Source organism: Erinaceus europaeus, chromosome 11 (genome assembly GCF_950295315.1).
Source record: "Erinaceus europaeus chromosome 11, mEriEur2.1, whole genome shotgun sequence".
In the NCBI taxonomy this organism is placed as follows: Eukaryota; Metazoa; Chordata; class Mammalia; order Eulipotyphla; family Erinaceidae; genus Erinaceus; species Erinaceus europaeus.
Window position 1 is genome coordinate 114,447,909 of NC_080172.1, and position 110,835 is coordinate 114,558,743.

The window sequence follows — 110,835 nt, forward strand, 5'->3', positions numbered from 1 at the left end:
ACCACATCCTTTGACTTCTGGACACTTCAGGCGATAAAAGCAGCCTCACCTCTACGTCCACGGTTCCATATCCTTTTCTGGCTAACCTTCCTGCTTTCCAGCTCTAAGAGCCCTTGTGGCCACATTGGGTCCACCAGTATCATTTAGGACCCACCTCAAGATCCTTTGTCACATTTGCAAAGTCCCTTTTCTCATGTGAAGTAAGATATTCACAGACTCTGAGGATTTGAATATGAACTTCTTGTGGGTCCATTCTCCTGCTAGACACAAAGGATGCTCAATATAGAGGTGAAAAGTAATATATTCAGCCGCCAGTCCTCATCTGCAGGGGAAAGGTTTGTGAGTGGTGAAACAGTGTTGCAGATATCTCTCTGTCTTTATCCCCCTCTCTCTCTTTTTTAAGTTTTATTATCTTTATTTATTTATTGGATAGAGGCAGCCAGAAATTGGGAGAAGGGGGGGGGGAGAGAGAGAGAGGGAGAGGGAGAGAGAGAGAGACACACCTGTAACACTGCTTCACCACTTGCAAATCTTTCCCCCTGCAGATGGGTTTGAACCCTGGTCCTTTTGCACTGTAATATGTGTGCTCAACCAGGTGTGCCATCACCCATCCCCTGTCTCTCTCCCTCTATATCTCCCCCTCTTCCATCTCAATTTCTGGCTATCTCTATCCAATAAACAAATAAAGATAACAGAAAAATTTTCATTAGAAAAGTAAGGATATATCTCTGGCCCTACCACTTACTAACAGACAGACTTTTCATAGTTTTAGTCTCACCTGAAAAGCTAGACTAGTAAGAAGTTTTCTTGGTGAGCTGTTAGGGTCCACGGCACAATGTGTGGCAAGCATGTGAGACCAGGGGCTCAGTAGACACCAAATGCCATTATCCCCCTGCCTGTGGTGCGAACACGAGTAGAAATTCCACCTCGTAGCACGTGCTTCCTTGGTTCTTTCCTCAAGGACACACCTCAGTGTCTTATGAGCCAACATGAGTGGGATAAGTCGGCAGTGCACTTAAGTCAGGCTGCCCAGTGGGACAGAGAACACAAGGGAAGATTCTGAGCAACTAACCATGTGAACAGGGGACTGCAAGGGAGGGAGGACAACAAAGAGAAACATTTCTCCCACTAGCTTCTCAGTTGTGTCTGTGGCTCAACTTTGGCTGAAAGAATTTCTCCAGTCTCCTCCCTGATTAGCCAGGGCAAGCCTGTCTAAAAACAACCCTTCGAAGATGATCTTCTGAGATCCATGTGATAGTCCCAGTTGGGTTTGTAGCTGGGCGGGGCAGGCCTGGCGTTGGATCCTGGCATGGAAAAATACTGAGACTCTGTCTGCAGGTAGGAGCTGAAGCAGCTGAAGAAAATGTTACCCCCCCACCCCCACCCCTGCCCAGGCCTCTTCAAAGTCAGTCTTGGAAAGTGAAACAAAAACCAGATAAGTGACTGGTTCCCATCATCCCTTGGGAGCCTGGAAGGTCCCCAAGTCCATTGTCTAAGCTTGGCAACGCAGCGCCAGCCACTTTGTAAAGGGAGCTAGTGTGACAAGACTCTGCCCACACAAAGGGTTCTCCTCACTCACTGAAATCACATCATTATTTTGGGGTTTCATTTCCCCAGCATTTATTTATGAGATACTTTAGGGAGGTCAGGAGCACAGGGAAGAATCTTATCTCTAGAAAGAGCAGGAGGAAATTTTATAGAGAATTACCTCACTGTGCAGTGGGGCAAAGGTAACTTCCTGAATAGCAGGGAGAAGTGAGGGAAACTTACCTCAAGTTGAGGAGGGTATGGAAAGTTAGCAGGTGTGGGGCTGGGCAGTCGTGTACCGGGTTAAGCGCACATAGTACGAAACTCAAGGACCTGCGCAAGGATCTGGGTTGGAGCCCCTGACTCCCCACCTACAGGGGGAACTCTTCACAAGTGGTGAAGCAGGTTTGCAGGTGGCTCTCTTTCTCTTTCCCTCTCTATGTCCCCCTCCTCTCTCAATTTCTCTTTGTCCTCTGTAGTAAAATGGGGGGAAAAATGGCCTCCAGGAGCAGTGGGTTCCTAGTGCCAGCACCCAGCCCCAGCGATAACCCTGGAGGCAGAAAAAAAAAAAAAAAGTAAGCCGGTGTTACCTTATCTGTAGCAGGGAGTGAGTGCAGAGGCTTTGAGCTGACCCATGTGGGTCTAGCTCACCATCCTTCCTAGCCTTGTGATCTTGGGGAAAAGATCCCACTTCCTTAAACCTCGGCTTGTGGGGCCAGGTGGTGGTCCCCCTGGTTAAACAACACACACATTACAGTGCACAAGGACCCAGGTTCAAATCTCTGGTCCCCACCTGAAGAGGAAAAGCTTCATGAGTAGTGAAGCAAGGCTGCGGGGCTCTCTGTGTCTCTCCACTTCTATCTCTCCTTCTTCTCTCCGTTTCTCTCTGTCTTTAACCAATAAATAAGTAAACAAACAAACAAACCTTGGCTCGCTCTTCTGTAAAGTGTGTTTAGTCCATCAGCAACTCCAGGGTGTTTATGAAGATAGAATGGAAGATGGATTGTCACTAACATAGTCACTGGTCCACAGTAAGGTTGGGAGGAATGATATTATATATGTATTTATTATTATTATTGTATTCATGGAGAGCCACTACTCTGTTTCTCCCATGTCTTTCCCATATCCAAGATAGCCTCGTGTGTGTGTGTGTGTGTATACATATATATTTATATGAGGAGAGAGAGAGAGAAGTAGAAAGAGAAGTTGAGGAGGGGTATTACAGAGGGAGAGAGAGAGGCACCTGCAGCAGTGCTTCACTGCTCATGAAATTTCCCTCCCACAAGTGGGGAATGGGAAGCTTGAACCCATGTCCTTGGGTCTGATAACATGTGTGGTCTAAGGAAGGCATCACTACCTCGGCTCCTAGCTATGCTTTTTGTAGACACCAAGCTCCTGTCAAAACTGTTACAGTGCAAGTTAAGCAACAGGAGGGGAAAAAAGAGAAAAAAAAAAAAAAAAAAACCCAGCCCTGGATGACAGTTTTGCAAGTGCACAGAGGCGAGGACTCCATGTACCCAGGAACTCAGCAGTCTGGAAGCCAGTCTGATTGTAGTCCCCACTGGGGTCTCTAATTCCTGCCCAGGGCGGCCTATATGCTTTCTGTCCTCACCTTAGGTCTCTGACACTGTGGGCTTTTCTCAGGGTTTACACTTCAAAGGGTCGGACATTCAAGCGAGAAAGGAACTCTGGCCTTGACCTCTATTGGAATTCCAAACAATCTTCTTTTTTTTTGGAGCTCTGGCTGAGACCAGCCTACTCTGGAAGTCTGGCCAAAGCAGCCTGGCTCTAGGGCAAAACTCCAGGTAGTGGGGGTGGAAGAGGCAGGGCCACAGATAAGAAACACACTGGCCCGAGGGGCCTGGCTCACCCCACCCTCCCCTGAGCCAGGCCACTGGGGCTCTGAACTGAGCCAGGTCACCAGCCCAGAGAATTGCCAGCAGGTGCTGAAATGGGAATGTCTTCTCTGCAAAGTTAGGAGAGAACCCCCATCCTGTACCAGGGCGCAGGTAGCCAGAATAGTTTCTGTTCAGGCTGGGCCCCACATGTGCAACCCAGAAGGCGTCCCGGGCACCCCGGAGTGGGTGGGGATCTGGGCTGAGGGCAAGAGCTGACTAGCTTTTTAAAAAATGTGCTTCCTCTTTCCGTCCTTCCCTCCGCCCATCAGTCACCTGGCAGGGCACTAGCCCTGGGAGTTGCGGGCAAGTGGGGATCCCCCTGGGCGGGGATCTTGCTGGGTCAGCAGCAAGTGAAGAGGGAGGGAGGTGGCTGTCTCCCCACAATGGGGACCGGGCGAAGGGTGGGCAGTATAGGGGCCAGGTGAGTGTCTGGCCAGGTGAAAGCTTTGCAGGAGTGCAATTGGAGCAATCAAGGGTGGAGGGGGGGAGTCCTGCAATGCCACCCTAGTCCAACTCAGCTCCTGGATCAGGGGCTAGGCAGCATAATGGTTAAGCAAAGAGACTCTCTTGTCTGAAGCTCTGACAACCCAGTCTAGTCACCTGCACCAACATAAACCAGAGCTGAGCAGTGCTGGGGGGTTGGGGAGGATGGGGTGGGGTCTCATGTGATGGTGCATCTGGCTGAGTTCACATAGGGGGGAAAGCTTTGTGAGTGTTGAAGCATGGTTGTGTGAGTGTTGTCTGTCCCTCTCTTTATCCCGCTTGCCTCCCGATACCTGGCTGCCTCTTTCCAATAAATAAAGATTAAAAAAAAGATTTTAAAAGCATGAGAAAGCTATCACTCAGAGTCAGAAGTTGGAAAACAAGAACAGATGGGAGAACACTAAGCAGAACTAGGGCTGGAGTTGATGTAATGCACCAAGGTAAAGATCCTCAGGGTGAGGGAGGTTGAATTCAGGTCCCGGAACATGATGGCAGAGGAGGACCTAGTGGGGGTTGAACTATTGCAATTTACTGTTGACTGTAAACCATTAATCTCCCAATAAAGAAATTAAAAATTAAAAAAAATCCTGGATGTGCAACTCGGCGCCCAGTTCTTTGGTGGGGGAGTGTCAGGGCTCTGACCCCACCCTGCCTCCAGAACTCAGGGACCCCTCCCCGCACTGCCCAGCCCGTAGTGCGCCCCGACTCTGGGAGGCTGGGAGGCTGGGAGGCCGGCTGGGTGGGGAGTGTGGGCGGTGGGCGGTGCCACCCTGCGCGGGAGGCGGCTCCAGCCTGCGCCCGGCCGGCCGCGCTTCCAGCCCAGAGAGGAGCCGGGGAAGCGGCTTACGGAGCCCCCAGTCTCCCCGCCGAGTTGCTGCTGCCCGGGTGAGTGCGCGCCACTTTCCGCGGGGCCCGGGAAGGGCAGATAGTGGTGGTGGGGGGGGTATCGGGGGGAGGACATCTGGGTCTGTCTGTCCGTCTGTCCGAGAACTTCCTACTGGGGGCTGTGCCTCCTGGAGGACTCTGTCTTCACCGCTGCAGCCGCGACAACCGGGTACGGGACACCCCGGTCACTTAGCCTGGTGGGGGGGTGGGAGAGGAGAGCGGCCTCTGAACCCCCTGTTGGCAGGCACGGCCCCCATCCTCCAGGTGGGTCTCGAACCCTTGGCTCAGGAGGAATGGCCCACAGATACTGTCAGAGGGTAACTTGCCAGCAGGTCTGGGGATTTTAGCCGCCGGAGCCCCCCCCCCCCCCCCGCCCCAACTTCTTTCTGGAAGTTAGGGCTTCTTAGGAATTTTGATTTGGTGTGTGCATGTGCATGTGTGTATGTGCGTGTGTGTGTGCGTATGTATGTGTGTGTGCGTGTGTATGTGTGTGTACGTGTGTATGTGTGCGCGTCTGTGTGTGTGTGCGTGTGTGTGTGTGCGCGTCTGTGTGTGCGTGTGTATGTGCGTCTGTGTGTATGCGTGTGTATGTGCGTGTGTGTGTGCGTCTGTGTGTGTGCGTGTGTGTGTGCGTGTGTATGTGTGCGCGTCTGTGTGTGTGCGTGTGTGTGTATGTGTGTGTGCGTGTGTGTGTGCGTGTGTGCGCGTGTGTATGTATGTGTGTGTGTGTGTGTGTTTCATGGCTTGGGAGAAGCGAGGAGGAGTAAGGAAGAAAGGAGCCAAGTAGCAAAGACGATGCCATCAAGCTGGGCGGTGGGGACACCGCAGCGAGAATTCGGGGTTCAGACCTGCACCTGCGTCTGCGTGAGGACGAGGGGTGGCCTGTGACCTAGGTGCGTCCAGTCTGATGTGGAGGGATGGCCCTTTGTGGAGAATTCTCAACCAAGGGGCTGGAAACCAGGAAACCAGGAAACCTGGACCTCAGCATGGTTTCCTGGGGCACACCCCCACAGCTTGCGCACCCCACCCTCAGTCTCCATCCCCATGGCCGCTCTGGGGACCAGGGTGGGGGTGGGGGTCGCACCCACGCGGGTGGTCCAGACCTGGAGCGCGGTGGCTGTTTCGGGAGCTGGTAGGAGGGGCGGAGATGGGCGGAGATGGGCGGGGTCCTGGCAGCCTGAGAATTACTCTCTAGGGCTGGCCTCTGACTTGCATTTTGAATTTAACTTCTTCTTTTTTAAAATGCTTTCTTTATTATTGGATAGAGACAGAGAGAAACTGAGAGGGGTGGGGGAGATAGAAGAGAGAGACGCCTGCAGCCCTGCTTCACCACTCCTGAAGCCTTCCCCCTGCAGGTGGGGACTAGGGGGCTTGAACATGGGTCCTTGGGCACCGTAAACCAGGTGCACCACCACCTGGCTTCTTGAGTTTAACTTCTTTTTTTTTTTTTAAATGTATTTCTTGTATTATCTTTATGTATATATTGGATAGAGACAGCCAGAAATCCAGAGGGGAGGGGGAAATAGAGGGGGAGAGAGGCAGAAAGACACTAACCTGCAAAACTATTTCACCACTTGGAAAGCTTTCCCACAGCAGGTGGGGACTGGGAGCTCGAACCTAGGGTCTTGAGCATTATAACCTGAGTGCTTAACCAGGTGCGCTACCGCCTGGCTCCTTGAGTTTAGCATCTTTTTTTTTTTTTTTTTTTGAGTTTAGCATCTTTACTGAAAGGTTGACTCCGGGACCTGTGAATGGCTTTCACACTTTTCAGGAGAATCCTGGTCCTAACCGACAGGACCAAGCGCAGCTGGGGAGGCAGAGCCTATCCCTCCTGTTTTCAATAATCAGCTTGTGGGGGCGCGGTGTGTGTGTGTGGGGGGGTGTACAATCAGACACGCAGTTCTGTTGCTCTCCCGTTTCTCCTCCTCCACCTCCCATCCCCGGCTCCCTGAGGTCCTGAGTTGATTGTGGTCAGCTCTGTGGAGGGCTTTTTAAGAATCGTACAGAGCTGCCTCTCTAGGGACCCAGGGCCCTAGGAACTCCAGGGAGACCTCAACCTAGTGAGAAAGCAAGAGGCCATAACTGACAAGTGTCTCAGATAGCTGGTGGCAATGTCAAGGCCCTCCACTGACTGGCTGTGTGGTCCACAGTGGCCAGGCTTTCACATCGCTAAGCTTTGGTTTCTTCATCTGGCAAATGGGTATGTTACAGAGCTTATGGGAGACCAGGAGAAAGAAAATGACTCAAGGGGGCGGGGCATCTAGGGAGAGATCCTGTGAAGAAACATGGTGTGGGTGGGGGTGGGGGCTGCATCAGCGGTGACTGGATAGCAGAGTTCTGGCCTTGCATGTGTAAGGCCCTGGGTTGGACCCCTGGCACTGCAGGAGGGTACCAAGGACAGAAGGAATGGTGCAGCATGGATAGTTGGGGAAGGTGCCATGCTTTCTCTGTCTCCATCTCTCTCTCTCTGTGTGTCTCTCTCTCTCTCTCGTCTCTCATGCATCTAAAAAAATAAACTAAAACAAATTAGATTGAGAAGTCATCTCGGGGGTAGAGTAAATGCATCAGATCTTGAGTTCTATCTCCAGCATCACCTTAAGAAAAAAAATGTTGAAGAGGGTTCCGTCTTTGATAGAACACACTCCTTGGTATGTGGGAGGTCTTACATTCTCTCTTCCCAGCACTGCATTCAAATAAGAAAAGACAAAATCAAATAGGACACCTTTCTCTCTCTTTTTCCTTCCCTCCAACTCTTCCTCTCTCTCACACACACTAAGAAAGAAGAAAGGGGAAGAAAGGAATGTTGGAGTATTAAACAGTGAACTGGTAGTCAGTGCCTCCTGGGGCTAGGAGAAGAACGGGGCAGATATAAGTCAGCAGCGGCCTGGAGGTAGACGTGTCTACAAGGCCAGCAAGAGATCCAAGGTACTCAGGGAGTGGGAGGTGTGTTTGTGGAAAGTGAGGAAAGTGAACCGGGTGGATCGGACAGAGTAGGCCAGGACTAAGTCATTGCAGGTGGGACTTTATCATGTAGGCATCTTGCTAATTGTCTTCCACCAGTCAGGCAGTGTTGGGGTCTATGGTATGGGTCACCCAACAAGAGAGGCAGAAATTGCCCCCAGGGTAGTTCCTGGCCACTGAGCACTCACTCCATGTGGCGGAGGGCCCCTCCTGATACACTCTCCTGGGTCTCCATCCTAGGAGCACTGCCCTCCATAGGCTTGTGACATTCAATGACTGGATGACTATCACAGTCTGCTTTTTGTTTTCTTTTTTTTTTATTTTATTTTTTCAGAGAATGAAGATTTAATTAAACTTGAAAGACAGTATAGGCTATTTCCAGAGGTGAGATAGGGTGAAGAAAAGATGACAGAAAATAGCCTATTATTTTTAATAGTGATTTAACTGGACTTTACAAGAAAAGGAAGGTTCCACTCCAGTTTCTTAGTAAGGGAAGTAACTTGCTCCTGTTGTCCATTGGGAAGATAATTTGGGGGGGGGGGAGGTGAGCGAGCAGTGGCACATTCGATTAAGTGCACATACTACTAAGTGCAAGGACCTGCTCAAGGATCTGGGTTCAAGCCCTTAGCTCCTCACCTGCAGGGGGGACGCTTCCCAAGCAGTGAAGCGGGTCTACAGGTGTCGATTTAACTCTCTCCTGCTCTTTCTCCCCCCTCCTCGCTCAATGTCCCTCTGTCCTAGCCGATAAAATGGAAAAAATGGCCACAGGAGCAGTGGATTTGTAGTGCAAGCACCAAGCCCTAGGGGTAACCCTGGAGGGGAAAACAAAAAAAAAAAAAAGGAAGATAATTCTGGTACTAAAGGTTCGACCGAGTTTGAAAAGTGAAGGCAGGCTTGTGGGGTTGGTGAGGGTGACGGGAATGAGAGAGAGGGCTGACTTCGGGCACCATATGGCAGACAGGGTAGCATATGGCTTCAACATAGGTTTAACCGTAGGTCAAAGGTAAGCCTAGTGGGTCCAGTGTAAGATCCCTACTGCCAGTCCTGTCTCCTCCCAGGGAAGGGAATGAATGCCGGGGGGAGGGGGGTGAGGACTCCCCTCCACCTCCCATTGCCATCTCTAGCTTGCCAGCCCTCTGGCATGAAGGTTCACAGGCCTAGGAATTTCTGTGTCTGTGAGGAGTGCCAGGGCCAGAGTCAGAACCAGTAGCCTGTGGGGGCTACTGTCTTGACAGGTCTCTGTGCAGGCAGACGGGCTTCTCTCCCTCTGTGGGGCCAGCGAGTCACCCTTTACAACTCTAGGGCTCCTCTGGAGAGATGGTATAATGGTTCTGAAAAAAAAAAAATCTTTTTTAAAAATTTTTATTTGTAAAAAGGAGACATTGACAAAAACCATAGGATAAGAGGGGTACAACTCCACACAATTCCCATCACCAGAACTCCGTATCCCATCCCCTCCCCTGATAGCTTTCCTATTCTTTATCCCTCTGGGAATATGGACCCAGGGTCATTATGGGATGCAGAAGGTGGAAGGTCTGGCTTCTGTAATTGCTTCCCTGCTGAACATGAACGTAGACAGGTTGATCCATACTCCCAGCCTGCCTCTCTCTTTCCTTAGTGTGGCGGGGCTCTGGAGAAGTGGGGCTCCAGGACACATTGGTGGGGTTGTCTGCCCAGGGAAGTCCGATTGGCATCATCTTAGCATCTGGAACCTGGTGGCTGAAAGAAGAGTTAGCATGTAAAGACAAACAAACTGTTGACTAATCATGAATTTTAATGCCTGAGGCTCTGAGTTGCCAAGATCAATTCCCAGCACTACTGTAAGTCAGAGCTGAGCTGTGCCCTGGTCCCCTCCCCTCACTATATATGTATATCTTTCATGAAAGTAAGTAAGTAGTAAAAAGAAGAAGAAGAGAACACTAAGGTTGAGAAGGACTGCAGTGTAGGGAGCTCTGCAGCAGAATTGCTCTTCCTTAACATAAAGGTGAAATTCAAGGGACTGAGAAGAGTTTTCTCAAAACTCCAACTGCCAGGACACTTTCAAACATCCCTGTCCCTTCTGACTGGCAACACAGTGGCTGGCTTTTTCTTTTTCTTTTGTGGGGTCTGCTGTGGAGCCTGGAACAGACCTTCTTGGCAATTGCCAGCTGGAAGAGTGTCCTTCTCTACGTGAGAATTTCCCTTTGCTTGGAAGCTGGGGGCCTTCATCTGCCACAGGAGGAACCTAGAAGGTAGAGCAGACTATTCTCACTTGACAAATAGACAAGGGAAGAAAACAGTTTCACTCAGATGTAGAGTATAGAGAATAAATTGAACATATGAGTGTAGGGGAGGAAAAAAGTCACCCTCTATGCATCCAAGACTGGGAAAATGATGGTGGTTATCTCTGGGGGTGGAGGTGGGGACACAGACCTTTGGTGACAGGAGTAGTGAAAAAAAAAAGAAAAAGATGATACTGGGAGTCGGGTGGTAGCGCAGCGGGTTAAGCACAGCTGGTTAAGCGCAGGTGGTGCAAAGCGCAAGGACCGGCACAAGGACCCCGGTTCGAGCCCCCGGCTCCCCACCTGCAGGGGGGTCGCTTCACAAGCCGTGAAGCAGGTCTGCAGGTGTCTGTCTTTCACTCCCCTTCTCTGTCTTCCCCTCCTCTCTCCATTTCTCTCTGTCCTATCCAACAACAATGACAACAGTAATAACTATAACAGTAAAACAACAAGGGCAACAAAAGGGAATAAATTTTTAAAAAGTAATAAATTTACTTTTACTATAAATCATTACTCAATAAAGCCCTAAAGTAAAAAACTCAATTAAAAAGGAGACAAAGAAGGGAAGCTGAAGTCTAACTCTATCAGGACCCAGAGAGAGAAGAGCAAAAAAAAGAGGCCAAATATAGACAGATTGTTGTAGAAATAATAATTAGCCCATATCTGTGACCTTGGAAGAACTCTGGTAGCTTCCAATGGGTGGACTGGGGTCCAGAACTGTGGTAGTGGGAATACTGCAGAGTTAAACCTCTGTTATCTTGTATTGTTATAAATCCATATTAAATCACTAATAAAATTTTAAAAAATAAACCAAGAGAAAGAAAGAAATTCCCCCCGGGGACAGACAAAGTGGGTAAGCTGCAGGGTCGGAGCCTGAACTCAGACTTCCCGACTCCTCTGGGATCTTCCTGAACCCAGGAGTCCTTGCCCACCTTCGGGACACGGAGACTTAGGTCAGGTCCCAGGTCAGCTCACAGATGATGATTCCTCTGCCCCTCATCCTTGCAGATCACATCACAGAGTCCTAGAATCTTGTTCTTCACTTGTTCCAGCTTCATCTGACTTTTTTTTATCCCCCTCCCTTCACCTGGGTTGAGTCCCCAATGAACCAGCTATCCTCTCGGGCACTGTAGCTCCCTGGCAAACAGTTCACTTGTTTGGTTTTCCGACTTCAGACCAGACTGCCTGGCCCTTCTCAAACAAGCCCCCCAAACACTGATTAGTCTCTATGGGTCTCAGGCTGATTCTCAACATTTCCTGCCCCTGAGTCTCAGAAAGTATCTCAAATGTTTGGGCTGGCCAGGCCTTCTAACTAAGTGGGGTTGTTTGTTTGTTAATATCTTATGTACTTTTTATTTTAATGAGAGACACAGAGAAAGACAGGAAGGGAGTCAATGACAAGGGCACTGCTCAGCTCTGATTTATGTTGGTGCTGGGGACTAAATCAGAGATCTCAGAGCCTCAGGCATGAGAATCTTTTGCAAAACCATTATGTTAGTTCCCCAGCCTGTAACTAGGATCGTTTATTCTGGCTGAGCAGCTTAAAGCCTCTGGTTCTCTCATGCCCTAGGTTTAAGGGACATAGCAGCCCTGGGGCCTAAATCCTGGTCCCTGGACCTCTTGGGGTGGCAGAGCCAGGAGAGAATGCAGTCGTTGGGAAATTTCATGTGCTTATTTTTATTTTTTTGCAGGTGGGGGAAACTGAAGCCAGAGGGAGGGGAGAGAAGGGCTTAGTGCTTGATTGTAGTTGGGGCTAGAATCCAAGTCTCCTGATTTTGTCTTGAATGATTTTGAGGAGTGACCTTAGGGAAAATAAATAACTAAATAAATAAGCAAACATACAAAAAAAAAAAAAAAGATAGAGCCTCCGGTCCCCACCTGCAGGGGGAAAGCTTCACAAGTGGTGAAGCAGGGCTGCAGGTGTCTCTCTGTCTCTCTCCCTCTGTATCTCTCCCTTCCCTCTTGATTTCTGACTCTCTATCCAATAAATAAGAAGATCTTACCAAGAAAAGGAATACTTATTCCTTTTTACAAGCTACTTTCATCCTTCTGTAAGGCCGGGTATTAAGGGACCTCCCTCCCTGTAACAGAAAGGTCTGAATCTTGAGCCCACCCCCTCCCCCCACCCCTGGACAAGGTGCACTTGTAAGTGACAAGTGACATACACTTCTGGAGTGACATTTTCAGGTCCTGCCCAAACTGGCAAGCATGCCAGGGATTAAGCATTTACCACTCACTCCAGGACCCACCCTCTGTAATGCATCTGCGGGTGGGCAGGCTTTTAAAGTTCTCCAGATTATAAAGTCCATATTCACTGGAAGAAACTTAGAAGGAAAACAGAGCAGCATGCTGGCCACCACTGTCAATATCATGGTATTTTATTCAACTTTCCTTGTTGATTTGTTTGCCTGTTAGGCTGTTTTATTATTATTAATCATTATTAGTGACTTAAAAAATGATCAACCAGATTGTGGGATAAGAGGGGTACAATTCCATATAGTTCCCACCACCAGAGTTCCATATCCCACCATCCCTTCCATTGGAAGCTTTCCTATTCTTCATCCCTCTGGGAGTCTGGACCAAAGATATTTATGGAGGGCAGAAGGTGAGAGTTCTGGCTTCTATTATTGCTTCTTTGCTGGACATGAGTGTTGGCAGGTCAATCCATACCTCAAGCCTATCTCTATCTTTCCCTAGTGGGGCAGGACTCTGGAGAGGTGGGGTTCTAGGACACACTGGTGAAGTCCTCTGTCCAGGGAAGTCAGGTTGGCGTCATGGTAGCATCTGCAACTTGGTGGCCAAAAATATTAAGTAGAACAAATTGTTTAATAATCAGGAACCAAAAGGTAAGAATAGAGCAGATGAGATTTGAGGTCTTCATGTTGGAAGAAGCTAGGAAGTCTATCTACATTCCAGGAGAGCTAAGGCTTTACTATTTTCTGCTTGAGCTTGACAGCTGATATGCAGTCTGGGAAGATGATATCAGAGCTTGCTGTTTTTGTTTGTCTGTTTGTTTGTTTAATTATTTAAATTTTGTATCATCTTTATTATTGGATAGAGACTGTCAGAAATTGAGAGGGTAGGGGAGATATATATATAGAGAGAGAGAGAGACAGAGACACCTGTAGCACTGCTTCACCCACTCACAAAACTTTCCTCCTGCAGGTGGGGACTGGGGTCTCAAACCTGGGTCCTTGCACTTTGGAATATGTGCACTTAACCAGGTACGCCACCACCTGGCCCCGCGTGGTTTTTCAGCTCATCATTGTGTTTTCTCCCCAGATGAGGATGTTTTTTTCCCCCACTCTGTTCTCTCTGCTGGCCGCATAAGCTTCCACCATCTGACAACTGTAAGTTAGCACGGGAGGCTGGCTCCTGTGTCAGCTCCCTCAGAACTCTCCTTGGCCAAATCCAGTAATGCCGTGCAAATTAGTCCTCCCTGACTTCCCAGGCACCGAGGTGCTTGGTGCTTGGTGCTTGGTGGAAAGGGCTATGTTTATGGACTCTCAAGCAAAAACCCAGTGGAGAAAGTCAGCCTTACGAGTGAGATAGGTGGGACCCAAGATTACACAAAGTGAGCGAGAGGAAGCTGTTTCCCCTCTGACTGCTTGCAGTGTTGGTTTTTATCAGGGTCAATTACTCCTGCCCCAAGTCCCCACCCCTTGCACTAGGGCTCTTAGGGATTAGATGTTAAGGTGGCAGGGCAGGTTCCTCACGAACTCAGACTTGACTTTGAGTCCTGCCTTTTGAGAAGCATTTGTTTCTATGACTGTTGTATGATTTACATTGGGTAGTTCTCCCCCGCCGAGAGAATTAGATCAGTCCAGTTAGTTTCGCGGGCCTGCTTGGCCCCGCCCTGAAGGAACCCCTCCAGAGTTCCAGAGTTGGGGAGTTCCTGAGTTCCAGAGTAAGAGAGAGTGCTTGCGCCACCGCAAAGAGACAGCAGAGCTCTGTTTGGTGATTAGTTTGTCTTAGTTTATGAATCGTTGTTCCTGAATAAAGAAATACAGCTTCCCTGCCCAGCCGTTGTCTCCGCGTCTCTGTTACCCGCCCGTGAAGCTAGCCTGGCCAGTTAGAGCTTCCGAATTTTTAACAACATATGACAAAGATACACGGAGAACATTTGTAAGGGCACCTCATAACAGTTCTGGTCCAGACTCCCAATGGGGGAGAAGTGATAGGAGAAAGAGGACAAGAGGGCTCTGAACTCCAGCTCCATCAGGACCCAGAGAGAGAAGAGGGAAAAGAGAGGGACATTTGGATGGAGTAATAAGGTTAGGTGTAGTTTGGAGAGGAAGAGAAGATGGGACCTTAAAAAAATAAAAGTAATTAAAAAGGGCAATTATATACAAATACAGACAGACAGTTGTAGATGTACTAATTAACCTATATCTGTAACCTTAGGAGAACTTCTGTAGCTTCCAGTGGAGGGAATGGGGACACAGAGCCCTGGTGGTGGGAACAGTGCAGACTTGTACCCCTGTTATCTTGGAACTTTGTAAATCAATAGTAAATCACTCATACAATTTAAAAATGTATTTATTTTTTTTCTGGTGGCTCCGTGCCCTCATACAGATAAATGAGACGAAAGTTTCCCTAAATAACACTTCTTGTAACCAGAGAGACAGTCTGCTTTCTAATCAACTTTTTTTTTCCTGTTTTACTTCTTCATTTTTTTATGTATCCAGAAGAAAACAACTTAACTGTTTTAAAATACACTAATCAGTCAGTGTTCACCGTCTATAAACATTAGCCTGGAGAACCCCCAGATCACTTCCAATGTTGACAATTTGTATGAGCAAACCAAGCAGTGATTTTCGTCAGAGGACCCTGGTCCCAAGGAGGTCAACTAACCCCTGGCTCATCTGAGGCCTTCACAAATTCATTCTCTTTCCCTCTCTCACATTCCCCCCACCCCTTTCTCTCTCTCAACCTCTTTATTCCTTTCTTTTTCTTTCTTTCTTATTAGTGATATACTATTGATTTATAAAATTACATGTCAACAGGGTTATAATTCTATACTGTTCCCACCACCAGAGTTCTGAATCCCCAGTCCCTTCATTTGAAGCTACAGCAGTTCTCTCTTTAAAAAAAATTTTTTAAATTATCTTTATTTATTGGATAGAGACAGCCAGAAATCAAGAGGGTGATAGAGAGGAAGAGAGACAGAGAGACACCTGCAGCCCTACTTTACCACTCGCAAAGCTTTCCCCCTACAGGTGGGGACCAGGGGCTCGAACCTGGGTCCTTGTGCATTGTAACGTGTGATCAACCAGGTGCGCCACCACTGGCCCTGAGCAGTTCTCTTAAGGTCACAGGTATGAGCTATTTCTACAACTATCTGTCTACATTTGTATATATCTTCCCCCCCCCCCCCCGTTGTTTTTTGCGGGCTATGTTGTTTTCGCCAGGCTGGCTTCACGGGCGGGTAACAGACGACCAGGGACTCATGGTTGAGCTGTAGGCTCTTTATTCATGCAGGACGCAGCACAATCTAAGACGAGCTAAGTTAAACTCAAAATACAGTACCGTAAAACTCACAATGCTGTCTTTATATATACTTGCCAAGTAAGGTTGAAACAGGATGTGACATAGAGAGGGTGGAGAGAAAAGTGACTGGTGAAAATCAGAGTGTGACAAAGAGGGGGCAGATTAGGCGAGAATCCTATCACTGAACCACAAATGCCCTGGAGGGAGGGTGGAACTTGTTAACAGTGGTTATGTAAATAGAATGAAGTGGTTATGTAAATAGAATAGTGTTAAGCAGGGGGGATTTAAACCAAATGAAACAGAAGGGGTCTCATGCATACCAACACCCCCCCCCTTTATTTTCCTATGGTTCCCATCATTTCTCTTTCTTTCCAAATCACACCTATACCTATTACCACTTCCAAGTGTCCCTCCCTTTTTTCTCTTCTCTCTCTGGGTCCTGATGGAGTTCAGAGCCCTCTGGTCATCCCCTAACATTTCTTCCTCACTGGAAGTATGGATCAAAATTATTTTTTAAATCTATTTTATCTATGTATCAATATCTATCTATCTGGTCTAGTCTATGTTTTTTTTAAATTTTTTATTTATAAAATGGAAACACCAACAAGACCATAGCATGAGAGTTATACAGTTCCATACAATTCCCACCACCAGAGCTCCATATCCCATCCCCTCCCCTGATAGCTTTCTTATTCTTCATCCCTCTGGGAGTATGGACCCAGGATCATTATGGGGTGCAGAAGGTGGAAGGTCTGGCTTCTGTAATTGCTTCCCCACTAAACATGGGCATTGACAGGTCAATCCATACTCCCATCCTGTCTCTCTCTTTCCCTAGTGGGGCAGGGCTCTGGGGAAGCAGGGTTCCAGGACATATTGGTGGGGTTGTCTGTCCAGGGAAGTCTGGTTGGCATCTGGAATCTGGTGGCTGAAAAAGAGTTAAGATAAAAAGAAGAACAAATTGTTGACTAATCAGGAACCTAAAGGCAAGAATACTGCAGATGAAGATTTGGGGTCTCCTTTTTGGAAGAAGCTAGTAGGTCTATTTTACGTATATCCCAAGGGGCCCATGACTTTACTAGTTTTTGCCTGAGCCTGACCTCTGACATGCAGGTGGACCCAAGTTATTATCTGGGGAGATGATGTCATGGCTGAGAAAAGGGCTAGAAAGCGGAATCAGGGAAGAGAGTAGTTCCCAAATATGGGAAAAGTGTATAAATATTGTTGACTGTAAACCCCATCGATTTGATCTGGGGCTCCTATTCAGCTTAGGAGCCTATGTGACCTCTGCAGCCCTTAGGTCTGAGCTCACATTCTGGGGTCACGGGTAGGAATGTTCCAGTTGCACCAATTTCAGGACCCATCTTCCTCAGGTAGAGTATGTTATCCAACCTCCTTCCCTCTAGAGAATGGAACATTCTCTACCATTGTTGACCCACATGGAAGGCAAGGTCTTATGGAGGCCCACAAGGGAGGTCCATTATGTGTTCCTGATGGAGATGCCCAGTGACAGTGGCAAGAGGGATCTGTTAGAGGTCTTGGCCCATCATGTCTGTGTGGGAATCCCAGGACTCCCTGACTAGGGCCCCAGGGGATGGGGTGGCCTGGTAATGACTAACGAATCATCATTAATGTATGCTAGTCTCTTGTCCTTATTCAGTTTTTGTAGTCCTTACTTTGTCTGACAAGGCTAGCTTTGGAGTGATTGAGTGAAGTGTAATAGGAAGTAGGTGAGGAGGGTATCTAGGTCTAAGTAGAAACTTTCATTAGGTACTTTAAGGTGTCTTTTTAGGTCTTTCTACTTCTTTGCTTCATTTATTGACTCACTGCAGACTGTTGTGTACTTTTGCTTTCAGGTATATATTTTGCCCTAATTTATGGATACATGTGAACGTATGCCCCATCTTATGGACCCTGGTCTATATCTAGGTTTTGGAGCTTTGTTAGGAGGTGAACCACCCGAAATGAAATTAAGGAGAGGTCTCACCTAAGTAAGGAGGCTGAAGGGTTGACATTCCACATCTGACGTTTCTGGATACAGTCTGAAGTGCAGCACGCCGAGTGGTACTTGTGTTGATTGGGCTGGGATCAGCAGAAGCAGTATCAGTCCGTATGAATTGAGAGGAAAGTGAGCCCCACCCTAGAGGTTCTGGACTGGGAGAAATATAGGCTCTATTGAGGAAGGTTCCTGTTATCTTAGCGTTTAAGAAAGCAATAAATAGTTATTGCTATAATAACTATTTATTAATAACTATTTATTTATTATTTGGCAATTGGGTTGAAAATCCCATTGTTAGGATTTGCTGTATCATACATGACCTCACCATAATTTATGTCCTTTGATGCTATTTATATATAGCTGTGTCTTATAAAGTAACACCACCGGTTGCTTCTGTTCTCCCTAAGCTTTTAGGGGAGTCAATATTTCAAAGAACACGTCATTACTAGAAATGTATTAACAATTCGAGCCCACTGTTAGAATTCAATCTAATTACCCATTTGAAGTCTTAAGTGCTTAGATTGAAGGAACATATACTCAGAGCTATGGTCTATGCACCAAAAAGTTTGAGATAGTCAATCAATTTTTCCCTCTTATATTAATTAAATAGTGATTTATGAGACTACTGGTTAATGGGAGTGTACATCAACACCATTCCTACCACCCAAATCAGTGTCATCTCCCCTCCCCACCCCCCGGAGAAGCTGAACATCTACCCTCCCCCTCCACCCAGAAGTTTTTACTTTGATGCCCTACTTCAATGGATAAAAAAAAAAAAAAAAAAAAAAAACTTGGGGGTGGTGGTGGAGCAGAAGGTGGAAGGTCTGGCTTCTATAATGGCTTCTCGGCTGCACATGGGCATTGGCAGGTGGATCCACACCCCCAGCCTGTCTCTGCCAGATACATTTCTAATTGCAATGGTAAGAAACTCAGACAGCCCTGCTCTGGTCCACTGCTTTTTGTACTGTGACCCTGGGAAATTTGGGCTCCTTGGATGGGCCCCAGAAACAACTCAGGGGTTTGCTGGAACACAGCTGAGTCGTGGAAAGCAGGGCCAGCTGGAAGGGAACTGCTTACAGATGTTCCAAATGTCAGGGGCTCGACTGATCCCTTTTTAAAGATATCTGCAACTTTTAAAAATAAAAACAGCAAGCCGGGAATTTCTGTTGCCTACCCATCTCCATCACAGAAAATACCAATCGGGGCCCTTGCTGCACAGGGGAGGTGGGGCAGGTGGGCTCTCAGGCTTCATGAGGGTCTCCTGACACACTAAGGCCTCCTCAAATGCAGAGTTAGCCACGGCTGATAGAGAAACACCTTGCAGCCCGGAGCCTTCCCCCTGGCCCAAAGGCCTACGCTATTTCATGCTCTAGGAGTGAATGTTAATCATCAAGTCTGCCTCTATCTCGTTTATATTTGTCTCAGTGCGCAGAACATTACCTTGATTATTGCCAGATCTCAAGCCCATCAGAGGGCTGGGGAGACAGCAGAGTGCTTATGCAAAAAGACTTTATGCCTGAGGCACTGAAGGTCCCAGGTTTAATTCATAGCACCACCCAAAGGCAGAGCTGAGCAGTGATCTGGTTTCTCTCTTTAACCATTTTCAAAAAAATTTTTTTTTCCAAAAACAGCATTTTTGAAGTGAGAATGCTTGAACTCTCTCTACAGCTGAAGTGTCCTGATGGGAGCGGGGGAGGGGGGGGTTTGTCCACAAAGGAGACACAGGCCTGCCTGCTCTGGTGGAATTTACTGCCTTACCAGGTGAGGCAAAGAGGGGTCAGAAAATTCAGAAGCCAGGAATAGCAAGGCCGTCAGGATTCCTCGCTGTTTGCTCGCTGCCTGCACGTCTAGGCTGGGCCAAGCTCTGCTTTCCAGTGACTGGTCTCTTGAGTTCAGACCAGTTTACCTCTCCAGACCCATTCCTGGTGCTCCAACCCCTTCCTGGCTTCCCTTCTCCCCTTCTCCCCCTCCTCCTCTCCCTCCTTATCCTCCTTTTCCTTCTCTTCCTCCTCCTCTTTCCAGATCCTTCCTCCTCTCTCCTCTCCTCTCTCTCCTCCTTCTCCTTCCTCCTTTATCTCGTCTCCCTCCACCCATTCAAGTGAAGCCTTTCTTTTTATACCTCTCTCTCTCTCTCTGAGAAGATACTTGGGATGATTTCAATGCTCTTGAATTTATTGATGCTGTCTTTGTGGCCTAACATGTGGTCTATCCTTGAGTATGTGTTATGTGGATTTGAAAAGAAGGTGTATTCCAGTTTTTTTGGGTGAAGGACTCTGAAAATGTCCAAGAGGTCTAGTCTGTCAATCTCTTCATTCAATTCTCTTGTATCTTTATTGGTTCTCTGCTTTGTTGATCTGTCTAAGTGTGAGAGTGGGGTATTGAAGTCTCCCACTATTATTGTATTACTATTGATGTATTTTTGAAATTCTTTCAGTAAGTGCTTGACGTATTTAGATGGTCCCTCATTGGGTGCATAGATGTTAATAATTGTTAAGTCTTCTTGGCTGATTGATCCTCTAATCATTATGTAATGTCCTTGCCTATCTTTTATTACTTTATTTAATTTAAAATCTATCGTGTCTGAGATGAGAATGGCTGTTCGTGCCCTTTTTTGTGGACCGTTAGCCTGTATGATAGTTTTCCATCCTTTCACTTTAAGTCTGTGTTTATCTTGTTGTGACAGATGGGATTCTTGCAAGCAGCATATGGTTGGGTTATGTTTTCTGATCCATCCCCCCACCCTGTGCCTTTTGATGGGTGAGTTTAAGCCATTGACATTTATTAATATTATGGATTTAATGTATTGTAGTGCCATTGTTCAAAAAAAAATTTTTTTTTGTTTGCTCTGATATATTGCAAGTATTATAGTGATGTTCTTGTTTATAAGAGGTCTTTTAGAACCTCTTTCAGGGCTGGCTTGGTGATGGTTGCCTCCTTTAACTGTTGTTTATCTAAGAAGGTTTTGATCCCTCCATCTAGTTTGAATGAAAGCCTAGCAGGATATATTATCCTTGGTTGAAACCCTTTTTCATTCAGGGCTCGATAGATATCTTGCCACTCCCTTCTGGCTTTTAGAGTTTGAGTGGAGAAGTCTGCAGATAATCTTATGGGTTTTCCCCTTGTATGTGACTTTTTGTTTCTCTCTTGCAGCCTTTAGGATCCTTTCTTTATCCTTACTTCTTCTCACTGTGACTATGATGTGTCTTGATGTCTTCAGGTCTGGGTTGATTCTGTTTGGTACTCTCTGGGCCTCTTGAACCTTGATATCCTTTCTGTTATTCAGGTCTGGGAAGTTTTCTTGTATTATTTCCTCTAGAATGTTTTCTTCCCCTTCCTCTCTTTCTTCCTCTGGCAGGCCAATTATACGAATGTTACTTCTTTTGAGATCATCCCATATGTCTCTGTTGTTGTTTTCAGTGTCTCTCAATCTCTTTTTAAGCTCTTTCACCTCTTTCTTAGTTTTCTCTAACTCATCCTCTGTCTGACTAATTCTGTTTTCTGCTTCTGTTAGTCTGCTTTCCCTTGCCTCAGCTTCTTTCTTCATTACAGCTATTTCAGCTTTCAGTTCTCTAATTGTCTCAAGATAATCAGTATTTTCCTTGGGGGTCTCAACTGTTGTTTCCCTAATACTGCCATTCCTTTCCTCCAATGTTGTTTTCATTTCTGTGATTAATAAGTTTATTATTGCTTGCATACTTTTCTTATCTATGGTTACTTCTGACTGATTTGTGGTTTCTTCTGGGCTCTTGTCTTCATTCATTGGGGTAGCAGTTTTATTTGTTTTTAATCTACCCATTTTTTTTTTATTTATGTGTTTCTCTCTTTTTTTATGCTCTGTTGTTCCTCAGTTGTTGTGTCTTGAGTACAAGCAACACTGTACTAAATACCTTTATGACAATTGCACTCACCAACCTCAGGAATTACAGTAGCAACTGAAGCAAGTATTGAAGCAGTTTAATCGTTACCAGTTAGCCAAACAATTTCTCCAGTCCGTGAAAAAATAGTAACCAAATCCCAGTGTAGAAGAAAGAGAAAAGAAAGAAGGGATAGCAAGAATAGACAGTTATGCAAATCTACTACCCACTGTATATTCTAGGGGTAACAAGAGGGGAAAGGGAACTAGAGCAGTGATACACACATAGAGAGTCCACTCTGAGTCAGATTTCTTCCCCAAAATAATTCACAAATTCAGAAAGGCAAAGAAGGAAGAAGTGTATGACAAGATAAAAAATTAAAAAAAAGAAAGAAGAGACAAGAGAGAGATAAGGGAAAAGATAAGAAAAAGCTCTGTAATTAAAGAGCAGTGCAAGGAAAGGTTTTTTTTATTACTTTATTTTTAATTTAATTTAATTTAATTTTTTTGATTAGCTAGGAGGGGAAGGAAGGGGAGAGTCTGTAGAGGAGATAGGATTAAGGAGACAAGTTCCTCCCACAATAGACAAGATGCCCACTACCCTAGCACTGAAATATATGCTAAGAGTTAATTCTGATCAACCTAAAGGGGGGAAGATATATGCCTTTATATAATATTAATAGTAAAATAGAGCAGGGTAAAAAAAAATAAAATAAAACCCTGTCCCAGATTACCTCAAACCTTGTGATCAGAGGCAGCTGATTGTTAAGAATGAGAAAAAAAAAAAAAAACCTCAGGACTAGACAAGGATAGCTGAAATAGACAGTTATGCAAATCTACTATCCACTGTATATTCTAGGGTGGCTAAAGGAGGAAGGGAAGTTGACCAGAGACACTCGCAGTGAGAGTCCACACGGAGTCAGAATTCTTCCCCAAAATAATTCCCAAACGTGTATCAGTGAATTCAAAAAAGCACACTGTTTGGTGGTGTGGGGGCTGGGGGCTGTGGCTTTGGAAGCTGTAGGATTAAGGAAGAAAGGATGACAAGAATGAGAAAAAGGAAAAAAAAAGAAAGAGAGAGAGAGAAAAAAAAGAAAAAGATAAGAAAAAGAACAGTCATAAAAGAGCAGTGAAAGGAGAGGGTTTTTTTTAATGTATTTATTTCTAATTATTTAATTAGCTATGCGGGGTGAGGTGGGAGGGGGTTGGCTACTTAGAAAGAAAAAAAGCCAGAGGTTTCAGAAGGGTATAGACTTAGAATGAATGATACTCCCTGATGGGACAGGAATTTGGTAAAGAAAGAAGCTCCTAGCAGGGGAGCCTGCTAGGAGCTGGTCCCCAGGGACTGGTTATGGGGGGGGGGTATGCTTAAAAATTAAAAGGAAAAAAAAATTTTCCCCTTTTTTCCTACTCTAATTCTTAACCCAAATTAAGTTATAGTCACCTCCTTGGTGTCACCACTAGGACCCCTTATTGACTGGCCTACTAAAGGCAGAAAATCCTGCCGTTTCCAGGAGATGTGGTCAGAGCTCAAGCCACTAGCAGCTTCTCAGTCCGCCATCTTCCGGGAACCCTTCACCTCTCTCTCTCTCAAAAGGTTCATTTATGAGAAAGATAGAAAGAGAGAAAGAATTTGACATCACTCTGGTACATGTACTGCCAGGAATCGAACTCAGGACCTCATGCTTAAGAATCCAGTGCTTTATTCACTCTGCCACCTCCCAAATCATTTCTTTCTCTTTCTTTCACTCTTTGCAGAAACATTTTTCCTGCATAGTCCAAAATCTTAAAAACAACAACTGAAAAAACAAGCAAACAAAAAACAATGGGTGGTGGGGGGGGTTGAGTGGTACTGAGAAGATAGCATAATGGTTATGGAGAAAATACTCATGCCTGAAACACTAAAAGTCCCAAGTTCAGTACCCGGTACTACCACAAGCAGACAGTGGTCTGGTAAAAGGGAAATAAAACTACACACACACACACACACACACACACACACACACACACACACACACACACAAAGCAACAACAACGAAACCCTAACTTTCCATTTTGGAACAATTTTTTTAATTGATGAGATTTCAAAAATAGCACAGAGTTCAGTCTTTGCTTACCCTTGACTCATTTACCTGATGTCAGCCTTCACATACTGCTTCCTTCCTTTCTCTCTCCCTCTCTCTCTCTCCCTATCTCTCTCTCTATTTCTAGTCTTCCTCTCTCTTTCCAAGAGCACACCAAAGAAGCTGTGAGTGTGTCCGCTAGCTGAGAGCTGAGCACAGATGGATCTGGGTTTCACCGGTGTCGCCCCAGCCAGGCTCCCACCCAGCATCCAGCTCCAGATGCCGCGGTGCCCGGGGCGCATGTCGTCAGCACACACCTTCATCTCCCCTGCCCAGTGATGATGGCTCCTCACCTTCATGTTTGTTTTTAAATTCTGTGATCTCAAGAGCTTTGAAGAATGCAGACAGTCTTTCTTGCAGGCTGTCTCTGAATATGGGTTTGTCTGCTTTCTGTCTTCTGATGATGAGACTGGGGTTTTTGCATTTGGAGAAGAAAGAGGAACTGAAAATTTGAATATCTTGAAAAGTTTCTAAAACTTATTGAAAAAAAGGTCTTAAGGGCCAGGCAGTGGTGCACCTGGTTGAGTGCACATATTACAGTGCGCAAAAACCCAGGTTCAAGCCCCTAGTCCCCATCTGCAGGGGGAAAGCCTTGCAAGTGGTGAAGCAGGGCAGCGGGTATCTCTCTGTCTCTCCCTATCTCCCCCTTCCTCTCAATTTCTAGCTGTCTCTATCCAATAAAGATAATTAAAAAAGAAAAGAAGGGGGAGTTGGGCGGTAGCGCAGCAGGTTAAGCACATGTGGTGCAAAGCGCAAGGACTGGCGTAAGGATCCCGGTTCGAGCCCCTGGCTCCCCACCTGCAGGGTAGTCACTTCACAGGCGGTGAAGCAGGTCTGCAGGTGTCTTTCTTTCCCCATCTCTGTCTTCCCCTCCTCTTTCCGCTTCTCTCTGTCCTATCCAACAACGACAACATCGACTCAGCTGTTTCCTCATCAGAAAGGTCTCATCAGAGAAACATGGTTGTGTGAGGAGTTCTTTTCATTTTTTAAATATATATAATAGTCATGGAGTTAAAAAGCAACTGTGTGTCTGGAAGTAGAGACTGAGCCTATAAACCACAGGTCCTCCAGGCACTGGGATATTTGTCAGTCACTCAAAATTATGGTTTAGATCAGAACTATAATGTGCACTACTTCACTGTGTATCATTGAAAAATTAGATCACAAGAACATATTACAGGAGGATCCCTCCCCCATCTGTCTTAAAGATTTTATTTATTCATTCATGAAGAAGATAGGAGGAGAGGGGCCAGGTAGTGGTGCACCTGGTTGAGCACACATGTTATAATGTGTAAGGACTCCGATTCGAACCCCTGGTCCCCTCCTGCAGAAGGAAAGCTTTGCAAGTGGTGAAGCAGGGCTGCAGGTGTCTCTCTGTCTCCCCCCCTTTCCTCTCGATTTCTGACTGTCTCAATAGAATGAATAAATAAATAAAGATAATAAAAATATGAAAAACAAGCAAACAAAGAAGATAGGAGGAGAGGGAGAGAACCAGACATAACTCTGGTACATGTGCTCCTGGGGATTGAACTCAGATCATCATGCTTGAGAGTTCAGTGCTTTATCCACTGCTCCACCTCCCAGACCACTCCCCCCCCTCCTTGTCCTGTCTCTGTCTCTGCCTCTCTCTTTCTATCTATAAGAGTCAGCTTGGAGCAGTGGGAATAAAGAGAGAGAGATGTTTATTTAGATAACGTGCCATTGCAGATGTTACAGGGTTGTGGATGGTGGAATAGTGGGTGGTCTTGCTTTTCTTTCTCCTAGTCTGTGTTCACTGATTCTGGTTGAATAAACATGCAGTGGTGCTGATAACAAAAAAGCAGGGTTTATTTTTTAATTTTTAAAAAAATATTTACTTATTTTTCCCTTTTGTTGCCCTTGTTTTAGTGTTGTAGTTACTATTGTTGTTCTTGATGTCGTTGTTGTTGGCTAGGACAGAGAGAAATGGAGAGAGGAAGGGAAGACAGAGAGGGGGAGAGAAAGACAGACACCTGCAGACCTGCTTCAGCGCCTGTGAAGCGACTCCCCTGCAGGTGGGGAACCCGGGGGCTCAAACCAGGATCCTTATGCTTGTCCTTGGTGCCACCTGCGCTTAACCCACTGCGCTACCGCCTGACTCCCCAGAACTTATTTTTTAAAACTCTCATGGGGTTGTTGTGGACCCAAGGTGACTGCTGCGGCAAGTTTCTCTGTGAGTTGTAGAGGGCTTTCCAAATGCCACTGCAGCTGCAGTTGGTTCTCTCACCATCTGGATCTGAGCATCTGGACCAGGGCAGCTGAGGCGTGACAGCCTCTCATCCATGGCGCCTCCCACACTCCTTAAGTCCCAGCCCTCCATGTGCTTTGGCCTGCAGATCTGGCTTTGGGAGGGAAATGGGTTTAGATGAGGCCATGTGAGTGAGGCTTTCATGGTGAAACTAGTGCCCAGCTAGGGGGAGAGAGAGAGAGGGAGGGAGGGAGGAAGGGAAGGAGGGAGGGAATGAAAGAGAGGGAGGAAGGGGGAGAATGAAAGAGAGGGAGGGAGGGAGAGAGAAGGAGGGAGGCAGAGGGAGGGAAGGAGGGAGAGAGAGGGAGGGAGGAAGGGAGAGAAGGTGAATGACAGGGAGGCAGGGAGAGAGAATGAGAGAGAGAGGGAGGGGAGGAGAGGGAGAGAGAGGGAGGGAGGGGAAAAGAGGGGGAGAGAGATAGGGAGGGAAGGGGAGTAGGGAGAGGAAGAGGGAGAGAGAGATATCACCAAGAGGCCATGAGGGCATAGTTCACAGGAAGCAGTTAGCTACAAGCCAGGAAGTGGGGTCTCACCACACCAGATCTGCTGTCACCTTGATCTTGGACTTCCAGCCTCCAGAACTTTGAGAAAGAAATGCTTGTCACTCAAGTCCCCAGTCTAAGGTGCTGTTCTTTGTTAGCCTGAGCTAAGATACCACCTCCCAGCATTATGTCTTGACTAGAAACTTTATTTTTCTCTAAATTTACAAGCAATACAATTCAGTCTTTTGCACGTCCAGTTCCATGAATTTGGGCAAACCCACGCAATATGTTACTCCCACAATTATCAAGATGTGGGAAGGTTTCCCTCCCCCCCCCCAATTCCTTCCTGCTACCCCCTGGTCCTGAACAACTACTGATATTCACTTTCCTTATAATTTTGCCTTTTCTCCCAGGACTTCCAATAAATAGAATCAAACAATAGGAGTGTTATTTTAAAAAACATATTGAAATTTCTCTTTTATAATTTTTTATTATCTTTACTTATTTATTGGGTAGAGACAGTCATAAATTGAGAGGGGAGGGGAAGACAGAAAGGGAAAGAGACAGAGAGAGACACCTACAGCCCTGCGTCACCACTGGTGAAGCTTTGCCCCTGCAGGTGGGGACAGGGGGCTCAAATTTGGGTCCTTGTGCACTGTGACAGGTGTGCCACCAGCCGGCCCCCCAGATTTGAGATTTCTATAAATTGTCTTTATTCCATGATATGAAGGTTCCACAATTTGCTTATCCCTTTGCCTACTGAGAGATATTTTGAGGTCGCTTCTGATTTTTGGTAATCGTGACTAAAACAGCACTCATTTAGATTTTCGTATGAACCTAAGCTGCTTCTGGGTAAATCCTTAGGAATGGGATTGCTGTATTTGTGTGGTGAATCTATAATGTGACCAAACATAGTCTCGTGCTGATGATCCCAGAAGGGAGTGGAAAGAGAGGAATGTTACTGGGGGGGTGGAGGGGGGGGTGGGCAGTGGCTTGCCTGGTTTACAGTAGAGTGTAAAGACCCAGGCAGGAGAGTGGTAGGGCAGAGCTGCAAGTCTCTCTCTTTCTCTCTCCCCCCCACTTTCTTTTTCTATTTTCTTTCTTTCTTTTTTTTTTTTTTTGCCTCCAAGGTTATTGTTGGAACTTAGTACCTGCACTAGGAATCCGCTGCTCCTGGTGGACTTTCCACCCCGTTATTATTGTTATTTTATTTTTTTAGTTGGATAAACTAGTGATAAATTGAGAGGGAGAGATAGAAAGGGAGAGGGAAAGATAGACACCTGCAGACCTGCTTCACTGCTTGTGCAGGTGGGGAGAGGGGGCTTAAACCCAGATTCTTGTGCAGGTCCTTACACTTCGTACTATTTGCACTTCATTGGGCAATGCCGCCGTCCAGCACTCCAAAACATTTTCCTTTTTAAAAAATATTTTTAAATATTTATTTATTCCCTTTTGTGGCCCTTATTGTTTTATTGTTGTTGTAGTTATTGTTGTTGTTAGATAGGACAGAGAGAAATGGAGAGAGGAGGGGAAGACAGAGAGGGGGAGAGAAAGATAGATACCTGCAGACCTGCTTCACTGCTTGTGCAGGTGGGGAGAGGGGGCTTAAACCCAGATTCTTGTGCAGGTCCTTACACTTTGTACTATTTGCACTTCATTGGGCAATGCCGCCGTCCAGCACTCCAAAACATTTTCCTTTTTAAAAAATATTTTTTAATATTTATTTATTTATTCCCTTTTGTGGCCCTTATTGTTTTATTGTTGTTGTAGTTATTGTTGTTGTTAGATAGGACAGAGAGAAATGGAGAGAGGAGGGGAAGACAGAGAGGGGGAGAGAAAGATAGACACCTGCAGACCTGCTTCACCACCTGTGAAGCGACTCCCCTGCAGGTGGGGAGCCGGAGGCTCGAACCGGGATCCTTACGCCAGTCCTTGTGCTTTGCGCCACAGGCACTTAACCTGCTATGCTACCACCTGACTCCCCTAAAAAAAATTTATTTTATTTTATTTTATTTTTTTGAGAGAGAGAGAGAGAGAGAGAGAGAGAGAGAGAGACACCTGAGCAGCTCTGGCTTCTTCAGATAGTGCTGAAGATTAGAACCCAGGACCTTTGATACTTCAAGAATGAAAGCCTTGTGGTCCGGGAGGTGGCGCAGTGGTAAAGCTTTGGACTGTCAAGCATGAGGTCCCAAGTTCAATCCCCAGCAGCACATGTACCAGAGTGATGTCTGGTACTTTCTCTCTCCTCCTATCTTTCTCATAAATAAATAAAATTAAAAAAAAAAAAAAGAATGAAAGCCTTTTTGCACAACCATTATGCTGCCTTCTCTGCCCAGAGAAAACATTTTTTACCCATTGTGGAGACGTCAGCCAGCACAAATGATAGTTGGTGTGACTCTGCCTTTCCTCTCAGACCCCCAGGCTTTATGCCACAGATGAATGTGGATCAGTTCCTTCAAACTCAAAATTTTCAAAAAGGAAATTAAAAATCTTGTTTAGGAATTTTCTGTGCATAGAATGATGTTTATATGCACTTCTTTCAGATACTCTCCTGATAGGCAAAGTCAGAGAGTTTTGTAGTTGTCAGAACTGTTATGAGAAAGAGGGGTAATTTTCTAAGTCTTGAATAGCTCCTATGCGATTCTCAGTTTGCTGGTAAGAATCCCACTAATTACCTGGAATTTTTTCAAACCTTTTCTCTCCCTGTCTCTCTTCTCTCTCTGTCTCTTTGTCTCTCAATCTCTCTTTGTCTCCATGACCTCTCTTCTTAAAAATACTTTATTTCAGATAGAGACAGAGAGAAATTGAGAGGGGAGGGAGAGATAGAAGTGGAGAGAGAGACACTTGCAGCCCTGTTTCACTACTCACAAAGTCCCCCACCTAACAGTTGGGGCAACTGGGGTTTGAACCCAGGTCTTTGCACACTATTATGTATGTGTTCTACCAGGTGTACTGGCTTCAAACCTTCCATCTCTTAATTCTTCTGTGGACAGTCAGTAGTTCCTAGAAGATTCTCAAAAAGATCTGTGAAAAAGAAAACAAAAAGTAAGGGGGAGGGCTGGAGAGACAGCATAATGGTTATGCAAAAGACTTTCATGCCTAAGGCCCTTTGGTCTCAGGTTCAAACCCCAGCACCATCATAAACCAATGCTGAGCAGTGCTCTGGTATTTCTGTGTTTCTCTGTGTCTTTTTCTCATTAAAATAAATAAATATTTGAAAAGAAAGGAAAGGAAGAGAGAAAGTGGAAGAGGAAAAAGCTATGCTCCTAGGTTTGAGAGAGGAAGCACCCTTTTGCAGATAAGTGTGAAACTAACAGGAAGCCATTTGACTGGATGGTGCTTGTGGATGGTGCTGACCCAGGCAAAGGGCACTGTGCCCGGCTGGGCCGACAGCGAGGAGGTTCGCAGAGTTCAGCCGCTGTGCGTGCTGGTCCTGACTCACCGTGTGGAGAAGTTATGTCTGCGGCTTTAGTGTACATGTATGCTCTCGTCCAGGATGAAAATGGTCACTTCCTGGAAACAGCTCACAAGAAGGAGCTAACCAGCCTGATTTCTAGAAGAAGACGTAGGTCTGAAAATGACTGTGAGGGGCCAGGTTGTGGTGCATCTGGTTGAGCGTACTCGTTGCAAGGAGCAAGGACCCGGGTTCAAGCCCCTGGTCCCCACCTTCAGGGGGAAAGCTTCACTAGTGGTGAAGCAGGGCTGCAGTCGTCTGTCTGTCTCTCTCTGTCTCCCTCTCTATCTCCCTCTCCACTCTGGGCTGTCTCTGTCCAATAAAAGCAAGCAAAGGAAAGAATTCTGAAAGTTATAGGGATGGGACTGGGTGGTGGAGCCCCCAGCTAAGTACATTATCATGTGCCAGGGCCTGGGTTTGAGCCCCTGCTCCCCACCTGGTGAAGGACGCTTCACAAGAGGTGAATCCGGTCTGCAGGTGTCTCTCTTTTACCCTCTTTTTTTTTTTCCTTTTAACAGCACTGCTCAGCTCTGGCTTATGGTGGTGCGGGGCATTGAACCTGAGACTTTGGAGCCTCAAGCATGAGAGTCTGTTTGCATAACCATTATGCTATCTAAACCCACCCCCCCTGCCCTTTAGAAAGTCCTTTTCTAAAGCAATTTTTAGGACCCTTGGAGATGGCTTAGCAGTCAAGCACACACAGTACCACACGTGGTCTGAGTTTGGTCCCTGGCACCACATGGGAGCACCACGGACAGCATCAGGAACACTCAGTGGATGGAAGCGCTGTAGTCTGCTCTCTTCCTCTCTCTGTTTATTATTAACTTTTAACAAAATTAGATAGAGGGGAGTCGGGCGGTAGCGCAGCGGGTTAAGCATACGTAGCGCAAAGCGCAAGGACTGACAGAAGGATCCCAGTTTGAGCCCCCAGCTCCCCACCTGCAGGGGAGTCGCTTCACAGGTGGTGAAGCAGGTCTGCAGGTGTCTGTCTTTCTCTAGCCCTCTCTGTCTTCCCCTCCTCTCTCCATTTCTCTCTATTCTATCCAACAACAATAATAACTACAACAATAAAAAAACAATAAGAGCAACACAAGGGAATAAATATTTTTTAAAAAAGTAGATAGAGACAGAGAAGAATTGAGAGGGAAGGAGAAGATAGTAAGGGATAGAGAGAGACCCCTTCTGAAGCCTTGCCCCTGCAGTAAGGACCGGGGTTTGAGCCCAGTTCTTTGAACATTGTCACATGTGTGCTCAACCAGGTGTGCTGCTAACACCCATCTCTTCCCGCCATACTTTTTCTCTTAAAAAAGTATAGAGAATTAAAAAATTGGACCAGAGAGTCTATTTAACAGCGCCACTCAGGTCGAGTCCATTCCTCAGCACCATGTTAAAATTCTTGTTTGTTTATTTTAGTTCTGTCCAGCCCATTCCAATTTCCAGCTCTGTTTTATCTCCAAACTCTTCTTCCTAGACCTGAACTCTTTGAGGGTTTGGCTACACGCTGAACATGTTTTCAGAACCGTCTTTCCTTTTGTGCCTGCCATTATGATCTGTGTCGTACAATCAGCTACTTTCCTAAGAGAGCGAGTTGGAGGGTATTGTAAAGCCTCTGTGGATCAAAGCAGAGCCTTCTGGGCCAGGCTCTTTGCTAAATGGAGTGTGGACTTTGAAGTGTGCTTCTAAAGAAGCTGTTACTCCCAGAGCAAGCGAAGGAGCGAGGAGGAATGAAGGAGCGAGGAGGAACACGGTGATGTGTTTCAGCTGTGGGAGGAGAGAGAGAGAGTGGATTTTATGGTTACAAGTCGGGGGGGGGGGAATCCTGTTTTTTGTTCTTTTTTTTTTTTTCCTTTTGGTTTGTGTTTTGTTTTTGTCATCTCTGGGGAGGCTGCTGCACTGCTCTGGACCTGACTTCTTCAGGCAGAGACAGACAGACCAGGAGAGGGAAGACACCACCACAGTACCAATAACTTCCCCCAGTTCAGTACGGGCCAGTCTTGAACCTAGGTCGCATGCTTGGCCAAACAGATGCCTCCCAGATGAGCTATCTTGCTGAGGGAGAATCTTTTTGAGAAAAACTATTTATTAGATATCTGCAGCACTGTTTCACCACTTGCAAAGCTTTCTCTTTCCCTATCTCCCTCCCCCACCCCTCTCAATTTCTCTCTGTCCTATCCAATAAAATGGGGGGAAAATGGCCAACAGGAGCAGTGGATCCATAATGCTGATACCGAGTCCCAGCAATAACCCTGGAGGCCCAATAAATATATAAGTAAATGAGCGAAATCAACGAGGATGGAGTCTTGGCGTGTAGTCACATGCCTAATTTTGGAGGGGTCTCAGAGAGAGACTGAAATGCCTAGAGACAGTGAGAAGAACAACACAAATAATAGATTCAGATTCAGTGGGGAAGATGATGTAGCCGTGGAAATGACACCCTCACGAACTCTGTCAACAGCCAGGAGCAAGTGTGACATACTGTCCTGAGTGGCTAGAGCAGGGCTGCTGCTGGCTGGACTGACCATGGCCTGAGGGCTTTCCAGACACAAACAGTCTTGGCAGGTGCAGGAGCGGGTTAGGCTTCCTGATTGGCAGTGGGGTGGGAGGGAGAAGCTGAGGCAGAGGCTAAAGCTGTGGCGGGACTGGCAATGTGGCACCAGGCCCTCGGTGTTGCGCTGGTCTTTCCCGAGAGGATGCGGGTTTGATCTGCCCTGTGATTGTTGGCTCCAGGCCTTGCACAAAGGAAGGGCTCCGGAAACACTGCCATGAGCTATAAGGTGGAATGGGGCAGTCTTTTTTTTAGTTTCTTTATTGGGGGATTAGTGTTTTACTAGTAAATGCAACAGTGTGTGCATGCATAACATTTCCCATAACAATACAACCCCCACTAGGCCCTCTGCTGTTGTAGAGCCAGATGTTGTAGTGCGTGGGCCGCAGAGAAGAGAGAGAGAGGGTCCGGAGCGAAGAGGAAACACAAATCTTTATTTGCGCTGGCACCTCAGAGTTGGGTGTTAGAGAAGCAGGTTGGGCCACATGGAGGTAGAGAAAATGGCCGCCTCACGCAGTAACCTTTCCTGCGTCTGAACACCAGAGTGGGGCGCCGGCAAGAGAACGAGGTGCGGAAAACCGAAGGGTTTTCATAGGAGTAGCTTTCCCGAGAATGGGAGCTGGGAGGAGTAACCATAGCACTCCAGGATAGGATGATAACTCTCGTGAGAATGGGAGGGGGGAGGAGTAACCAGAGCACTCCGGATATCGCGGGGATATAGACAATGTCCTGAGGGCACAACATGGCTGAACAGGCACTCTGAGAATGTCCCAACTCTCCAGGGAACTAGCAGTAGCCTGAGGGGACAACATGGCAGATGTGAATGCATTGGCACAATTTCCCAGCACTCTGCCATCATGTTCCAGGACCTGAATCCCCCACCTGCACCCCAGAATCTTTTACTTTGGTGCAATACACCAATTGAAGTCCAGGTTCTGCTGAGTGTTTTCTCTTCTGATCTGGTTTTTCAACTTCTGCCTATGAGTGAGGTCATCCCCTAACCATCCTTCTGTTTCTGACTTATCTCACTTAACAGGATTTCTTCAAGCTCCATCCAAGATGGGCTGAAAATGGTGAAATCACCATTTTTAATAGCTGAGTAGTATTCCATTGTGTATCTAGACCACAACTTGCTCAGTCACTCATCTGTTGTTGGACACCTGGGTTGCTTCCAGGTTTTGGCTATTACAAATTGTGCTGCTATGAACACAGGTCTACACACATCTTTTTGGATGGGTATATTGGGTTCCTCAGGATATATCTCCAAGAGAAAAATTGCAGGATCATAGGGTAGGTCCATTTCTAGCCTTCTGAGAGTTCTCCAGACTGTTTTCCACAGAGGTTGGACCCATTGGCATTCCCACCAGCAGTTCAAGAGAGTTCCTTTGTCCCCACACCCTCTCCAGCATTTGTTGCTGCTGCCTTTTCTGATGTATGACATTCTCACAGGAGTGAAGTGGTATCTCACTGTTGTCTTTATTTCCATTTCTCTGACAATCAGTGATGTGGAACACTTTTCATATGTTCGTTTGCCTTTTGCATCTCTTCTGTGGTGAATAGTCTGTCCATGTCCTCTCCCCATTTTTGGATGGGATCATTTGTTTTCATGTTGCTGAGTTTGGGAAGCTCTTGATATACTTTCGTTATTAGTCTCTTGTCTGATGTATGGCATGTAAAGATCTTCTCCCATTCTGTGAGGGGTCTCTTTGTTTGGGTAGTGGTTTCTTTTGCTGTGCAGAAACTTTTTAATTTGATGTAGTCCCATTGGTTTATTTTTGTTTTAGTCTTCTTTGTAAATGGATTTGTTTCATTGAAAATGTCTTTAAAATGTATACAGAAAAGAGTTCTGCCAATATTTTCCTGTGTCTGATAGTTTCTGGTCTAACATCCAAGTCCTTGATCCACTTGGAATTTACTTTTGTATTTGGTGAAATATAGTGGTTCAGTTTCTTTCTTCTGCATCTTTCAACCCATTTTTTCCAACGCCACTTGTTGAAGAGACTCCGGAATGGGGTAGTCTTGATCCTCCCAGGAAAGATGGGTTTTATCTTACAGGCTCCCAGAGACTCCTGATTTTTACTGGCACAGTGGCTTGGGGCTTGGTGTGAGTGGATCTAGGGAATGAGAAATTCAGAAAAGAGGGTTATAATCATTGTCATGATTACCCAGGCCTGAAAAGAAAGACAAGGATGGATCAGAGTGGAAAAGTCAGGGGTCAAGGTGGTGGTGAACCTAGTTAAGCACACACACTACAGTGACCAAGGACATGGGTTCAAGTCCCTGGTCCCCCACCTGCAGGAGGAAAGCTACCTGAGTGGTGAAGCAGGGCTGCAAGTGTCTCTCTGTCCCTCTCCCTCTCTAGCTCCCCATCCTCTCTCAATTTCTCTCTGTCTCTATCCAATACTAAATAAATAATCTTTTTTAAAAAGTTACTGAGGGGAGGTGGCACATGCAGTTAAGTGCACAAGGTACGAAGTGCAAGGACGTGGGCAGAGGTACAGATCAGCATGTTTAAAAGGAGCTACCATGGAACCCTCAGGTCTTCTGAGATGGCAGGGAGACAGCAGGGGAAGTTGGGGCAGTGGCAGAGTGGAAGGCAGGTCCCCTCCATGGGGCTCAGCTGTGACTGGACACCAACTGCTGGTTCCACGTGAGAGTTTAGGCCAGGGCTACCAGACTTACAAGTTTTACATACCCACCTTCTTTAAATTGGCAGCCACTCCACATTCCATGAATAACCCTTCACACACCAAATAAGATACGTGCAGGGGCTAGATACAGCCCCTGAGGCTTCCTGTGTGGGACCTGGGGAATACTGGTGTATTCAGGGTGGAGAGAGGAGGAGGAGAGAATGCCCAAGGTCATGGTGGTGTCAGCAGGGTCGAGGTGAGTCCTTGTAGTCAGAGAAGAGGAGGAGGAGAGGCAGGCAGGGGAGAAAGGGTGCAGTGAGGAGCTGAAGATGCTGAGACCCTGTAGATAGTCGCATGACAAAGGAGGTCACAGACTCAGAAAATAACCAAATAACCGCTTGTAAGATAAACAGCAGGACTGCAAAGGTGGTTGGCTGTGTGAAAAAGGGTGTCTTTTGTTTATTTTGTTTCGTTTTGTTTTTGTGGTGAATGGGTCCTAGGCATGGAAGTGGTCTGGAGCCCTCTCTCAGACATCTTTAAGGGACTGACTCTGTTTGGGACTGGGGGGTGGGGGACTTGGGGGGGATAAGGGGTGGGGGGTGAGGAGGGGTGAGGAGGGGGTGGGGGGTGGCTGAGGAGTTGATTTTTTATTTTATTATTATTATTTTTTTTGCCTCCAGGGTTATTGCTGGGGCTCGGTGCATAGCAGCTATGAATCCACTGCTCCTGGAGGCCACTCCCCCCCTTTTTGTTGCCCTTGTTGTTTATCATTGTTATTATTATTGTTGTCATTGCTGTCATTGTTGTTGGATAGGGCAGAGAGAAATGGAGAGAGGAGGGGAAGACAGAGAGGGGGAGAGAATGAGAGACACCTGCAGACCTGCTTCACTGCTTGTGAAGCGACTCCCCTGGCAGGTGGGGAGCCGGCATCTGGAGCTGGGATCCTTAAGCCAGTCCTTGTGCTTTGCGCCATGTGCACTTAACCAGCTGTGCTACCACCTGACCCCCATGTGCTCCTTTTTCTGTCTCCCTTTCCTGCTTGCTTACCTAAGACTGTCTGGTTTGCACGCTAGTAGGAGGCTGACATGAGAACACCGGTGTCAGAGGGTTAGAGGCACAGACACAAAGGCTGGATCTCACCCTTGATGTTGGGGAACTTGGACAGAACCCCTTGAACCCCACTTTCCTGGGGTTGGAACACAGGTAGAAGTGTCCCCAGTACTTAAGCCTACGTTTGATTATTAAAATTGTTTTGTTGTGAGACAATGTCCTCTATCCAGTGGACCTAGGTCTCTCTCTCTTTAATATATTTTATTTATTTTGGATAAAGAAAGAGAGCAGTTGGGAATCGGGCGGTAGTGCAGCAGGTTAAGCGCAGGTGGCGCAAAGCACAAGGATCGGTGTAAGGATCCCAGTTCGAGCCCCCAGCTCCCCACCTTCAGATGGGTCACTTCACAGGCGGTGAAGCAGGTCTGCAGGTGTCTGTCTTTCTCTCCCCCTCTCTATCTTCCCCTCCTCTCTCCATTTCTCTCTGTCCTATCCAACAACAACATCAATAATAAGTACAACAACAATAAAACAACAAGGACAGCAAAAGGGAATAAATAAATAAATAAAAGAAAGAGAGCAGTTAAGAGGAAATGGGGGAAGTGGAAATAGAGAGAGAGTCACCTGCAGCTCTGCTTCACCACTTAAGAAGTTACCCCTGATGGGAGTCGGGCAGTAGCACAGCGGGTTAAGCGCACGTGGAGCAAACGCAAGGACCACCGTAAGGATCCCAGTTCGAGCCCCTGGTTCCCCACCTGCAGGGGAGTCGCTTCACAAGAAGTGAAGCAGGTCTGCAGATGTCTAACTTTCTCTCCCCTCCTCTGCCTTCCCCTCCTCTCTCCATTTCTCTCTGTCCTATCCAACAACAATAATAACAACAATAATAAAAAAACAAGGGCAACAAAAAGGAATAAATAAATAAATATTTAAAAAAGGAGAAGTTACCCCTGCAGGTGGGGACTGGGCTCGAGCCTGGACTCATGTGCACTGTAGTGTGTGCGCCCAACCATGTGTGCCGTCATCCAACTCCCAGTCTTCATAGCAGACCTGGCTCTTCTCCTCAAACTTGTGGGCTGCAGAAGGGATAAACTGGGCATCCTGCTTGAGTTCCTTCTTCAGACCTGGGCCTGTGACGCCCTCCCCCTCACAGTGAGTGTGGAAGTAGCACCAGGCTACTTGGAGATCATGGTCACCTGAGAGCCCCTGGGAGCCCATCATTTCTCCACACTCATTCCTCTGGGTGATGGAGGTTTTTTTTTTTGTTTGTTTGTTTTTTAGAGTAATCAAGCATTAGAACCCATGCATTTTCACGTAGGCGGTACACTTTGCATTTTCCAAGCAGAAGGACTCCGCCTCGCAGTCTGCACTCTGGCAGACTTGCTTTCAATGTTAAACAGCAAACAAAAGTCCAAATAGACACACAGAGTGAAATAGCCCATGTTGTGTTCATGAAAACTAGAAATTGAGAGGAAGCAGGAGACTGAGGGGGAGAAAAATGGAGACGCCTGTAGACCAGCTTCACCACTTGTGAAGCTCCCACCAGGCCCCCCTCTGCCATCTCTGTCTGGGAACAAATAAGCATCAGCTAACCTGGCCACTGATGTGCCCACACCACTCTGAGTGGAACTAGTCTAGTTCGAGGCCTCTTACTCACAGTGTGCCCTGTGGCATCTGACCTCTCTGAGCTGCAGGGTCTTCATTTGCAAAGTTGAAGCCCCTCATTACTTTTTGTGTGTGTGTGTGTGTGTGTGTGTGTGTGTGTGTGTGTGTGTGTGTGTCTAGAATGACTTTTTCTTTTTTTTCTTCTTTTTTTTCACTTTAAAAAAATTTATTTCTTTATTGGGGAATTAATGTTTTACATTCAACAGTAAGTACAATGGTTTGTACATGCATAACATTCCCCAGTTTCCCATATAACAATACAACCCCCACTAGGTCATCTGACTCCTTCCTGGACCTGTATTCTTCCCACCCACCCACCCCAGAGTCTTTTATTTGGGTGCATATGCCAATTCCATTTCAGGTTCTACTTGTGTTTTCTTTTCTGATCTTGTTTTTCAAATTCTGCCTGAGAGTGAGATCATCCCATATTCATCCTTCTGTTTCTGACTTATTTCGCTCAACATGAGTTTTTTCAAGGTCCATCCAAGATCAGCTAAAAACAGTGAAGTCACCATTTTTTACATCTGAGTAGTATTCCATTGTTTATATAGACCACAACTTGCTCAGCCACTCATCTGTTGTTGGACACCTGGGTTGCTTCCAGGTTTTGGCTATTACAAATTGTGCTGCCAAGAGCATATGTGTACACAGATCTTTTTGGATGGATATGTTGGGTTCCTTAGGATATATCCCCAGGAGAGGAATTGCAGGATCCTAGGGTAGGTCCATTTCTAGCCTTCTGAGAGTTCTCCACACTGTTCTCCACAGATGTTGGACCAATTTGCATTCCCACCAGCAGTGCAGGAGGGTTCCTTTGACCCCACACCCTCTCCAGCATTTGCTGCTGTTACCTTTTCTGATGTATGACATTCTCACAGGAGTGAAATGGTATCTCATTGTTGTCTTGATTTGCATTTCTCTGACAATCAGAGACTTGGAGCATTTTTTCATGTGTTTCTCAGCCTTTTGGATCTCTTCTGTGGTGAATATTCTGTCCATGTCCTCCCCCCATTTTTGGATGGGGTTATTTGTTGTCTTGTTGTTGAGTCTGGCAAGCTCTTTATATATGTTGGTTATTAAACTCTTGTCTGATGTATGGCATGTAAAGATCTTTTCCCATTCTGTGAGAGGTCTCTTGGTTTGGGTAGTGGTTTCTTTTGCTGTGAAGAAGCTTTTTAATTTGATGTAGTCTCATAGGTTTATACTTGCCTTAGTCTTCTTTGTAATTGGATTCGTTTCATTGAAGATGTCTTTAAAATTTATGTGGAAAAGAGTTCTGCCAATACTTTCTTCTAAGTATCTGATAGTTTGTGGTCTAACATCCAAGTCCTTGATCCACTTGGAATTTACTTTTTTATTTGGTGAAATACAGTGATTCAGTTCCATTCTTCTGCATGTTTCAACCCATTGTTTCCAACACCATTTGTTGAAGAGACTCTGGTTTAATAGACTCCCATTTAATAGTCTGAGCCCCTTTGTCAAAGATTACATGTCCATAGGTGTGGGGGCTCACTTCTGGGCTCTCACTTCTATTCCACTGGTCAGTGTGTCTATTCATGTTCCAGTACCAAGCAGTTTTGATGACAATGGCCCTATAATACAATTTGAGATCTGGGAGTGTGATGCCTCCGGTTCTGTTCTTTTTTCTCAAGATTGTTTTGGCAATTCTCGGTCTTTTCTGGTTCCAGATAAACATCTGTAGCATTTGTTCTATTCTCCTAAAAAATGTGCTTGGGATCTTGATGGGGATGGCATTTAATTTGTAGATGGCTCTGGGTAGTATATTCATTTTGATGATGTTAATTCTACCAACTCATGAACATGGAATATCTTTCCACTTCTTTGTGTCTTTTTCAATTTCCTTGAGTAGTGACTCATAATTTTCAGTATACAAGTTTTTCACTTCTTTGGTTAGGTTTACTCCTAGATATTTTATTGTTTTTGTTGCTATAGCAAAAGGAATTGGTTTCTGGATTTCAATTTCTTCTAGCTTAGTGTTTGCATAGAGGAATGCCACTGACTTTTGAATGTTAATTTTGTAGCCTGACACCTTACTGTATTTCCTGATGATTTCAAAAAGCTTCTTGCTGGATTCCTTAGGTTTTTCTATGTATACTATCATGTCATCTGCAAATAGGGAGAGTTTGACTTCTTCTCTTCCAATCTGTATCCCTTTAATTCCTTGCTCCTGCCTGATTGCTGTGGCAAGAACTTCCAACTCTATGTTGAATAGTAATGGTGATAGTGGGCAGCCCTGTCTATTACCTGATCTGAGTGGAAATGCATCCAGTTTTACACCATTGAGTATGATGTTGGCTATAGGTTTGCTATATATAGACTCCACTATCTTCAGGAATTTTTCATCTATTCCCATTTTTTGTAGTGTTTTGATCATAAAGGGATGTTGTATTTTGTTAAAGGCTTTCTCTGCGTCTATTGATATGACCATGTGGTTTTTGGTCTTGCTTTTGTTGATGTGGTGGATCACACTGATTGATTTACGTATATTAAACCAACCTTGCATTCCTGGAATAAACCCCACTTGGTCATGATGAACAATCTTTTTAATATACTGCTGTATCCGGTTGGCTAGAATTTTATTCAATATTTTAGCATCTATGTTCATCATAGATATTGGTCTGTAGTTTTCTTTTTTGGTTGTGTCCCTGTCTGCTTTTGGTATCAGAGTGATGTTGGCTTCATAGAAGCTGGCAGGGAGTATTCCAGTGTCTTCAATCTTCTGGAAGACTTTTAAAAGTAGAGGTATTAGTTTTTCTTTGAAGGTTTTGTAGAATTCATTTGTAAAACCATCTGGTCCAGGACTTTTATTTTGGGGGAGATTTTTGATAATTGTTTCAATTTCATTGGCTGTGATGGGCCTGTTCATGTTATCCTCTTCCTCTTTACTTAGTTTTGGAAGTTGGTAGGTATCTAGGAAATCGTCCATTTCTTCCAGACTCTCTAGCTTGGTGGCATATAGTTGTTCATAGAAGCCTCGCATGGTATGTTGAATTTCTGCAGTGTCTGTTGTGATATCTCCTCTTTCATTTACTATCCAATTTATTTGGGTCTTCTCCCTTTTTTGTTTTGTGAGTCTGGCTAAAGGTTTGTCGATTTTGTTCACTCTTTTGAAGAACCAACATTTACTTTCATTGATCTTTTGTATGGTTTTCTTATTCTCAATGTTATTTATTTCTGCCCTGACTTTAGTGATTTCTGTCCTTCTGGTTGCTTTAGAGTTCCTTTGTTCTTCTTTTTCTAGGTCTTTAAGATGTGCAATCAGGCTGTTTATTTGTGCTTTTTCTTGTTTCCTAATGTGTGCTTGTATAGCTATGAACTTCCCTCTCAGTACTGCCTTATCTGTGACCCAAATATTTTGATAGCTTGTGTCTTCATTTTCATTGAAATCTCAAAACATTTTGATTTCTTCCTTTATTTCTTCTTTGATCCAGAGGTTATTAAGTAGTGTACTGTTGAGCTTCCACATTTTGGGACTATTACCAATCTTTTGTTGATTGTTAAGTGTTAGTTTAATTCCACTGTGGTCTGAGAAGATGCTTGGGATGATTTCAATGCTCTTGAATTTGCTGATGCTGTCTTTGTGGCCTAACATATGGTCTATCCTTGAGAATGACCCATGTGGTTTGAGTAAAATGTGTATTCTGGTTTCTTGGGATGAATGACTCTGAAAATGTCCAATAGTTCTAGTTTATCTCTCTCTTCATTTAGCTCCCTTATGTCTTTACTGATTTTCTGCCTGGATGATCTGTAAAGTTGAGAGAGTGGGGTGTTGAAGTCCCCTACTATAACTGTGTTGCTGTTAATATATTGCTGTAGCTCTTTCAGTAGACGTTTGATGTATTTAGATGGCTTCACATTGGGTGCATAGATGTTAATAATTGTTAAGTCCTCTTGATTGACTGATCCTCTGAGCATTAAGTAGTGTCCATTTCTGTCTTTTTTAATCTTATCTATTTTAAAGTCTATCATGTCAGATATGAGAATAACTGTTCCTGCCCTTTTTTTGTAGGCCATTGGCTTGTATGATAGTTTTCCATCCTTTCACTTTAAGTCTGTGTTTGTCTTGTTGAGTTAGGTGGGTTTCCTGTAGACAGCATATTGTTGGGTTGTATTTTCTGATCCATCTTCCTACTCTGTCTTTTAATAGGTGAATTCAGGCCATTGACATTTATTGTTATCAAAGATTGAAGATATTTTAACACCATTCTTGTAGAGTTTTAGAATGTTCTGATATATGTCCTATTTATGATGGTCTGACTGTTTATAGAAGACCTTTCAGAACTTCTTTCAGGGCAGGCTTGGTGATAGTTGATTCCTTCAACTGTTGCTTGTCTGAGAAGGTTTTGATGCCTCCATCTAGTCTGAATGACAGTCTAGCAGGATATAGTATTCTTGGTTGAAAGCCTTTCTCATTGAGAACTCGATAGATATCTTGCCATTCTCTTCTGGCATGTAGTGTTTGTGTGGAGAAGTCTGCTGCTAATCTTATGAGTTTTCCTCTGTAGGTGACTCTTTATTTTTCTCTTGCAGCCTTCAGGATCCTTCCTTTATTCTTATTCCTTTCCATGCTAAATATGATGTGTCTTGGTGTCTTTAAGTCTGGGTTAATTCTGTTTGGGACCCTCTGGGCTTCTTGAATCTTTTTTTTTTTTATAATTTATTTCTTTATTGGGGAATTAATGTTTTACATTCAACAGTAAGTACAATAGTTTTTACATGCATAACATTCCCCAGTTTCCCATTTAACAATACAACCCCCACTATGTCATTTATCATCCTTCATGGACCTGTATTCTCTAGATGTTGTCTAGACTAGAGAAGTTTTCAGCTATTATGGCCTAAAGAATGCTTTTTTCGTCTCCCTCTCTTTCTTCCTCTGGTAAGCCAATAATGCATATATTGTTTCTTTTGAAGTCATCCCATAGGTCTCTGTTGTTGTTTTCAACATCTCTTAATCTCTTTTTGAGATCTCTTACTTCTTTTTTAGTTGTCTCTAATTCATCCTCGATCTTGCTAATTCTGTCTTTAGCCTCATTGATTCTATTCTCTCTTCCCTCTACTGTTTTCTGGAGTTCATCTATTTTGTTTCCCTGTTCTGATACTGTTTTACCTTGTTCAGCTAGTTGTGTTCTTAGCTCAGCTATTTCAGCTTTCAGCTCTCTAATAACCTTGAGATAGTTAGTGTTTTATTCCAGAGTCTCATTTGTTGTTCCTGTATTTCTGATTACAATTCTTTCAAACTTTTTACTCACTCCTGTGATTATTTCCTTAGCTATTGTTTGGATGTTGAACTCATTATCGTGTGCTTCACCCTTTGGGGGCTTTTAGCTGGACTGTTGTCCTGGTTCATTTCTCCAATATTTTTTCTTGTTGGTTTAACCATTTTATATATTATGTTATGAGTTCCCTCTCTTAGTTCTTTTCAAATTACTGATCACTATTTCCTGGATTGACTTGTGTCTAAGTAAGGTAATTAAATGGTTCACAGTGGTGGAAGTTAATAGTTGTCAATAGTCTTTTAATCCCTGAGTTGGAGATCAGTGGCTTAAAAGCCTCTTTTTTATTTTTTCTTCTCTGTAGACTATGGGAGCCTGAGGGCTTCTAACTATAAGTAGGCTTCTTAGCTGAATCACTGATGCCTAGCCAAGAAATAAGGCAGGGTGTGGCTTAGATAGTTCGGTGGCTACGCAAAGAGACTTTCACAGCCCCACAGCTATGCCACGGAGGTATAGGTCTTCTCCTGAATTTCTTGGTTAGACCTCTGTCCCCCGATGTCCCTCTCTGCTGCTGCTCCATATTTTGAGGGCAGTAGCAATGGAGACTCAGAGTTGTACTTGGTGAGTCTCTGGGGAGTCCTCTCCTCCCTTCAGTTGTCCCCTTGTTGGTGGAACAGACTGGAGGTGGTGTCTCAACTGATAAACTGCGGGACAGTTACCAGCCACTTAGTCTCTCCCTAGGCTCCTCTCTGTCACCAGCCACATGTGTCTGCACTCACCGTTGATTTGGTGTGTTCCTGTAGTCTTTCTAGTCCTGTCTTGTTTCATTCCCAGGTGGTCTCCTTTGGTATTCCTAGTTGATTCCGGAGAGGAGAGGAGAGGAGAGGAGAGGAGAGGAGAGGAGAGGAGAGGAGAGGAGAGGAAAGGAGAGAAACAGATCTGCTGCTGCTCATAGCCCCTGGTATAATTCTAATACAGTTACTACCACCAGTGTTCCAGGTCTCATCACCTCCACTGGAAGCTTCCCTATTCTTTATTCCTCTGGGAGTCTGAACCAAAATTCTTCATGGGGAGCAGAAGGTGGGAGTTCTGGCTTCTGTCATTGTCTCTCCACTGGACATGGGTGTTGGCAGGTGGATCCATCCCCCCAGTCTGTTTCTGTCTTTCCCTAGTGGGGCAGGGCTCTGTGGAGGGGAGGTTCTAGGACACATCTGCAAGGTCATCTGGCCAGGGAAGTCAGGTTAGTGCCACAGCAACATCTGCAACTTGGCAGTAAGATAGACAACAGGGCAAACTGTTTAATCAATGGGAACCCAAAGTTAAGACTAGAGCAGATGAAACTGGGATGTCTTGTGTGGGAAGAAGCTAGGAAGGATATTTTAGGTATGTTCCATGTGGCCCCTGACTTTAGTAATTTTTGCCTGAGCCCAATAGCTAACATGCAGGCGGACAGAAAGTATTATCTGGGTAGATGGTCTCAGAGTTGGAACAGGACTAGAAAGCTGGACTAAGGCAGAGAGTCGTTCCCCAAGATGAGTCAAGTATATAAATGCCTTTAACTGTAAACCCCATCAGTCTGACCCAAGGCCCATATATGTTTAGCATAGGAGCCTGTGTGGCCTCTGAGTCTCTGTCAGTCTGAGCTTGCAGTCCATGGTCACAGCTTGAGACAGAAATAGAAAGAGAGGAGGAGGAAGAGAAAGAAAGAAGGAAAGACACGGTAGTCAGGTGGTAGTGCAGCAGGTTAAGCACATGTGGCGCAAAGTGCAAGGACTGGCATAAGGATCCCGGTTTGAACCCCAGCTCCGCACCTGCAAGATAGTCACTTCACATTGGTGAAGCAGGTCTGCAGGTGTCTATCTTTCTCTCCCCCTCTCTGTCTTCCTCTCCTGTCTCCATTTCTCCCTGTCCCATCCAACAACAACAACATCAATAACACCAACAATAATAACTACAATAATAAAACAACAAGGGCAACAAAAGGGCATAAATAAATATTAAAAGAAAAAAAAGAAGGAAAGACACCTGCAGACCTGCTCCACTGCTCATGAAACTCCTCCCCCCCCACAGGTGGGGACAGGATTTGAACCTGATTCCTTGCACTTGGTGATGTATTCACTCTTCGAGGTGAACCACCGCTCAGCCCCCACAATCTGCCTTTCTAACCAACTCCAGCGTTGCCAAGTCTGTTGGTGCCCGTACTGCCCTGAGCATCCAGGACTAGCCCGGGTCCAGATGGCAGATGGGGAGTTTGGATTTATTCTCAGGGCACAGGAAGGCAGGTAAGTTTGGAGCATGAGCAAGACACTGTGAGATGCTTGTTTTGGCTGTTCTGTGGAAAAAGCCTGCTGGTGTGAAGAGACCAGGCAGGAGGTTGATGCGATCCCTGAGTGGCAGTGGCCACACAGATGGAGCAGGAAGTAGGCTTCCTTGAGCGCTTTGGGAAAACAGAACTGGTAACACTTTCTGAGATGTTGAACGCAGATATCTTGAATAGTAGTTTTCAAACATTAACTTGTCTCTTTACAATTTTTATTTTATTATTTATTATTGGATAGAGACAGAGAGAAATTGAGTGGGAAGGAGAGATAGAGAGGGAAAGAGACAGAGATACACCTGCAGCCCTGCTTCACCACTCCTGAAGCTTTCCCCTTGCAGGTGGGGACCAGAGGCTTGATCCCCATCCTTGTGCACTGTAATGTAAGAGTTTAACCAAGTGTGCCACTGCCTGCCCCCACCCCCAACTAATTTGTCTTTATGAGAGAGGGATCACAAGAGAGGGAGAAAGGAAAAAAGAGATATTAGAATGCCAGCAGATAGAGGAGCTTGGAGCTGAACCTGAGGCCTCTGGGGCCTCAGGCCTGAAAGTCCCTGAACTACCTTACTAGAAGTTTCTGTAAGGCTAGGGAGGTAGCATAGTAGTTATACTAAAAGAATTCAGTGCCTCACACCTCTATTATGATTATACCCTTACAGCCTTGTAAATTAATATTAAATCACTAATAGAAAAATAAAACAGGTGGGCACACCAGGTTAAGCACATATAATACCAAGCGTAAGGACCCGTTCAAAGATCTCAGCTCAAGCCACATGTAGGAGGGTCGCTTCACAAGCAATGAAGCAGGTCAGCAGGTGTCTGTCTTTCTCTCCCCCTCTCTGTCTTTCCCTCCTCTCTCCGTTTCTCTCTGTCCTATCCAATAAAAATTGGAGAAAATGGCTTCCAGGAACAGTACATTTGTAATGCAGACACCAAGCCCCAGCAATAACTGGAGGCAAGAACAAAAAAAGGAAGAGAAAGAAAGAAAGAGAGAGAGAAAGAGAAAGAAAACAAAAACATAAAAAGGAAGGACTCTCAGAAGTAGTAGTTGTGACTTAGAAAAAGGAAGTGAAAACAAGAACATAGGAAAAAATGGGGCAATATATAGTTATAGTTATAGTTATATAGTTATAAAAATAAGAGTCAACCCATATCTGTGATCTTGGGAGAACTAATGCAGTTTCTCATGGAGGGAATGGGGATAAAGAACTCTGGTGGTGGGAAAGATGTGGAATTATACACCTGTCATCTCATAATTTTGTAAGTAAATATTAAGCCACTGATAAAAATAAATTAGTGAAAGTAATTTAGTGCCTAATACTTTAACATCCCAAGTTCAATCCCCAGCACCACCATAAACCAGAGCTGATCAGTGCTCTGGAAAAAAGAATAAATAAAAAGTTACAGGGGCTGAGTGGTGACACATCTGGTTGAGTGCATATAGTACAATGTACAAGGACCCAGGTTCAAGCTCCCGCCCAGTCCCCACTTGTAGCGGGAAAGCTTCATAAGTGGTGAAACGGGGCTAAAGGTGTCTCTCTCCCTCTCTGTCTCTCCCTTCCTCTCAATTTCTGGCTGTCTCTATCCAGTAGATAAAGAAAGATAATAAAATTTTTTAAGCTACTATACATGCTACTTCAAAACATAAATAACATAGGATAGAGCTGGGCTTTTCATCTGGGAATATCTCCCTTCTCCCATCCCCTAGGGGACGTTTGTCATGTCTAGAATCATGTTTAAGTCCTTCCCATTGAGGTTGTAATGCTACTGGTTTCTAGTAAGCAGAGGCAAGAGATGCTACGTACGACACACAACACGTACCATGGTGCTGGGGATCGATCCCGGGACTCAAGGAGCCTCAGACATCCAAGTCTTTTGGCATACCATTATGCTACCTCCCCTGCCCCTATATGGTCTTTGATGACACGAGACGGGGAGACATGAAACACCTGAACTTCCTCTGGTGTTGCAGCACTTCCTCGCACCTGGCATATGGGGCCCCCACCCCTGGGTTCCTTGCATGGCGATACAGGCACCTGACCTGCCAAGTGAGCTATTTTGGCTACCAGCCCTCAAATACACCACTTTCTATTGCCCGTGTCCCTCAGCATCTGGACTAGTGCCTGGTGTGTGGTGGGTGTGAAGTCAATGCTTGTGGAGTGAATGTGAAGGAGAAAGGAAGGCAGAGTCTGCACAGCCTGCTTCTGCAACCCCTGCCTAGACCTCCCCCACCCTGGGCAGCTCTGTCTCCAAGCCCAGCTCTTGGGGGCTCTCAGCAAACATGCTACTTTTGTGACTGCGTTGCCTGGGGACTGCTCAGCCTAGAAGTTACCCAGTTCCTGCTGCACTCCCTAGTTGCCGGGCTAGCGTTGAGGGTGGGAGAGAGGATCCAGGAACTCGTGGCCACATGGTAATACAATTCTTTATTCACACAGGAATGCCCCAGAGTCGGGTGTGAGTACAGCGGGTTAAGCCACGTGGTGCCAAACTGCAATGGTCGCCTCCCACGCTGCACGCCAGCCCTTCTCCAGATTGGGATGTGGGAGAGAAAAGAGAGGAAGAGAGGAGAGAGAAACCAGGAACAGAAGTGGGTTTTATGGGATAAAACCAGAAGTAGCAAGTCGGGAATGGAGATGGCTGGGAAAAGGGATAGAGAGAGGCAAAAGGCATACTGGGAAGATGGAAGCATCCTTAGCAACTGTTGTGATGGTTTTAACTGGTAGGATTAATGTACCCTGCAGGCAGGGTGGGTCTAGAGGTAGAAAGAAGATAGAACAGGGAAAACAATAATTATGTAAATAAACCATACTATTAGCAATGCAGCATGGAGCAGGGGAAGTTGGTTTAATGCCTGACATCTCCCCCTTTCTTTTTATCTAATGGCCATAGTATCAAGAATGCGGGGTGCTTTGTGAGGCAGGGAGTCTGATAGGACGAGGCACACCTTTGGGGTTACTACTGTCCCTCCTTGCTCAACCTCTCAGTAGAGAGAGAGAGAGACTAACAGGATAGACGCACCCCTCAGGTTCAAGCCCTGCCAGGCTCAACCACATCCTCACAATTTCCCCGACATCTCCCTCTTTTTTAATGGCCATATATAAATGGGTCAATGTCTGTAAAAGACTCCATCTCTGACAGAGGAATAGTAGTGTAGGGGTGGACAGAAACCTTTTGTGCATAAACCTGAATGATATCATGTAGGCATTTTCAAAAGAACTGACAAAAGACATGGAGGGACAAGTAGGAGAGCAGCAAGAGCCAGTGTGATGCCAAGGGGAGGCCTGGTAGGTGAAGGGGCATTTCCTGCCTCTGGGGGCAAGGCCTATCAGGCAAGGGGGCATGGCCTGCCAAGTGAAGGGGCTTGTGGCTTGCCAGGCAAAGGGGCTATTCGGACCTGTAGAGTCCCAAGACCATTGGCTGCAAAGTCTATAGACTGCTGCAGTCAGTCTTTGAGAAACCCAGCAGTATAAAGGGAAGCTGCTGTAAAGTTGTGTAAAGTGTCCAAGAGGTGTATCAGCAAGTCCAATAGAAGCGTGAGTCCAATACCAACGACCAGGGGAAGAAATGCCAGGGGATGAAATGCTGCACATCTATTTCGATGGGGGACAGCCACTGGAACTTTGCTTTTCTGTAGAGAGTGAGCTGGAACCACCAAAAGGTGACAGGCAAAGCTGAAGCAGGAAGAGCAGACAGTGATGGACAAAGGAAAGGCAGAAAGAAAGTTCTGTCCTTAGAGTCTGTGAATCAGGTTCTTTAGATCATGTCAGGTCACATCATTGGTTTCGGGGTGGGGGGGCGCTGTAGTGGTGCCGTCTAGTGAGCGATGTCAGATATTAGGGGTCCAGTTGGTTTACCAGGGATTCCTGTGAAGGAAACACAAACAAATGTGCTTCCCATGGTTAGCAGGGTGTCTGGTTCAAATTTTTATAGATATTAAAAGAAGTTTAATGTAGTTGGTGCATTTGCCAACTGGATATTGGGGGGATGTATCCCCCTTTTTTTCTTTACTTAATTGGGCCTAGGTGTTTGGCGGGCCTTCTCAACAACCATTTGTCTTTGGGGGTTGTAAGGGATGTCTGTAGCATGGGTGATGTTATAAAGGAAAAAAGTCTTTAAATTGTTGGCTGACAAAGGCAGGCCTATAGTGGCAAAACGAGATACACCAGTTAAGTGTAGAAAAATATGTGAATGTTGTTGTTAATTTACATAAGTTGTATATGGGGGAACTTCTTATATAGGTTAATATCGTACCATATGAGCAGATGCTTTTTCTATTGAAGACTTGACAGATGTAATTCATTTACTTATGAAAAAAAAACTTGTAACAAGTTATAAGTTTACTATAATTGATAACTCGATGATTATAATTGGTTTAAGCATCTTCATAATTTTGGAAGGCCTTTCTAGTATGATTTTAAGGCTGTTTAAACAATTTAAGCACAATAAAATGTGGTCAGTTAAAGAGAAGAACCATTGTTACAAGCCTCAAGCAAGAGAATTATTAGCATAACCATTGTGTGATCTATCATTCACCCAGGCTGGTTCTGCCTCTTTAATTGAGAAGGTATATGAGAGCTTTACATATCAATAGCATCTTTTCTACCTTCTGTTACACCCATTTAAGATGGAGACACACCCTAGTAGTGCACAGGATCTTCAGACCAGATTTAGTTAAAATATATTGAGTTTTAACTAATTTTTACCTTAGACTTTAAACAAACTCAGGTTACTTCGTTAATACATGTTAGTGACAGTTTTTTTTTTTTTTTTTTTTTAGAACATTTACAATGTCAGCTTGATGCCAGATTTGTTGTGGATTAATTTCCACAAGATAGTTCACAGGGCACTTTTGGGGGCCCTCAAAAAAGTGTCCTGTATAAAGAGTTTGTATTTTAATTTTGGAGATGAATTGTCATGTTAAATATTTAGACTTACCTTAAATACTCAGTTACTTTAACAAATTAATTTTTAAAAAATATTTATTTATTTATTCCCTTTTTTTTGCCCTTGTTGAAGCAAATTAATTTTACCTTTATAAGAATCTTGTTGAAAACTCCTTCATTTAACTTTGCCTGGTAAGAATGTACCTTCAAAGTTATACTTTTAACCATAAAGTTAATGTTTACCAAACTTGAAATACACACATAAACATGTAGTCTAACACACAGGAGGAGAAAAACTTTTGTTATGAAGACATATTATTTCAAACACGAATTTAGATCTGTACTGTCTTAGTTGAACCATCTTTACTCACACAGTTTAAGACAAAACATTTCACATTTATATCAGGACTACAAAAAAAATCAAAAGAGGAAAAAACAATTTTTTGGACTGTTTCTGGACATCTCCAGAAACCATGGCTGCATCCATATTTTTATATAAAGTCAATTAAGTTTCAGAGTACTCTGAGCAAAATGGGTCATACAAAAATTCAATCATTCAACTCACTCACTCACTCACAAAACACAACTGGCCAGTCATAGCATAAGATATTCAGAGAAGGGGGGGAAGAGAGGGCTCTGTGAACCAGATTTTTCAGATCCTGCTATGTTGCATTATGAGTCCCGGAGGGCATCCTACTTCTGGCAAAAGTGGCAAGGTGGGCGGGACAGGCTCTGGAGGTTTTACTTTCTCTAGAAAGCATGTAAGGTGCTGGGCAAGCAGAATGACCATCTCCTTGATCTCTTGGATCGCAGCCTCAAGGTCCCTTAGTCTTTTGGGAGGGTGCCCTACATATCCCCTGAAAGTTGTGACCATGGTCAAGAGGATCCAAGATGTGGCCCCGAGTAAAATGTCCCAGATATAGAAAACCTGTCCCATGAAAAAAGAGTAGGGGGTTTGAGAAACCTCTTCATAAGGAAGAAGGTTGCCCATGGCAGACGGGTCTCAGAAAAATAAGAAGAGGGAGAAAAAGAACCACAGTGCCTTCGTAAAACACGAAGCTGCAGAGAGACAAGCAGCTGTCTACTTATCTGGGGGCTGAGCGGGTTAGGTCCCACGTTGGTGCGCCAGAATGCTGGGCTAGCGTTGAGGGCGGGAGAGAGGATCGAGGAACTCGTGGCCACGTGATAATACAATTATTTATTCACACGGGAGTGCCCCAGAGTCAGGTGTGAGCACAGTGGGTTAGGCCACGTGGCGCCAAACCGCAATGGCCGCCTCCCGCTCTGCACGCCAGCCCCTCTCCAGGTTGGGACGCGGGAGAGAAAAGAGAGCGAAACCAGGAACAGAAGTGGGTTTTATGGGATAAAACCAGAAGTGGTAAGTTGGGAACGGAAATGGCTAGGAAAGGGGGTGGAGAGAGGCAAAAGGCATGCTGGGAAGGCGGAAGCGTTCTTAGCAATTGTTGCGATGGTTTTAACCGGTGGGATTAATGTACCCTGCAGGCAGGGTGGGTCTTGAGGTGGAAAGAAGATAGATCAGGCAAAACAATGATTATGTAAATAGGCCATAGTGTCAGCAATGCAGCATGGAGCAGGGGGAGCTGGTTTAATGCCCGACACCTAGTCACCTTACAGAGAGCCATTGGAGGTGTGTGTGTGTGTGTGTGTGTGTGTGTGTGTGTGTGTGTGTGTGTGAGAATGTGTGTGTGTGTGTGTCTCCATGCTCACTGGGGAGGGGGTGTCAGGCTTCCCAGGGCTGGCAGCCAGAGAGCCTAGGTGCTGAGTGAGTTCTCAGTCCCTCAGTCCTAGCTTGTTCCCGCCCAAGGAGCAGGCTTGACCCTTGTGGACTTGCACCTGCTTCCTGCTACCTCTGTTTCTTTTCTCTGCCCAGATAAGCAAAAGCCTGAGTCCTTAGCTGTTCTTCAGATGCAGACACCCTAAGGACTGGATAAAGGGTCAGACCTCACAGATATGTTTAGTCAATTAATTAATTAGTTAAGACAGAGAGAAATTGAGAGGGGAGGGAGGATAGGGAGAGAGACAGAGACATCTGCAGCTCTGCTTCACCACTCGTAAAACATCCCCCTACAGGTAGGGACCAGGGGCTTGAACCTTGGTCCTTGCACACTGGAGTGTGTGCACTTGGCCAGGTGTGCCACCATCTATCCCGCCCACAGATTTTTTAAAAAGGTCTGTGCCATCTAGGCCTCTGGTGGAGTAGAGACTGTTCCATAGTGCCTGGTCTGAGGGGGACAGGGACTTGACTGGAACCCCATAACTGTCTGGAGACTGTGGCGTCCACAGTGAGGCATCTGGGCCAGTGGGTCTGGGTTTGGATCTGAGCATCGTCTGCTCAGAACCCGTGGTCTCTGCTTGCTTACTGCTCTGGGCCCCCTTTCCTCCTCTGATGCCAGGACTAACTTGTAACCAGTGAGAAGTGTGATGAATTGGATTATGAAGGTGGCTTGCCATGGGCCCAGGGCCCAGGAAGATGTCTGAGGTGGGCACTGTTGCTGCTCAGAGGCCACAGGCTCCTGGGACATAAGACAGAGCTCCAGGCAGCTCTGAGAACCCCAGGTCACAAGGACTTAGCTGGAACATCAAAGAGACCCAGGGTTCATGCTCAGTCCTGAGCCTCAACTTCAAAGCCGGTGGCTTAAGACACCAGTGTTTCTTGATGTGTCTGGATGGTCTGCGATCAATCCAAAGTCACAGCTATCAGCGAACCACTGCTGTTGATATTTGGCTAAGGTACTGAGTGCTTTGCTCCTGGCAACAGTGCAAACGGTTAGAAACAGTTACGACTCACGCTCAGGGCAGGCGAAAGGCAGGATTTTAGAAGGACTCTGAACTCTGACCCTCAGACTCTGGTCCATTGGCCATACTCTGCTACTTATTATCACAGGCTTTGGGTAACTTATAGAACCTCCCTGACCCTAGGTGTCTTGTCTTGTTTTGTTTTTGAGCACTGCTCAGCTCTAGCTTGTGGTGGTGTGGGGGGACTGAACCAGGGACTTTGGAGCCTCAGGCATGAGAGTCTGTTTGCAGAACCCTTATGCTATCAGCCCCCAGCATGGCTTCATCTATTAATAACCTCAGATGGTGAAGAGGGCAGCAACTTCATAAATGATAAAAAAGAAGCAACCCAGGCTCAGAGTAAACATTGAATGCATTCTAGCTATTCTTTTTAAAATTTATTTATTTTTTACTTATTTGCTATTGGATAAAGATAAATTGAGAGGGAAGGAGGAGAGATAGAGAAGGAGAGAGACAGAGAGGCATGTGCAGCCCTGCTTCACCACTTGTGAAGCTTTTCCCCTGCAAGTGGGGACCAGGGGCTTGAACCTATGTCCTTGAGCATTGTAGCCTGTCCACTTAACCAGGTGTGCCACCACCTGGCCCCAGATATTTTTTATCATTATTGGATGATGCATACTTTTGCAGACAAATGTCAGTTGAAAACGTGCGTATTCTCCTTCTGGGTAGCCTGACACACACTGTCTGGGTCCTGAGGATCTGAGAGCTCTGCTAGGAGATAGCAGGGCGGAGGTCTTGATCCTGGGTGAGACTGTGGGAGGCCCGCGTACACTAACACTGCACGGGATTGGATTCAGGACCCTTAGAGCAGGCTGAATAATGAAATAGCATGTGGACAGTGCCACTCTCCCAGAGATACCCATGTCCTGTCCCACAGCTTGTGACTGTGACCTTATATGGTTAAGGACTCTGGCAGATATGATTTAAAATATAGAGATGGGTGATCCTGGATTCTCTAGGTAGGCACACTGTAGTCACTGCAGTCTTCATACGAAGAGGGCACACGCCTTTGTTCAGCAGAGAAGCAGTTACAGAAGCCAGACCTCTGCCCTTCTGCACACCTTAGAGATCTTTGGTCCAGACTCCCAGAGGAATAAAGAATCGGGAAGCTTCCAGTGGAGGGAATGGGATACGGCATGCTGGTGCTGGGAACTGTATGAATCGTACCCCTCTCATCCCACAATCTTTTCCATCATTATTAAATCACTAATAATTTTTTTTTTTTTAAAAAAGAAGTTGAAAAATAAGAAAACACACAAAACAGAACTTGGACTGGGTTTGCACCAAAGTAAAAGATTCTGGGTTTGGGGTGGGGGGGAGTATGATGTCAGAAGACCTAGAGGGGGTTGAATTGTTATGTGTAAAACTGAGAAATATAGGGGGTCGAGCAGTGGTGCAGCGGGTTAAGCGCATTTGGTGCAAAGCACAGGGGCCGGCGTAAGGATCCTGGTTCAAGCCCCCGGCTCCCCACCTGCAAGGTAGTTGCTTCCCAGGCGGTGAAGCAGGTCTGCAGGTGCCTGTCTTTCTCTCCCCCTCTCTGTCTTCCCCTCCTCTCTCCATTTCTCTCTGTCCTATCCAACAACGAACAACATCAACAATGGCAATAATAATAACTACAACGAGGCTACAACAAGGGCAACAAAAAAGGGGAAAAATGGCCTCTAGGAGCGGTGGATTCATGGTGCAGGCACCAAGCCCAGCAATAACCCTGGAGGGAGAAAAAAAAACTGAGAAATATGGGGAGTGAGGCATAAGGATTCTGGTTCGAGCCCCCGGCTCCCCACCTGCAGGGGAGTCGCTTCACAGATGGTGAAGCAGGCCTGCAGGTGTCTGTCTTTCTCCCCCTCTCTGTCTTCCCCTCCTCTCTCCATTTCTCTGTGTTCTATCCAATAAAAATGGGGGGAAAAATGGCCACCAGGATCTGTGGATTCATAGTGCTGGCACCGAGCCCCAACGATAACCCTGGAGTTAAAAAACAAAAAGAAGGTGAATTCACCATTTTAATAGCTGAATAGTATTCCATTGTGTATCTAGACCACAACTTGCTCAGCCACTCATCTGTTGTTGGACACCTGGGTTGCTTCCAGGCTTTGGCTATTACAAATCGTGCTGCTAAGAACATATGTGTACACAGATCTTTTTGCATGGGTGTGTTGGGTTCCTTAGGATATATCCCCAGGAGAGGAATTGCAGGATCCTAGGGTAGATCCATTTCTAGCCTTCTGAGAGTTCTCCAGACTGTTCTCCACAAAGGTTGGACCAATTTCCATTCCCACCAGCAGTACAGGAGGGCTCCTTTGTCCCCACAACCTCTCCAGCATTTGTTGCTGCTACCTTTTCTGATGTCATTCTTACAGGGGTGAAGTGGTATTTCATTTTTAAATTATTTTTTAAAAATATTTATTTATTCCCTTTTGTAGCCTTGTTTTATTGTTGTGATTATTATTGTTGTTGTTATTGATATCCTTGTCGGATAAGACAGAGAGAAATGGAGAGAGGAGGGGAAGACAGAGAGGGAGAGAGAAAGATAGACACCTGCAGACTCTTAAGTGACTCTTCTGCAGGTGGGGAGCCGGGGGCTTGAACTGGGATCCTTACTCCGGTCCTTGCGCTTTGCACCACGTGCACTTAACCCACTGTGCTACCACCCGACTCCCAGTATTTCATTTTTGTCTTTAGGATGGAAATAACATGTCTGATATAGAGTGGTCTCCTACTAGGAGAGGGACTTTTGAGTTATGCATATCCTTGAGATATTTATATTTATGTACACCCTTAAGATATTTACACTTGGGCAGGATAGACAGCATAATGGCTATGCAAAAAGACTCCCATGTCTGAGGCTCCCGGGTCCCAGGTTCAGTCCCTGCCCCCCGCTATCAGTCAGAGCTGATAGTGATAGTCTCTGTCTCTGTTTCTTTCCTCTCTTTCTCATTGAAATAAGATACAAATTTTAAAAGATATTTATACTTTTTAAAATATATTTTTAAATTTTTTTTATTGTATAGAGACCAAGAGAAATTGAGAGAAGGGGGAAGATAGAGAGACAGAGAGACGCCTGCAGCCCTGCTTCACCACTCATGAAATTTTCCCCTTGCAGGTGGGGACCAAGGGCTTACACTTGGGTCCTTGCGTACTATAATGCATGTGCTTAACCAGGTACACATCCTCTCGTTAATAAATAAATTTTTAAAAGAGAGAGAGGGGAGGTGCCAAGCCCCTCAAAGCCAGTCCCTGCATGGACTATTAATCTCCTCTCCTTTGCCTGTGGACTCCTGTTCCAACCTCAGTTCTGGTTTTATGATTAAACAGCCAGCATCAACCATTGACACTGTGTCTAGATGAGTATCAGGGCTGTGGGGGCCTGACTGACTCACCCAGGGAAATGTTTTTTTCATTTCTTTATTGGGGAATTAATGTTTTACATTCGACAGTAAATACAACAGTTTGTACATGCATAACATTTGCCAGTTTTCCATATAATAATACAACCCCCACTTGGTCCTCTGTCATCCTTTTTGGACCTGTATTCCCCTCACCCACCCACCCCAGAGTCTTTTACTTTGGTGCAATACGCCAGGAACTGGGTTTTTATGGAGGGAGAAATGACACAGGGAAACAAATGCTTCGACCTCCTGACCGCTGATGCCGAGGCTGACCCAGGGAGGGGTTCCAGTGGCCTGGGCACAGAGAAGGGTGTGTGTAGGGGTTCTCCTGTCTCCTAGGGAGAACTGGGGCTAGAAAGCATCCAGTGATGGCCAGGCCAGCCCTGGAGTCAGGCATAGCTAGTTCGAGTCTCTGCTGTGTCACCTAGGCGGCTTTGGGCACGTGTCTTACCTTCTAGACTTGCGTGACCCTTTCTATAAACATGGGCACTTTCCTATAACAACTTTCTTATTTATGTTCCTTTTTTTTTTCTTTTTCTTGGTATGTGATATTTATTTCTTGAGACACACATAAAGGGCTCAAACAGTTATGTTCACTTACTAAAAAATAATAACTCCAACCAAGGACCGGGCACTGGTACACCCAGTTAAGTGCACAAGTACCAGTTCCCCATCTGCAGGGGGGACACTTCACAAGTCTACAGGGTCTCTCTTTCTCTCTCCCTCTCTAACCCCCCCCCGCAATTTCTTTCTGTTCTATCCAATAAAAAGAGGGGGGGAATGGCCTCCTGGAGCAGTGGATTTGTAGTGCCAGCACTGAGCCCCAGTGATAACCCTGAAGGTAAAAAAGGTTTGGTGTCTAAACCAAACATGGAATAACAGTTTGAATGAGCTTTGATGTCCCTCTGAAGTAGAAGTAATGTACTCTCCACCCATATGCCCATGTTTTTTTTTAATTAGTTATTTAATAATGATTAACAAGAATGTAAGATAACAGGATTACAGAGAGCCGGGCAGTAGCGCAGCAGGTTAAGTGCAGGTGGTGCAAAGCTCAAGGACTGGCATAAGGATCCCAGTTCGAGCCCCCGGCTCCCCACCTGCAGGGGAGTCGCTTCACAGGCGGTGAAGCAGGTCTGCAGGTATCTGTCTTTCTCTCCCCCTCTCTGTCTTCCCCTCCTCTCCATTTCTCTCTGTCCTATCTAACAACGACGACATCAACGACAACAACTACTACAACCATAAAAAACAAGGGCAACAAAAGGGGAAACAAATAAAAATTTAAAAAATAATTTTTAAAATTTTTTAAAAAGAATATAAGATAACAGGATTACAATTCTATATAGTTCCTACCACCAGAGTTGCCTGTCCCATCCCCTCTATTGGAAGCTTCCCTATTCTCTATCCCTCTGGTAGTCTGGACTAATTCTTGATGGGCACAGAAGGTGGGAAATCTGGCTTTTGTCATTGCTTCTCCATTGGCTGGGCATTGGCAGGTGGGTCAACGTTCCCAGCCCATCTCTCTCTTTCCCTAGTGGGGTGAGGCTTCGCAGAGGTGAGACTTGGGGACACACATGAGTGGTGAGGTTGTCTGCCCAGAGAAGTCAAAATGGAGTCATAGTAGCATCTGCAACTTGGTACATATGCCCAAGCTTTTAACCTAAGCTAAAGGGCTAGGAAAAAAGAAACTTGGAATAGCCCCAAGTGAACTTCGGAGGCCAAAGCAGCGATGAAAACTCATGATTTCTTAGAAATGGTTTTAAGTGGGGGACCCTCTAGTCCTACCTGGAAAGTGTTTTTCTCTTTTTTTTTATTTTTCATTTTTAAGCATCGAATTTTTAAATTTTTTTTATTTATAAAAATAAAAGGGAAACATTGGCATAACCATAGGATAAGAGGGGTACAACTTCTCACAGTTCCCACCACCAGAACTCTGTTTCCCATCCCCTCCCCTGATAGCTTTCCTATTCTTTGTCCCTCTGGGAGTCTGGACCCAAGGTCATTGTGGGATGCAGAAGGTGGAAGGGCTGGCTTCTGTGATTGCTTCCCCGCTGAGCATGGGCTGGAAGGTGTTTCTCTGTGTGTTTCTCTGCATGAGTCCAAACCTCACAGAGCACCTTCAAAGACTGAGTTTCCCAGCGTCACGAGTATCATGGCAGATCCAACAGGCAGAACAGGATGCAGGGTCCATGTAACATAGTGGTAACACTATATCACAGACCACATACCGAGACCTCCTCTTTGTGTCCCAGGCTAAAAGAATCTATGCTTGAATTTTTTTTTAACTTTTAATTTAATTTGATAGGACAGAGAGAAATTGAGAGGGAAGGAGGAGATAGAAACACCTGCAGCCCTGCTTCACCACTTAAGAAACTTTCCCCCTGCAGGTGGGGACCAGGGGCTTGAACCCAGGTCCTGGTACATGATAACAACTCAACCAGGTGCACCACCACCCTGCCCCTACATGCTTGACTTCCTAAGTAATTTTCCGCTTCTTGGCAGATGGCCATTCAAATGCATCTTGAGAAATTTTAATCTGACCATGCAACGCTGATCAAAAGATCTGTACAATAAATCAAAAGCATCTTCTGAGCTTTTGAAGGAAGGAGTGGTGATAAGTGCATGTTCCTGTCACCTGGCATTGGGTAAATGCTTGCTGCTGTGAAGACAGTTCCAGGGGTAGATAGCATAATGGTTATGCAAACAGACTCCCACGCCTGAGGCTCTGAAGTCCCAGTTTCAATCCCCTGCACCACCATAAACCAGAGCTGAGCAGTGCTCTGGTAAAAAAAAAAAAAAAAAAAAACGAATGGGGGGTGGGGTGGTCCGGGAGGTGGCACAGTGGATAAAGCACTGGACTCTCAAGCATGAGGCCCTGAGTTCAATCCCTGGCAGCACATGTACCAGCGTGATGTCTGCTTCTTTCTCTCCTCCTATCTTTCTCATTAACAAATAAATAAAGTCTTTTTTAAAAAATTAAAAAGAATGGAGCATGGGTAGAGATCATAATGGTTATGCAAAGAGACTCTCTTGCCTAAGGCTCTGAAGTCCCAGGGTCAAACTGCCCCCCCCCATTCCCTCTCTACACACACACCCACCATGAACCAGAGCTGATCAGTGCTCTGATAAAAAGGAAAGAGAGAGGGAGGGTTCTTCTTCTTCTAGCGTTTGCCCTTCTTCCGTAGCCAGTCAACAGCATCAGGTTGAGCCTGATGTCAAGTTTCGAGACCTCCTTTGAATCTGGAGAGGTGGCAGTCGTTGACTATGTGGGTCATAGTCTGTCTGGAGCCGCAGGGGCAGTTCGGGTCGTCTCTGGCTCCCCAGCGATGGAACATAGCCGCGCACCGGCCACGGCCTGTTCGATAGCGATTGAGGAGGGCCCGATCATAATGTGCTAGGTCAAAGCCGGGTTGACGCTCGCAGGGGTCTGTGATGAGGTGTTTGTTCTTGACCTCAGCTGACTGCCAACTCTGTTTCCAAGAGTCTGGAACAGAGAAGTTCAGTGTAGGCGTAGGAGACCAGATTGGGTGACGAGACGTCAAGCGTTGGGCAGGGTGGGCGAAGATATCCGCGTATATTGGCAGGTCCGGTCGAGCGTAGACGCGGGAAATGAACTTAGATGATGCCGCATCCCGACGAATATCTGGCGGGGCGATGTTGCTGAGAACTGGCAGCCATGGAACCGGGGTGGAACGGATGGTTCCAGAAATTATCCTCATGGAGGAATATAATTTGGAATCGACCAAGTGGACATGGGGGCTACGGAACCATACTGGGGCACAGTATTCTGCAGTGGAATAGCAGAATGCCAGAGATGATGATCGGAGTGTGGAAGCGCTCGCGCCCCATGAGGAGCTGGCCAGTCTTGCAATGATGTGATTCCTCGAGGGAGGGTAAGAGAGGGAAAAGAGAAGAAAGAAAAAGAACGGGGAGTGTGGCAAGTGGCTTCTTAGAATCTGGAGAAGAGACCAGAGGGGCCACTGGTGGAAGTAGCTTAGACAAAAATAAGTTCAGGTAGCAGCGTCAGGTGCAGTGTCAAGGAAACAGACAGGGAGAGGTGGAAAGGATCGTTGGGAGCTCGACAGAAGGGTTGGGAATCACTTCTATGCAGGCAGCTTCACTGTGGCTCCAAAGGAAAAATGCCCAGCTATGAGCAGAATAAATTTTCTTGTGCTATGTCCTCGTCTACAGATCAACATGGGTCTGAGAAAGGCTTGAGGAGGAGGAAAGCTTTGCCTCTGCAAGATCCACTGACCTGCAAGTTCTGTCTTAGGGCCAGGGTGGTGGTGCACCTGGTTAAGCACACATAGCACTGTGTCTGAGGACCTCCGCAAGGACCTGAGTTCGAAACCCCACCCCCACCCGCAGCAGGGACACTTCAGAAACAGTGAAGCAAGTCTGCAAATGTCTATCTTTCTTTCTCACTTACTGCCCCTCCCCCCCAATTTCTCTGTCCTATAGAATGAAATGGAGAGAAAAAAAGGAGAAAATAGCAGCCAGGAGGGGTGGATTCATAGTGCCAACACTGAGCCCTAGAAACAGGGGGCAAAAAATAAAATAAAATAAAATAAAACAAAGAAAAAAAAGAAAAGAAAACTATTGTTCTAAAGACTATCTCTATAGCGGCCAGGTGATGGCATACCTGTTTGAGTGCACATAGTACCGTGCGTAAGGACCCGGGTTCGAGCCCCCGGTCCCCACCTGCAGGGGGGAGCTTTGCAAGTGGTGAAGCAGGGCTGCAGGTGTCTCTCTGTCTCTCTCCCTCTCACCCTCTTCCTCTCGACTTCTAGCTGTCTCAATCCAATAAGCAAATAAATAATAATAATAAATAAATAATATATTTTTTAAAAAGCATATCTCTATACAACATTCCTGGGAAGTTATCAAAAAAAAAAAAAAGTTCTGTCTCTTAGTTTGGGTTCAAAACCTGTCAGAGCAGGACCATGTAACAGAAAGGTCTGCCTGGTTTGTTCCGAGGGTTTAGTATCTGGGAGAGCAGAGTGGCCCTGCTGACAGGAACACACGCATGCCTTCTGTCACAGATCTCCAGCCAGGTCGGAGCAAGCGAAAGCTTGACTCATCAGCAGGACTCTAGGTTAAAACATAAAGCCAGTGGGGGAAGGCTGGGTTTCAGGGCCTCCCTGGAGCCTGGCCCCCTAAGGGGTGGGTGCAAAAGCCCACCAGGCTGCAGGGCTGGTGCCGGGGTAAGCTTGCTGCTGGAGTCGCTCAGCAGTACAGGAATTGGTGACTGCCATGGAAAAGGGGGAGCCTGTCTGTTCCTTGGACCTTGCTCTCCGGGTTGCTGCTGTTAACAGGCGGCCCCACCCCCCTCCAAGCTAGGTGTCTGAAAACATTCTGGTTTGTTCTCTGGTCCTGGAGGTCAGAAGTCCACAGTCAGCTGCCTGAGCTAAAAAGTCAGCAGGCCAGTGGGACTGGTTTCTTCAGGAAGCACCAGGGGAGGGCGTATTTCCTTGTCTTTTCCATCTGTCCAGCCCATAAACTCCTTTCTTCACGCAGTGCTCCCCCAGCCCCCATATTCTCCTCTTGACTGTTTATTTTTTTTTGGGGGGGGGGATAGGATGGTAAAGGAGTGGATGCCTGAGCCTTGCTGCTCCAGGCTTTTTCAGATACAGACAGACAGACAGACAGAAGGAGCACTGAAACTTCTAATACTCTAGCCATAGAGTATTAGGGCCAGGGACAGGGGTTCAAGCCTAGGCTGCGCAGATGGCAAAGAAGGTGCCCTAACCTAGTGACCTACCCCTTCAGCTCTCTCCTTTGATTCTTGGACCTTCTTAGAACCGTAGTGCCATTAAATCGAACCTGGGTATTCCCAGCTATTCTCCCCACCTCCAAATCCTTAGTTTTAACACATTTATAGGGGCCGGGCAGTGGTGCACCTGGTTGAGAGCACATGTTACAGTGCACAAGGACCCAGGTTCAAGCACCCAGTCCCCACCTACAGCAAGAAAGCTTTGCAAATGGTGAAATAGGTCTGCAGGTGTCTCTCTGTCTCTCTCCTCTCTACCTCCCCTGAGCCTCTCAGTTTCTGGCTGTCTCTATCCAATAAATAAAGATAATCCAAAAATGCTCAGACATCATTTTCCAAGCGCTAACTCCCCAGGTAGAGTGTCTACATTGCCGTGTGCGTGACCCAGGCTTGAGCCCCAGGCCCCCATGGGAAACAGCGGCTGTGTCATTGCAGGGAGCTTCAGCATGTGAGTTTCCTTCCTCTCTCTAGACCTCTGTTTATCTGAATGAAAAAGTGCTCTGAAGGGGTGCAGTCACACATGCATGAAGCCCCAGTTCCACACATACAAAAAAAAATTAAAACAAATGTCACTTCCCTGCTGACGACGTTCCCTAAGCAGTCTGTCTAAAACCTCTGCTCTCAGAACCTTCTACTCCCCATCCAGGGTCGCCGTTTCCTTCTAACTTGCCTTCCTCCCCTAACAATCTGCAGCATTTTCTCTGTGTGGCGGGCTACCTGCGAGTTCCATGGGAGGTAATGACCTTCTCTTCTGGCCCTCCATCTCCAGAACGTAGAGCAGACCCTGACACATAGTAGCTGTTCAGTTAACATTTTGTTGAGTGAATGCTTAGGTTCCCTGTGACTCAAAATTGTGAGCAAGATAGATGCCTGTACTTTTCTTTCTTTTTTTTTTTTTTTTTTTTGCCTACAAGGTTATCACTGGGGTTCAGTGCCTGCACTATGAATCCACTGCTCCTGGAGACCACTTTTGCCCCATTTTTGTTGCTCTTGTTGTTGTTGTTATTGTTATTATTGTTGTTGTTGACAGAGAGAAATGGAGAGAGGAGGGGATGACAGAGAGGGGGAAAGACAGACACCTGCAGACCTGCTTCACTGCCTGTGAAGCGACTCCCCTGCAGGTGGGGACTAGGGGGCTCCAACTGGGATCCTTAAGCCGGCCCTTGCACTTCACACCATGTGCGCTTAACCCGCTGCGCTACAGCCTGGGCCCCGCACTTTTCCTTTTTACAGAGAGCTAGTGAGTACTGACTTTCCCATGTTCTTCTTCTAGCGTTTGCCCTTCTTCCGTAGCCAGTCAACAGCGTCAGGTTGAGCCTGATGTCAAGTTTCGAGACCTCCTTTGAATCTGGAGAGGTGGCAGTCGTTGACTATGTGGGTCATAGTCTGTCTGGAGCCGCAGGGGCAGTTCGGGTCGTCTCTGGCTCCCCAGCGATGGAACATAGCGGCGCACCGGCCATGGCCTGTTCGGTAGCGATTGAGGAGGGCCCAATCATAACGTGCTAGGTCAAAGCCGGGTTGACGCTTTCCCATGTAATTATAAGTAGCAGGCCCACCGCTGGCCAGAGCTCCCATGGGAATCTTATGTCTCATGGAGTTGACACTTATAAACAACTTCTCTCTGGAGTCAAGTAGTAGCATAGCATGTTAAGAGCACATGGCTCGAAGCGCAAGGGCTGGTGTAAGGACCCCAGTTCAAGCCCTTGGATCCCCATCTGCAGGAGAGTCACTTCACAGGCAGTGAAGCAGGTCTGAAGATGTCTGTGTTTCTCTCCCTCTCTCTGTCTTCCCCTCCTCTCTCCATTTCTCTCTGTCCTATCCAACAACAATAACATCAACAACAACAACAATAACTACTACAACAATAAGAAACAACAAGGGCAACAAAAGGGAAAATAAATAAATAAATAAAATTTTTAAAAAAAACCTCTCTCCTTTGCTCCTCTCCTCTATTTTTTCCTTAAAAAAAAAAAAAAAAGAAAGAAAGAAATGCCCCTTTGGGAAGAGGCACCAAGCAACCCAAGTCAGTGTCCCAGATGGCACCTGGGTGCCCATGAGCCCAACTAGCAGCCGGCACTCTGCTCAGAAGGCCCAAATCAGGCTGTGCTCTGGCCTCTCCTGCCTGCCTCCTGGTCATCCCTCCTGCCCAGACTATGTCTCCGAAACCCTGCACTTCTGATTTGAGAAAGTCACCTGTGACTCTGACTTGAATTTCTTCCTGGTTGCCAGAGGGCAACCTCACCTGCAGAAGAGTGAGGCTAAGCCTTCCAGAGCCTGCCCTGGCCTGGTTCAAGTCCATCAAGTGGGGACAGGGAAAAAAAAAGTCTGGACAGGGAAGGACCCATGTGGTGTACTTCACAGCGCATACAAGTTGCTAAGCTGGGAGACCTCAGGTAGGTTTCTCCACCTCTCTATGTGTCACGGTGCCAGAGAAATGTTCTCACCCCACCACGTCTTTTATCACTGAAGATGCAGAGCAGAGAGAGGTAGCTGGGCAAAACAGATGAGCTGACAACCCAGTGGCACACTTCCAGTGAGCCTGGCACAGAGACAATATCTGGGAACCAGGGCAGATATCTCTGCTGTAGGTCATGTCCTGGGGCCCAGGGCCTGCAGGCCAGATGGTGGCCAGTGCAACTTTAATTTGATAGGACAGTTAATTTGATAGGACAGAGAGAAACTGAGAGGGAAAGGGCGAATGGAGAAGGAAAGAGAGACAGACAGACACCTGCAGCTCTGCTTCACCATTTGTGAAGCTTTCTCCCTGTGGATGGGGACCAGGGGGCTAAAACCTGGGTCCTTGTGCATGGCAACATACACTCAGCCAGGTCTGCCACCACCCATCTCCTTTTAAAAATATTTTTATTTATTTTATTTATTATTGGCTAGAGACAGAAATTGAGGAGGGGAGAGAGCAAAGAGACAGAGACACCTGCAGCCCTACTTCACCACTAATGAAGTTTACCCTATGCTGGTGGGGACCAGGGGCTTGAACCTGCGTCTTTGTGAACAGTAGTGTGTGTGTTTAATCTGGTATGCCACCATCAGACCCCAGGCCTTTTTTTTTTTTTTTTGCCTCCAGGGTTATCACTGGAGCTCAGTGCCAGCACTATGAATCCACTGCTCCTTGGACAGATAAATTGACAGAGGAAGGATAATAGAGAGGGAGAGAGACCCACAGACCTGCTTCATGGCTCATGAGGTGTTCCCCCTACAGGTGGGGAGCGGGGCCTCGAACCCAGATCCTTGTGCTTTATATTATGTGTGCTTACCCGGGTCTGCCACCACCCAACCTCCCAGCCCCAGACACTGTCTTGGCAGGAGGACACAGGACGATGTCACACAGGTGAAGACAGTGCGAGCATGGTGTCCAGACGTCCAGACCGAGCCCCAGTGCCCAGCTTTCTAAGCAGGTTCCCATAAAGCCACCTGCTCAAATATGAAGAGTGTCAAGCTCTCAGAGAAAAAGATAACTGGTTCATTAATCTGTCATCCTTAATTTTGTTGATCCCTAAATGGATTAGCAAGGAGCCTGGGGATGTCAAGTCTTGTTAAATTCACCAGTGTTGGGGCGCTGGGTGGTGGTGCACCCTATTAAGTGTATACAGTACTAAGTGCAAGGTTCTGCTCAAGGGCTCAGGTTCAAGTCTCTGGCTCCCCACCTGCAGGGGTGGACACTTCATAAGTAGTGAAACAGGTCTGCAGGTATGTGTCTTTCTCCTTCACTGTTTCTCCCTCCCCTCTCAATTTCTCTCTTACCGTGTATTTATTTTAAAAATTTACCAGTGTGTTGTGTTGAGAGGAGAAAGCTCTCTTTTTCTGACAGCGGTGATATGTGCTGAGGACAGCCTTTCTCTGCAGTTTCTCAAGCTGAGCCCTCCCCATGGGACCCTGTCATCTCCTGTTTACCCATCTCTGCCAAGAAAGATCAACTCAAAGCCCCACAAAGCTGCTCCGTTATCTTCTGGTCCCCACCCCACACATTAAACTGAATGTGTCACTCTGTTTGGAGGTGCATTATGCATGGTCCATCTGAATGGTTACAAAAAAAAAAAGGCTTTCAAATCAGGCCTACCTTGTACCAGATGTGTGACCTTGGATAAGTCATTAGCCTCTCTAAAACTCAGTGTTCTTATCTGCACCACAGCAGGAAGCACTGCTGAATGGTTATGCAGGCAAAGAGCTCAGCTAAAGGCTCACAGAAGTGGGTACTCAGCACCCCCGGGTTCTCACCCTGAGAATGATTTTCTAGTCCCAGAAAGGAGCACCTTGTCTTCTTGCCAGATGGTGAAAGTACATCTTGAATGTCTGTCTGTGCTACTCCCTCCCCCCACCTAAAAAGAAATAAAAGTCCCTGACACACAGTAGGAGACAAGGAATTGTTTTAAGCAAAATCATTTGTTGTATTTTACTTTATTTTATTATTATTATTATTATTTTTGTCTCCAGAGTTATTGCTGCACCATGAACCCACTGCTCCTGGAGGCCATTTTCCCCTCTTTGTTGCCCTTGTTGTTGTAGCCTTGTTGTGGTTATTATTATAGTTGTTGATGTCATTCGTTGTTGGATAGGACAGAGAGAAATGGAGAGAGGAGGGGAAGACAGAGAGGGAGAGAAAGACAGACACCTGCAGACCTGCTTCACTGCCTGTGAAGTGACTCCCCTGCAGGTGGGGAGCCGGGGGCTCAAACCGGGATCCAAAGCAGGTCCCTGCGCTTTGCGCCATGTGTGCTTAACCCGATGAGCTACAGCCCAACCTCCCCCCTCTATTTATTTATTTATTTAAAGATAGAGGCAAAGAGAGACCACAGCATCAAAACTTCCTTTTTTTTTTTTTTTTTGCCACTAGGGTTACAACTGGGCCAGCACTAGGAATCCACTGCCCCTGGAGGCTTTTTTATTTTTCCCCTTTTGTTGCCCTTTTGTTTATCATAGTTGTCATTATTATTATTGTTGCTATTGCTGTCGTCATTGTTAAATAGGACAGAGAGAAATGAAGAGAGAAGGGGAAGACAGAGGGGGAGAGAAAAACAGACACCTGCAGACCTGCTTCACTGCTTCACCTGCAGGTGGGGAGCCAAGGGCTCAAACCGGGATCCTTACGCCAGTCCTTGGGCTTCGTGCATGTGTGATTAACCCACTGCACTACCGCCCAGCCCCAAAGCTTCCTTTTCTTAAAAAAAAATTGTTATTACCTTTATTTATTGGACAGAGACAGCCAGAAATCAAGAGGGTGGGGTGAAAGAGAGAGAGAGAGAGAGAGAGAAAGGCACCTACAGCCCCATACAGCTTTCCCCATGCAACTGGGGACCTGGAGCTCAAACCCAGGTCCTTGCACATTGTAACACCTGTGCTCAACCAGGTGCACCCCCACCACCACCACCCCAGCTTCCTCCAATGCAGTGGGGGCTCGACTCCAATCTGTATTGCACTGTGACACAGCAGTGCGCTATCCAAGTGGGCTATGCCACCTGCCCTGAATCAGGGTACTTTAGAAAGTCATTTTAGCCTGGGAGGTGACTGCCGTGGATAAAGCGTGAGATCCTGAGTCCAATCCGAGGCATTGGATCGACCTTCCCGTGGTGCATCCCGTGAGTACCCATTCATTGGGGAAACTGACGATCCTTCCTAGCCGACTGAATCCACATGGATCCCAGTCACTTTCAGAGCCAGCAACAAGCAGCTCCTGCCAGCTTTCAAGCTGTTGGTCCTGCTCTTTGAGTCCTCCAACTTAATGTTGAAGGGCTGTCCTCCGCCAAACGCGTTATCTTCGCCCACCCTGTTCAGCGCTTGACGTCTTGTCATCCAATCTGGTCTCCTGTGCCTGCACTGAACTTCTCTGTTCCAGACTCTTGGAAACAGAGTTGGAAGTCAGCTGAAGTGGGGAACAGTCACCTCGTCACAGAGCCCTGCAAGTGTCAACCCGGCTTTGACCTAGCACGTTATGATTGGGCCCTCCTCAATCGCTATCGAACAGGCCATGGCCAGTGCGCCGCTATGTTCCATCGCTGGGGAGCCAGAGACGACCTGAACTGCCCCTGCGGCTCCAGACAGACTATGACCCACATAGTCAACGACTGCCACCTCTCCAGATTCAAAGGAGGTCTCAAAACTTTACATCAGGCTCAACCTGACACTGTTGACTGGCTACAGAAGAAGGGCAAATGCTAGAAGAAGATCCGAGGCATCAGGTGTACTACAGGGATGCTCTGGGTCCATCCATCCATCTCTCTCTCTGTCTGTCTCTGTCTCTCTCCTTACTAAACAAAAGGGAACATTTTTCCACTTTGTGGAGAGGTTGATGGTTTACAGTGCAGGTGCTGACACATGGGTATACTTCTCCTCTCCTCAGGACAGGCATCTGCAGAACCCCCTCCCCCCACCTAGGCCCTTTCCACCATCATGCACTGAGACTCCATCACCTCTCCATCCATCCCTCTCCTTTCCCTCCAGAGCCCTTTGCTTTGGTGCAATACACCGCAATCCTTTTTTTTTTCCCCATCACCCCTTGTGCTTTGGTGATGAACTGTCTCCGTGGGTGAGCTGTGCCGTGCAGGTGTTCATTTCTGGTGGGGGGAGGACCCACAGAGGGACTGGGACTCACAGGAACTGCTTGGTAGAAGAAAGAATAAGAGGCAGTGCCGGACTAGCGTGGGGTGCCTCTTCTCAGGCGCGTGCTCTCTGGGTTGGAGAGATCGCAACCAGAGCCAGCCTGGGCTGCTACTCACTCAGCGACAGGAAAGAGATGACCCAGGAACAGAGCTGGTGGTGGCAAGGCGATTCAATTCTTTATTGATCAGAGAGTTAAGGCTTTTAAAAGTCGGACCCAAAAATGGCAAGTCAGAAACAGAAATGGCTTGACATGATTTGGAAAGGGGTGGAGAAAGGCAAAAAGGGCTGGAAAGGTAGGAACTTCCTTAGCAACTGTTGCAAGGGTTTTAACTGGTAAGATTAATAATACCCTGCAGGCAGGGAGGGTCTTGAGGGTAGAAAGATGATAGATCAAAGGAATGGAATGGGTGGGGATCTTTCAGGCAAAACAATGATTATGTAGATAATAAGGGAGCAGGCCATAGTATCAGGAGTGCAGGGTGCTTTGTGAGGCAGGGAGTCTTATAAGATGAGGCAAACCTTGGGGGGTTGTGTCCGTCCTTGCTCAACCTCTCAGTAGAGGGAGAGAGACTGACAGGATGGACATCCCTTCAAGTCAACCCCTGCCAAGCTCAACCACATCCTCACAATTTCCTGACAAGGCAGAACTTACGCGTCAGCTGGACTAGCCCCTGCTGCTTATGGCTGGGTGACCTAGGGCCAACGACTTAACCTCTCTGAGACTCAAAAGCAGTGAAGCTGATGGTTCACCTCACCTGACGGGTGACTGCAGACTGTGTGAGTCTAGAGATGTACCTGGTCCGTGGTCTCTGATGCTGCAATTTCCCTTTTGTTACTGCTAGTCCTCCTATTCCCATTCTCACTACCCTCAAGATTCTGCCTGGCTGTTTTCTCTCTCTCTCTCTTTCTCTCCTCTCCTCTCTCTTTCTCTCTCTCTCCCCTCCCTATCCCTCTCCCTCAAGATTTTGCCTGGCTGTTCTCTCTCTCTCTTTCTCTCCCTCTCTCTTTTTCTATCTCTCCCTCCCTCCCTCCCTCTCCCTCTCCCTTCCCTCTCTTTAATATTTTATTTACTTATTATTGGATAGACAGAAATTGAGAGGGGTCAGAGAGATAGAGAGAGGATGGGGGTAGAAAGTATCATGGTGGGAGTAAAACAAGGACAACAAAAGGGAATAAATAAATATTAAAAAATAAAATAATAATAATAATAATAAAAAGAAAGTGTCATGGTGCTTCAAAGAGACTCTCATGCCTGAGGCTCCAAAGTCCCAGTTTCAATTCCCCACACCACCATAAACCAGAGCTGAGCAGTGCTCTGGTGTAAAGAGGCAGGGGTGGGGGGTGGGGGAGAGAGAGAGAGGAAGAGAGACAAAGAGATCTGTAGGACTGCTTCACCACTGGACCACTCGTCAAGCTTTCCCCCTGCAGGAGGGGAACAGGGGCTTGAACCTGAGTCCTTGTGTACTGTAATGTGTGCGCTCAACCACCTGGCTCTCTCTCTCTTCCTTTCTTTTTCTTTATCCTCCCCCTTCCTTTCCCCATAACTCTGGCTCCAGCAGCTGTCCTCTCTTCCCCTCTATGTTTTGACTACTAGCATAGAGCTTTCTAGTTTTCCCTGAGTGTTCCTTCTTAGAACCTTTTCTAAAAGAACAGGAACCTGACACCCTTTGACCCTGACTTCTGGGGAGGTGACCTGAAACTCTCTCCTGGACAGGACATAAGCAGCTATGGTTCAAAGCCTCTCCTGCTCCCACCAACCTCCCTCCTCCACCCTCAGTCAGGACTAGAACTCTCTGGCAAAAGTGACTGGGCTGAAATGTGGCCAAGAGGGCCCACTGATTTCTTCCTTTGTGGTGGGAATGGAGCACAGTCTGGTTCTCTGCAAACGGAGCTAGGGATCCCTTTCCCAATCATGCAGCTTGGCAGAAAGAGCTTGGGGTGCAGGGAGAATGATGAAGGAGCCTGTGTCACGTGGACCTTGCTGCCAGACATCTCTGGTAAAGCCGGCTGGGCCAGGCGCTTCTGGAACGGTGTCATCCAGGGCTGCGGGACGGTTCAGTGTCCCGGTCAGTTCCTGGACTTGTGAACTGTGTTCCGTAGAATTTCTGGGCTGCAGTGGGAACGGGACAAAGATAGCTTGCCCATCAAAGCTTGGGACCGGCTGCTCTATTTCATTCAGAGCAGCACTGCTTTCAGCTGTCTTTCTTTAAAAATCTTTTTTAAAAAAATTATCTATTTATTTATTTGCTAGAGACAGTCAGAAACTGAGAGGCGTGGGAGAAATAGAAAGGATAAGAGAGGGGCGGGGGAGACAGCATAATGGTTATGCAAACAGACTCTCATGCCTGAGGCTCCTAAGTCCCAGGTTCAATCCCCCGCACCACCATAAGCCTGAGCTGAGCAGTGCTCTGGTGTTTCTCTCTCTCTCCTCTCTCTTCTCTCTCTTCTCTCTCTCTCCATCTCTCTAAAAAAAAATAATAAAATTTGGAGTCGGGCTATAGTGCAGCGGGTTAAGCGCAGGTGGCGCAAAGCGCAAGGACCGGCATAAGGATCCCGGTTCGAACCCCGGCTCCCCACCTGCAGGGGAGTCGCTTCACAGGCGGTGAAGCAGGTCTGCAGGTGTCAAAAAAAAAAAAAGAAAGGATAAGAGAGAGATACCTGCAGCCCTAATTCACCACACACAAAGCTTTCCCCCCTGCAGGTGGAGACTGGGGGCTCGAACCTGAGGCCTCTAGCACTGTAACATGAGCGCTCAACCAGGTGCACCACCACCCAGCCCCTTTCTTTTTATTTATATTTGATTAAAAAATACTCCAGTCCCAAGTGATGACTCCACTTGGGTTTCAGCCAGGTGGAGCCCTCTGATGCCCAGAGCTATGGCTCTTCTTCCCCAGACACTGCCCCTTGTGGTTTGGAGGAAAGACGGAAGAATTACTGCTTGGGAGGACAAGGGGAAAACTGGAATGTCAACCCCCAGCAGGCAGTGTCAACAGAGTCACTATAATCCGGGCCCCTTGCCTGCATAGTGGACAAAGTTTTGCTTGCAAACTCTACTGGGCACCAGGTACACATGAATGTTAACTCTACCCAATCGTCTTCCCCTTTGACCGGGACTTTTCCTTAATTCTTCTTCTTCTAGCGTTTGCCCTTCTTCTGTAGCCAGTCAACAGCGTCAGGTTGAGCCTGATGTCAAGTTTCGAGACCTCCTTTGAATCTGGAGAGGTAGCAGTCGTTGACTATGTGGGTCATAGTCTGTCTGGAGCCGCAGGGGCAGTTCGGGTCGTCTCTGGCTCCCCAGCGATGGAACATAGCGGCGCACCGGCCATGGCCTGTTCGATAGCGATTGAGGAGGGCCCAATCATAACGTGCTAGGTCAAAGCCGGGTTGAGGCTCGCAGGGGTCTGTGATGAGGTGTTTGTTCTTGACCTCAGCTGACTGCCAACTCTGTTTCCAAGAGTCTGGAACAGAGAAGTTCAGTGTAGGCGTAGGGGACCAGATTGGGTGACGAGACGTCAAGCGTTGGGCAGGGTGTGCGAAGATATCTGCGTATATTGGCAGGTCCAGTCGAGCGTAGACGTGGGAAATGAACTTAGATGATGCCGCATCCCGACGAATATCTGGCGGGGCGATGTTGCTAAGAACTGGCAGCCATGGAACCGGGGTGGAATGGATGGTTCCAGAAATTATCCTCATGGAGGAATATAATTTGGAATCGACCAAGTGGACATGGGGGCTACGGAACCATACTGGGGCACAGTATTCTGCAGTGGAATAGCAGAATGCCAGAGATGATGATCGTAGTGTGGAAGCGCTCGCGCCCCATGAGGAGCTGGCCAGTCTTGCAGTGATGTGGTTCCTCGCGCCCACCTTTGCTGCAGTTTTTATGAGATGTTCGTGAAATGACAGAGTGCGATCGAGAGTAACGCCAAGATAGACTGGCTGGGCTTCATGCCGGATTCTCGTATGGCCAAGCTGCACATGAAGCTCACGCGAGGCCGAGGCATGGCGTAGATGGAAAACAGATGATACCGTTTTTGCAGTGCTAGGGATTAGTCGCCATTTTTTACAGTAATCAGATATTTCCTTAATTGATATGGGGCATAGGCTAAAAAATTTTTTTTAGTCTTTATTTATTAGATAGATAGAAAGTCAGAAATGGAGAGGGTAGGGGCGAAGGAGAGAGACACATACCTGTGCACTGCTTTACTACCTGCCAAGATTTTCTCCCTACAGGTGAGAACTGAGGGCTTGAACCATGCTCAACAAGGTATGTCACACACACACACACACACACACACACACACACACACACCACCATGCCCCCCCAAGCTAAATTTTTTTTTCAAATACCTATTAATTTATTTATTCCCTTTTGTTGCCCTTGTTGTTTTTTATTGTTGTTGTAGTTATTGTTGTTGTTGTCGTTGTTGGATAGGACAGAGAGAAATGGAGAGAGGACGGGAAGACAGAGAGAAAGACAGACACCTGCAGACCTGCTTCACCGCCTGTGGAGGAGCCGGGGGCTCGAACCGGGATCCTTATGCTGGTCCTTGCACTTTCTGCCATGTGCGCTTAACCCCCCTGCGCTACCGCCTGACTCCCCAGGCTAAACTTTTCAACTGGTATTGTGTTCACTCACTACTTTAGGTCCTATTAGGTGCTGGGCATATGGAGCTAACGAGAGGAGAACATTCTTTATTTTTTAATTTTACTAGTGATTTAATAGCGACTGATAAGACTGTGGGATAACAGGGATACAATTCCATACAATTCCCACCACCAGAATTCCAAATACCCTCTCTTCCATTGGAAGCTTCCCTGTCCTTTCTCCTTCTGGGAGTATGGGCCAAAGATCTTTATGGGGTGCAGAAGCTGGAAGGTCTGGCTTCTGTAACTGCTTCTCCACTGGGCACAGGTGTTGACAGGTGGATTCATACCCCCCAACCTGTTTCTGTCTTTCTCTAGTGGAGCAGGGCTCTGGGGAGGGGAGGTTCCAGGACACATTGGTGAGGTCGTCTGCCCAGGGAAGTTAGGTTGACATCATGGTAGCTTGGATGAACCCACTGCTCCTGGAGGCTATTTTTTTCCCTTTGTTTCCCTTGTTGTTTTATCATTGTTGTGGTTAGTATTACTGTTGTTGGTATTGGTGTTAGATAGGACAGAGAGAAAGAGAGAGGAGGGGAAGACAGAGAGGGGGAGAGAAAGATAGACACCTGCAGACCTGCTTCACCGCCTATGAAGCGACTCCCCTGCAGGTGGGGAGCCGGGGGCTCGAACTGGGATCCTTATGCCGGTCATTGTGCTTTGCATCACGTGCCCTTAACCTGCTGTGCTACCACCCAACTTCTGGAATTTAGCTTTTATGCTAAAGGTAATGGAAAGTCTTTTTTTTTTTTTTAATGCCTATTATAAAACATTGGGTTGTCAGAAAAGTCATGATTCTTGTTTGCACAGAAAACCAGAAAAATACAGGGCCGGGTGGTGGTACATCCAGTTAAGAACACACATTACAGTGCACAAAGACCTAGGTTCAACCCCTGGTCCCCACCTGCAGGGGAAGAGCTTCATGACTGGTGATGCAGGGCTGCAGGTGTCTTTCTGTCTCTTTGCTTCTCTGTCTCTCCCCCAACCTCTCAATTTCTCTCTATCTCTGTCCCATAATAAATAAATCAAAATATTTTTTAAAAACCAGAAAATATGTATGACTTTTCCAACAACCTGATATTTCAGCCAATCAAAAGAATATTTGTATATGACATTAAGAAGCAGTTTAGTGGGAGTCAGGCGGTAGCGCAGTGGGATAAGTGCTCGTGGCGCAAGGACGAGCAGAAAGATCCCGGTTTGAGACCCTGGCTCTCCACCTGCAGGGGAGTTGCTTCACAGGCGGTGAAGCAGGTCTGCAGGTGTCTATCTTTCTCTCCCCGTCTCTGTCTTCGCCTCCTCTCTCCATTTCTCTCTGTCCTGTCTAACAACAACAACAACATCAAAACAACAGCAACAAACAGTTTAGTAAATAAACACATATGCACACTCCCTTCCCCCTCCGTGGCACCACTTCTCAGTCCTCAAGGAGGGAGCGTGGTCTTCTCGAAGTTCTGCTTAGCATCTTGGCTTTTCTCCCCCAGGGTCATGGTTTTAGGCTGCTTGATGCTGGGGTAGATTCTAATAAATCTGTCACTAGGTGATTTCCTCATTGTGAGACTGCTGGAGAGCATAGGTGTTTATTTTCACTTTTCGTTACCATTTTTTACTAATTTATTATTGGATAGAGACAGAGAAATTAGAAGGAGGGAGACAGTTGGGAAGAGAGATAGAGAGACACCTTCAGCCCTGCTTCACCACTTGTGAAGCTTTCTCCCCCGCAGGTCAAGACCAGGGGCTTGAACCTGGTTCCTTGTGCACTGTAATGTGTGCACTCAGCCAGGTGCGCCACCACCTGGCCCCTGAGTGTGATTTTTTTTTCTTTTTTAATCTTTAAAAATTAAAAGTAGTTAGATTCCATTCGCTCACTTATTTATCGTTTTGATTGGAGCACTGCTCAGCTCTGGTCTATAGTGGTGCCAGGGAATGAACATGGGACCTCAGTGCCTCGGGCATGAAAGTCTTTTTGCATAACCACTTTGCTACCTCCACAGTCCAAATGATTATTGTCTGCCTGTGTTGATGGATCAAAATGACCCTGCTAGTCTTGTTGATTTGGGTTTTGTTACTAATATTAGGTTGTCAGGAAAGTTGTGACATATTTTTCTAAAAAATTTTATTGTGTTTATTTATTAGATAAACAGAAATAGAGAGAGAAGGGGAAGATAGAAAGGGACAGAGACAGAAAACACTAGCAGACCTGCTTCACCATTTGTAAAGCTTTCCCCCCCTGCAGGTGGGGATCAGGGGCTTGAACCTGGCTCCTTGCACTCAACCAGGTGCACTGCCACTTGGTGCCTGACATATTTTGCTATGTTTGTTTGCTTCCAGGATTATCTCTGGGGCTCAGTGCCAGCACTAGGAATCCACTGCTCCTGGCGGCCATTTTTTTTTTCCATTTTGTTGGTTAGGACAGAGAGAAATTGAGAGAGGAGAGGAAGATAGTAAGGGAGAGAGAAAGACAGACACCTGCAGACGTCCTTCGCCGCTTGTGAAGCATCCCCCCCCCCCCCGCAGAAATAGGTCATGGCTTTCCCGACAACCCAATATCACCCATTTCCCATAGAATGATGGGGGGAGGGGAGATGTTTCCTCTCCTTTTATCCCCTTGGACACTTGTGTCTGATGGCTAAAGCCAGGGAGGGTTTGGTAAATGTAGGCAGCATATCCTTGTGAGACCCAGTTTTGAGGGGACAGGATCATGATCCCCTTCTGTACAGCTTTCCTCCCGAGCCCCCCTACTCCAGCTCCGACTCTTCCCCCAGAAAGGTAAAGAAAGCACTCGTCTTCCCATGAGCACTCACGTCAGCATGCTCACAGCTTCCTTAGGAAGCTCCGTTGCTGGTTTTCCACAGGTGGGTCCTTCACTCGAGACTGATTAATCGATTTTGCCAGAGCTCTGCTCGTCTCTGGTTCATAGTAGTGCCGGGGATTGAATCTGGAAGCTTAGAGTCTCCGGCATGAAAGTTGTTTGGTATAACCCTTATGCTATCTCTTATTTATTTATCTATTACTGGATTGAGAGAGAGAAATCAAGAAGGGAGGGGAAAATAGAGAGAGTAATAGAGAGACACCTGCAGCCCTGCTTCACCTCTCGTGAAGCCTTCCCCCCTGCAGGTGGGGACCAGGGGCTTGAACCCGGGTCCTTGTGCACAGTGATGTGAACAATTAACCAGGTGCGCCACTGCTCACCTCCCTTCTTGCTATCTCTCCTGCCCTTCACTCACAATTTTAACACGAGAGCTATTGCCAGGTCTGCGCTGAGTCTCCCCAGGAGCCTATGCTACCCGTTAATATTTTGACCTGAAACTCCAGACACCACTACGGTGTACGAGGATGCAGCAGGTTCAAGCCTCTGGGCCCCACCTGCAGGGAGAAAGCTTCGTGAATGGTGAAGCAGAGCTGCAGGTGTTTCTCTGTCTCTCTCCCTCCCTCATCCCTCTCAATAATAAATAATACATAGATATTTAAAAAGAAAAGAAACTCTAAACACAAGTATGCATGCAAGGCCACCCTTAGGCCTGAGCGGAGGTGGTGCCAACTCCCGGGCCCAGAGGCATGTCCAGCCCAGCTGGGATCCCAACCCACTCACTACCGCCTCTTTGTTTTTGGAACATCTTAGAAGCAATGGGATCCAAACCCTCCAAGCCCCAGATGAGCTTTTTTCCATATTTTTAAAAGGAGAAGAATGCCATACTAAATATAGCAAGAAATATAAACAGCCGAAGCTGCCGCTCAGGGAGCTGGGTTCCCATTTCTGCTAGTGAGCACCAAGGTTTAGTCTCTAGAGGGGGCGGGAGGCAGGAGTGATTTTAAACTACTGTTGGAGACGTAAGCCCGCCACCAACCCCAAACCTAAACCTCTCATTTAAAAAAAAAATTTATTTATAAAATTGAAATATTTGTGAGGCCATAGGATAAGAGAGGTACAATTCCACATAGTTCCTGCCACCAGAACTCAGTATCCCAACCCCTTCCTTGAAAGCTTTCCTATTCTCTATCTCTCTGGGAGTACGGACCCAGGGTCATTATGGGGTACAGAAGGTGGAAGGTCTGGCTTCTATAATTGCTTCTCCGCTGAATATGGGCATTGGCAGGCCGATCCATACTCCCAGCCTGTCTCTGTCTTTCTCTGGAACCTATATTCACAAAACCGTGGTGATAACTAACAATTATTTTTATATCGTGCCTGAGAAGCAGCTTTGAGTGCATGAGTGACCTCCCTCCATGAATGCAGGCTTTTTAAAATTTAATTTAAAAAAATTATCTTCATTTATTTATTGGACAGAGACAGCCAGAAATGGAGATGGAAGGGGGAGCTAGAGAGGGAGAAAGAGTTGTCCGGGAGGTGGTACAGTGGACTCTCAAGCATGAGATCCTGAGTTCAGTCCCCAGCAGCACATGTACCAGAGTGATGTGTGGTTTTTTCTCTCTCCTCCTGTCTTTCTCATGAGTAAATAAATAAATTCTTTAAAGAGAGAGAGAGAGACCCGCAGCCCTGCTTCACCACTCGCAAAGCTTCCCCCCCCCGAAAGTGGGGACCAGGGGCTGGAACCCAAGTCTTGAGGACTATAACATGTGTGCTCAACCAGCTGAGCCACCAGCGGCCCCTGGATGCAGATTTTTAAATCCTTTTTTAAAAAAATATTTACCTCTTTATTGCCTTTTGTTGCCCTTGTTGTTTTATTGTTGTAGTTATTATTGCTGTTGTTATTGATGCCGTCATTGTTGGATAGGACAGAGAGAAATGGAGAGAGGAGGAAAGAGAGACACCTGCAGACCTGCTTCACCACTTCTAAGGTTTTTATCTTGCAAGTGGGAACAAGGGGCTTAAACCTGGGCCCTTGTACACTGTAATGTGTGCACTTAACCAGGTGTGCCACCACCTGACTCCTATTGTCTCTCTTTTATTATAATAGACTGATGTAGTCTGTTTTTTATCTGTATACTCATAAAGATAATTCTATGTGTAGAATTATATTAAATTTAGAATCACACTGAAATTAATTGGTTTTTAATCTTTTGGTTTGCCTTATCATAGCTACTCTGAGACCACAATCGTATGTGAGCCCTATTTTATTGAACCAGATCCAAATTATTGAATGTGTAAGTAGTAGTGACATTTTTTTTTCCAGAGCACTGCTCAACTCTGGTTTATGGTAGTGTCCGCGGGGCTGAACATGGAACTTGGGAGCCTCAGGCAAGAGAGTTGGTTTGCATAACCATTATGCTACGTCGCCCACCCCTGTGTAAGCAGTTTTCATGTTTGCACTAGTTTGATGAACCGCCTAGCCTTGTACCTAAAGCTCAGAACTTGGGATTACAGAATCAAAGAATATAAACACTTTTTTCTCTCATCATTGAGACTTCACAGCTGTGAGCAGACCATTTCAGAGAGAGAGAGAAAGAAAAAGCCCAAACAAAGCACTGAAGCTCTCTTCCTTTAAGGCTGTGGTGGCTGGCTTGAACCTAGGTATTATACATGGTAGATCAGGCATTCTATCCAAGTAAGCTATTTCGCCAGTCCTAAGAGCACACATATTTTTGAAACTTTGAATTCTTAAATATCAAAGCTTGTAGGCAGGATTAGATAGCATAATGGTTATACAAACAGACTCTCATGCTTGAGGCTCCAAAGTCCCAGGTTCAATCCCTCACACCACCATAAACCAGAGCCAAGGAGGGCTCCAGTAAAAAAAAACAACAAAACAACAACAACAACAAAAAAAAAACAGGGTGGAGGCTAGACAGCATAATGGTTATGCAAACAGACTCTCATGCCTGAGGTTCCAAAGTCCCAGGTTCAATCCTCCATAAACCACCATAAGTCACAGCTGAGCAGTGCTCTGGTTAAAAAAAAAAAAAAAAGTAAAAAAAAAAAAAGTCAAAGCTTTCTATCTCCAAAAATGTTATAAAATTGCTTCTTCCCGTATCTGCACCCAATAAGCATACAGAGACTGTCAGCCACACAGGGCATTGTTACCTGTTTTTAATCAAAACTAATTTACCAGACCGAAAATATAATCACCCTGAGAAGTTTGTCTTGTTCCCCCACTGTGACTCATCTCAGGTCTCTTTTATTCACGTGACAGCAAAATGAAAAACTTGAAGAGGAGAGAGAGAGAAAGGGGGAGAGAGAGAGAGAGAGATGTCACAGTGGCCCCAATCATTAGCTTAATGAGCAGTGTCAGCCTCCTTGTGGCCAAGCCCTTAGCGGGTGACCCCTTCATCACCAGTCAGCTGCTGCTCGGTGCCCACTCCCTCTCTCAGCCCGTCTCGGAGGCACGGGGCAGGACCAGCACACTTCTAGGGCTGTCCAACCCTTCTGCCTCCTTCCCTTCACCAGCCATGAGTGATACTGTGAGAAACAAATGCCCTTGAGTGGAGAGTGGTACAGCAGGGTGGGAGGCAGACAGCATCATGGTTATGCAAAGAGACTCTCGTGCCTGAGTCTCAGGTTCAATTCCCCGCACCACTGTAAGCCAGAGCTGAATGGTGCTCTGGTAAAAGGAGAATGATAGAGAGAGAGAGAGACAGAGAGAGAGAGAGAGAAATGCGGTACACTGGACTACAGCTGCAGCAGCGCCCCCGTCAGGTGCCCTGTGTACCATACAGTGCAGGCCGACTCAGAGACACGCAAGTGTGAGTGTGACACAAGACACATGGAGTGGCATGTTCAACATGCGGGCCACGTCGTCATGTTGTGCCAGCAGCACGTCTCTCTGCTCTCCAGCCAAATGAGGGCATCTGACCAGCTGCTTTCTTTCACAGCTCTGATACCTTTTTTTTTTATTTCTTTTTTTTAAAAAAATTTTTAATCTTTATCGGCTAGAGACAGCCAGAAATTGAGAGGGAAGGGGGTGGTAGAAAGGGAGAGAGACAGAGAGAAACACCTGTAGCCCTGCTTCACCACTTGCAAAGCTTTCCCCTTGCAGGTGGGGACCGGGGGCTTGAACCCGGGCCCTTGTGCACTGTAACATGTATGCTCAACCAGGTATGCCACCACCCGGTCCCTGATACTTTCTTTCTTCCTACTTTATTCTTATTCCTTCTAGACTACCTTCTTGCTGGTTTGGAAGCCCCACTGATCCTTCACTTGGCCATCAGCCTTTCTTCGGTACCTGGCAAAATGCTTACTTAGCTGTAAACACACGCGTGCGTGTGCGCACACACACACACACACACACACACACATTTGGCAAGCGATAAAGAGGTATCAAACTGATCGAGGGTGTGATCCCCAAACATTTTGATGTATTCCTAACAGAGTGGCCAGTTTCAGACTCAGCTCACTGTTTAATGAGAAAATATCTGTGTGGCTTCAGATTTCAGGTGGCCTGTGTAGCCGTCCTTTTTGCAAAGATCAGAAAGAATGCAGAATCGAAAACAGGGCTTTGCCCATCTAAACATCTGTCAGCGTGCTGTTCTGGAGAGGTGGCCATCACAGCAGAAACGTACTGAGGCACAAGGAGAGTCCCTGGCTCTCCCTGCAGGCCCTGAAAACTGTTCTAAGCGAAGCCATTCAGGAGCTAGGCTCTCTTCCCCTGCGACATGTGGTTATGGGATCCCAGGCGACTGACTGCTTTCAGTACATGGTCTCAGAGCCGCTTTATAGGAAGAGGGTTTCTCATCTCAGCTAGGAGGACAGATGTTGGGCAGGGGAGCCAGCGTAATGGTTATGCACATGACTTTTCATGTCTGAGGCTCTGAAGTCTACAGGTTCAATCCCCAGCACCATCATAAACCAGAGCTCAGCAGGACTCTAGTCTCCTATCCTCTCTCTCTCTTTTTTTTTCTTTTTTTTACCAGAAAACTGCTTAGCTCTGGTTTACAGTGTGGGGGGGATTGAACCTGAGACTTTGGAGCCACAAGCATGAGAGTCTCTGCATAACCATTATGCTATTTGCCCCCACCCTCTAGGCTCTTCTCCTTCACCTCTCTCCCTCTCCCTCTCCCTCTCCCTCTCCCTCTCCCTCTCCCTCTCCCTCTCCCTCTCTTTCCTTCCCTCCCTCACTCCCTCTCCTCTTCCTCCCTCTCCCCTTCCTCCCCCCTCCCACTCCCTCTCCCTCTCTCTGTCTCTCTTCCTCTGTACCTCTCTCATTAAAATAAATAGGGAGTCGGGTGGTAGCACAGTGGGTTAAGTGCAAGTGGTGCAAAGCACAAGGACCGGCATAAGAATCCCGGTTCGAGCCCCGGGCTCCCTTCCTGCAGGGGAGTCGCTTCACAGGCGGTGAAGCAGGTCTGCAGGTATCTATCTTTCTCTCCCCCTCTCTGTCTTCCCCTCCTCTCTCCATTTCTCTCTGTCTTATCCAACAATGACAATATCAATGATAACAACAATAATAACTACAACAATAAAAAAGCAACAAGGGCAACAAAAGGGAATAAATAAATATAAATAAATAAATAAAACATTTTAAGAAGAGAGAGGAGGTTGTCTTGTAGAACAAGGGGAATGGGCTTCTGTCCATTTCACTCAGCTGTCTGAGCAGATATTTTTGAGTTCTTGCGATGGTTCAGGCTCAGAGATAAATGAGAAATGGTCCTGGGGAGGCCGGGTGGTGGCGCACCTGGTTGAGCGCACATGTTACAATGCACAAGAACCCAGGTTCAAGCCCTGCAGGGGGGGAGCTTTGCAAGTGGTGAAGCAGTGCTGCAGGTGTCTCTCTGTCTCTCTGTTCTCTCTGGAGTTCTGGCTGTCTCTATCCAATAAATAAATATCTAAAAAGAAAAGAGGGCTGGGGAAGAAATACAGGGTTGTGAGGAAGAGAGAGACCTGTCGCACTGACTGATGAGGAGTCTGTGGGAGCACAGGGGAGGGGCAGCAGAGCAGAGGACTGCGGACAAGGTCGTATCTGGCTACACTAGGGACAAGTCCCATATTCCATCTAAGGAGCCAGGACTTTCTGCCGCAGGAAACGAGGGGCCACAGAAGGCAGGCAGGCGCGGACCCCTCAGGCTGTCTGCAGGGGGGGGGGGTAGCTGATGGCTGTCACCTGGTGACTCTGTGACATCCACTGTTCACACCTGCCCTCCTCCACTGTCCTCAGAGCTCCGCCCCACCCACCCACACACCCAGGGCAGAGCTGTATGTGCTCCTTTCAATTCCAAAAAAACGCTTTAAGGACCCTGAGAGCTGCCCTTTCTGGCCTCCTGCGGAGAAAGGTCTGGCTTTTCCCTCTGGGGTGGGAGGAGCAGGCAGCTGGGCTTCTGCAGGCCCCCGGAACCCCAGCCAGCATGAGACATCTGGAATGCATCAAAGGGGAGGCCCAGCTGGCAGGGCCAAGGCTCAGCACCACCGCTCAGCTCCTTCAAGGGCACAGCCACGGCACTCAGCAAAGTATCTTTGCTTCAGGGCTGATTCTTCTCTCTCCCTCTCTGTTACCTTCCAGACGTCTGTGCCGTGCTCTCCGTCCAGGGTGCCTCCCATCTGCCTGATGACCTCCATAATCCCGCTGATGGTTTTCACAGGAGGGTTTTTTGTTGAATGCATGTAAGAGCTTTCTGGAACTGCCGCGGACTGTTTATGTTTCCTGCTCTAAACCGGACCTCGCCCTGCCCTTCCCGCTGCCAGGATGGCCCAGTCCAAGGCCAACGGCTCCCACTATGCCCTGACAGCCATCGGCCTGGGGATGCTGGTCCTCGGGGTCATCATGGCCATGTGGAACCTGGTGCCCGGCTTCAGCTCCGGCGAGAAGCCAACAGCCCAGGGGAATAAGACCGAGATTGGCAGCGGCATCCTTAAGAGCAAGACCTTCTCCGTGGCCTATGTGCTGGTCGGGGCCGGGGTGATGCTGCTGCTGCTCTCCATCTGCCTGAGCATCCGGGACAAGAGGAAGCAGCGGCAAGATGATGAGATGGCCCACATCCAGCGCCAGGCAGGCGTGGAGGCCCACGCCCAGGAGGAAGACAGGTGAGGCGCCAAGGGCCTGACCACTCAAGGCTGCACACTCAAGGGTTCGGTAGAAGGAACATTTTTTTAAATCTTTGTTTATTTATTTATTATTAGATAGAGTCATAAATTGAGAGGGGAGGAAGACAAAGACAGGGAGAGAGACAGAGAGGCACCTGCAGCCCTGCTTCACCGTGAAGCTTCCCCCCCGCTCCCCGCAGGTGGGGATAAGGGGGGGGCTTGAACCCGGATCCTTGCGCACTGTGATGCGTGCGCTTAAGCCAGGTGTGCCACCGCCTGACCCCTCACTTTCTTCTAGTAAGTCCTTATAAACCCTCTTCCCAAATAGCATGGTCTGACTAGATTTTAGGTGTTTTTAATTTTTATCATTTCATTAGGTGGTTAAGAGACTGGGTGGTGGTGTACCTGGTTAAGTGCACACGTTACAGTGCACAAGGACCCGGATTGGAGCCCCCAAACCCCACCTGTAGGGGGAAAGCTTTGCGAGTGGTGAAGCAGGGCTGCAGGTGTCTCTCTCTTTCCTTCTTGATTTCTGGCTGTCTCTATCCAATAAATAAAGAGATAAAAGTTAGGTGGTTAATGATTTACAGTGAGGTTTGACATATGGGCACAATTTCTCATGTACCAGTGGTAGGTGTCTGAAAGACACTCTTATCCCCAACAGGTCTTTTATTAAAATATGTTATTTATTTAATAGATAGAGACAGAGAGAAATTGTGAAGGGAAAGGGTGGCAGAGAGGAAGAGAGACAGAGACACCGGCAGCCATGCTTCACCATTCGTGAAACTTGTCCGGTGCAGGTGGGGAGCAGGGGCTTGAACCTGCATCCTTGCACATTGTAATGTGTGCGCTCAACCAAGTGCACCACTGCCTGGCCCTTCCCAAATTAAGTCCTTTCCATCACGCACCAGGACCCTAAACCTCCTCCCCTCCCTTGCCCAAGCCCCTCCCTTCTGATTTCCCTACAGTCCTTTGCATTGAACCAATACAGCAAAACCAGACCAAATTTTACTTTGTGTTTTCTCTTTCTGTCCTGATTTCTCGAGTTGTGTCTATGAGCGACAGCCTCTTCTCCCAGGGAAGGTGCACAGAGCCTGGGGTGCCCTGAGCTTGCAGACAGGCTGCTTCTCTGTTCACCCCAGGGTGCTGTGTGTCTGTGCTTTGAGTTGAAAAATCTGGAATGTTGTGTTCTGTTTAACGTAAAAAAAAAATTCTATGAACAAATTTACAAAACGCACAGTATATTATGGGACATATGGTCCATTCTGACATCCCTACAAGCAGACCACTGACAAATCCACCTTTTTATTATTATATTTTTAATTTATTTATAAAATGGAAGTATTGACAAGACCATAGGATAAGATGGGTACAACTTCACATAATTCCCACCACCAGAACTCTGTATCCCATCCCCTCCCCTGATAGCTTCCCTATTCTTTATCCCTCTGGGAGTATGGACCCAGGGTCATTATGGGGTGCAGAAGGTGGAAGGTCTGGCTTCTGTAAGACAAGTGAATCTTGAACCTGGGTCGCATGCGTGGTAAAGCAGCCCTAAGGGTTAGCTTCTATTCCTTCTAGACTCAGGGGTTGTTTTCCAGGCTGATATGTGTGGACCCAGTGCCAGTGTGAGGTTTGAAGTACATCCGTTTGTGATTTGAAGTGACTTCCGCAGGTGCTAACACCCCTCTGTGTCTGTTCTTGTCTTGCAGCCAAGAAGAGGAAGAGGAGGTAGAAGATTCCTCCAGGTACTATGTCCCCAGTTATGAGGAAGTAATGAACACCAACTACTCAGAGAGGAGGGAACTGGATCAGAACCCGAGGATGAGTATCTCCCTCCCCTCCTATGAGTCTCTGACAGGGCTCGATGAGACCAGCCCCACCACGACAGCCAGGGCAGACGGGGAAGCCAGCCGTGGCAACCCCCCTGACAGGCAGAACTCCAAGTTGGCCAAACGCCTGAAGCCACTCAAAGTGCGAAGAATTAAGTCCGAAAAGCTCCATCTCAAAGATTTTCGGATCAATCTCCCAGACAAAAACATCCCTCCTCCCTCCATCGAGCCTCTGACGCCTCCACCACAGTACGATGAGGTCCAGGAACAGGTCCCCAACGCTCGGCCACCTGACTGACAGCCCCTCTTCTGTGGATTCCCTCCTGCTGTTCACCCTCTGCACCAACAGGAACCCCCACCCCCCAGTGAAGCCACTTCAGCCATAGTTGAGAAGCAGAGGGGCCAAATGTGTGTGTGTGGGGGGGGGTAGGCAGAGTGGGAGGGGGGGTTCCTGTGATTCAGGGGTGACTCGAACACCCAGAGAACCTCAGGTAGCAGGTGCATGGGGGAGAGATGTCACCGGGGTTGTCAGCATATGTTCCCCATTGGCTTTCCTCAACTCTGAACCATTGGCAACAGAACTCCTCTTTCTCAAGCTTGGGGAAACTTTTGTTTTTGGTTTTTTTTTACCAGAACAGTGCACAGCTCTAGCTTATTATGGTGGCCACGCTGGGGATTGAAACCTCAGAGCCTCAGGCATGAAAGTCTTTTTGCATAACCATTATGCTGATCTCCCCAGCCCTCTGCTTTCCAGCCTGGAAAAGAGAGCTAGCAACTGGTTTAGACTGTGGTTTTCTTGCGTTTCCACTAGGACTGTCATATTTCAAAAACAGGGCAGGCCTTCACTTTCTTTACTGGGATTCTGCACTCTGAGTAAGAACCACGACTCAGCTGTGTTGAAAAGACACGGGTCATTTCGTGAATTAAGTGAAATAAATGCGGGCTAAGGAGAAGCTCAGAATGGGCTCTGGTGGCCCCGGGTGCCACTGGTTGGTTCTTAGAGGGCCCAAGGCCTGATGAAACACAGATCACAGTCTTAATTGGAGCACGTCACAATCTCTCCCACAGAATGGCGACAAAAGAAAACCGTGTGAGATGTTCTGTTCTGCAGAGAATGTTGTGCAGCCGAGCTTTTTATAATAAAATGTTTTCTATGTAGTACCTTTGGGTCTTGAATTATTTTGCTAGGTCTGCTGGTATGTTCTCATAGAGTGAGAAATCTCACTAGTAATAATGGTCATAGCTAATCTGTACCGAACACACAATACAAGCTAGGCATTATGCTAAGCATTTCACATGGGGTTTCCATTCCCTCTGTACTCAAGCCTGGTGTCCCTGCCATTCATTTTGTAAGTTAGTTCATGGAAACTTAGATCACTTCAACTACCCCATGTTGACTGACTAGTAAATGGCAGGGCTGGGATTTGAACCCAGACCTTCAGACTCTAGGACCTGAGTTCTTAAATGTTGTACTGTGTGACACAGCGCAAAGAACTTTTTCACAGGGGCCAGGCAGTGGTGCACCTGATTAATTGCACACACTACAATGCACAAGGACCTGGGTTCAAGTCCTGGTCCCCACCTGCAGGGGGGAAGCTTCACAAGTGGTGAAACAGGGCTGCAGGTGTCTCTCTGTCTCTCTGCCTCTCTGCCTTCCCCTCCCTCTCAATTTCTCTCTGTCTGCATCCAATAATAAATAGATAAAATAAAAATAGAGAGCTTTTTCACACTTTGAATCAGCTGCCCCATCACCTCACCATCTAGCAAGTCTGCATCACCTGTTATCAACCCCAGGACCAAAAGGCTACGTAATCATAGAAAGTGTCGGGCAGTAGCACAGCGGGTTAAGCACAGAGTGATGTCTGCTTCTTTCTCTCTCCTCCTTTCTCATTAATTAATAAATCAAATCTTTTTTTAAAAAGATTTTATTTTATTTATTAATGATAAAGATGGGAGGAGAGAGAAAGGACCAGACACCACTCTACATGTGCTGCCAGGGATTGAACTCAGGACCTCATGCTTGAGGGTCCAAAGCTTTATCACTGAGCCACCTCCCAGACCACTTAATAAATCAAATCTTTAAAGTAAAAACAACAACAACAACAAACCCAGATGAGTGGGAATATCTTAGCTACCCTCTACTTTCCTTCTCCCTCATGGTTCTATTCTTACAGTGGACAGATGTCGGGTGTGGGTGGGGTGAGGGTAAACCAAGAAGTCCTCCAGCTGTTTCTTGGTTTCTAAACAGCCTCAGGGTTAGGAAAGAACAGAGAAATTTCCCACCCAGACCTCCCATTCCAACCAAAAGGGGAATGAGTCAGAAGTAATCACGGTGGGGTCATGTGAGTCCCACCCCTGCAAGTCACAGCTGATTGGACCTGTGACATGCTGTCCACCTGACCCAAGAGAACCAGTGAGAGAGAAGCTGAGCTGGGCTAGGCCCTGCTGTCTCAGGAACTGGTCCTGGAGCTGGCTGGGTGATGAAAGAGAGAATGAATCTGAAAGAGACAGAGACAAAGACAGTGTCACGAGTGACACCTGAGATTTTGCTGCCTCCTGGGGTCTTTCTGGCCCGTGATCATTTTCTCTTCAGAAACCAAATTACATCTGCCTTTGAGTTTCATAGCAGGGGCTGTGGCCTGCTAATGAATTCTTCCTTTTAGGGGCCAGGCAGTGGCACACCTGAATAAGTACACACATTACAGTACATAAGGACCCAGGTTCAAACTTTTAGTCCCCACCTGCAGAGGGAAAACTTCAAGAGTGGTGAAGCAGGACTGCAGGTGTCTCTCTTCCTATCTCCTCCTCCCCTTTCAATTTCTCTCTGTCTCTATGCAATAACAAATAGAAGTATTTTTAAATTCTTCCTTTTAACTCCAAACTTACATACTTTATTGTGGAAGGCATGGTGAGGTAATGGTTTCTGATATAGTTGTCGCCTCAGGTACAATTTCCCATTTCACCATGACAGGTGTCTGCAACATACTCATTCCCAGTTTAGGTCTCATGCTCTTGTCCTCAGGGGATGGCAAAGCTCCCCTCTCCCCAGCCCTTTCCCTGCCCTCCTACCTCAGAGTCCTCTGTCCTTTGCTTGGGTGCAAGACATCATGCCAGTCCAAGTTTTACTCTGTGTTGTCCCCACTCTATCCGTGTGTGTGTGTGTGTGTGTGTGTGTCCCAGCCAGATGTAACCACAAATAGATACTGAGTTTCTGTTAAATGCCAGCTCCTGTTCTAGGCTCTGGGGATACAGCATGGAAATAACCTTCTGCTCTTCATGGGAAAGGTTCTTGCTTGGACAGCCCTCCCCTAAGTGGGTCCTGTAGTCCAATAATCATGGTTACTTTGGACTGTCTACGCAAGCTAGGTCCAGTAAACTAGAAAGCTGCAGGGAAGTTATATCCACCAAGACTGTGGCAGAGGAAATGCGAATGCAGCAGAGGGTCGCGGAGAGAACTGCAACACACACAACTTCCTCGGAGTTGGGACACATCTGAGATGCCGAGTTTCTGGCCCTGTGCTATTTCCTGAGACCTGACTAGGAAAGGATTCTTTTTATTTTTTTATGTAATGTTTATTTGTAAAAAGGAAACTGACAAAAACCACAGGATAAGAGGGGTACAACTCCACACAATTCCCACCACCACAACTCCATATCCCCTCCCCTCCCCTGATAGCTTTTTTATCCTTGAGAGCTTGTTTGGAGGTTCTAGCAGGGGAGCACAGCTACCTAAGACTGGTTCTGTCTCCATTCGGGGAAGGCCGTTCTCTTCCACTGAGCACACAGCTTCCGGAAGGACGCACATGGAGCGGTGAGGGAGGAAGGAGACATCCGCCTAGTCAGCCAGATCAGCCGAATCAGCCCTAGTGATCAATGGGGTGACAGATGTCGCAGCCAGATCGCCCTCACATCCGGCTTTTCTATTCTCTGGGAGCACGGACCAAGGGACATTATGGGCTGCAGAAGGTGGAAAGTCTGGCTTCTGTAATTGTTTCCTTACTTCTTCTTCTTCTAGCATTTGCCCTTCTTCCATAGCCAGTCAACAGCATCAGGTTGAAAGCTGTCAGGAGCTGCTTGTTGCTGGCTTTGAAAGTGACTGGGATCCATGTGGATTCAGTCGGCTAGGAAGGATCGTCAGTTTCCCCAATGAATGGGTACTCACGGGATGCACCACGAGAAGGTCGATCCAATGCATCCCAATGTTTCCCTACTGAACATGGGCATTGACAGGTGGATCCATACTCCCAGCCTGCCTCTCTCTTTCCCTAGTGGGGCGGGGCTCTGGGGAAGCTGGGCTCCAGGACACATTGGTGAGATCCTCTGGCCAGGGAAGTCCTTTTGTCATCTGGAACCTGGTGGCTGAAAGAAGAGTTAACATATAAAGCCAAACAAATTGTTGACTAATCATGAACCTAAAGGCTGGAACAGTGCAGATGAAGATTTGGGGGTCTCTGTTTTGTAGATAGATAGTAGGCCTACTTTAGGTATATTCCAAAGGGCCCATGACTATATCACTGTTTTTTTGTTGTTGTTTCTTTGTTTGTTTTGAAAGGATTATTGTGGCACAACAGGTACTAAGATGATAAGAAAACACTAAAGGTTATGAATTTCAAGTTTTCCCTGTTTCTAATGCAGAGGACTTTGTTTTCATCCTAGCATCCACTTCCTGGTGGCATGATCATCAGCATTATTTGAAGCCTCTAACCCCTGTTTTATTATTATTTTTTTCTCTCCAGGGTTATTGCTGGGGCTTGATACCGGTATTATGAATCCATTGAGCCTGGCGGTCATTTTCTCCATTTTATTGGATAGGACAGAGAGAAATTGAGAGAGATGGGGAAGACAGAGAGAGAGAAAGAAAGAGAGACACCTGCTGCAGCCCTGCTTCACTACTTGTGAAACATCTTTGCTGCAGGTGGGGAGCCAGGGGCTTAAACCCAGATCCTTGAGTGACTGTTTGTGCTTAGTACTATGTGAGCTTAACTGGGCGCACCACTGCCTAGTCCCCTGATTTTACTCTTGAGGGAGCATCTGTCATAGTGATTGGAGGAAGAGGACAAGTGTTATTGGCATCTAGTGGTCTGGTAGGGTACAGACGCTGATGAATGTCCTACAGTGATCAGAACAGTTCCTATAAAATAATAATAAAGAACAGTCTTGCCCTAGATGTCAATAGCACCAGGGCTGTGAAACCCTGCCCTGCCATCAGTGAAGAGGAGTGTGGACTTCTGTCAGCTCAAGCAAAACAAGCAAACGTGGGAAGCTAGTGGGTGGGAGGTGGTGCAGGGATCTCTCAAGCCTGAGTTCCCAAGTTTGATCTCTGGCATCACATTCTCTCTCTTGTTAATATGAATTTTTAGAAATAACTGTATGAGGGCTGGTGGGTATTCAGAAACTCAGGTTCAAGCCCCTGGTCACCACCTGCGAGGGGTCGGGGGGGGGGGACATCATGAGTAGTGAAACAGAGCTACAAATGTCTCTGTTTTTCTCTTCCTATCTTTCCCTTCCTTCTCAACTTCTCTCTCTATCCTAAAATCAAAATTATACATATAGGGGCCAGGTGATAGCGCACCCAGTTAAGCACACACACTACACTGTACAAGGAAGGATCCAGGTTCAAGCCCCTGCTCTCCACCTGCAGGGGGAAAGCTTCATAAGTGGTGAAACAGAGCTGCAGGTGTCTGTCTGTCTCTTTCCCTATCTCTCTCTCGTCCTTTCTCAATTTCTCTCTGTCTGTATCTGGTAATAAATAAATGGATAAATAAATAAATAAATGAAAAAATTACATATATATATATTGCACAAGTAGTGAAGCCAGTCTGTAGGTGTCTATTTTTCTCCATCCTATCATCCGCTCCCCCCTCAATTTCTCTCCGTCTTAGCAAAGAAAAAAAATTAATAAAATTATATCGTTGGAGAGTGGGAGTAGATACCATAATGGTTCTTCAAAGACACTTTCATGCTTGGGGCTCCAAAGTCCAGGTTCAATCCCCTGCACCACCATAAGCCAGAGTTGAGCAGGACTCTGGCTGTGTAAATATACACGGAAGACTGAGCAAGAGCAGGAAATAGTCGTGCTAGTACAGGTGTTGCTGTGGTCGTTGCTGGGGCTCTGCCACTCTTGAGATCACTTTTTCAAACAGAGAGAGAGAGAAAGAGAGGAAAAGATAACACAGCACCCAAGAGACAGTTTTGGTTTTGGCATCTGGAAGGTCTGACTGGCATGTGGAAAGCCAGGATGCTTCAGATCAGCCTCCACTGACTGGCACAGTCCTGCCCAGAGGCCAACGGCACCAAGCAGAGAAAACCGGCTCTGAAGCAGTGTGCAGAGGTGAACTGGCCTTCCTTGGGATTCGTTGTTTATTCAGGCAAAGAGCATCTGTAAGTGGCCACCTGACCAGTCACCTCTGCATGCAGCAGCTTGGCGGGAGAGTCTACTTTAAACACACATAGACTGGGGGCCCGGTGGTGGTTCACCTGGTGAAGTGCATATGTTACAATGTGCAAGGACCCAGGTTCGAGCCCCTGTTCTCCACCCTGCAAGGTGAAAACTTTGCCAGTGGTGCAACAGTGTTACAGGTATCTCTCTCTCTCACTCTCTATTTCTCTCTTCCCTCTTGATTTCTGACCATCTCTACCATATAGATATATATGGAGAAAGAGAAAGGGAGTTAAACATAGACCGTAGTCATCTGAGGCCCTCCTACCTCGCCCTAACCTCTCTTATTTCTGGCTCCTATTTTGCCCCCAGAGGCCTTGCTATTATTGGCTTAAGGGAAGATTAGTGGATAATTCTTACTGCCTTCATGCCAATGGAAAAATTCTAGGCCTTAATTTTTTTTTTAACTTGGGAAACAAACATCAAAATCAAGTTTTATCTTCCTCTTTGCCATTTTGCTATATTAATTTGTACATTTTAACTGAATTTACCATTATCTTTTTAAAGTCCTCAAAACAGAACTCTGCTGACACTTTCTCCTGTGAGATATATACTACTGTATCCTTTTTCTCTGTCCATTTTGTATTGATATAAAAAAATTCAATTTTTGCTAAAATGCATTAACCATTAGCAATTTATACCCTTTTCTATTATAAAAAGTCAGATTGTGAAAAATAAACAAATAAATAAAATAAAGTCAGTTTGTGGACTAGTGCTTTGCACCTGATTTTTCTTTCTTTTTTTTTTTAAACATTCCATCCATTTATTAATGAGAAAGATAGGAAGAGAGAGAGAAAGAACCAGACATCACTCTGGTACATGTGCTGCCAAAGACTGAACTTAGGACCTCATGCCTGAGAGTCCAGTGCTTTATCACTGTGCCACCTCCCGGACCACTGCACCTGATTTTTCAAAGAGCTAATTTGTCCAGGGAAATGCAGCTGTTCCGCTTTTGTTTTTGTTTCAACTCTGGTGGAGGCAGGGATCAAATAAAGCAGACACATCAACTCACCTGGTACATCAAGTGTCCACACAATTTCTCATACAAGCTCATATTCAGAGCTTGTCATAATCTATCAGAATGTCCAAGAAAATGTTCATTATTGGGCTAGGATAGATAGCATCTGGTTATGCAGATAGACTCTCATGCCTGGGCCTCCAAAGTCCCAGGTTCAACTCCCCTGCACCATCATAAGCCAGAATTGTGCTCTGGTTTAGAAGGAGGAGGAGGAGAAGGAGGAAGAGGAAGAAAGAAAGAAAGAAAGAAAGAAAGAAAGAAAGAAAGAAAGAAAGAAAGAAAGGAAGGAAGGAAGAAAGAAGAGGAAGGAGGAGAAAATATCACTATTGCATTATCATATAATCATATTTATGTGTTATCTTCAAGTTTGAGAGCTACTCTCTGCCCTAATTCAGACTTCCAGTTCTATTCTCAACTCTGACACCATCTTCCATCTTCCCAGACAATATTTTTAGTTTGCCTGTTGTGGGGAAATATATATATATATATATATATATATATATATATATATATATATATATATACATATTTCACCTTTCCAAATGTAACCAAAGAGTGAGACTGAGGCCCCATGGAGGGCAGGGAGGTTTATGTTTATTTCTCATTAACGGGTTCCAGGTCTACTCCTGCCAGGCCTGAACACGGTCAGCCTCAGCACTCACACTTTTATCTGTTTTCAAGCTGGACATGGCACAAGCTGACTGGTTACAGAGTCCACCAAGACGCTGGCTGGCAGTATCAAAGGTGAGAGCAGGTTGCCTACAATCTGAGTCACCAAGGCTTCCACTCGGGGTCCTGGAATGTGGAAGTGAGAGTCCACCACTCACAGTGGTCTTCCCTCCTTCGTTTTTTAAAATTTATTACTTTATTGGGGGATGAATGGTTTACAGTTGACAGTAAAATACAATAGTTTTGTACATGCATAACATTTTCCCGTTTTTGACATAACACTTCAACCCCCACTAGGTCCTCCTCTGCCATCATGTTTCATGTGCAATACACCAACTCCAGTCCAAGTTCTGCTTAGTGTTTTCCCTTCTCTTCCTGTTTTTCAACTTCTGTCTATGAGTAAGATCATCCCATATTCATCTTTCTGTTTCTGTCTTATCTCACTTCACATGATTCCTTCAAGCTCCATCCAAGATGGGGTGAAGAAGGTGAATTCATCATTCTTCGTAGCTGAGTAGTATTCCATTGTGCATATAGACCAGAACTTACTCAGCTACTCGTTGTTGCTGGACACCTGGGTTGCTTCCAGGTTTTGGCTGTTACAAATTGTGCTGCTATGAACATAGGTGGACACACATCTTTTTTCTCTCCTTCATTCTTTTGCCTGTGGATTTCTTCATTTTTTTTAATTGACTTAGTAATGATTGACAATACTATAGGGTAATAGGAGTACACATCCACACAATTCCCACCGCCAGAGTTCCATATCCCATCCCCTCCTTTGGAAGTTATCCCTCTGGGAGCATGGACCCAGGGCCATAATAAAGTACAGAAGGTGGAAGGTCTGGCTTCTGTCATTGCTTCTCCTCTGGACATGGGCATTGGTAGGTCAATCAATCCATACTCCCAGCCTATTTCCATCTTTCCCTAATGGGGCAGGGCTCTGGGGATGTGGGGTTCCAGGTTACATTGGTGAGATGGATTTTTCATTTTACATATGCATGTTCGCTATCAAGCTAAAGCAAAAGTTACTCAAGTCATGGGCCCCCTAAAAACATACCTAAAATAGACTTCCTAGCGTCATTTCACCCTAAGTTCCCTATTCTCACCTGCCCCATTCCTACTTTTTGGTTTCTATTTATTAAGCATTTTATCCTGCTTTATATCATATATATCTTTTTATTTATATTTATTTTCATTTTTACCAGAGCACTGCTCAGCTCTGGCTTATTATAGTGGTGCAGGAGGATGAACCTGGAAACCTCAGAGCCTCAGGCAGGAGAGTCTTTTTGCAATCATGCTATCTCCGCTACCCCCTGCTTTATGTCTTACCACCTTTCAGCCACCAAGTTGCAGATGCTGCTATGATTGCATCCTGATTTCCCAGGGCCAACGACCTCACCATTGTGTCCTAGAAGCTCACCTCTCCAGAGCCCTGCCCCACTACGGAAAGATAGAAACAGCCTGGGAGGTAGGATTCACCTGCCAACACTCATATTCAGTGGAGAAACAATTACAGAAGCCAGACCCCCTCCTTTCTGCACCCCAAAAAGAAGTTTGGTCCATACTCCCAGAGGGGTAAAGCCAGGAGAAGATGACAAGAGGACTCTGAATCCTGATTCCACCAGGACCTGAAGCATTTTTGTCACCAGGAATTTTGTTTTTTATACCGTCACTGAAAGGGAAATAAATCTGGAAACACCAGAGGAAGTCAGACAGGGTTTCTCTTTTCTGAGAAAGAAGAGGAAAAAAGGGAATAGGTGTAGGTGTGACTTAGAAAGGAAGGGATGGCAAGGCTTTAGGGGGAAAAATTGGGCAGAATCTATATAGATATAGCCATGGGTACAAAATTATAGATATAAATTTAACCCATACATGTGACCTTGGAAGAACCAATGCACCTTCCAACAGAGGGAATGGGAACAAAAAACTCTGGAGGTGGAAACGGTATAGAATTATACCCCTATAATCTTTTAATTTTGTAAATCAGTATTATATCACTAATAAAAATAAATAAATGAATAAAAACACCGGGTTATGAGTTCAGTCCCTAACATCGCAATACCAGAGTTCTGGCTCTCTCTCTCTCTCTCTCTCTCTCCCCTCTCTCTTGTAAATAAATAAATAAAAAGAAGTAGATGTAAATTATTTTTCTTGAGTAGATACGATCTGTTGTATGCTTTACATTGGGTTGTTCTAGTTCTCCCCCGCCAAGAGAATTGGATCAGTCCTGCTAATTTCGCGGCCTGCTTAGCCCCGCCCCGAGGAGCCCCGAGAGGGTTCCTGAGTTGCAGAGTTGGAGAGAGAGAGAGTGCTGGCCCCGCTGCCGCAGGAAAGAGGCAGCAGAGTTCTGTTTGGTGATTAGTTTGTCTTAGTTTATGAATCGTTGTTCCTGAATAAAGAAATACAGCTTCCCTGCCCAGCCGTGTGTCTCTGGTCGTCTCTGTTACCCGCCCGTGAAGCCAGCCCGCCCAGCAAGAGCCTACGAATTTTAACAACAAATGGCGCCCACGTGGACCTGACCTGCGGCATCTCTCAGATAAGTAAAGACAATTTGGCTACCTACGCACTATGGCCTTCTCTTCTGCTTGTGAAGAGATCTCCAAAGGCCTCTGCTCTTTCTTCAAGAGACTGTTTTGCTGCTTCTGGAACATTTATCTCTGGACCACTCTGTGGTTTCCACTCGCTCGGGCGAACTCAGAACAGCCAGCGGGAATAGCCAGCGGGCGGGAGGCGAGGGGCGGAGCTGCTGTTTCCACCTGGTTAAACAGCCAGCCAGCCGGCTGCGCCCAGACAACCCCGCGCACCGCGCCCGCAGCCACGCAGCCCGCAGGAGGCTGACGCCAGCACGCAGGAGCCCGATGCCACCATGCAGGAGCCTGATGCCAGCGCACAGGAGCCCGATGCCAACACGCAAGAGCCCGATGCCACCATGCAGGAGCCCAATGCCAGCACGCAGGCCAGCCCACAGGAGCTGGCTCTCCACCGCGTGGTGCAGGGCACTGGATGCGTGATCCCTCCACACTGCTCGGCCACTGCGAGCAGGGCAGCAGACATGGCAGGGCCATGGGGCAGGGCCGTGGCGGCCTATCATGGCCGCCACCCCTGGGCACCTAGGCCCACGCCTTCTACAAAGCTGGCCTGCCCGCCCTCTTGCTATGAATTCTGGAACCATCCCGGGCCTCCTGGACCCCCAGGCTCCCTGCAGAAACTGGGCACACGAGATCTCCAGCTGCCGGTCCGGTCTGAAGGCAGACAAGCTGGAGTACACAGAGATTTGTGCAAAGATCGCAACCTGCAATTCCTAGAAGTGAAGCTGCCCAAGAGACCACCGCTGGACAACGCACCCCCCCAACAACTAAGACAGTACAGATTTAAATTCGTGTTTAAAATGACGTGTCTTCGTAACAAAGGTTTCTCTCCTTGTGTATTAATGATCATGTTTATGTGTATGTTTAAAGTTTGGTAAACAGTAACTTTAAGGCTAAATTCTTACTAGTCAAAGTTAAATGAAAAAGGTTTTCAACGTAATTCTCATAAAGATAAAATTAACTTACATTTAAAGTCTAAGGTAAAAATTAGTTAACAATCAATATATTTTAACTAAGTTGGTCTAAACAAAAGGTTAAATAGACTTGTTGATATGTAAAACTCTTCATTACCTTCTCTATTAGAAATGGTAGATCGCACAATGGCTATGCTAATTATTCTCATGCCTGAGGTTTCCTTTCCTGCGCACAACTCCATCTTGAATGGGTGTAACAAAAGGTTAAAAAGACGTTGTTGATATGTAAAAGTCTCAAATTCCTTCTCTATTAGAACATTAGATTGTGCTTTGGTTATGCTAATAACAAGTTTTGTTTCATAGTAAGTAAGTTGCAGCCAGCTGCCTTTGGGACTCTGTTCCCCACCCCCATACAAATGCCCGTTGAGGCAAGTACGCCCCCCAGAGGCAAGAAATGTTTTTTTTAAGCTGATAAAGTTTTGCCCACAGAGCAAAAATGGCCCCCTCAGGCCTTCCCTTGGCAGCACACTGGTTCTTGTTACTTGCTTGCATGTTTCTCCATGTTTGTGCCAGTTTCTTTTTTAAAAATGCCTGTATGATAGAGGTTTCTGTTCACCCCACACCCTTGATACTATAGTCATTTAGTTAAAAAGAAAAGGGGGAATTGTTGTATGCTTTACATTGGGTTGTTCTAGTTCTCCCCCGCCAAGAGAATTGGATCAGTCCAGTTAGTTTTGTGGGCCCGCTTGGCCCCGCCCCAAGGAACCCCTCGAGAGGGCCAGAGTTCCAGAGTTCAAGAGTTCCTGAGTTCGAGAGTTGGAGAGTGGCAGAATTGGAGAGAGTGCTTGCGCCGCCGCAAAGAGACAGCAGAGTTCTGTTTGGTGATTAGTTTGGTTTAGTTTATGAATCGTTGTTCCTGAATAAAGAAATACAGCTCCCCTGTCCAACCGTATGTCTCTGGTTGTCTCTGTTACCCGCCCGTGAAGCTAGCCCGGCCAGCAAGAGCCTCCGAATTTTTAACAACAATGATCTCTAATTCTGAAATACGAAATTTCAAAGGTAAATTCAAAGAACATTTTCTTGGATTTAAAGTTCCTGTCCTCAACCCAGGTTACACTGAATATTAAGCCCAGCCCAAGAAGCCTGTTGTTATCTGACTTTGCATTTTCTGAGAAAGAAGACATAGTCCAGAGGAGTCCATGGCATCATTTTTGTTTTCCAAAATGTATCTTGGTTGTTTTATTTTGTTATAAACATCTTCCACTAGTTCCCAGGATGCTTTTAAATAATCAAGAATTTGTCCAAACCTTTTCAAGATTGCAAGTACTTTGACCCATTATCTTTCCCACTTCCTTTATATTACAGACAATAAATCCCAGGTTTAATGCACAGACTTGAGACCTGGGATGGATAAATGTAGAAAGGGAAGAGATATCTGCTTACTACAAGAGGAATAAGTGTACAATTCTAGGTTGGAGGGGGGGGGTCATCATGTTATTGGGGCCAGAGATGCAGAATACCCAAAAATTTACTCAGAGAGACTAGAGTTCTATATCTGTTTTTTTAAATTATTAGTGATTTAATAATACTGAGATAATGGTTGTAATGTCACATTGTTCCCGAGCTCTGGGTCCTCATGCCCTCCATTAGAAACTGCAGTAGTTTTCCTAAGGCCACTGATATGGCTTGACTCTTATTTTCATAACTATCTATATCTACATATATTTTCCCACTTTTTTTTCTTTTTGCCTCCAGGGTTATTGCTGCGGCGCAGTGCCTGCACCACCTGTTCCTGCTCCTGGAGGCCATCCCTTCCCCATTTTTGTTGCCCTTGTTGTTATTGTTATAGCTGTTGGCTGGGACAGACAGAAATCAAGAGAGGAAGGGAATACAGAGGGAAGGAGAGAAAGACAGACACCTGCAGACCTGCTTCACCACCTGTAAAAGGAGCTTCATGTGAGGAGCTGGGGGCTCGAACCAGGATCCTTACGCCTGTCCCTGCGCTTCGTGTCATGTGTGCTTAACCCACGACACCACTGCCCAGCCCCTGCCCACATTTTTCCCCCTAAGGTCTTTCCTTCTCTTCCTACAGCTATTGCTACTTCCAAAGGTCCTTTCTTTTCTTTTCTTTTCTTTTTCTCTTCCCTGCTCTCTTTCTGGGTCCTGATGGAGTTGGAATTCAGAGCTCTCTGGTCGTCTTCCCCCTAACATTTCTCCCCTGTTGGGAGTATGAACCAAAGATCTTTATGGGATGCAGAAAGTAGAAGGTCTGGCTTCTGTAACTGCTTCTCCACTAAGCATGGAGGTCGACACATACCCTCAGCCTGTTTCTTTCTATCTTTCCCTCTGGAGAGGTGAGGTCCCAGCGGGTGCATTAATGAGGTTTGTCCCAGGGAAGTCAGAATGGAATCATAATAGAGTCTGCAACTTGGTGACTGAAAGGTAGTAAGATAGAAAGCAAGACAAAGTGATTAATGGACAGGAACCAAAAAGTAGGAATAGAGCAGGTGAGAATAGGGATCTCAGGGTGGAAAGAAACAAGGAAGTCTATTTATTAATGTTCCCATGACTTTAGTAACTTTTGCTGAAGCTTGATAGTTCTCACAGAGGTGAACTGTGAGACTGTAAAAATACTGTCTCGGAAGATGGTGTCAGAGTTGAAAATAGGGCTAGAAAGCTGGATTAAGACAGAGAATAGTTCCCAAACTTGAAGAAAATATATAAATACAATTAATTAGCTGTTACCTCATCAATCTGACCCAAGGCCCGCATATATTCACATTGAGCACAGGAGCCTGTGTGACCTCTGAGTCCCTGTCAGTCTGAGCTCACAGTCCATGGTCACAGCTGGGAACATTCTAGGCTGCACTCATGTCAGGACCCGTCTTTCTCGAGGGGCAGAGTAGGCTGACTAGCCTCCCTTCAGAGAGTGGGGCAGTCCCTGCCTGCCGTGGCTGATCTACAAGTGAGGGCAAGGTCGTGGAGAGGCCCACAAGAGGGTTCTAAGTTGTTACTGAGAGCCTGGAGGTATCTTTATACTGACCCATACAATCACAGAATGAGAGTGGGCCAATGAAAAAGTTCTCTCTTCAGGCCCAGGGTCCTTTATATATATATATAAACAAGATTAACAAAACATCAGGAATCTCAGATCCCAAGTGGTAGGTTTGGGCTGGAAGCAGAACAGTGGGGTAAATGATTCAAGATAGTTCAAAAAGGGTGTGGGAACCTAACCAAAAGATATCAGGTCTACCAGCAGCTGCATATAACCAACCCTCTTCCATATCAAAGGTTAAGACTGCACATGAAGAACAAGTAAAGTCATGGGCCCCTTGGAATAGACCTAAAATAGACCTACTAGCTATTTCCAAAACAGAGACCCCAAATCTTCATCTGCAATATTCTTGATTCATGATCAATATTCATGATTAGTCAACAATTTATTCTGCTTTATATGTTAACTCTTTTTTCAGCCACCAGGTTCCAGATGCTACCATGATGCCAACCTGACTTCCCTGGGCAGATGACCCCATCAATGTATCCTGGAGCTCCGCTTCCCCAGAGCCCTGCCCCACTAGGGAAGGAGAGAGACAGGCTGGAAGTATGGATCAACTTGCCAAAGCCCATGTTCAGTGGGGAAGCAATTACAGAAGTCAGACCTTCCACCTTCTGCATCCCATAATGACCCTGAGTCCATACTCCCAGAGGGATAAAGAACAGGAAAGCTACCAGGGGAGGGGATGGGATACGGAGTTCTGGGGGTGGGGATTGTGTGGAATTTTACTCCTCTTATCCTATGGTCTTGTCAGTGTTTCCATTTTATAAATAAAAATTAAACAAACAAAAAAAAAGACTTTAAATATCAGAGCTTTGACTGCCTTCGGGCTGTGGCCTGTGAACCCAGCTATGTTAGAGGAATCTTCCAATAACTTACTGGGATATTCAGGTACTCAGTTTACTGGAAACAGAATCTTTCAGATACTGGCTAGTTAACCTAAATTCAAGGACATCTGATGGGAAAGCATTTCAATAGGGTGTCAGAAAAGAGTCTTTGTAGAAGCAAGGGGTTTTTGATATGTTTATTTTTTAATAACTTCAATATTTTTATTATCTTTATTTAGTTATTGGGTAGAGACAGCCAGAAATTGAGGGAAGGTGGTGAAAGAAAGGGGGGGTGGGGATAGATAGCGTAATGGTTATGCCAAGAGACTCTCATGCCAAAGGCTCCAAAGTTCCAGGTTTGATCCCCTGCACCAGAATCCAGAGCAGATCAGTGCTCTGGCAAAAAGAAAAAAAAGAGAGAGAAAGGGAAGGGGAAGAGAGATAGAGATAGAGAGAACATTAATTAATTCCCCAATTCTTCTTCTTCTAGCGTTTGCCCTTCTTCCGTAGCCAGTCAACAGCGTCAGGTTGAGCCTGATGTCAAGTTTCGAGACCTCCTTTGAATCTGGAGAGGTGGCAGTCGTTGACTATGTGGGTCATAGTCTGTCTGGAGCCGCAGGGGCAGTTCGGGTCGTCTCTGGCTCCCCAGCGATGGGACATAGCGGCGCACCGGCCATGGCCTGTTCGATAGCGATGGAGGAGGGCCCGATCATAACGTGCCAGGTCAAAGCCGGGTTGAACTGAGTAGCCAGTCTTCCCAGCATCATCCCTGCCTGTGTCTCTTCCTTCTCGACTGTGACCCCAGCTTAGACCCAAATGAAAATGAAGGAAGGAGCTTTAAGACTTGCGTTTCAAAGACACGATTCATGCTCTGGAGAAGTCAGAAGCCACGGTGAAAGATGAGCGTTTTGGGTGAGGGCTCAGGGACTGGAAAAGAAAAGAACTGTTGTTCTCCAGAGAAGAGAGGAGCAATGTTGACTGACGAGAAAGAGGAGGGGGAGAAATGGACTCACTTTGATCAGATGACTCAGAGGAAACCTAAGAAACATCTAGAGAGGTATGAGGTATGAGGTTATCTGCTGGGAAAAGAAGATTAAAAAAAAAAACACATGTGACCAGAATGACGCTGCCTACCCCACCCCACCCCCCAAAAATGTCTGAATACAGGAATACTGTTTTAATGAGAAAAGGTTTCAGGTACCAGGAAGATGCTGCAACACCTCCAGAAAAAAGAGAGAAGGTGACAAAGGATGAAGTCATTTCAGACTGGATCCACTGGCAAGCTTCCTGTTATTCAAAAGGGCTTTCTCAGAAGGTGGGGCTCCTGTCAGCTCACGGCTGACAGAAGCCCAGGGTCACCCAGGCCTTTTGGGATGTCAACAAGTGGAGACAGAATAGGCCCCAGGAGGCAAGGCGGTTGGTTTCTCTGGATGTGTTACAAGAGCCAACAAGAGTCAAAGGTCTAAACAAGCAAATCAGGGCTAGTGGTTAGGACTAAAGACTAAACAACTGTCAGCTTATAACACACACACACACACACGCACACACACACACGCACACACACACACGCCTGGGGCCTTGTACACAGTCCCCATGCTTCCGTCGGCTTTGAATGATAAAATAACAAACAACTGTCAGTTTATAACACACACACACACACACACACACACACACAGGCCTGGGCCTTGTACACAGTCCCCATGCTTCTGTCCGCTTTGAATGATAAAATAACAAACAACTGTCAGTTTATAACACACACATACACACACACACAGGCCTGGGCCTTGTACACAATCCCCATGCTTCTGTCCGCTTAGAATGATAAAATAACCAAAACAGACTACAGACTGGATGCAACTCCAGTGGTTGTGAACTGTTCCTGAGGTCTGGGCCCTTTTCCCAGAAAAAATGCATAGGAATTTAGACATATTCAAGTGAACTCCCTGCTTCAGCTGCTCACACCCTTCCTGAGACAACAGTTTCAGGACACAGCCATTTCACACACACACACACACACACACACACACATCACTGAGTGGCTGGGGAAGTAGCTCAACCAGTAAAGCACTGGACTTGCATACCTGGAAGATTCCAGTTTGAACCCTGGCACTACATGTACGGGAGTGGTGCCCTGACACACACATTCTCTCTCTCTCTCTCTCTCTCTCTCTGTTTCACAGGAAATAAATAAAACTTAAAAAAAATTATTTAGGCAGGGTCTGGGTGGTGGTGCACCTGGTTGAGCACACATGTCACAATGCACAAGGATCCAAGTTCCAGTCCCAGTCCCCACCTGCAGGGGGGAAGCTGTGTAAGTGGTGAAGCAGGGCTGCAGGTGTCGCTCTGTCTCCCTCTCCATCTTCCCTTCCCCTCTTGCTTTCTAGCTGCCTCTGCCCAGTAAATAAAGATGATTTTTTTTAATTATTTATTTATTTTCCCTTTTGTTGCCCTTGTTGTTTTATTGTTGTAGTTATTATTGATGTTGCTGTTGTTGGACAGGACAGAGAGAAATGGGGAGAGGAGGGGAAGACAGAGAGGGGGAGAGAAAGACAGACACCTGCAGACCTGCTTCACCGCCTGTGAAACGACTCCCCTGCAGGTGGGGAGCCGGGGGCTCGAACCAGGTTCCTTATGCTGATTCTTGCGCTTTGCGCCACGTGCGCTTAACCCGCTGTGCTACCACCCGACTCCTGATGATTTTTTTTTTTTTTAAGAAGAAGAGCATCTTTAAAAAAATTATTTAGGGGCTGGCAAATGGTTCATTTGGATAGTGTGTTACTTTGCCATGTGCACAAACCAGGTTCTCAGCACTGAAGGAAGTTTCAGTGCCAGCATCTTTCTCTCCCTCTTTCTCTCTCTCTCTCTCTCTCTCTCTTTCTCTCTCTCTCTCTCCCTCCCCCCCTCTCTCTCTCTCTTCCTCTCTCTTCCACTCTCTCTCTCACTCTCTCTCTGCCTCTCTGCCTCTGCATAAAAGAAAAAAAAATCACGTACTGAGTACAAACACCATGGCACCACAGATACATCAGTGAATAAACAAGACTTGATTCATAGGAAGCACTTTCCAGGCTCTATTTTATACCGTGGAGTCATGACCTGGGAATTTGGTTATTGTGACAGGAGGGTTTAGGACTTCCCACTCCAAGGAATCCCCAGGTCAGAAGCCCTCTTTGGAAAGAAGTAGAGAATATAATATATATAGCTGGGAGTATGGATCTATCTGCCTATGCCCATGTTCAGTGGGGAAGCAATTACAGAAGCCAGACCTCCCACCTTCTGCATCCCACAATGACCCTGGGTCCATACTCCCAGAGGGATAAAGAATAGGAAAGCTATCAGGGGAGGGGATGGGATACAGAGTTCTGGTAGTAGGAATTGTACCCCTCTCATCCTATGGTCTTGTTGGTGCTTCCATTTTATAAATTAAAAATATAAAATATATTTATATATTTTATTAATATATATTTGTCATATATATATTATTAAAATAGATCTATTACCAGAGTACTGCTCAGCTCTGGCTTATGGTGATGTGGGGGGTTGAACCTGGAACTTTGGAGCCTCAGGCATGAGAGTCTCTTCAGAACCTTTGTGCTACCTAGCCCTGCCCAGTACTTTTCTATTTTTTAAATATTTATTTATTTCTTCCCTTTTGTTGCCCTTGTTTTATTGTGGTTATTATTGTTGTTGCTATTGATGTCGTTGTTGTTGGATAGGACAGAGAGAAATGGAGAGAGGAGGGGAAGGGGGGAGGAGAGAAAGAGAGACACCTGAAGATCTGCTTCACCGCTTGCAGGTGGGGAGCCGGGGGCTCAAACCGGGATCCTTACACCATCCTTGGGCTTTGTGCCACGTGTGCTTAACCCGCTGTGCTACCGCCCGACTCCTGACTGCCCAGTACTTGTTTAAAGCATGCTCCGTGGGGCCAGGTAGTGGTGCTCTTGGTAGACAGAGTACACAGGAACCATGCATGAGGACCTGGGGCCAAGGCCCTGGGTCCACCTGGAAGGGAAGCTACACATGGAAATGGAACAGTGCTACAAGTGTCTCTCCTCTCTACCTCTCATCTCTCTCTCTCTCTCTCTCCCCCCCTCTCTTCTCCCTCTCTCTCCCTCCTTCTATTGAAAGAAGATATAAAATGGTCACCAGGAGCAGTAGAGTTATTATGCAGGTATCAAGTTCCGGTGATAACTTTGGTGTAAAAGGAAAAAAAATCCAAAATCTGGTCAGCTTTTTCTGTTCCTCTATTCTGTAAAACGGGTTGGACTAGGAATGGAATTGTGCCACATGACGTGGCAGCTGGTATCTTATAAGTCTCCATAAATATTAGCTGGTTCTGTTGACCAGATTCAGACAAATCCATTGTTTGTCACTCATGGAAAAGAATAGCAGAGGTGTATTCGCCCAGGTGCCTGGAATTTGAATTTATAAAGTTGTCTAGCAAGTTCTGCCCCATAGAGACCAGCTGGGTACCAAGGAATGCCCGCTAGGGGCTGCCAGGGAAGGGCTCTGTCTATGTCCACTATTCAGAGATCGGGTGTATCCTGGGTTGGGACCAAGAGTTGATGCAAGTTTTCCTGAAAGTGTTTTGTGACCTGGTTTTGTGACTGTCTTAGACTGTCCTTTTTATTTTTATTTATTTGTTTGTTTGTTTGTTTGTTTAAATTTTGAATAGAGACCTAGAAATTGAAGCGAAAAGGGGAAAGAGGGTGAGAGAAACAGCCCTGCAGCACTGCTTCACCACTCGTAAAACTTCCCACCTGCAGGTGAGGACTAGGGACTTGAGCCTGGTTCCTTGCACATTGTAACAGGTGCACTCCACCGGGTGTGCCCCCACCCAGCTCAGAGACTGCCTTTCTGTATCATCGGGGAGAAAGAGCAAACTAACAAACAAAAATCACTGCAAATACTCACAAAGTGATTCCTCTTTTACCCACAGTGAGACACTAACTCCTGACAGTCAATGTTGATATCGTCATCATTTTACAGATGAGGGACTTGCGACTTAAAAAGAAATACAGCAAAAGGAGCCACCAAAGGTAAGATCAGGACAGGGGAGATAGAACAGAGGCAGCAGACAGGACGTGCATATGGGGGTTACCGGGTTTAATCCCCAGTACCAGCAGCAGCCAGAATTGAGTGGTGCTTTGATTTAAAAAAAAAAAGAAAAGAAAAAAGAAAAAGAAAAAAGAGAGAGAGAGAGAGCTGGGGGATGGGGTGGGAGGGAGATCAACTGGTTCTCATGGCAAACTCCCAGGAAACCAAGACGATTTGGCTTGGAAGACTTCTTTCCCAAAGAAACAAATGCCCCCAAACAGCAATAGAAGCAACTCTTTGAGAAATAACTAGCTGTGAACTCATTTTCCCCTAGGAGAAAGGGCTAAGTGTAGCTGGTGTAGATCTTGTTCTTGTTGCGATTTTAATTTATTTTTGTGAGGTGTGTGTGTGTCCGTCTGTCTATCTGTTCATGTATTAAAAAATGTGATGGGAGTGGTGAAAACAAAGACTATATTGTAAGCCAGTACTCAATAAAGCTCAGAGAGAGAGAGAGAGAATTAGAACAATCAGTGATGCTATTTCCTTTGACTAGAACTTATGTCCATTCTACTTTTAATCTATTTTTTATTTTTATTTGTGTGTTTACTTTCGTCTCCAGGGTTATCACCAGGGCTCGATGCCCGTACCACGAATCCATTGCTCCTGGATGCTCCCCCCCCCCATTTTGTTGCCCTTATTGTTTATCCTTGTTGTTGTTGTTATTATTATTGTCGTTGTTGTTGGATAGGACAGAGAGAAATGGAGAGAGGAGGGGAAGACAGAGAGGGGGAGAGGAAGACAGACACCTGCAGACCTGCTTCACCGCCTGTGAAGTGACTCCCCTGCAGGTGGGGAGCCCGGGGCTGGAACCGGGGTCCTTATGCCGGTCCTTGCGCTTTGTGCCACGTGCGCTTAACCCGCTGCGCTACCACCCGGCCCCTCCTTTTAATCTTTGAGGCCTCCACCCCGTACAGTCCTTCCACTGGAGCGGTGCCAGTTTACAATCCCTGCAGCAGTGCACAGTCCCCCCTCCGCATCCCCTACAATGCCTGTGTCTTACCTTTCTGACAAAGCCTTCCTTTCCTAGCAGCGGTGAGGCAGCAGCGCTCACCTGAAGGCAGCTATGACTTGCTGGCCTGGAAGCTCAGTGGCGCCCAGCCACTTCCCATGTGCCTGCTGGCCATTCGCTGATCTTCACTTCCTTTGGCCACTTTAATCTCCGGCTTATTTGGGGTTTTCTATGAGCTATACGAGTTCTTGATATAGTCTGATATTAAATCCTTATCGGATATATGGTTTGCAAATGACTTTTGGGGGTCAGGTTCTTATAACCATGGAACCTTGAGGGAGGGGGTACTCTGTTATCTTATGTTACCCTACCCTATAGCCCTTTCTGTCTCTCTCTCTCCTCTCTCATTCTCTCTCTCTCTCCTTCTCTCTCCTCTTTTCCTTCTCTCTTATCATCTCTCTCTATCCTTCTCTCTCTCTCTCCTCTCTCATTCTCTCTCCTCTCTCTCTCCTCTCATCCTCTCTCTCTCTCCTCTCTCCTTTCCTTCTCTCTTATTCTCTCTATCCTCTCTCTCTCTCATCCTCTCTCTCCTTCTCTCTCCTCTCATCCTCTCTCTCTATCCTTCTCTCTCTCTCTCTCCCCCCTGCTTTCCTACTTCCCTCGCTCTCCTTACCCTCTACACACGAAGCAAGTCTCCTTCTCTCTCCCAGCAGGTGGACTGGGCATTCATCTCTTTCTGCAATCAAAAAGCCAAAGGAGGGGCCAGGAGGTGGTGCATCTGGTTAAGCACTCAAATTAAGTATACAAGGACCCAGGTTCAAGCCCCCATTCCCCACCTGCAGGGGGAAACCTTCACGAAGTAGCGAAGCAGAGCTATGGCTTTCTCTCTGTCTCTCTCTCTCTCCCTATCTCCTTCCATCTGTATTTATCCAGTAATAAAGAAATACAAATTTAAAAAAAAGTTAAAGAAAAACAAGTCAAGTTGAGGAAGAGAGAAGACACAGCAGGTGAACTGTCCAGCAGGACAGAGTGGTGGCTCATCTAAGAAGTCTCCTGGTGCCCTCCCCCCAACACCAACCCCCTTATGGCACTGCCAGGCCTTCAGGGCAGACGGAAGCTCCGCCTTCTCAGGACTGAGAACAAGTAGGTGTCCTGTGGTGGTGACAGCTGTCACCTGCTGTCTTGGAGGGAAAGACCTTTCCTGTTACTGTCATCCAACTTCAGATCCTGCCAGATGTGCTTACTGTGCCACCATGAGCACATTCCTTCACGTGACCTCACCTTACCCCCCAAAAAAAGGAGTGATTTAATAGAAAGGACAATCATAGTGTTTATTATTATTATTATTATTTGGATGGGGGTGTCTCTGTAGGGGTTATCGTTCTGGATCTATCACACACCTAGCACACAAGGCTATTTTATGAGGATTAATTAGGATGACTTACTTTTTCCCTTTATTGCAGGGATTAATGGCTTACAGTCAATAGTAAAATACAGTAGTTGGTATAAGTGTAACAGTTCTCAGTTTTCCACATAACAATTCAACCCCGACCTAGGTCCTCCTCCACCATCATGTTCCAGGATCTGAACTCTCCCCTCACCCGCAGAGTCTTTTACTTTGCTGCAACACACCAACTCCAGTCCAAGTTCTGCTGTGTGTTTTCCCTTCTGTTTTTATTTCTCAACTTCTGTCTATGAGTGAGACCATCCCATATTCATCCTTCTCTTTCTGGCTTAGTGAGATAACTCTTGTGAAGAACTGAGTAACTGGCAAGTAGAAAGTAGTCAGGGGGCTGGGTGGTAGTGCACCTGGTTGAGTGCACACATGACAGTGTGCAAGGGCCAGGGTTCAAGCCTCCAGTCCCCACTTGTAGGGGGAAAGCTTTGCGAGTGGTGGAGCAAAGCTGCAGGTGTCTCTCTGTCTCTCTCCTCTGTCTCCCTCTCCACTCTCAATTTCTCTCTATCTCTATCCAATTAAAAAAAAAAAAGAAAGTTCTCAGTTACCACTTTATCATGTTCGAGTCCCGATCTCACACAAAGAAGACCAGAATCACATGCGATAGCAAGAGCCTTTATTAGCAAGCTTAAGTTTGGGCTGCCGACACCCTTCCACGCAAGGGGAGAGTCTGCGACCCCGATCATTTCTCAACCCGCCTTTTTATAGTTAGCACAGGGTGGGAACAGGTGGAAATATTTACGCGGAACAAGGAACAGTTGGTTTCAGGTTAACGGCTGTTCTCAATATTTGGGGCTTTTCTTTAATCTCACAATCCCACCATAATGAGGAGAGCTAAGAACATAGGAATTAAAACTCTCCTGGAAGCAACCCAGGTGTCCAACAACAGATAAGTGGCTGAGCAAGTTGTGGTATATATATACAATGGAATACTACTCAGCTGTGAAAAATGGTGACTTCACCGTTTTCAGCCGATCTTGGATGGACCTTGAAAAATTCATGTTAAGTGAAATAAGTCAGAAACAGAAGGATGAATATGGGATGATCTCACTCTCAGGCAGAAGTTAAAAAACAAGATCAGAAAATAAAACACAAGTAGAACCTGAACTGGAGTTGGTGTATTGCACCAAAGTAAAAGACTCTGGGGTGGGTGGGTAGAGAGAATACAGGTCCAAGAAGGATTACAGAGGACCTAGTGGGGGTTGTATTATTATATGAAAACTGGGAAATGTTATGCATGTACAAACTATTGTATTTACTGTTGAATGTAAAACATTAATTCCCAATTAAGAAATTTTTAAAAAAAGGAATTAAAACTCAGACATCAGTACTTGTAATATTAACATGCTGTAATGTGACTTTGTATGGCTAGATATAGGGCTCAGCTAGCACTGGGTCTTCATGTCTGGATTCTCAAGTTCGATCCCTGGCACTGCATGTACCTGAGTGATATATGGTTTATGCTTCCCCCTTCCATCCCCCCTTCTCTGTCTCATCTGAAACTGACTCATAACTTTTTCTTAATTTTATATTTATTTTTTGATAGGAACAGAAAGAAATTGAGAAGGGAGGGAGAGAGAGAGAGACAAAGAGTCACCTGCAGACCTGCTTCATCACTCATGAAGCTTGCTCCCTGCAGATGAGGGCCAGGGGCTTGAACCTGGGTCTTTGTACATTGTAACAGGTGTATGTCCCAGGAGCGCCACCACCTGGCCCCTGAAACTGTCTCACTTGTAATAAATATGTTTAAAATTGACAGGTTGAGTATAGGCACTGTCAAGAAGCCCAAATAATCTAGATTTCTATCCTTTTTCTTGGGGCGGAGGAAGTGTCAGTGTTTTTTAATGCACCATCATTGCTGAATTGCAAGGAGAAGGAGGTGAGGGCAGCTGCAGCAGGCGAGGTCACCAGCAGCACTTCCTGGTTCCAGGACATAATACCATAAACCCAGGAGTTAGAGAGGTGTTTCATTTTTCTGTGTTTGAAATTCCAATGGATCATGGAAGATTAGCTCTCGAGAACTGTACACACCCTATAGCGAACTCATCCCGGGGAAGGGAGATACATTTAAGACTTGGCCAGTTCTGCTTCAGTGTGTCTGACTGTCCATTTGGCTCTTGGTGTCACGTGTGCTTAACCCACTGCGTTACCGGTAGCCCTAGCTCTTGGTTTAGTAGAGCACATCTCACCCTCCTCACCCCACCCCAGGTTAAAGTTCTACACCTTAGGCAGGGAGGGGGTAGATAGCATAGTGATAATGTGAAGAGACTCTCCTGTCTGAGGCTCAGAATTCCTAAATTCAACGCCCAGCACCACCATAAACCAGAGCTGATCGGTGCTCTGGTATAAATAAACAAATAAAGCCTTCAATTTTTTTTTTTAAAAAAGCCAATGAATAAACAGACATTAGTTTTGAAAGAGGAGGGCAAGAAGTTGGGCTTATCTGCAGCACAAGGAAGAAATCTATGTTTTTTTTTTCCTTTTTAATTTTATAATTATTTTTATTTGACAGAGACAGCCAGCTATGAAGAGGGAAGGAGGAGACAGAGAAAAAGACAGGCAGAGAGACACCTACAGACCTGTGTCACCATTCATGAATCCTTCCCCTTGCAGGTGGGGACTGGGGTTTGAACCCTGGTCTTTGTGCATTGTAATGTGTGCCGTTAACCAGATGCATCACAACCTAGTCCTGAGTCCCACGTTTTTCAAAACTGTTCATTCCACCCAAGCATCTTCCATCCCTCAGACCACACCCAGAAATGGTGCGCCCCTCTCCCCAGCTTAATTAAATCTTGGGGTGGAGGGGGTTCCAGCCTCCATGCTTCTCCAGAGCTCAGCTCCATCCATCACACATC

The 110,835-nt window shown here is 46.3% G+C and overlaps 1 protein-coding gene across 1 annotated transcript; it reads left to right on the forward strand.

Moving 5' to 3' along the window:
* Positions 1-4,625: 4,625 nt before the first annotated feature.
* On the forward strand, positions 4,626-86,129 carry TMEM51 (transmembrane protein 51). The gene is made up of 3 exons (XM_007532953.3): positions 4,626-4,793; positions 82,616-83,136; positions 84,849-86,129. The coding sequence occupies exons 2-3, from the start codon at positions 82,799-82,801 to the stop codon at positions 85,264-85,266; spliced, it is 756 nt and encodes a 251-aa protein (XP_007533015.1). The 5' UTR covers positions 4,626-4,793; positions 82,616-82,798; the 3' UTR covers positions 85,267-86,129.
* Positions 86,130-110,835: the final 24,706 nt, after the last annotated feature.

Excerpts from the sequence above, each read along its gene's own strand:
- TMEM51 (XM_007532953.3), top strand. The coding sequence starts at position 82,799 with ATGGCCCAGTCCAAGGCCAACGGCTCCCACTATGCCCTGACAGCCATC. Across the intron at positions 83,137-84,848 it reads CACGCCCAGGAGGAAGACAG|CCAAGAAGAGGAAGAGGAGG; the intron begins GTGAGGCGCCAA and ends CTTGTCTTGCAG.